This window comes from Bos taurus, chromosome 7 (genome assembly GCF_002263795.3).
Source record: "Bos taurus isolate L1 Dominette 01449 registration number 42190680 breed Hereford chromosome 7, ARS-UCD2.0, whole genome shotgun sequence".
Taxonomy (NCBI): domain Eukaryota; kingdom Metazoa; phylum Chordata; class Mammalia; order Artiodactyla; family Bovidae; genus Bos; species Bos taurus.
In genome coordinates, this window is record NC_037334.1 from 32707546 (window position 1) to 32851724 (window position 144179).

At 37.8% G+C, this 144179-nt stretch overlaps 1 protein-coding gene and 1 pseudogene across 2 annotated transcripts; both read right to left on the bottom strand.

The window, feature by feature from the left end:
- Positions 1-26905: 26905 nt before the first annotated feature.
- On the bottom strand, positions 26906-79661 carry FAM170A (family with sequence similarity 170, member A). Of its 2 annotated transcripts, none has more exons than XM_024995059.1 (6): positions 79428-79661; positions 73583-73723; positions 68083-68235; positions 65797-66826; positions 64071-64172; positions 26906-27103 (listed from the first exon to the last, which is right to left on the bottom strand). In XM_024995059.1, the coding sequence occupies exons 1-4, from the start codon at positions 79435-79437 to the stop codon at positions 66093-66095; spliced, it is 1038 nt and encodes a 345-aa protein (XP_024850827.1). In that variant the 5' UTR covers positions 79438-79661; the 3' UTR covers positions 26906-27103; positions 64071-64172; positions 65797-66092. The 2 variants fall into 2 exon arrangements, with proteins under 2 accessions (XP_024850827.1, XP_015327622.2); XM_015472136.2 differs by having other exon boundaries at positions 65782-66826.
- Positions 79662-87883: 8222 nt separating this feature from the next.
- LOC784563 (CREB-regulated transcription coactivator 2-like) lies at positions 87884-90040 on the bottom strand (annotated as a pseudogene).
- Between the last annotated feature and the right edge of the window lie 54139 nt (positions 90041-144179).

The following is a 144179-nucleotide window of genomic DNA, read 5'->3' on the forward strand; positions in this document are numbered from 1 at the left end:
TATGTCTTTCCCAGCATCAGGGTCTTTTACAGTGAGTCAGTTCTTCACATCAGTCCTGAATATTCATTAGAAGGACTGATACTAAAGCTCCAATACTTTAGCCACCTGAGGCAAAGAGCTGACTCCTAGGAAAAGACCCTGATGTGGCGAAGATTGAAGGCAGGAGGAGAACGGGACAAGAGAGGATGAGATGGTTGGATGGCATCACTAACTCGATGGACATGAGTTTGAGCATGCTCCTGGAGTTGGTGATGGACAGGAAGCCTGGCATGCTTTAGCCCACGGGGTCATAAAGAGTTGGACACAACTGAGAGACTGAACTGAACTAAAGGTCACATAATCTAGAATCTCCATTCTTTGCAATGACAGGCATATAGTAAATATTTGTAATAATAATACTATCTTGACATGGAATGAAGGAAAGAAGTGACTAGTAATTGAGAGGCAAAATGATGAATATAAACAAACCCAGATAGAATGCAAACTTTAAAGTTAGCAGTTAAAGATTTCAAAGTAACCATGTTTAACACACTTGTGGTGGATTCATGTTGATGTATGGCAAAACCAATACAATATTGTAAAGTAATTAGCCTCCAATTAAAATAAATATTTATATTTTAAAATAAACTTAGCTATTTAAATGGTTCAAAAAAAAAAAAAAAGAAACTAGATTTTTCTAAAAAAAAAGCATGCAAACACAGAAATGAACCATGTCTTTGGAAGCATACATTCCAAACTTTTTGCCAATTTGAAAACAGAAATGAAATGTACACATTCCTTGAAAAAAATAATTTATTATAAGAGTAAAGTCCAAATAGTGTTTTATCTACTAAAGATACTGAATTTATAATTTAAAACTTCTCAGAAAGAAAGCTCCAGATACAAATAGTCCAGTTCATTCTAAACTAATGAATTCTTTCAAACATTCATGGATGACTATTACCATCCACATAAATTTTTGAAAATCCAGAAACAGAAGAGTATTTATACTATGAAACTTATTTATATGAAGTTCAGGAACAAACTATTAAATGATAATAGAATTGAGCTCTATGTATATACACAGATTAAAAAGTATACACATTTTTTTTAACATGCCCAGTAGAACACATATAAAATATGGGCAGTAACTGTAGAGCAAGGGATTTGAGTCAGGATAGCCTTGATTTGATTGGTCTAACCCAACTTATCAGGACATTTAGGAACCAGCTGTCACTGGAGACCATAGATTTTCAGTGGCATAATTCAATAAGATTTTGTGGATTTTTTTTTTTTCTTTTCTGAATGTGTGGCTTTCTCTTGCATTGCTCAGCACTTCTTACATAAGGAATGTAAGACTAATGTTTGTATCGATCCAAAGCTGAATAGGTAAAGACAGGTGCTCTGGAATATTAATGGATAAGACAAGGAGGGTTATTAAAGTGACCTGACTGGGATACACCAGAGAGGAAAGAAAGGAAACTTAACGGGGATGAATCATCCAAAGACAAGAGCTGTCAATGAAGAGGAAATGTATAGAAATGTTAGCAAGACTTGAGTACTTTCTGTAGTATGGATCCCAACTACCTCTGCAGCTGAACTCCAATAGGATTCAGTTCAGTTCAGTCGCTCAGTCGTGTCCAACTCTTTGCGACCCCATGAATCGCAGCACGCCAGACCTCCCTGTCCATCATCAGCTCCCGGAGTTTACTCACACTCACGTTCATCGAGTCAGTGATGCCATCCAGCCATCTCATCCTCTGTCATCCCCTTCTCCTCCTGCCCCCAATCCCTCCCAGCATCAGAGTCTTTTCCAATGAGTCAACTCTTCGCATGAGGTGGCCAAAGTGGTGCCTTGGCCTTATTCCTGCTAAATGACAAATGGCAGGGCATTCCTTCCCTCTCTGCCTCTATTCATGTGGTTCTCTACAACTATGGACATTTCTTTCTCTCAAATCTATGTGATGATTAAGTCCTTCTCTGTCTAGGACAGTGTGGGTGGGCATACATATAGGCCTGCAATGAATGGATAATTAGATGAATATAAGTATGAATACAAGTGCAAGAGTACTCTTCATTTTCTTTTTTCCCTTCTTTTTATTTTCTGTGTGGGTGGTCCTTACTTTAAGTAATATACTTAATAATTAAGCTGAAATTCTCATTTCCACTAGGGAATATTTATGAAATAAAAATATGTGGTTAAAAATGAGAGAAAAACGAATTTCCAAAGCAATGTTGCTGCACTTTAAAACATCTTTATGTTTTAATTAGATCTCACATAAAAGCTGAACTACTACAGTGTTGGATATTATAGTTAACACTCATTAAAAGAGTTATTAAGCTCCTAATTACATGGGTTTATTGTCTAGATATCATTTTAAAAAACCCACAAATTGTATCATCTGAAATAAACTAATTACACGTGTACATTCATGCATGTACATGCCCCTTTCATGTTGTGTCACCTTTCTGGAATGCCCTTTCCCACCTAACATGGCAACTAAAACCCTAATCAAAATTGAAAGGTGAGTCTCAAAATCTAAAATTCATAGATTTCCCTGACCTTCCCTTGATTTTCATATTTAAACTCTAAACAGTCTTTGTCATTTTAAGTTTTACAGATGTGCTTAAATGTTTAGCAACAATAGTGTCTGGCATAAAATTTAGGAGAAAAGTATCTGGAAAATAATTTAATTTTAGGACTTTCAAGTATATGTATAAATTAATTTGTATAATAATAGTATCACTAACAACAAGCACTTTGCAACATCTTCAGTCACCAAGTCATGTCCAACTGTTTGTAACCCCATAAACTGCAGCACGCCAGGATTCCCTATCCTTAACTGTCTCCTGGAGTTTGCTCAAATTTCCCAGGTGAGGCTAGTGGTAAAGAACCCACCTGCCAATGCAAGAAATGTAGGAGACTCAGGTTTGATCCCTGGGTTGAGACGATTACCTGGAGTAGGAAATGGCAACCCACTCCAGCATTCTTGCCTGGAGAATCCCATGAACAGAGGAGCCTGGAGGGCTATGGTCTATAGAGTTGCAAACAGTCGGACATGGCTGAAGTGACTTAGAACACACACAGATGCCCACTGAGTCGGTCATGCCACCTAACTATCTTATCCTTTGTCAGCCATTTCTCCTCTTGGCTTCAATCTTTCCCAGCAATAGGGTCCTTTCCAATGAGTCAGCTCTTTGCATCAGGTGGCCAAAGTACTGGAGCTTCAGCCTCAGTATCAGTCCTTCCAATGAATATTCAGGACTTATTTCCTTTAGGATTGACTGGTTGGATCTCCTTGCCATCCAAGGGATTCTCAAGAGTCTTCTCCAATACCACAGTTTGAAAGCATCAATTCTTTTGTGTTCAGCTTTCTTCATGGTCCAACTCTCACATCCATACGTGACTATTGGAAAAACTATAGCTTCGGCTAGACGAACCTTTACTGGCAAAGTGATGTCTGCGCTTTGTAATATGCTGTGTAGGTTTGTCATAGTTTCCCTTCCAAGACTCAAGCATCTTTTAGTTTTGTGGCAACATACTGGGTGAAATATTTGTAGCTCTCATTTAAAAAAATACATAAATTGAAGGGTTCTTATATCTCCATTCAATAAATGATGAAACTGATTTAGAGAGAGAATGAATACTATAGAACTTATAGAAAATTATTCATCAGCTAGGGTCTGAACCTGCTGTAAACAGCACCAAAGCCTGTATACTTTTCACCACTTTTTAATGCTCTTCTAGAATCCAAATGTGGCTTCTTCAAATACTATACACATAGATTGGTTCAGGATGGCAGAGCAGAAGGCATGTGCTTCCCTTCCTCCAATCAAAATCACAACTAGCTGTTGAACAACCATCATAGAGGGGACGCTGGAACTCACCAAATATTTACACATATATTCTTGTGGAATTGAAATTTTGCAATCACGAGGTTTTTTATAAAAGAGGAACAAGAGGTCCAGGGTTAGAAAGATTTGAAAATGCTACACATGGGATGAAGTGGCTAAGAGCTAAGGGATGCAGGTGCCCTCTAGAGGCTGACAAGACAAAAGAACAAATTCTCTCTAGAGCAAGGATCCCCATCCCCCGGGCCATGGACCAGTACCTGTCCCTGGCCTGTTCAGAATCAGGCTGAGCAGAAGAGGGTGAGCAGTGGGTGAAACTGAAACTATCCTTCCACCCCCATCTAAGAAATGCTGTCTCACGAAATGGGTCTCTAGTGCCCAAAAAGTTTGGGGACTCTTGTCCTAAGCATTCACAAAGAACTCATAAGATATCCTGATGCTAGTCCAGTAAAGCCTGTCATTTCTGACCTCCAGAATTTTAAGATAATAAATCTGTGTTGCTTTAAGCTACAAAGCTTGTAGCATTTATTAGGGGTAAACAATTCCTAGAGTGACTACTGTGTTTTCATTAAGTATATGAGGCTAATTCTCTTTTTCTTCCACAACACATGTGCAAAATTTTGTTATTCTGTTCCCAAAACCAGTCTCAGACTCTAGTGTGACTTAGAAAGTTTTTAATCCTTCAAAATTGTACTGATCATATGAGCTGTAGCACTACAATTAAAAAAAAACAATTGTTATGAAATGAAAAATGGTTCCAGTAGTTTATATAATTTTCAGAAAATAATTTATGCCTGAAATCAACAACATTGTAAATCAATTAACTCCAATAATATTTTAAAATAATATATAAATATTTAAAAAATTTTAGGGAGGTAAAGCACAGTAGAGAATGTAAAATAAAAATTTTCCAAGACTTCTTAAGGGTTTTGTCCCCAAATTAAGCTTCTATTTATAAAATGTTACACAAAAAAGTCATAATACCTGAGAAGCTGTTGAATAATTAATTATTAAAAAATATGCCAATGTGTTTTCTTAGTACCTGTCTTTTCTGTTTTATTCAAAGATCATTTAAACTTAATTTGATATTATTTGTTTTTGTTGTGGTTGTTTTTTCTACTATGTAGCACAGAGAATTTTATTTAATATCTTGTAATAACCTATAGTGAAATATAATCTTGAAAAAATCATTATGTTGTACAATTGAAATTAACACAGCATTTTCAATCATAGTTTCTTCAAATGAAAATAAAAGAATTTACTACGTATTTTTATGGCTTAATAGCTTACCTTTTTAGTCCTGAACATTATTTCATTCCAAGAATATACTAGAGTATATTTTTCATTCATCTACTAAAGGGCACCTTCATTTTATTCATCAATTTGATGTTATTTGAATTAAATAATCATAACATTAGAAGTCACATACTTGCTTTCACATATTACACTTAAAGTTTCCATTATTATATTTTTCTTTAAAAGTCAGTATATTTTCAAAATCATCCTTTATAAAAATATTCAACATTTTAATCGCAACATAAAAAATTTAAAATTTGTTGCAATGGCAACAAAAACAAAAATAAATGAGACTACATCAAACTTAGAAACTTTTCCACAGCAAAGGAAATCATCAACAAAATAAAAATTTACTGAATGGGAAAAAATATTTGCAAATCATATGTCTTAAAAAGAGTTAATATTAAAATATATAAAGAACTCATAGCCATCATTAGAAAGCCTACAGGTAACAAATGCTGGAGAGGGTATGCAGAAAAAGGAACCTTCCTACACTGTCAGTGGGAATGTAAGTTAGTATGGATACTATGGAGAATATAGTACAGAAATCCCTTAAAAAAAAACAAAAATAGAGTTACCAAATGATCCAACAATCCCATTCTTGATTATATATCCAGAGAAAACTCTAACTGAAAAAGATGCATGCACACCAGTGTTTATCGCACCACTATTCACAACAGCCAAGACAACTCAGTTCAGTTTAGTGGCTCAGTCACATCTGACTCTTTGTGGCCCCGTGGACTGCACTACGCCAGGCCTCCCTGTCCATCACAAACTCCCGGAGTTTACTCAAAATCATGGCCATTGAGTCAGTGATGCCATCCAACTATCTCATCCTCTGTCTCTGTCTTCCCCTTCTTCTGCCTTCAGTCATTCCCAGCTTCAGGGTCTTTCCCAAAAAGTCAGTTCTTAACGTCAGGTGGCCAAAGTATTTGAGTTTCAGCTTCAGTATCAATACTTCCAATGAATATTCATGGCTGATTTCCTTTAGGATGGACTGGTTGGATCTCCTTTGAGTCCAAGGGACTCTCAGGAGTCTTCTCCAACACCGCAGCTCAAAAGCATCAATTCTTCGATGCTCAGCTTTCTTTATAGTCCAACTCTCACATCCATACATGACCACTGGCAAAACCATAGCTTTGACTAGATGGACCTTTGTTGACAAAGTAATGTCTCTGCTTTTTAATATGCTGTCTAGGTTGGTCATAACTTTTTTTCCAAGGAACAAGCATTTTTTAATTTCATGGCCACAGTCACCATCTGCAGTGATTTTGGAGCCCCCAAAAATAAAGTCTCTCACTGTTTCTACTGTTTCCCCATCTATTTGCCATGAAGTGATGAGATCAGATGCCATGATCTTAGCTTTCTGAAGTTTTAAGCTGATGTTTTCACTCTCTCTCTTCACTTTTATCAAGAGGCTCTTTAGTTCCTTTGCTTTCTGCCATAAGGGTGGTGTCATCTGCATATCTGAGGTTATTGATATTTCTCCCGGCAATCTTGATTCCAACTTGTGCTTCATCTAGTCCAGCATTTCTCATGATGTACTCTGCATATAACTTAAATAAGCAGGGTGACAATATACAGCCTTAATGTACTCCTTTCCCAATTTGGAACCAGTCTTTTGCTCCATGTCCAGTTCTAACTGTTGCTTCTTGACCTGCATACAGATTTCTCAGGAGGCATGTAATGTGGTCTGGTATTTCCATCTCTTGAAGAATTTTCCACAGTTTATTGTGATCCACACAGTCAAAGGCTTTGGCATAGTCAATAAAGCAGAAATAGATGTTTTTCTGGAACTCTCTTGCTTTTACAATGATCCAGCAGATGTTGGCAATTTGATCTCTGGTTCCTCTGCCTTTTCAAAAACCAGCTTAAACATCTAGAAGTACACAGTTCATGTACTGTTGAAGCCTGGCTTGGAGAATTTTGAGCATTACTTTACTAGCATGTGAGATGAGTGCAATTGTGCGGTAGTTTGAACATTGTTTGGCATTGCCTTTCTTTGGGATTAGAATGAAAATTGACCTTTTCTAGTCCTGTGGCCACTGTTGAGTTTTCCAAATTTGCTGGCATATTAAGTGCAACACTTATACAGCATCATCTTTTAGGATTGGAAACAGCTCAACTGGAATTCCATCATTAACAATCTTTTAGGATTGGAAACAGCTCAACATGGAATTCCAACACTAACTTTGTTCATAGTGATGCTTCTAAGGTCCATTTGACTTCCCATTCCAGGATGTCTGGCAGTAGGTGAGTGATCATACCCTCTTGTTTATCTGAGTCATGATTATCTGGCCAAGACAAGGAAGCAGCCCAAATGTCCTTTGATGGCTAAATGGATAAAGATGTGGTATATATAAACACAATGGAATACTGTCCATCCATAAAAAAGAAATAATGCCATTTGTAGCAACATGGACCTAGATATTATTATATTAAGTAAAGTAATTCAGACAGGGAAAGACAAATATTATATGATGTCTCTTATATGTGCAATCTAAAAAATAATATGAATGAATTTATAAAATAGAGACTTACAGAAATAAAAACAAACTTATGTTTACCAAAGGGGAGGGGATAAGGGATGAATAAATTTGGAGTTTGGGATTAGTAGATTCAAACTACTGTATATATAAAATAGATAACTTTAAGAGCCTCTATAGCACAGAAAACTATATTCAATATCCTATAATAAATCATAATAGAAAATAATATGAAAATATGTGTGTGTATATATATATAGATAGATAGATATACTTAACAGTCCAGAGTAACCACAAATTAGGATTCACTATGATAAGGAACAAAAAGTGGATATAGCATTATACTAGAGGAAAGATAATGAAGTATCCTTTGGAGGTGTTGATTTTCATCTTCTTATAAGATCTGGAATTGTAATATGCAGCAGAACATTGAGTAAAATGAATCTCTAGGACAAAAGAAAATGCTAATCCTATGGCATCATTTTATCACACATTAATTCTGAGTAAAATTTTGATTGTAAACATACAATTGTAAACATACAAAGGTGAGATTTCTCAGGAAGTAGATTGATAAAATAAGGCTACCAAGGGAGAAATGTGACTTCAATCCGTTCTACCAAATAAACTGAAATAAAAGATATGAAAATTTCAGAATATAAAATTTATCCTAAAATAGAATCCAGTTGCTGGAAGAGAAACCAAAATAGAAACCTTTATTTCTTCAGCCAGATTTTATATTTGCATAAAATATCTAAATATGATTTTTAAATAAACCTCATAAATCATTAGACTATTATAATTCCTACAAATAAATTCTATGAATGTACAAGACTAGAAAAGCATGCACACATTTGAAAAGGAATATGGATTACATACGCATTCTTGATAATAAAGGACCTCTTTTAAAGCTACTCATATATTGCTTTTGTTGTTTCTTGTTGCTCAGTTGCTAAGTTGTGTCCAACTCTTTTGCAACCCCATGGACTGCAGCCTGCTATGCTCCTCTGTCCATAGGTATTTCCAAGCAAGAATACTGCAGTGAGTTGTCATTTCCTTCTCCAGGGGATCTTCCCAACCTAGGGATCCAACCCACATCTCCTGCATTGGCAGGCAGATTCTTTATCACTTTAATTTATAAAGTATAAATTACTTTAGTTAAAAATCAAGTTCTAAGATTCTAATTTTGTGATATGTCAAGTATTTTACTAATTACTATTTCACTATTTACTGATAAACAGTCCAAATCAAATTCATTTATAGTGAAAGATAATCCTAACAAAGTTGCCAATCTACTTATAATGAATATTTAATAAAATATGGTTTTCAAAAGTACATTATTATATAAAGTTAATGACCATTTAGGCTATAATTTTAAATGTTTTATTCTTATGATGTGGGGTATTCCCTGATAGCTCAGTTGGTAAAGAATCTGCCTACAAAACCGGAGACCCTGGTTCAATTCCTGGGTCAGAAGGATCCACTGGAGAATGGATAGGCTACCCACTCCAGTATTCTTGGGATTCCCCTGTGGTTCAGCTGGTAAAGAATCTGCCTGAAATGTGGGAGACCTGGTTTGATCCCTAGATAGGGAAGATCCCCTGAAGAAGGGAGAAGCTACCCACTCCAGTATTCTGCTCTATAGAATTCCATGGAATCTATAGTCCATGGGGTTGAAAAGAGTCAGACCCGACTGAGCAACCTTCACTTTCACTATCGTTCTTATGATTTAGAGTTTTAATGACTTTAGTTTCCAGAAGACAGCCCTGATTGGAAATAACAGTAATCATAGTAGCCAACCCTTCCATAGACAAGGCAGGACATTCCTGTACTTTATTTGTGGCATTTGATATTTAGAGATAACAAACAATTAGGTTTGTCAGATTTTGCCGAATTTTGTTAATACTTCACACTAGTCAGAATGGTTATCATCAAAATATGTACAAACAATAAATGTTAGAGAGGGTATGGAAAAAAGGAAGCCTTCCAGCATGGTTGGTGGGAATGAAAACTGGTACAACTATTATTAAAAACAAAACAGAGGTTCCTTTAAAAAACTAAACATAGAATTACTATATGATTCAACATTCCCACTCCTGGGAATATATATCAGGAGAAAACCATACATGAAAAAGACACATGTACCTCAGTGTTCATCAGAGCACTCTTTACAATGGCCAAGACATGGAAGCAATCTAAATGTCCACCAAGAGAGGAATGAATAAAGAAGATGTGGTACATGTATACAATGGAATACTATTCAGCCATGAAAAAGAACAAAATGCTGCCACTTGAAGCAATATGGATGGACCAAGATATTATGATACTAAGTAGCAAGTCAGAAAGAAAAAGAAAAATACCATATGACACCACTTATATGAGGAACCTAATAAAAAATGACACAAATGAGCTTATTTACAAAACAAAAACAGATTCTCAGATCTTGAAATCAAACTATAGTTACCAAAAGGAAAACATTAGAAGGAATAAATTAGGAGATTGGGATTAATTTATACACACTGCTATATATAAGATGGGTAACTATAAGGATCTAGTGTATAGTACAGGGATTTTTACTCAACATTCTATAATAACCAGTATGGAAAAAGAATCTGAAAAAGAATGGACAGGTATATATGTTTAACTGGTTCATTTTGCTGTATACCTGAAACATTAAAATGTATACATTTAAGAATTGAACCACAAATGAACTAAAAATCCCTTATTAAACTCAAGGCACTGCAATATTTTTGCTACATTCTATTCTTTATGTTTTAATTTGAAGACTAAATGAGAGTCAGGTGAAAATATGGATTTGACTTTGGCTAAAAATTATTCTTTCATTATAAGAGAATACACAAACACACATATCTAAATCCAACATATTTTATGTTGGGTTTGATTATACAAAGATTATTAATAGCTTCTTCCAAAATGGGAAATTTCAAGATAGTAAGTAATTAATCTGAGTCTTACAATAATATAGAACTGTGTCATTTGCTATCTCAAAGTATCAAAAAACCCCAAAACAAAATATAATGTTCAAATGTTTAGAACTCAGAAGCCCTATTTCTTTAACTCAAGAAGCCATTTCTTCTAACATACTAAAACTTTCAACAGTTTAAGAATAAGAATCTATGATCTACTTATTCAATTTGTAAGATTAGGTTGTGACAATTACATAACTAATTGTCACATAACCATCTGAAAGTTTTGGTCAGTCTGCCAAACAGCTCTTAAGGGAGAAAACTTACTTTCATTTCCTCAAGCTTCCATTTGAGAGCTGCAGAAGTGCTTAGGGCAAATTAAGAAATAAAACACTGTTCTCGTCAGCTTCAAGGAGTCTGTCCTGGGTTCTCCCACTACTTGTTACTGGGGTCAGAACTAAAATGTGTCTCAAGGGAAATGCAGGGGCTCATAAATCTGCTGTCACCAGGAGTGTATTTCCAATCTTGGTTTTCTTTTAGGCCTGTTTATGCTGCCCTCAATAACAGCTTCAACATATCAATCTTTAGAGTACAGAGTCACAGGGGATGATAAGGCCCTGCATTGCCATAATCCTGAGACTTGTGGTAACATGTGCCCCAGAAATAATTTCTCATGAAGTGAGAGGACAGTACAATCCTGTTACCACAGACCGCAAAACAAGTGACTCAAGATTGACACAGGTCTTGGTTATTATTTTTTCCTTCTATGTACGCGCCTGGAACAAATACAAAAGCTTTTTATCCTTTCTGATAAAGTTTTATCTTTAAAAGTTATTGATATGCTTGCTGGAAAATAGGCCTTCTAGTAACTATTTTGACTGTTATGGAAAATTCAAGTCACCAAAGAGACAAGAGAAGATGATAAAGGCAAATGCTGAAGAGTATGTAGTTGTGAACAAAACTTAACTCTCTTAATAGTGAAAATACTGGATTTTCTCAAGCAATCCAAGTCTGATAAAGACAACGTGAAGCACAGTAAATTACTTTGGTATGAACATCTTTGCTGTCCAGGCAGATTATTAAAAGGTAAAGAAAAACCTTTGTGTACAATTTCTTGATAAGAACATATCATAAACTAATAAAACTTTTAACAGGGGAAAAACAAAATTCTAATTTTTCTAAAACTTAATTAAATCCATTCGAATCTGAGCCAGTTTAGCCACACATAAAATGCCTTTCCCAAGATTCTTTTTCCACAAACCTACACCTTTTTAAAATATCCTTTCAGATTTTGTCCTATGTTTTACATCTTTGACATTCTGAAACAGTCATTTTATTTACCTTACTTTTTATACATGGTCACTTCTTTTACCCTATAATTTCTAACAGTTTTAACTAGGTATTTACTAGAACTCTTAATTCTTATGATCCTTAATTCCTAGTGAAAACTAAGAAGTAAATAACTGTAGACTGTTTGTTACATTAGCATTCTGTGAATTTGCAAATTGATAAATATATTTCATAATTTTCAAAAATATATTCTTCCTCATAGTAAATTTTCTTATGTACAGAAAACATGTTTACTAATAAAATCAAATGTTTTAATTTCTATGTAAATGGAATCAGAAGTGGATAAAACTGTATTAAGTAGTCAATGTGTCAATATTTTATCTTATTGAAAATGATCTAGATATTCAAAGACTCTCATTTAATTTAGCTCAGTGAGACTTTCAAATTTAAAATTACCAAAAAGACTGGATATATAATATCTATCTATTTCTATATAGATATAACATAAAGCATAATTATTTTTGAAATGCTCATTTATAAACTTTTTTCTTACATATATTTACTTATCAACAATTGTGTGTATTCATAAAAAGTTCACAGTTAACCATTGTCTTTCTTGCTGACAAATTTTATAGCAGACATAATATGAGCTTATTTGACTTTTAGTAAACCTACGTAATAAGTTGTATGTTGACCTTACATTTATTATTGATAACACTAAAAGCATGCCTATTTTAATTAAGCCAAGAAGCTTAAACTAGCTTTTGCTTATCAAAGATTATTCTAAGCCACATGAACTTTTAAAACATTTGGGTTAGTTTTTATATCTCTGAGAGTATACTTAGTTTATATAGCGCTGCTTTAAGTCAATTAAATAGAGCTCTTTACAAATTAAGAGCAATACCAAATTGGCAATACCATTCAGAGATGGAAAAATATCACAAATCTATAACACATCTACATAGATGTACATAAACAAATACAAACAGAGAACTTAACAGCTTTTCTTTTAAAAACCACAGCCATGAGACAGGTACGGTAATGCAAAACTGAGCTTATGAAAGAACATCTGCATACAAATTGTGTCCCTGGCAGATGGAATCAGTTAAGGTTACCTTCTCAGATGGCTTAAATGTTTTACAAATACTTTTGTTGTAGATTTTAAGGATTTTTCCTTCATCTAGTTTCCAAGTAGCCTTTCACTTTTTTTTCCCCTACTAGGTTTTCAGTTTTCCCTTGGCTGTTTAAAGAGAATAACTGGTACTAGTTTACTGGAGAAGCCCTGGAATCTCATTACCTCTGGAAGGTGTCAACAAGGGCACCACTAACTTGGCGAACTTTTGTTTACAGTCTTATAGCCTCTTCGGAGTATAACAAAGTTTAGATAAAGTATTAATAGGCCGTGAGTATTCAGGTAAAGAGAGAGAGAGTAGAGTAGTAACAGTCATATCAGATTTTTAGTTTTAGGTACCTCTTATGTTTTGTTAGCTTTTTGCAATAAATCTTCCAATGAATCTAGTTTGGAATCTTGAAGTCTTTTGAAGGCTCTAGCTTGTCAATTAAGACAGGCATCCCATTCTGTTTGGGGAATACTTGCTTTCAAGTGAACTTCTTAAACGAATAATCTTCTCTAACTGGAACATTCCCTATCATGACCATTGCAATTCTAGGCTGTCTTAGTAAGATTTTGCAATTTTTGCACATATCCACAACTTCCAATGGTGTAGGTAATGGCAACCCATTCCAGTACTCTTGCCTGGAAAAATCCCACGGACAGAGGAGCCTGGTGAGCTACAGTCCATGTCATTGCAAAGAGTCAGACATGACTGAGTGATTGAGCATGTACACACAGTTTCTAAGACCCCAGTTCTTAGACAGAAAACATGCAAGTGTGCAGGAGGTTACACACTTTATTCTTTATAAACCAAGGAATCTATTTCTTTAGCTAAGCTTTGGATCTCCTGGAGGATTAATGCCTAGGAAGGATATGCCATTGGGCAGGGAATTTTGTGGTGCTTCCCAATGTACATAGTTGCAGGGAAATTTTCTTTAGGGTGGTGGGTGAAAATGAAGTGAAAGTGCCTAGCCAAGAATACTGGAGTGGGTTGCCATTTCCTACTCCAGGGGATCTTCCTAACCTAGGGATGGACTGTAGCCCAGCAGGCTCCTCTGTCCATGGAATCTTCCAGGCAAGAATACTGGAGTGGGTTGCCATTTCCTTCTCCAAGGGATTGATAAGGTAGTGCAAATCTAACTTATTCAGTGACCAACTTAACAGAGCAAAGGAGTCTTAAGAGTTATCACCTACAAAAAAAGTATAACAGCTTTTAAGTGCTCAACTAGTGCTCGCCAATTTTGTATCTTTGGTTTCCAAGAATTTCATAAGCAATAGATGTGTTATTACTTTCACGAGAAGATTTCATCATAGAAGAAGACTTTCTACTCATTTCTAATAATCAAACTCAGGCCTACTTAGATTTTAATGTGTCATTGGTCAAAAAAATGTCAGATTTCTTTTCTCATTTCCTTGAGTTCCCTAGCAGTTTATGCTATAGACTTACCTCCAAGATTTGTGAGTCCTCTCACAGCTGCTATCTTGCTTGCTTTAGACTGAGGGGTGAAAGTGGAAGTTGTTCAGTTGTGTCTGACTCTTTGAGACCCCATGGACCATAGCTCACCAGGTTCCTCTGTCCATGGAATTCTCCAGGCAAGAATACTGGAGTGGATTGCCATTCCCTTTTCCAGGGGATCTTCACCACCCAGGGATCAAACCCTGCACTGCAGGCAGATTTTTTACCATCTGAGCCACCAGGGAAGCCTAAGACTAAGGAGTACCCATTATTTTCTTTTGAGTTAATCCTCTTGAATTCAATCAGATATACAGTTTCTAGATGTCTGAGCACAGTTTCTGAGACCTGTCAGGACCTACCTCCCAAAGGCACTTGCCTTGCAGACTAGTCCTGCCAAAATCCCAATTTTAGCTCACTAAGAATCATTGTAAAATCCTAGAGTCTCTCACACATCAATATTTACCCTGTGAAAATTCTGGGGTCTCTCACATCACATTTTATACCTGGAAGGACTAAAACAAACTAGAAGAGCTCAGAATACAAAATAAGAAAGTGTACTAGAGATTCCAGAGAGTAGCTATAGAGGCAGTCAGCCAAAGGGCTCTGCAGTACCTACAGCTGTGTGTCGGAACCTACCCCAGAATCTGTAGTAGCTGTCTTCAGGTCCTTTATTCATTTATCGATAAACTGAAGGAGTACAATGCTCACAAGCAGCATAGTGGAGCTCTGTTCCCCAGGATTTGGGGGCAATAGAAAGTTTTAAAGTGGTTAAGATGCAATATGGAAATAGGGCATCATTGCCTAGAAGGTCAGAAGTTTCATGAGAAGGTCAGCAGGTCCTATTTCCCAGAGGAAGGTAAGCTAGCCACAGCTGAGATGGCTTCTGATTGGCATAGATTAGGTTTTTGACAGGTGTTTACCATAAGCACAGATTCTGGGACAGCCTCCATTTTCTGGGTCCTGATATACAAGTTAATGGCACTGGCCCCATGTGTAGAAGATCTTCTAATGATTCTCAGTGCTCTTTTAATCTAGAGGTTAAAAAAACCTGAGTAATTATCCTAAGAACCATTTCAGTGGCAGTGGAGTAAGATCAAATCAGTCAATCCTAAAGAAAATCAGTCCTGAATATTCATTGGAAGGACTGATACTGAGGCTAAAGCTCCAGTACTTTGGCCACCTGATGCGAAGAACTGCTGCTGCTGCTGCTAAATCACTTCAGTCGTATCCAATTCTGTGCAACCCCATAGACGGCAACCCATCAGGCTCCCCATCCCTGGGATTCTCCAGGCAAGAACACTGGAGTGGGTTGCTATTTCCTTCTCCAGTGCATGAAAGTGAAAAGTGAAAGTGAAGTCGCTCAGTCGTGTCTGACTCCTAGCGACCCCATGGACTGCAGCCTACCAGGCCCCTCCGTCCATGGGATTTTCCAGGCAAGAGTACTGGAGTGGGTTGCCATTGCCTTCTCCGGATGCGAAGAACTGATCAACTGGAAAAGACCCTGGGAAAGATTGAAGGCAGGAGGAGAAGGGGATGACAGAAGATGAGATGGTTGGATGGCATCACCAACTGGATGCACATGAGTTTGAGTAAGCTCTGGGAGTTGGCGACAGACAGGGAAGCCTGGCGTGCTGCAGTCAGACATAACTGAGCAGCTGAACTGAACTGAGACATGTGAATTTCAGTGAGATACAGAAATCTGCAGAAAGCTACTGCACTATCAAAGTTTTTGAAAAACCACTGTGCTGATAACACAAGAGAAAGAAGGCTTAGAATTATTAGTAAGTATTTTCTCCAAAAGACACATCAGATATCATATTTTTACTTAACCAGCATGGTTGTTTGGAAAGACTCAGGTACCAAGAGAGAAACCTGAAAGTGGTCTTATACGGACTTAGAATCACATTTATTGACTTAAATGAAATTGTGTTTCTGTGCTTCTTATATTTTGAATATGCGCCCACATGAGACAGTGATTGGACACACTGCTTAGTATTTTTATTTGTGGTGAGAGCACCAAATGATTTTGCCTGCTTTTCTAGGACAAGTTCCACACTATGCAGGGCAGTTTCAATATTAAGTTTGATCATCTAAGATGGCCATTAAACTCACAGACCAAATCTGAAAAACATTTGTAAGTATTTAGCCACTCCTGAATAGCTTTCACAGCTAGCTAAATCATTTTCTCCAAGTGGTAATTGTTTCATTGTCCCGAGACATTTAAACCTATTAAAGTCTAATGGCCCAAGACTTGCTTTTCTTATAAAGGTGGAAACTTTTTTTTGATGCTCTAGCTTTTTCTTTAGTAGTGTTTAACTGACTAGCAGTTTTACAAAATACACAATTATGCCTATCTATAAAGCACAAATCAAATAAATTCATGAAGTCATAGGTTTGGAAAAGTTCTATTTTTGGTTCCATATTGACTTTACTGAAAATGTTTTATATATAGAAAAATAGCCATTTTCATGTTCAGATGCAATAGGGTACAATCAAGTGAGCTGAAAACCTACATTTAGCAGTGGTATTTTTGTGGTTTATTTTACTACTAAGATTTTTAGTGTGTACTTAGCAGATTTTTGTTTTATTTTGATGAAACCGCTTGTCACAATCATGAAAAAGTGGTACTCTCTGGATAGCATTTTATGATTTTCAGTAATTATCTCTCTTGTAAGAGTGTAATATGGTACAGACTTTCTTATTTTCATTTTTCCTCACTATGGACCACTTTGTTATCAATCCTGTGAAAGGACAATGTTATAAATGGTACTTAGCCAGTTAAAATGTGAAAGAAAACATGACAGAACACTGAATGAATGAAAAAACAATTTTGGTAATTACACTGAAAATCTACTTAGATTCTCCTTTTATAAAGTTTTAACTTGAGATGTTTTAACTTTTTAAGTACCACTTGGACAAATATCAAGAACACAGAAGAACTATAAAAAAAAAGATCTTCATGACCAAGATAATCATGATGATGTGATCACTCATCTAGAGCCAGACATCCTGGAATGTGAAGTCAGGTGGGGCTTAGGAAGCATCACTATGAACAGAGCTAGTGGATGTAATAGAATTCCCATTGAGCTATTTCAAGTCATGAAAGATGATGCTGTGAAAGTGCTACACTCAATATGCCAGCAAATTTGGAAAACTCAGCAGTGGCTACAGGACTGGAAAAGGTCAGTTTTCATTCCAATCCCAAAGAAAGGCAATGCCAAAGAATGCTCAAACTACCACACAATTGCATTCATCTCACATGCTGGTAAAGTGATGCTTAAAATTCTCCAAGCCAGGCTTCAGCAATACGTGAACCATGAACTTACAGATATTCAAGCTGGTTTTAGTAAAGGCAGAGGAGCCAGAGATCAAATTGGCAACATCTGCTGGATCATGGAAAAAGCAAGAGAGTTCCAGAAAAACATCTATTTCTGCTTTATCGACTATGCCAAAGCCTTTGTCTGTGTGGATCAAAATAAACTGGAAAATTCTGAAAGAGATGGGCATTCCAGACCACCTGACCTGCCTCTTGAGAAACCTGTATGCAGGTCAGGAAGCAACAGTTAGAACTGGACCCTGGTTCAAAATAGGAAAAGGAGTATGTCAAGGCTGTATATTGTAACTCTTCTTATTTAACTTATATGCAGAGTACATCATGAGAAATGGTGGGCTGGAGGAAGCACAAGCTGAATCAAGATTTCCAGGAGAAATATCAATAACCTCAAATATGCAGATGATACCACCCTTACAGTAGAAAGTGAAAAACTAAAGAGCCTCTTGATGAAAGTGAAAGAGGAGACTGAAAAAGTTGGCTTAAAGCTCAACATTCAGAAAACTAAGGTCATGGCCTCTGGTCTCATCACTTCATGGCAGATAGATGGGGAAACAGTGGAAACAGTGTCAGACTTTATTTTCCTGGGCTGCAAAATCACTGCAGATAGTGACTGAAGCCATGAAATTAAAAGATGCTTACTCCTTGGAAGGAAAGTTATGACCAACCTAGACAACATATTAAAAAGCAGACATTACTTTGTCAACAAAGGTCTGTCTATTCAAGGCTATGGTTTTTCCAGTGGACGTGTATGGATGTGAGAGTTGGACTATAAAGAAAGCTGAGCACTGAAGAATTGATGCTTTTGAACTATAGTGCTGGAGAGGACTCTCGAGAGTCCCTTGGACTGCAAGGAGATCCAACCAGTCCATCCTAAAGGAGATCAGTGCTGGGTGTTCATTAGAAGGACTGATGTTGAAGCTGAAATTCCAATACTTTGGCCACCTGATGTGAAGAGCTGACTCATTGGAAAAGATCCTGATGCTGGTAAAGATTGAGGGCAGGAGGAGAAGGGGATGACAGAGGATGAAATGGTTGGATGGCATCACTGACTCAGTGGACATGGGTTTGGGTGGACTCGGGGAGTTGGTAATGGATAGGGAGGTCTGGCCTTCTGTGGTTCGTGGGGTCGCAAATAGCCGGACGTGACTGAGTGACTGAACTGACTGACTGAGCTCAAATATTGTCTTTTAAGAAAAATGCAAAAAAATCACACTAATATTAACCAAAGTGCGTATGTGTATGCTAAGTTGCTATAGGCAGGTTCAGACTCTTTGAGACCCTACGGACTATAGCTTGCCAAGCTCCTCTGTTCATGGGGATTCTCTAGGCAAGAATACTGGAGTGAACTGCCGTGCTCTCCTCGAGGGAATCTTCCAGACCCAGGGACTGAAGCCACATCTTATGTCTCCTGCATCAGCAGTGTGTGCTAAATCGCTTCAGTCTTGTCTTACTCAGTGTAACCCTATGGACTATTGTCTGCAAGGCTTCTCTGTCCATGGGATTTCCAAATAAGAATACTGGAGTGTTTTTCCATGCTCTCCTCCAGAGATCCTCCTGACCTAGGGATCAAACCTGTGTCTATATCTCCTGCTTTGGCAGGTAGGTTCTTTACCCCTAGCGCCACCTGGGAAGCCCATTAACCAAAGTAGTAAATATGAACAATGAGAGAAACAGAGTTCAAGGTAAATGCTACACCTCTGTATTTGTCCTGAAGAAAATAATCAGGAAAAATGCGTATCTATTCATTTTTTATGGGTTGATCATTTAAATCTCATTAATAAATTTATCAATTTTGAGTGAAGATTATATACACTCTAATTATATCCATTATGTTTTATTAGTAGAGAAGAACAAACATCAAATCCAGCATTAGCTTGAATTGTAAGGTATATTTATGAAAAATAGTTATACCGAAATTTTTAGAGCATTTTTTAAATCTTACTAGGCTGCTCAATTTGAATGAGTATTATGTTGTCTTAAGCTTACATTTTCCCTAATCATTCACTAGTCAAAGCTATGGTTTTTCCAGTAGTCATGTACGGATGAGAAAGTTGGAACATAAAGAAGGCTGAACACTGAAGAATTGATGCTTTTAAACTGTGGTGTTGGAGAAGATTCTTGAGAGTCCCTTGGACTGCAAGGAGATCAAATCAGTCAGTCCTAAAGGAAATCAATCCTAAATATTCATTAGAAGGACAGATGGTGAAGCTGAATTTCCAATACTTTGGCTGCCTGATGTGAAGATCCAACTCATTATAAAAGATCCTGGTTCTGGAAAAGATTGAAGGCAGGAGGAGAAGGGAACAACAGAGGGCGAAATGGTTGGATGGCATCACTGACTCACTGGACATGAGTTTGAGCAAGCTCTGGGAGGTAATGAAAGACAGGGAAGCCTGGTGTGCTGCAGTCCATGGGGTCACAAGGAGTCAGACACAACTGAGTGACTGAAGAACAACAAATCACTCACTGTTTTGGTGTTTGGGGAAAAAAGCATAAAGCATATTATTTTTAGCCAAATTCATTATTTTTTAAATTACTGCTGCTACTGCTAAGTAGCTTTAGTCATGTCCGACTCTGTGTGACCCCATAGACGGCAGCCCACCAGGCTCCCCCGTCCCTGGGATTCTCCAGGCAAGAACACTGGAGTGGGTTGCCATTTCCTTCTCCAATGCATGAAAGTGAGAAGTGAAAGTGAAGTTGCTTAGTCATGTCTGACTCTTCACGAACCCATGGACTGCAGCCTACCAGGCTCCTCTGCCCATGGGATTTTCCAAACAAGAGTACTAATTGTTATTTATTCACAAATGTTTACGTATGTTTTTGCTAAGAGGCAGTTATCATATTGTCACCAAACTCAGGCTTGGCTGCTCGCTACTCAAGAGACAAATGATGATGGAAAGGAAAGGTGGGAGGTTGGCACCATGGGTAGAAGGCAGATAGATGCATGTCCAAGAATCAACTTCAAAGACTCTGCTAGACTGGGAAAGTACTTTTAAAGGGAGAGAGGGGAAGTTAATTGCAGTCAATCATTTGAGGAGGGAGTCAGAGTCTTCCTTATCTTCTACCATGTGGAGAATTTCTTCTGATTGGTTGGTGGTGAGGTAACAGGGCAGTGTTCCAAGAATCTCATACTCAGCCTGAAGTTACCATCCTCTGCTTATGTGGGGGCCCTTTGCTGTTGTTCAGTCACTCAGTCATATCTGACTCTTTGTGACCCCAAGGACTACAGCCCAGCAGATCTCCCTGTCCCTCACCATCTCCCAGAGTTTGCCCAAGTTCATGCCCATTTCATTGGTGATGCCATCCAGCCATTGCATCCTCTGATACCCTCTTCTACTTCTGCCTTCAATCTTTCCCAGCATCAGGGACTTTTCCAGTGAGTCAGCTGTTTACATCAGATGACCAAGCTACTGGTGCTTCCCCATTAGTCCTTCCAACAAAAATTCAGGGTTGATTTCCCTTAAGATTGACTGTTTTGATCTCCTTGCTGTCCAAGGGACTCTCAGGAGTCTTCTCAGGGGGCCTTAGTTTCTGCCAAAGGACTCAAAGATATTATTATGTATCTCTTGAGGAGGAACCAGGACCCTCTTTTATGACTGCTCCTCCATTGTTTCTGCATTCCCTCCCTTCTCTTACAGGCAACTGTTTGAATCTGCCCTTTGGAGCTCAGGGAAGGTCAAGGAGAATGAATGAACAAGAATCAGGGGACATGAAAAGGATCTGTAACTGTGAGGGCCTCATAGGTTCTTGCTTGGTTTCAATATTAAAGATTGAGTATATGTTGATCAAATACAAAAGAAAATGCTACCATTTAAAATTAGTGATAAATCCATTATGAAGTAAAATAGCTTTAATACAAAAGTATTTCAATAATTGTAGACCAAGGCAGTTTTCACTTTGTGGTCAGAAAACAGTACTTTGTCTGACAGAGGAAATACAAACTACGATTTCATAAAATTTTACTCTGGTGTTTGAGGAGCCATAACTGAGACTTTGTGTGAAAGTTTGCATTTTTTAAAATAACTGGTTCAGCTGTCATAATCAGGAAGAACTATTACTAACTTTGGAAACTCCAGATTTAAAGGATGTTTAGAAAGTTAGACTTGCTTCCAATACCACATCATTATAACAAGGTGAAAATTTCTAACATATGGTACAGCTCCTAAATGAAAATTAATCCTAACAATTGCTATTTTTCAATGTTTGAAAATCTCACAGACAGGCCTGACAAAACAATACAAATTGAAGAATTCTGAGGAGAAGTTGCATGAGTCACAATGTGGTGAAAACTGATATAGCAGACAGCCACATATTTAATGGGCCTTAATATCCAGATCCAATAGAAACAAATCATAAAATTTCAGCTAAAATTCCCATGATGTCTTCATCAGACTGTGATTCTGAGGAAATTTCTGAGTTGAAAATAAAAGCTGTATGGATATCAATTAAAACTGAAAAAGTACTTATAGTTTGAAATGGTCAGGAAATCCCTATATACTTAAGCATTTTGTTATTACTTTCTCTTTAGGCCCATATTCTTGATACCAAGCAGGGCCCTGAAGGATCCTTCCAGGTGTCAAGACTTTATGTGTCTCCCATTTCTTTCTTATGCACAAATGGCTCCAGCCTTCTACAACTTCCCTGAGTTTCAAGGGGCAGATTCAAACAGTTACTAATTAGAAAAGTGAGGAAATGCAGAAATAAAAAGAAAGCAGTCACAAACAACAGTGCAGTGATAAAATAGGGTCCAAATTCCTTCTCAGTGGTTATACATGGCATTCTGACACCTATCTTTTAGTTCATCTATAAGAACAAAGGCCCCCACCCAAGTGCAAGATGACAACTTTAGGTCAAGCACAAATTTCCTGGAACATTGTCTTATTACCTCATCACCAACCAATCAGAAGAAACACATGCACCCTGCAACCCTCATCCAAATTTTATCTTTGAAAATTCATCCCTGAAAACCACTGGGAGTTTAGATCATTTGAGCATGAGCCAACTGTACTCCTTGCTTGGCCCTTGCAATAAACCTGTCTCTGCTCTAAACATGGAGGTTTTGGTTTGTTTGGCCTTACTGTGCATGGAAAACACAAATTTGGGTTCAACAACATTCTTTATATATACCAAATATCCATTGGAATATCCTACTCTAATCATAAATGTAATTGGTCCAATACTCTCATTTCAACTAGACAGTAATGTAGCAAAATGCTCTTGTAAATACCATAAAATAAATCTCTACCTGCTACTATGACTAATGAGAAAACAGTCTGTAGCTTGCTATGTTACACACACATACACACACACACAAATTTTATGTATGTGAAACAGGACAGAAGGGGCAGGGCATAACCTTTAAAAGAATGAGATAACCATAGGACATGATCAAAACTGGTTAGAAACAGCAAGGTTCAAAATGGTGGAAGATTAGATCTCCAGTGGACTTTGAACCTCATTATGCACTCACTGTAAATATGTTAGCATCTGAATGACACACCATTAGCACCATGATAGTTCTGAGGTCAAGCAAAAGCCAAAATGTGGGTGGTGGCCCAATTCCTGGAAAACCCAGACCCCTCCCTGAAATAGTTGGAATAATCCTTCCATTAATTAGCCTATGAAATTACCTAGCCCATTAAAACTAACCATGCTATATTTCAGGACCACTCTCATCTTCTGAGAGAGCTAGTCATTAAGACAGTACGGTACTGGCACAAAAACAAAAATATAAATTAAAAAAAACTATATATATAAATGGAATAGGATAAAAAGCCTAGAGATAAAACCACACACCTATGGGTCACCTAATCTATGACAAAGGAGGTAACAATATACAATGGAGAAAAGACAGTCTCTTTAATAAGTGGTGTTGGTGAGGTAGAAATTGTTAGGCAGTTAGTGTGGGAACTCTGAGACCTTGGCCTGTTTCAATAAACATCCCATTCCATTAACCTGAAACTATACCCTTTGTCCTAATTCCTGGCTCTCAGAGGAATGTCCTTGGTCTGATAAATTATCAGCACTCAGATCCAGGAAAGGGTAGTAATTAACTTTTCTTCCATATGCCTGAGGGAGAAACAACTGGTGATCATTAATCTTTAGCCTATACATCTGGTCCACTGTAAAATGGTGGGGAATCATGAGAAAAAGTTGTGGGATGGTGACTTAATGTCTAAGAAAACTAAGAATCTGAGGATCAAAAGAAGCCATAAAGATGTGAAGTTAAACATAGTGACCTTTAAGCAGATTGGTTATAAATGACATATGTTAAAAGTAAGAACCAATCAAAAGTGTAAAAATCAATACTAGTAAGAATATAAATTGCTGTAAGTCCCGCCTTTTTGGGGAACTTCACTCCCTCTCAGTATCTGTGCTGAAAGTTTTGTACTTTCTCTCTGAAATAAATCCTGTTTGCCTGCTACCATGAGTGTTTGTGTGTTTGCAAAGTTCATTCTTTGGCTTGGCAAACAAGAACTCGGATTCCCATTTCATTGGGAAAACTGGACAGCTATGTCTAAAATAATGAAATTAGAGCACTTCCTAGCACCATACACAAAAATAAACTCAAAATGAATTAAAGGTGTAATGTTAAGACTGGATACTAGAAAACTCTTAGAGGAAAGCATAGGAAGAATACACTTTTACATAAATTACAGCAAGATCTCTTTTGACCCACCTTCTAGGGTAATAAAAATAAAAGTAAACAAATAGGGCCTGATTAAATTTAAAAGCTTCTGCACAGCAAAAACAAACAGATGAAAAGACAACCCACACAATGGGGGAAAGAGACTAATCTCTAAAATATACAAACACCTCATGAAACTCAATATCAAAAAAAAAAAAAAAGATCAAAAAATGGATGGAGGACCTAAATAGATATTTCTCTGAAGAAGATATACAAATGGCCAAGAAGCACACAAAAAGATGCTCAACATCACTAATTAAGAGAGAAATGAAAATCAAAACTACAATGAAATATCACCTCACACCAGTCAGTATAGCCATCAAAAAGTCTACATACAATAAATGTTGGAGAGGGTGTGGAGACAAGGGAACCCTCCTACACTGTTGGTGGGAATGTAAATCAGTACAGCCACTATGGAGAACAGCGTGAAGGCTCCTTAAAAAAACTAAACACAGAACTATTGTATCATCCAGCAATTCCACTCCTTGGCATATATTCAGAGAAAATCATTATTCGAAAGGATACATGCTCCCAATGTTCACTGCAGTGCTGTTTACAATAGTCAAGACATGGAAGCAACCTAAATGTGCATCACATATGAATGAATAAAGATGTGGTACATATATAAAATAGAGTATTACTCAGCCTCAAAAAAGAATGAAATAATGTATACCTGTGGCAGATTCATTTCGATATTTGGCAAAACCAATACAATATTGTAAAGTTTAAAAATAAAATAAAATTTAAAAAAATGAAATAATGTCATTTGCAACAATATGGATGGACTTGGATATTATACTAAGTGAGGTAAGTTTGACAGAGAAAGACAAATATCATGATATTGCTTAGATATGAAAGCTTTAAAAAATGATACAAATGAACTTGTTTATGAAACAAAAATAGACTCACAGGCTTAGAGAACAAACTTAAGGTTACCAAAGAGGAAACGTTGAGAGGATGGATGAATTGGGAGTTTGGAATTGACATACACATACTACTATATGGAAAGTAGATAACAAGGACCTTCTGTATAGCACAGGGAACTCTTCTAAATATTTTGTAATAACCTAAATGTGAAAAATAATTTGAAAAAGACTCGATACATGTACATGTATAGCTGAATCACTTGGCTATACACCTGAAACTAACACAGTATTGTTAATCAACTATATTCTAATATAAAATGATAAAATAAAAAATAAAATTAATTTTAAAAAGCACTGATTCATATGTTGAAACCCTGAATCCCCAGCCTGAATGTGACTCTATTTAGAGAAGGGCCTCTAGAGAAGTAACTAACATTAAGTGAGGTTATATAGTGGGGCCCTGACTCAAAAGATTTAGTGTCCTTAGAAGAGATACCAGAGAACATTTTGTGTGTGTGGATGTATGACTATATATGCGGTAAATAAATATCTATGTGAGGACATGATGAGAAGGCAGCATTATATAAATGAGGAAGAGAGCCCATCTCAGAAATTGAATTTGGTGGCACTATACTTACGAACTTCTAATTTTCAGAAGCGCGACAAAATAAATTTCTGTCCTGTAAACCACAGTGGTGTTTTGTTAAGGAAGCCCAAGCAAACTAATACACTGCATATCACTGCTTTTCATAATTGCTCATATGTTCTTGCTATTTCAAACATAGTTCCTTATTCATTTCCAATTTTTCATTGAACTATGATTTCAAACTTTCTAGCTCTATCCTTCCTAGTAATATAGAGAAACATGCTCCATGACAAAGTTGTCAGTATTAGTGAGTAGTTTTAGTCATCTTTTAGAAAATCCCTGGAATTATAGACATTTCTCACAGAGACATATCTGTGATAGAAGATAAAAATATCTATCCTCTCCAGACATTCCATGTTGTACATTTCTATGGCACTATATATTTTATAAACACATGAATAAATATCATCTAAAATTCCCAGAATTTAAACCTATTCCCTGCCTTACTCTATGTATTTATAGAAACAAAAAATATAACAAGGCATAATTCTTAATTCTATCAGAGAATCAATCATATCCTTAGTGTACTCTCTGACTACAAATAAAAACTTGAACAATCATACATTTCAATTTATTGGATTAGCTTTGTATAGTACTCAAGATATTAGTGTGATATTCTCATTTGTGCATGCATGCTTAGTTATGTCTGATTCTTTGGGACCCCTTTTGGACTGCAGATTGCCAGGCTCCTCTGTCCATGGAATTTTTCAAGCAAGAATACTGGAGTGGGTTGTCATTTCCTCCTCAGGAGATCTTCCTGATCCAGAGATCGAACCCTCATCTCCTGGGTCCCCTGAATTACAGGAGGATTCTTTATCACTGAGCTTCTCACAGTCTATTATTCCCCTTTGTATCATTATATTATCAACAGTAAAAAATAAAATTGCAAGTAACAAAAAGGACTGTAAAACATGCTCTAAGTAAAGCATTATGGAAATGATAAATCACAATTGATATAATACAATAAGGCCATATAAAATTGCATAAATATATTTGAGGTGTGGCAAAGAGCTACAGGTAAGAGTCAGGCAGAACTGCTAAGCAGAAAGGAACTTTGAGATCTTCAGGTTAAAAAGCTTCAAGTTACAGAGGTATTGGTCATTCCCCATTTGTCTCTTTATGTCCTTCTTCCAGGCTTCTTTACCTTGTTCCAAAACTCAGGATGTTGCTTTCTATAAACAAATACAAAAATATTTTACCCTTTAGATTTGGTTGTGTTTGAACAATAAGTTCTTAGGATTCAAAGGGTAGGAGGAGAGAGCTGTTGGGGTACAACTCCCCTCCTGCTGAGGTAGCTAGTTGTCAGTGCAACTGTTACTAGTGTTATTCTACCAAAGGCTAGGAACCCTGTATAACCATCCTATAGCTCTCCCCACTGGCTCCTTCAAGCCTAACTTCCCATACTGTTAGCCCTGGGCCTATTCATTCTTCCCTGTTGGTTTCTATTATTATTATCATTTTTACTTTACAATATTGTATTGGTTTTGTTATCTTTTAAAAATACCTTATTAAACTCATGCCAATTGCCCCCGTTTTAGTGCACTGTTCTCTGCTGGAAAATGAACTGATAGGAAAATTAACTCTTTAGAGATAAAAGTGCAAAGACTAACTTATCTTGGTCATATTATCATTTGCCTGTGATCTATAAAAGCAAGAAGCATTAGCATAGCTATTATAAAGGCTGCTCCTCAAATACTGGATCAAAAATAACATTCAAAATTTCTAGTTTAAGATAAAACCAAGAGTGTTCTTATTTGTTCCACTGCATTAGAATTTTAAGCAAAAAGAAAACACAAAAACTGTAAGTATCAGTGTATTCTTCAGACAAGTCTCAAGAAGTTTCATAAGTGCCTTTTCATTGTACACTCCACTAGGTATCACAGGTTTTGGAAATCTGATCACAGTGACTCAGGTAGGTGGAAGAGCCTAAGCTAGAACTAAGTTCTTTACGTATTTGGGCTCTGTGATTTAATCTAGGCACTAATAAGCATACATGATAAGCCACATGTTTTTCAGAAACTAAATTATGTTGCCACATGGGATGAGGAAAAGAGAAATCTGGAAAACAGACATGAACAATAAAATGAGTGGATTGGCAAATTTTACAAAAGCAGCAAAAGTCCTTGATGATAATAAAATGGTTAGGTTCAATACTTCTTGTTGCATATTTATCTCAAGGAAGCCACAAGGAACATGAACACCAATCCTTAGGTTCCTAGTGAAGAGTGAGAGCCTGGGACACTGTGTTACACACAGTCCAACTGAAACCACAATGGTTATTAGGAGGTTTTCTTGAGAAATAACAAGGACAATTAACAAGAACACACTGGCGGCCTTAATTTTCCAACATCATTGCCAAAAGCCACGAGACAAATGTGTGAGTGGCAATGGCTATTCTCCTCTACTAAGTTTTAACTAACAATTTAGCAATAATTTGTTACCAAAATAGCTCCACTATTCAACCAAATTTTTGAAAGAATAGCAGTTTCATTTCATAAACCATGTCACATCATTATCAAAGCAGAACCTTTTCATTTTTATAAACTTGATTCATTTCCACAAGGAAAAAACAGATTACATATGGTAATTATAATCATCAACATTTATGGAAAACCGATACATTACCCGATGAAATGAATTTTTAAAACCCATTATATACTTTCCTTGAGATATAAAGTTAATAAACCCAACTCCTTTTATCTCCTTCTGAGCTTCATGTTTCTTTACAAAGTTGTTTATATTCTGATTTTTATATGTCTGCTCTAGGAAGGACTGTAACTTTAGTACCCTGACCACCTCAGTTGTATAACTGTGTGATAGTTAATGTATGTAAACATCAGGAAACTGTAACATTTTAGCAGAAAGCAGAGGAAAGCCTGCTAAAATGTCAAAATTGGATATTTTTCTTTCCTTTCTAGAATTGAGGAATTCAAAGAATGAGCTATCAGATTTCTGTTCAGCAAGTCATAGTTAAAGCCCTGGGACCTAGAATTGTTTAATCCATACCAGATGTGAGGAATAAAGGTAGAAATAAAGAAAAAGGAGTCTGAATCCTGCATTCCTATAATTAAAAGAAAACGGAAATATTTTTTTCCTTTGTATAAGGGCAAAGGAAAAAGTAATACATACTTAAAACTGTGCAAGGAAATTTCAAATTTATCACACTAACAATTATTATGCTTTAATAATATACCTGTAATCAAGATAGACTGTTTTTTTAATAATTACTTCATGTTATCTGGTTTACATACCCTTTTTAAAAAGCTGTTGATCTAAAAGCTTTTCTTAGGATCTAGTAATACTAATACAAACTTTGAAACTGTTCTGATCCTTTTCTGATGTTTGCTTTTAAGATCTATTATTTCTTCAGATTTCTGAAAATATGTTCAGAATGTAACTACAATGTTACTTTCATGATCACCTGTGCTTGGTCTCTTCAATTCAGTTCAGTTCAGTTCAGTCACTCAGTCGTGTCCGACTCTGTGACCCCATGAATCACAGCACGCCAGGCCTCCCTGTCCATCACCAACTCCCGGAGTTCACTCACACTCACATCCATCGAGTCAGTGATGCCATCCAGCCATGTCATCCTCTGTCGTCCCCTTCTCCTCCCGCCCCCAATCCCTCCCAGCATCAGAGTCTTTTCCAATGAGTCAACTCTTCACATGAGGTGGCCAAAGTACTGGAGTTTCAGCTTCAGCATCATTCCTTCCAAAGAAATCCCAGAGCCGATCTCCTTCAGAATGGACTAGTTGGAGCTCCTTGCAGTCCAAGGGACTCTCAAGAGTCTTCTCCAACACCACAGTTGAAAAGCATCAATTCTTTGGCACTCAGCCTTCTTCACAGTCCAACTCTCACATCCATACATGACCACAGGAAAAACCATAGCCTTGACTAGATGAACCTTTGTTGGCAAAGTAATGTCTCTGCTTTTCAATATGCTATCTAGGTTGGTCATAACTTTCCTTCCAAGGAGTAAGCATCTTTTAATTTCATGGCTGCAGTCACCATCTGCAGTGATTTTGGAGCCCCAAAAAATAAAGTCTGACACTGTTTCCCCATCTATTTCCCATGAAGTGATGGGACTGGATGCCATGATCTTCATTTTCTGAATGTTGAGCTTTAAGCCAACTTTTTCACTCTCCTCTTTTACTTTCATCAAGAGGCTTTTTAGTTCCTCTTCACTTTCTGATTGGTCTCTTAGTTGTGCCCAACTCTTTGCAACCTCAAGGACCATAGCACACCAGATCTCATAGCTCATCAGGGCTCAGTGTCCACGGGATTTTTCAGACAAGGATACCAGAGTGGGATGCTGTTTTGTTTTCCAGGGGGTCTTACCAACCCAAGGATCGAGTCCCCTGAGTCACTCATCTGTGTTGGCAGGCAGGTTCTTTACCACTGAACCATCTGGGAGACCCCATTTCAATACTGCTGAAAATGTTTTTTATTACTTCTTAATGGCTGGTATGAATCCTCTCAACATGTTTTACTTAAATTTTTTTTATTTTATTTTATTTTTAAACTTTACAATATTGTATTAGTTTTGCCAAATATTTAATCATTTCTTTAACACTTTTGTTCTTTTTATTCAGGTTTACTCTCTTCATTTGAAACTTGTACCACACACTTCTAATTCAAGTTTCATTATTTCGTTAGATCAATATTTGGCTCAATAATTTGTTTAAATTTTTTTATTAAAAAGTTTTTTCTAAGGTATATTTATACTGAGGTATATTTCACTGAATGTTTTACATCTGACACCAAATTGCAAAGTTCTGAGTTCTAAATTTTTTTCTCTTTTAGTGGTAGCCCACTTTTATTAGGGAATATTTCATGCCAAGATGGTCTCAATAAAGGACAGAAATAGTATGGACCTAACAGAAGCAGAAGATATTAAGAAGAGATGGCAAGAATACACAGAAGAACTGTACAAAAAAGAGCATCATGACCCAGATAATCACGATGGTGTGATCACTGACCTAGAGCCAGACATCCTGGATGTGAGGTAAGTGGGCCTTAGAAAGCATCACTACAAACAAAGCTAGTGGAGGTGATGGCATTCCAGTTGAGCTATTTCAAATCCTGAAAGATGATGCTGTGAAAGTGCTGCACTCAATATGCCAGCAAATTTGGAAAACAGCAGTGGCCACAGGACTGGAAAAGGTCAGTTTTCATTCCAATCTCAAAGAAAGGCAATGCCAAAGAATGTTCAAACTATTGCACAATTGCACTCATCTCGCATGCTAGTAAGATAATGCTCAAAATTCTCCAAGCCAGGCTTCAGCAATACATGAACCATGAACTTCCACATGTTCAAGCTGGTTTTAGAAAAGGCAGAGGAACAAGAGATCAAATTGCCAACATCTGCTGGATCATTGAAAAAGCAAGAGAGTTTCAGAAAAACATCGATTTCTGCTTTATTGACTATGCCAAAGCCTTTGACTATGTGGATCACAATAAACTGTGGAAAATTCTGAAAGAGATGGGACTAGCGGACCACCTGACCTGCCTCTTGAGAAACCTGTATGCAGGTCAGGAAGCAACAGTTAGAACTGGACATGGAACAACAGACTGGTTCCAAACAGGAAAAGGAGTACGTCAAGGCTGTATATTGTTACCCTGCTTATTTAACTTATTTGCAGAGTTCATCATGCGAAATGCTGGGCTGGAGGAAGCACAAGCTGGAATCAAGATTGCCGGGAGAAATAGCAATAACTTCACATATGCAGATGACACCACCCTTATGGCAGAAAGTGAAGAACTAAAGAGCCTCTTGATGAAAGTGAAAGAGGAGAGTGAAAAAGTTGGCTTAAAACTCAATATTCAGAAAACAAAGATCATGACATCTGATCCCATCACTTCATGGGAAATAGATGGGGAAACAGTGGAAACAGTGGCTGACTTTATTTTTCTGGGCTCCAAAATTCTTGCAGATGGTGATTGCAACCATGAAATTAAAAGACACTTACTCCTTGAAAGGAAAGTTATGACCAACCTAGACAACGTATTAAAAAGCAGAGACATTACTTTAGCAACAAAGGTCCATCTATTCAAGGCTATGGTTTTTCCAGTGGTCATGTACGGATGTGAGAGTTGCACTGTAAAGAAAGCTGAGCACTGAAGAATTGATGCTTTTGAACTGTGGTGTTGGAGAAGACTCTTAAGAGTCCCTTGGACTGCAAGGGAATCCAACCAGTCCATTCTAAAGAAATCAGTCCTGGGTATTCATTGGAAGGACTGATGTTGAAGCTGAAACTCCAATACTTTGGCCACCTGGTGCGAAGAGCTGACTCGTTTGAAAAGACCCTGATGCTGGGAAAGATTGAGGGCAGGAGGAGAAGGGGACGACAGAGGATGAGATGGCTGGATGGCATCACTGACTCAATGGACATGGGTTTGGGTGTACATGAGTTGGTGATGGACAGGGAGGCCTGGCGTGCTACGGTTCATGGGGTCGCAAAGAGTCGGACACAACTGAGCGACTGAACTGAACGGAAATTTAATTTTAGTAGTCATGATATAACCAAAACAGATCTTTCAAGAAAACTGCATCTTTTATTCTAAGGAAACTTTTTTTATATATTATTCAGACCCAATTTTTAAAGACCATTTTTCATATATTGAATTTCTTTATATAGGCTAGAATAAATATTAATTCAAAAAATTGAGGTTATATTTACTATTTTGCTGGACATTTTACTGTTATTCTTGATATTTACAAAGTGATAATTTTCACATTGCTAACTTCTTGCATATAAATCCAACATTTTATATGCAAATAAAGCTAGGATTTATTTGAAAATCACACTGTTAAAACTGAGATGTAAGTATTCCATGTGTAATGTGTTTTGGTGCTTTACCTCATTTCTTTAGAGCACTTAAGATATTACCCTAAGGGATAGTATTTTGATATCTGTTTATCTATCATCTATGTAATAGCCCAGAATGTGACACAACTTCATTTCAAACACTCTCTCTGTAAGTTTTTTGAAAAGTAGAATAACAAAACACTATAAATGTCAGGACTGTCTCCAGTATATTTAGGCCCTGTTAATGACTGCCTCTCTACCCTAGCAATAGGAAGTGCTCATATTCCAACTTTTATATGTGTTGTACACTGCAGCATTTAAAATCTCCCAACTCTAGAACTGGACTATATGTTTTAAACAGGGCTTTGAGGACTATTCTGAAATCAGAAGACATATAACTGCTCTGACAATAAATACAGTCCAAGCCCAAACATATGGCATATAAACAATCTTAGGCTTATATAATAAGGCAAGATAATAGCAGAATTTGTATATTTTAAAGGATGTTGCTTTCATACTTGCCAAAGGCACACCAGATATCCTGCAGTGGGTGAATAGAGAATAAACTTTGGTTCATCTAGACAATGGAATATTATTCATCACTAAAAAGGAATGAGCTATTAAGCCATAAAAAGACATGGAGGAATCTATAAGAGAAAGAAGCTAATCATAAAAGGCTACATACTGTATGATTCCAACTACATGAAATTCTGGAAAAGGGTAAAATATAGTTGCAGTTAAAAGATCATTGGTTGCCAGGGTCAAGGTGTGTGTGTGTGTGTGTGTGTGTGTGTAGATGAACAGGCAGAAGACTGTAAGAAGACTCTGTATGATATCATAACAATGGGTATACATAATACTTTTGTATAAATTCACAGAATGTACAATACCAACAATGAATATGTGTGTGTGTGAGTGTGCAGTCATGTCTGACTCTACAATCTCACAGACTGTAGCCTGATAGGCTTCTCTGTCCATGGACTTCTCCAGGCAAGAATATGGGAGTGGGTTGCCATTTCCATCTTCAAGGGATCTTCCCGACCTAGGAATCAAACCCAAGTCACCTGTGTCTCCTGCATTGGCAGGCTGATTCTTTAGCACGAGCACCACCTTGGGAAGCCCAAGAATACTGGAGTGGGTTGCTATACCCTGCTCCAAGGGATCTTTTTGACTGAGGGATCGAACCCAAGTCACCTGTGTCTCCTGCATTGCAGGCAGATTCTTTACCTCAGAGCCACAGGGGAAGCCAACAGAGGATGCTAGGGTAAACTGTGGACTGTGCTCCATTACTCAGTCATGTCTGACTCTTCGTTACCCCCATGGACTGTAGCCCACCAGGCTCCTCTGTTCATGGGGATTCTCCAGGCGAGAATACCGAAGTGCATTGGCGTGCTCTCCTCCAGGGGATCGTCCCAACCCAGGGATCAAACCCAGGTCTCCTGCATTGCAGGCAGATTCTTTACCATCTGAGCCACTAGGTAGTTAATTATAATGTGCCAATGTAGGCTCATCTTGTTGAAAAGAAATATATATATATATATATATAAAAAATATACATACAGACCTCTCTGGTGGGTGCTGTTGATAAGACTGACGGATATGCATAGGTGGGGGGGGTGTAAATGAGAAAACACTGTACCTTCCGCTCAGTTATGTTGTAAATATAAAACTACTCTAAAACTAGTCTTTTAAACATTTTTAAATAGATAGTGATAAGGGTTCTGTCTGAAATTTGGCTTAGAACTTGAGGTGATTTGTAAGAGTAACTACACTGACTGTTTTATGAAAGTAACATGGTCATCCATTTGGATGCCTTTCCAGTCCCTAGAAAAAATATAGAGTCACCTGAGGAAGAATTACCCAACTCAGTATTTTTAGATGGTTACTACATACTTGAAACCTAGCCATCTTAGAAGAAAACATACTTGCCAATATCTGGGTGTTGTGAGTTATGGTTGTAGATAAGAGGAGCTAAAGAAAGAAAGTCAACTAAAATATAAGTTCTTCTTGCAAAGGATGAATAATCAGGAACATCATAGGACAGAATGGTGTTCCACAGGGCATAGACATTTGGCAACATCTAGAGATATTTTTGATTGTTGTAACTAGGGAAGAGAAGGAAGGGGAAGATTATTTGCATGTAATATTTGGAGGCCAGGCAATGGCACCCCACTCCAGTACTCTTGCCTGGAAAATCCCACGGGCAGAGGAGCCTGGTAGGCTGCAGTCCATGGGGTCCCAAAGAGTCGGACCCAACTGAGTGACTTCACTTTCACTTTCCACTTTCATGACCTGGAGAAGGAAATGGCAACCCACTCCAGTGTTCTTGCCTGGAGAATCCCAGGGACAGGGGAGCCTGGTGGGCTGCTGTCTATGGGGTTGCACAGAGTCGGACACAACTGAAGCGACTTAGCAGCAGCAGTAGCAGCAGGAACACTACTAAACATCCTACAATGAACAAGACAGCTCCCCACCCCAACCACAGCCAAAAATTATTTGATCCAAAGTTTTAATAGTGCCTAAGTTAAAGAACTTCTACCACAGACAAAAGAAAAAATCATCACATTACTAGAGAAGAACAGAAGAACATGGCAACATGATGACACAATCAAAAGCAGAGTGATGTTTCAAGTCAGAACGTGGGGTGCAATTCATATTAACAGAAGAAACGTGGGAGCAAACTCACTAGGAATGCCTGGCAGAAAACAAAAGGATGACCTCACTGTGGCACAAATAGAGGTCAGAGATATTAGGAGCATTCTGTATGTTATAAGAATTTTTTGAGCCCAACTGTTTACCATTGATTACCTCCAGGCTTCTTGACAAAGGCTCAAATGATTTAAAGGTAAAATCCCCATTATAAAATCAATAGCTCCATAGATAACTATAAAATGAATGGTGCTAAATATAACCAATCCTTAAACTTATCTGGAAAGAGCAGAAGAAAAAGAGGATATAGTGTTACTGTGTATATTCTTCTACTTTCTATGCTCTTTAAAACTGATTTTATTTTTTCCTGAAAAAGTAATAAATCTATACCATCTTTTTCTAATTTTACAATCTGTGAATCATGAATCATGTTAGCCAATGTATCTCATCAAAAAAAGACATAGCGATATATAGCTATGTATGTGTATACACACACACACACACACACACACACAGTGGAATTCTTTACCTTCTGAACCACCACTTCCATTTAAAAAGTACAATTAAACATTACAGTGGAGGACAAGATGGTGGAGGAGTAGGTAGACACGGAGTACCTCTCTCTCCATGGATACATCAGGGATACATCTTCAGACACAGAAGGGCATGCAGAACACCAGCTGAGAGCAGACAGGAGTACCTGATCAGTGGAAAAGAATATATAGACCCACACAAAACTTGGTAGGACCAAAGAGCTAGGGGGAAAAACAGGAGTGTTAGTAGGACTGGACCTGCCCTTGGTGGGTGGGCGAATTGAAGCAGGGGTCTGATTCCAACACCAGGGCAATTGCCTGAGTCAGAGGAGAAACATTCGTGGCTGAGAGTAAAACAGCTCATCTGTGGCAGCCTAAATGGAATGAGAATCAGACAGTCCTTGCCACTGCATACATACCCCAGATGGCACAGTGGCTGGGAACTGGAATTTAGGGACTGTGGAGCAATCCTCGGGCAAGGGCTGCTGTTGACGGCAGAGAGATGGATGGAGGGGATGAGAGGGAGGAGACTGGTGGGAAATGCCTGAGGAGGAAAGCCGGCAGCCATGGAAGCAAGGCGATACTGCTGAGTCACGTGTAGGGGGTGGAGCCATCACCATAGCCTATCTCTCCCCACACGGCAGCATTGGCAGCTGAAAAATAGAGAGGCTGGCCCATCAAACACCTGACACACTGAACTACAGAGTAGGACCCCACCCAGGGTGCCTGTTTAAGTGCTCATCTACAGAGTAGGACCCCAGCCAAGAGAGTGGGGTGGTGGGCAGAGGGGTGCCCTCTATGTGCCTTATACACTGAACAACAGAGAAGAACTTCAGGCGAGGAAGTCATCTAAGTGCCTGAATGGGTGGAGCTATGGAGAAAGACTGGCCAAAGAGGCCTTCTGATTGCCAGTTACAAGAGGCTTGAAAAAAGACTCTGATAGGGCCATAACGTCTGCAACGGAGGCAGTCCATATCCCTTGCACACTTGACGCCACCAGGGTCCCTGCAGGCCAAGCAGCTGAGCCACTTTCGTGCTCAACTCGCACTGGGGCAGATCTGCCATAGGCAAAAAAAAGTCTTGCGCTTATGTGTGCAGGGTCGCTTCAGTAGTGTCCAGCTCTTTGCAACCCTATAGACTGTGGCCTGCCAGGCTTCTTTGGTCAGGAAGGGGGTTCTCCAGGCAAGAATACTGGAGCGTATTGGCCAATACTGGTTGCCATACCCTTCTAGAGCACTATATTTCTTGCTGCCCTAGCTGCCAACTCCCCTGAGTACCTGGTGTTGCCAGAACTCCTGCAACCCAAGCAGCTGCACCACCTCTGCACCTGGCCCTCACAGGGGCAAACCCAAGTCCTCCAGGGCAGCCTCAGGAGCAAACCCCAGTGGGTGACCCACATGCAGAGGTGGAAATAAAACAACAATTGAAACCCAGGGTCAGTGTGACTAAGGAAGAAGACCCCAAACCTTCCCACCAACTGTACAAGCTGAAGATTAAATCCACACAATTAGGCAGACCCCGTGTCTATGGAGTATATAAAAGGTCATTGAGAGCTCCCACAAAAGAAAACACACTAGTTCTGATAGCTGTGGACATGGAGGCAACAACACAGAGGAGTAGACCAGATTAGAATATGAGCTGCCCCCACAGCAGGTCCAGAGATCAGCACAGTGTTGGAGGGCATCCTAGGGAGGTGAGGTGGACTGTGACTCCCAGTGAGGGAAGTGACACTGACAGCAGTGACTCAAGAAAAACATTTATTATTCTTATGTTTTGACTTGTTCTATAGATTTTTTTGAACTTTTTTTTTTCTTTCTTTTCTCCCTCCTCTGTTGTAGTTGTCAATTTTATTGGCACTATGAAATCCAATTAATTTTTTGACCTTTTTTTGGTCTTTTTTTTCCTTAATCACGTTTTTTATTGTTGCTAAAAACCTGCCTCTATGCTTTTTGCAGTTATGAGAGGCTTTTTTTGTTTTTTGTTTTTCTCTTTTTTTAATTTAATTTTTTAAACCTATTATTTTTTCTACATTTATTCCTTTGTTTGCTTTTCCTACTGTTCTTTTCCCTTTGCAGTTAATCTTTAATATATACATAAATCTTCTTTATCTACCTCTATTTAACTTTGCATATCTACTTTCTTTTTCTTTTTTCCCCTTCCTCTCAACATATTTGTTAGTTTTATTTTCATTGTTTTATTCCCCAATCGGTACCTTGCTTTTGTTTTGTTTTCCAATTTGTGCTTTAGTTACTTTTGTTCTGGTAGATGTAATTTTTGGTTCCCTTTGTTTACTGGATCAATCTACTGTACTTTATTTTTGTTGGACTGTTTTGATTTTGCTTAGGGGTGTATACGTATATATTCAGTAACACTTTTTATTGTTGTCACAAACCTCTGCTTCTAACTTGGGCCATTGCAGTTCTGTGGAGTTTCCCCACCCCCACCCCCTTTTTTTTATCCTTTTTCTTCTTCCATTTTTTTTCTTTTCTCTTTTTATAATTTTAATTTTTTATAACCTAGTATATTTTTCTACATTTTTTCTTTTGTTTGCCTTTCCTACTGTTCTTTTCCCCTTGCACTTAATCTTTAATGTATATAAATCTTATTCATCTACCTATATTTAACTTTGCATAGCTATTCTTTCTTTCTTTTCTTTATTTCCCTTCCTCTCAATGTATTTGTTAGTTTTATTTTCATTGCTTTACTCCCCAATTGGCACATTGCTTTAGTTTTGTTTTCCAGTTTGTGCTTTAGTTAGTTTTGTTCTGGTAGATATAATTTTTGGTTTCCTTTGATCACTAGGTCAATCTACTCTATTTTACTTTTCTTGGGCTGTTTTGATTTTGCTTATGGGTGTATATGTATATGTGTATATTCAGTCACACTTTTTATTGCTGTTATAAACCTTTGCATCTATGTTGGGCTTTTCCCAACATTTCCCAGGGATGGGAAGCCTGGTGGGCTGCCATCTATGGGGTCACAGAGAGTCGGACCTTTGTTCACTAGGTCAATCTACTCTATTTTACTTTTGTTGGGCTGTTTTGATTTTGCTTATGGGTGTATATGTATATGTGTATATTCAGTCACATTTTTTATTGTTGTTATAAACCTTTGCATCTATGTTGGGCTTTTGCAGTTCTGCGGAATTTTCCTTTTTTTTCTTTCTTTTTCCTTTTATTTTTTTTTCATTTTTGTAATTTTAACTTTTAATTTTTTAAAACCTATTATATTTTTCTAAATTTATTCCTTTGTTTGCCTTTCCTACTGCTCTCTTCCCCTTGCAGTTAATCTTTAATATATATATATATATATATATATTAAAAATTATATATATCAGAGAAGGCAGTGGCACCCCACTCCAGTACTTTTGCCTAGAAAACCCCACGGACGGAGGAGCCTGGTAGGCTGCAGTCCATGGGGTCGCTAGAGTCGGACACGACTGAGTGACTTCCCTTTCACTTTTCATTTTCATGCATTGGAGAAGGAAATGGCAACCCACTCCAGTGTTCTTGCCTGGAGGATCCCAGGGATGGGAAGCCTGGTGGACTGCAGTCTATGGGGTCACACAGAGTCGGACACAACTGAAGCGACTTAGCAGCAGCATATATACATATACATATATATATATATATATACACACACACACACACACACACATCTTCTTCATTTACCTCCAACTTTGCATATCTAATTTTTCTTCCTTTTCTTTCCTCTCCTTTCAACCTATTTCTTAGTTATGTTTTCATTGCTTTATTCCCCATTTGGCACCTTGCTTTAGTTTTGTTTTCCAGTTTGTGCTTTAGTTAGTTTTGTTCTTAACTGGTAAATAAAATTTTTGACTTCTTTGTTTGCCAGGTTAATTTATTATACTTTATTTTTGTTGGACTGTTTTGACTTTTCTCATGGGTGTATATGTATATGTGTATATTCCATTATTTTAATTACTATTTGCCTGATTTTGTAACTGCCATTTGTCTGTGGTTCATCTTCGGTTTCTTGTTTTGGGATATTTCTTTTAATCTCACTTAATGCCATAACAAACCACTTGTGGAATCTTTTTTCCTGACCAGAGATCAAGTCCTGAGCCTTTGGGGTGGGAGCACTGAGTCCAAGATCCTAGACTACAAGAGAACTAACCCCAGAGGGTATCAAATAGTGATAACTCACGTAATGGAAACCACTAGAATACAAGACCTGGCATCATCCAACCACCAATAGCACCCTGTGCAGGACCTCTCACCTAAACAACAAAGGAAACAAAAATACAAACCCAATCATTAGCAGACAGGAGTACCACCTCACTCAGCCTTGCCCATCAGAGGAAAAACAAACCAACAAAAACTCAGCACAAATATCACCCTATAAGAAGCTTACATAAACCACTGGACCAACTTTAGAGGGCAGAAACCAAAAGGAAGAAAGAATTCAACCATGAAGCCTGGGAGAAGGAGATCTCAAATACAATAAGTTAAAAGAAATAATAATGAAAAGGCAGAGAAATATTACACAAATGAAAGAAGAAACTAGAAGTCCAAATAAATGGAGAGGAAATAGGCAAACTACCTGCAAAAGAATTCAGAATGATGATAGTAAAAATGATCAAAAACCTTGAAATCAAAATGGAGAAAATGCAAGAACCAGTTAACAAAGACGTAGAAGAATTAAAGAATAAACATGGCAGAGACAACACAATTACTGAAATTAAAAACACTCTAGATGGAGTCAATAACAGAATAGATGAAACAGAAGAATGAATCAGTGAGCTAGAAGGTAAAATGGTGGAAATAACTGCTGAAGAGCAGAATAAAGTAAAAAGAATGAAAAGAATGGAGGATAACCTCAGAGACCTCTGGGACAGTATCAAACACACCAACATTTGAATTATAGTGGTCCCAGAAGAAAGAAAGGGAATGAGAGAATTTTTGTAGAGATTATACTTGAGAATTTCAACATAGAAAATATAATAGTCAATCAAGTCCAAGAGGCACAAGGAGTCCCATACAGGATAAACCCAAGGAGAAACATGCCAAGACACATACTTATCAAACTAACAAAGACTAAACACAAATAAAGAATATTAAAAGCAGCAAGGGAGAAGGAATAAGTAACATACAAAGGAAACCCCATAACCTGACAGCTGATCTTTCAGCTGATACTCTGCAGGCCAGAAGGGAATGGCAGGATATATTTTAAGTACTGAAAGGGAAAAATCTACAACCAAGATTACGGTACCCAACAAGTATCTCATTCAAAATTGATGGTAAAATAAAAAGCTTTTCAGAGAAGCAAAACTTAGAATTCAGCACAACAAGACCAGCTTTACAACAAATGTTAAACGGATTTATATAGTCAAGAAATACAAGAGAAGAAAAAAGATCTACAAAATCAACCCCAAAGAATTAAGAAAATGGCAATAGGAACATATATATCAATAATCACTTTAAATGTAAATGGATTACATGCCCCAACCAAAAGACACAGACTGGTGTATGGATACAAAAACAAGATCCATATATATGCTGCCTACAAGAAATGCACTTCAGATCTAAAGACACATATAGACTGAAAGTGAGAGGATGGAAAAATATATCCCATGCACATGGGAAGCAAAAGAAAGCTGAAGTAGCAATCCTCATATCAGACAAAATAGACCTTAAAATAAAGAAGGTTACAAGAGATAAGGAAGGACACTACATAATGATCAAGGGATCAATCCAAGAGGAAGACATAACAACTGTAAATATCTATGTACCCAACATAGGAGCATGTCAAAACATAAGACAAACACTAACAGACATAAAAGGAGAAATTGAAAGTAACACAATAATAGTAGGAGACTTTAACACCCCACTCACACCGATGGACAGATTATCAAAACAGAAAATTAATAAGGAAACACAAGTCTTAAATGATACGTTAGATGAGATGGATCTCATTGATTTCTTCAGAACATCCCATCCAAATGCAGAAGAATACACCTTCTTCTCAAGTGCACATGGAACATTCTCCAGGATAGAGAATATTTTAGGTCACAAATCAAACCTCAGTAAATGTAAAAAAATTGAAGTCATATCAAGCATCTTCTCTGACCGCACACTATGGAACTAGATATAAATTACAAGGAAAAAAAAACTGTAAGAAACACAAACACATGGAGATTAAACAACACGTTTCTAAATAACCAACAGGTTACTGAATAAATTAAAAGGGAAATCAAAAAATTTCTACAAACAAATGACAATGAAAACATGACAACTCAAAACTATGGGATGCAGCAAAAGCAGTTCTAAGAGGGAAATTTATAGCAATACAATCCTACCTAAAGAAACAAGTAAAGCATCAAATAGACAACCTAACTTTACACCTAAAACAACTTGAAAAAGAACAACAACAACAAAAACACACAAGATTAGTAGAAGTAAAGAAATCACAAAGATATGAGCAGAAATAACCAAAAAGAGAAATGAAAGAAACAATAGTAAAGATTGATAAAATGAAAAGTGGGTTCTTTGAGAAAATAAACAAAATTGACAAAACTTTAGCCAGACTCATCAAGAAAAAAACAGGAGAAGAATCAAATCAACATAATTCGAAATGAAAAAGGAGAGTTTACAACAGACAATACAAAAAAAAAAAAAGGATTATAAGAGACTATTATGAACAACTATATGGCAATAAAATGGATAACCTGGAAGAAATGGACAGATTCTTAGAAAAGTTAATTCTTCCAACACTGAACCAGGAAGAAATAGAAATTATGAACAACCCAATTACATTAAAGCTGTGATCAAAAATCTCCCAAAACAACAAAAGCCCAGGACCAGAGGCCTTCACAGAAGAATTCTGTCAAGCATTTAGAGAATAGCTAATGCTTATCCTTAGACTGTGGAAAATTCTGAAAGAGATGGGAATATTAGAACACCTAACCTGCCTCTTGAGAAACCTATAGGCAGGTCAGGAAGCAACAGTTCGAACTGGACATGGAACGACAGACTGGTTCCAAATAGGAAAAGGAGTATGTCAAGGCTGTATATTGTCACTCTGCTTATTTAACTTATATGCAGAGTACATCATGAGAAATGCTGGGCTGGAGGAAGCACAAGCTGGAATCAAGATTGCTGGGAGAAATATCAGTAACCTCAGATATGCAGATGACACCACTGTTATGGCAGAAAGTGAAGAGGAACTAAAAAGCCTCTTGATGAAAGTAAAAGAGGAGAGTGAAAAAGTTGGCTTAAAGCTCAACATTCAGAAAACGAATATCATGGCATCTGGTCCCATCACTTCATGGGAAATAGATGGGGAAACAGTGCAAACAGTGTCAGACTTTATTTTTGGGGTCTCCAAAATCACTGCAGGTGGTGACTGCAGCCATGAAATTAAAAGACGCTTACTCCTTGGAAGGAAAGTTATGACCAACCAAGATAGCATATTGAAAAGCAGAGACATTACTTTGCCAACAAAGGTCTGTCTATTCAAGGCTATGGTTTTTCTAGTGGTCATGTATGGATGTGAGAGTTGGGCTGTGAAGAAAGCTGAGCGCCAAAGAATTGATGCCTTTGAACTGTGGTATTGGAGAATACTCTTGAGAGTCCTTTGGACTGCAAGGAGGTCCAACCAGTCTATCCTAAAGGAGATCAGCCCTGGATGTTCTTTGGAAGGAATGATGTTAAAGCTTAAACTCCAATACTTTGGCCACCTCATGTGAAGAGTTGACTCATTGTAAAAGACTCTGATGCTGGGAGAGATTGGGGCCAGGAGGAAAAGGAGACGACAGAGGATGAGATGGCTGGATGCCATCACCAACTCGATGGACATGAGTTTGAGTGAACTCCGGGAGTTGGTGTTGGACATGGAGGCCTGGTGTGCTGCAATTCATGGGGTTGCAAAGAGTCAGACACGACTGAGCAACGAACTGAGTTGAACTGAACTGATCCTTCTAAAACTCTTTCAAAAAACTGCAGAGGAAGGAACACTTCAAAATTCATTCCATGAGGCCACCATCCTTGATACTAAAACCAAAGACAACACAAAAAAAGAAAACTACACGCCAATACCACTGATGAACATAGATGCAAAAATCCTCAACAAAATTTTAGCAAACAGAATTCAGCAACACATCAAAAAGCTCATACACCATGATCAAGTTGAGTTTATTCCAGGATGCAAGGATTCGTCAATACATGCAAAATCAAACAATGTGATACACCATATTAACAAACTGAAAGATAAAAATCATATGATAATCTCAATGGATGCAGAAAAAGCCTTGGACAAAATTCACCACCCATTTATGGTTAAAACTCTTCAAAAAATGGGCATAGAAGGAAGCTACCTCAACATAGTAAAGGCCATATATGATAAACCTACAGTTCAGTTCAGTCGCTCAGTCATTTCCGACTCTTTGTGACCCCATGAACTGCAGCACACCAGGCCTCCCTGTCAGTCACCAAATCCCAGAGTTTAACCAAACTAATGTCCATTGAGTCAGTGGTGCCATCCAACCATCTCATCCTCTGTCATCCCTTTCTCCTCCTGCCCTCAATCTTACCCAGCATCAGGGTCTATTCAAATGAGTCAGCTCTTCATGTCAGGTGGCCAAAGTACTGGAGTTTCAGCTTCAACATCAGTCCTACCAATGAAAACTCAGGATTGATCTCCTTTAGGATGGACTGGTTGGATCTCCTTGCAGTCCAAGTGAGTCTCAGAGTCTTCTCCAACACCACAGTTCAAAAGCATCAATTCTTCAGCTCTCAGCTTTCTAAGCCTACAGCAGACATTATTCTCAATGGTGAAAAACTGAAAGCATTCCCCCAAAGATCAGGAACAAGACAAGGGTGTCCCCTTTTCTGACTATTATTCAACATAGTTCTGGAAGTCCTAGCTACAGTATTCAGAGAAGAAAAAGAAATAAAAATAATCCAGATTGGAAAAGAAGAAGTAAAGCTCTCACTGTTTGCATATGACACGATACTATACCTAAAAAAACATAAAGATAGTACCAGAAAATTACTAGAGCTAATCAGGGAATTTAGCAAGGTTGCAGGATACAAAATCAATACACAGAAATCACTTGCATTTCTATATACTAACAATGAAAAATCAGAAAGAGAAATCAAGGAATCAACCCTATTTACCATTGCAACAAAAAGAATTAAATATCTAGGAATAAACTTATCTAAGGAGACAAAGAACTGTACACAGAAAATTATAAGACACTGATGAAAGAAATCAAAGATGACATAAACAGATGGAGAGATATTCCACATTCCTGGTTAAGAAGAATCAATATTGTGAAAATGAAATACTACCAAATGCAATCTATAGATTCAATGTGATCCCTATCAAATTACCAATGACTTTTTTTTCACAGAGCTAGAACAAAAAATTTCACAATTCATATGGAAACACAAAGGACCTCGAATAGCAAAAGCAGTCTTGAGAAAGAAGAATGGAGTTGGAGGAATCAACCTTCCTGACTTTGGATTATACTACAAAGCTACAGTCATCAAGACAGTATGGTATTGGCACAAAAATGGAAATATAGACCAATGAAACAAGATAGAAATCCCAGAAATAAACCCATGCATCTTTGGGTACCTTATTTTTGACAAAGGAGGCAAGAATATACAATGGGGCAAAGACAGCCTCTTCAATAAATGGTGCTGGGAAAATTGGACAGCTAGGTGTAAAAGAATGAAATTAGAACATTCCTAACACCATATACAAAGATAAACTCAAAATGGATTAAAAACCTAAATGTAAGACCAGAAACTATAAATCTCTTAGAGGAAAATACAGGCAGAACACTCGATGACATAAATCAAAGCAAGATCCTCTATGACCCACCTCCTGCTGCTGCGGCTGCTAAGTCGCTTCAGTCGTGTCCAACTGTGTGACGCCATAGATGGCAGCCCACCAGGCTCCGCCGTCCCTGGGACTCTTCAGGCAAGAACACTGGAGTGGGTTGCCATTTCCTTCTCCAATGCATGAAAGTGAAAAGTGACAGTGAAGTCCCTTAGTCATGACCCCATGGACTGCAGCCTACCAGGCTCCTCCATCCATGGGATATTCCAGGCAAGAGTACTGGAGTTGGGTGCCATTGCCTTCTCTGATGACCCACCTCCTAGAGTAATGGAAGTAAAAACAAAAGTAAACAAGTGGGACCTGATTAAACCTAGAAGCTTCTGCACAACAAAAGATACTATAAGCAAGGTGAAAAGACAACCCTCAGAATGGGAGAAAACAATAGCAAATGAAACAACTGACAAAGGATTAATTTCCAAAACATACAAACAGCTCATAAAACTCAATACCAGAAAAACAAACAACCCAATCAAAAAGCGGGAAAAAGGCCTAAAACAGACATTTCTCCAAAGAAGACATACAGATGGCTAGCAAACATGAAAAGATGCTCAATATCGCTCATTATTAGAGAAATGTAAATCAAAACTACAATGAGATGTCACCTGACACCAGTCAGAATGGCCATCATCAAAATGTCTACAAACAGTCAAGGCTGCATAGGGTGTTAGTTGCACTGTTAGTGGGACTATAAATTGATACGGCCACTATAGAAGATGGTATGGAGATTCTTTTATAAAAACTAGGAATAAAACCACCATATGTCCCTGCAACCCCACTCCTAGGCATATACCCTGAGGAAAGCAGGGTTGAAAAAGACACATATATCCCATTGCTCATTGCAACACTACATACAATAGCTAGAACATGGAAGCAACCTAGATGTCCATCCACAGATGAATGGATAAAGAAGTTGTGATACATATACACAATGGAATATTACTCAGCCATAAAATGGAAAGCATTTGAGTCTGTTCTCATGAGGCAGATGAACCTAGAACCTATTATACAGAGTGAAGTGAGTCAGGAAGAGAAAGATAAATATCATATTCTAATGCACATATACAGAATCTAGAAAAATGGAACTGAAAAATTCATTTACTGGGAAGCAATGGAGAAACAGACATAGAGAATAGACTTTTGGACATGGGGAAAGGGGAGTAGAAGGTGAGATGTATGGAAAGAGTAACATGGAAACTTACATTACCATATATAAAATAGACAGCCAACAGGAATTTCCTGTATGGCTTAGGAAAGTCAAACAGGGGCTCTGTATCAACCTAGAGGGGTAGGATGGGGAGGGAGATGGGAGGGAGTTTCAAAAGGGAGGGGGTATGTGTATACCTACAGCTGATTTATGTTGAGGTTTGACAGTAAACAACAAAATTCTACAAAGCAATTATCCTTCAATTTAAAAAATTAAAGTGAAAATAATAAATTAAAATTCAAAAATATAAAAGGCTGAAAAATTAGCAGTTTCATGGAGTCAAATTCATGTGTAAATACCCAGAAAATGATGGAAACCTGGGGTAGAGTGACAAATCATGGTTACATTTTTTACTGATTTGATAAAAATCTATACATGTGCAAGTAGAAGAAATTTAATATACTCCATTTATAAGAAAGAAAAAGGGAACTTCATGAAGACATACCATAAACAAATTGCATAATGACAGTACTAAATAGAAAAATCATGACTAGTGAAAAAATGTGACATTAAGTACAGAGGAATAAGAATGAGGATAACAGCATTTTTCTTGTAGGCAACAATACAAAGTAGAAGAGGGAGAAACAGTCATCTCAAAAGTACTGAGACAGAAAACCTATCAATCCAGAAGCCTTCGTCAGGAAGAAGATGATAATATCTGGGATGAATGACTCAATGTAAATCACTTTTCCAATGAAGAGTAACTAGAAACACTTGAAACTGAATGATAGGCTTGTAAGTGATCAAAAGGGCCAACCTCAGAAACCAGGATAAGCCAGAATTGTGCTCAAGAAGATTTTGAGATAATCTACCTCAAATAATAGAATTAAGAACTAACATTTCCTCTGGGAAGACTCAATTAAGGGAAATCATTGAAATGGTCAAAAATGAAGTTTATACATGAGTTACTTTCACTTCAGGATGTTAAACGTTTTCATAAAAAATCGACAGGCAAATATTAAATTGTAAGAAAATCTTTCTTTTATATATTCAGTTCAGTTCAGTTGCTCAGTTGTGTCCAAATCTTTGTGACTCCATGAATTGCAGCATGCCAGGTCTCCCTGTCCATCACCAGCTCCCAGAGTTCACTCAGACTCACGTCCATTGAGTCGGTGATGCCATCCAGCCATCTCATCCTCTGTTGTCCCCTTCTCCTCCTGCCCCCAATCCCTCCCAGCATCAGCATCTTTTCCAATGAGTCAACTCTTTGCATGAGGTGGCCAAAGTACTGGAGTTTCAGCTTTAGCATCATTCCTTCCAAAGAAATCCCAGGGCTGATCTCCTTCAGAATGGACTGGTTGGAGCTCCTTGCAGTCCAAGGGACTCTCAAGAGTCTTCTCCAACACCACAGTTGAAAAGCATCAATTCTTTGGCACTCAGCCTTCTTCACAGTCCAACTCTCACATCCATACATGACCACAGGAAAAACCATAGCCTTGACTAGATGAACCTTCGTTGGGAAAATAATGTCTCTGCTTTTGAATATGCTATCTAGGTTGGTCATAACTTTCCTTCCAAGGAGTAAGCATCTTTTAATTTCTTGGCTGCAGTCACCATCTGCAGTGATTTTGGAGCCCCAAAAAAATAAAGTCTGACACTGTTTCCACTGTTTCCCAATCTATTTCCCATGAAGTGATGGGACCAGATGCCATGATCTTCGTTTTCTGAATGTTGAGCTTTAAACCACCTTTTTCACTCTCCACTTCACTTTCATCAAGAGGCTTTTTAGTTCCTCTTCACTTTCTGCCATAAGGGTGGTGTCATCTGCATATCTGAGGTTATTGATATTTCTCCTGGCAATCTTGATTCCAGCTTGTGTTTCTTCCAGTCGAGCGTTTCTCATGATGTACCCTGCATATGAGTTAAATAAACAGGGTGACAATATATAGCCTTGACGTACTCCTTTTCCTATTTGGAACCAGTCTGTTATTCCATGTCCAGTTCGAACTGTTGCTTCCTGACCTGCATACAGATTTCTCAAGAGGCAGATCAGGTGGTCTGTAAGCCCTTAAAAACTGAGACCAAAGCTGAATGAAAAAAGTCAAAATACATGGACCATTCACCAAAAAAAGGATGCAAAAAACCCTTAAGTGGAAAAAATATATATCCATTCTCACTAAGACTAAGAAAAACTAAAACAACAGATGCATTATTTCTCACCTATATGACTAGCAAAAATACTAAATTCAATAATATACTCTATCAGTGAGACTGGAGAACGTAAATTATTTCAGATTATGGCTGGTGGGAATATCTAACAGTTCAAACTCTAAACAGTATAATTTGGTATATCAAGTAAAATTAAAGAGACACTCGTGTGTTTGACTTTCTAGGATTATAATCCAAAAGTACACATTCACAAAGAAGAGAGAATATAGGCACAATGCTTTTATAAAAGGATTATTTATAATATGAATAGATAGCTGAATCAATATGGTAATTGGGCTAAACACTTCTCTCAACTAAAGTCATCCAAAATCACTCATATGGCCTATTGAATGGGTCACAGAAGTAAAGGAGATCAAAAAAGGCCTGCAAATTCCTGCTTCTAAATCCCAACCCTCAGCTCTTTCTACCTCTACATAAAAGGACTCATAGTCATACAAGTGGTATCTTGCATACATTTTTGGATGATTCAGTTACACCCTTCTGTTCTTAGAGAAGCAAACACTGATACCTGACCTTTCCTTTTTTTTCTGATATTCCTCTTCCAATATTTCACCATCTGGAAAGCCACATCTTCTTACTTCTTTTTGTTTTCCTACCTCTTCTAATGTGTAAACAATATCACTTCCATTCTTTTTTTCTTCCTAAGATGATATTCTCTCCTGTTATAGATGGAATGACTGCAGATTCTGGGTGGGGATGAGGTACAGAGAGACACTGACATATATTGGTTCAATATTTTCAAAGTTCTACTTGCACTGAACTTAGTTTGTGAAACAGAGTACTGCCTATATCTTGTATAAGATTGGCAGTGCCAGAAGAATAGAGAAAACAGACAGGCTAGGGCATACTGTTTGCTTTTCCTGTTTGGTTCCCACAATGCGTAATCAATCTTTGATTATTAAGGTAATTTTCTATGACTTGTGACTATTATAAAAGTTACCATGGTGACTTTCAACTTATTGAGCTTGTCATCTAAAAATGTAATTTCCTATAAATGTGGAGAAGGTAAGTAAGGACTTCTGGTTTCTAAAATTCTTCTCTATTATTTGTATTTTGAAATGAAGAGGATATTAGAAATGGAATTTTTGAATTGTTCATTCAATAATAAGCAGATACACTTTAATGATCACAATCATTATTATATTAAAACACATATAATAAAGTGAGATTGGTACATTGTTCTGTAAATAGATTGATAGAAATCATATGCTCTTGTACTTGGTGCTGAGATACGTTTAAAAAATTTCAGATAGAGCTTAATAATGACAGCCTGGTAAAGCTAAAAACTCCTTTTTAGAGTAAACTATGTGATCAATGATAAATGCTCAGGTGCTATTCTTGTGGCCGTGGATGAAATGCAGCATCTTCTGTGTGCTTAGTAGCTAAGTTGTGTCTGACTTTTTGCAACCCCATGGAATGTAGACCACCAGGCTCCTCTGCCATGGGATTCTCCAGGAAAGAATACTGGAGTGGGTTGTCATGCCCTCTTCTAGAGGATCTTCCCAGTCCATGGATCAACTCAGGCCTTCTGCATCGCAGGGAGATTCTTTACCATCTGAGCCACCAGGGAAGCCCAAGAATACTGGAGTGGGTAGCCTATCCTTTCTCCAGGGGATCTTCCCAACCCAGGAATTGAATTGGGGTCTCCTGCATTACAGGTGGATTTTTTACCAGCTGAGCTAACAGAAGTGCATTATTGCAGTAAGGGTATGACCTGCATATTGAATGTATTTTATTATACTCATATCATCACTAAAACATATATATCTTTAAAACTCTACTAACGAGAGTAACTTAGGAAAGGAAATTAAACCACTAAAAGGAAATTAAACTACTCTCCATAGGCTTTTAACTGAGTCAACTTGTCCTAAAAAGCAAAATTTAAATCTTATCAGGTGTTTACTTTTTAGTTGAATTGGTGATATTGCAAGATATTTTAACAAAGGCTTGTTTTATTTGGTCATGAAGGCCATTATTAATTTACCCGAGAGTGTGTATGATTCATGCAAGTTCTTTAAGTGTAAAGATAAACCTATTTTTTTTTTAATTTTATTTTTAAACTTTACAATATTGTATTGGTTCTGCCATATATTGAAATGAATCCGCCACAGGCATACACGTGTTCCCCATCCTGAACCCTCCTCCCTCCTCCCTCCCCATACCATCCCTCTGGGTCGTCCCAGTGCACCAGCCCCAAGCATCCAGTATCGTGCATCGAACCTGGACTGGCGACTCGTTTCATATATGATATTATACATATTTCAGTGCCATTCTCCCAAATCATCCCACCTTCTCCCTCTCCCACAGAGTCCAAAGCACACATGTGACAATCTCAAATACTATCCACAATATAGTTTTCTTCAAATGATAGACAAAAATTCCACTGAAGGATCCTTGCATGTGTGCTTCAGTCATGTCTGACTCTTTGCAACCCCATGGATTGTAGCCCTCCAGGCTCCTCTCTCCATGGAATTCTCCAGGGAAGAATACTGGAGTGGGCTGCCATTTCCTTCTCTAGGTAGTACCCTTAAGTGGGTTCTAAATTTAATCTGAACAAAGTACAATAAAAAAAAAAAATCTCTACTATGTTTCTAGCCTTCAAAGGAAGCCCCAAAAATAAATAGATAAAAGGAAAATGGGGCTTAAAAATAAGTTCATCCTATGGTTCTCAAATATGAGGACTATCAACATCTGCCTCTGAGATAACTGCAGGATTATTTTAAAGAATTTAGAGGTATTGGGATAACCTAAGTAGCTAACTACTTACCTATATTCAGAACGAACACAAATCTGTCCATTTTTTCTCGTTGAAATCACACAAAAGAAACATAAATAGACTGACCATGCCAGGATGGAACTATTTTATGTACTTTATATCCTCAAGTCTCAGTAGTAGTATGACAGTAATGATATGAATATGCTTTCTTGCAAACAAGAACATGCTAACACAGAACGATGCAGTAGTTACGGGCACTGACCCTCCACCAAGTCAAAAATCCAGGAATTATTTATAGTCCACATTCCGGTACACTTGGTTCCTTAATATCTGCAGTTCTGTATCCAGAGATTCAACCAACTACAGGTCCTGTAGTTCTGTAGTATTTTAGCAAATACTACGGAACTACATTCCCACATAAGTAGACTCATGCAGTTCAAGGGCATGATATTCAAGCACAAATTGTTTCTAAATTTCTCCTTATTAATAATTATAAGATATGTCACAACTTCAAAATCTTTTTAATTATGCAAAGCATATTAAACTTGAGGATATAAAGTTTTATTTCATTTATTGGTACTACATGAAATGCTGATTAGTTTTTTTTTTCTTTTTTAGATAGACAAGATTTTTAGAGAAATTTTATGTTCACAATAAAACTCAGAGAAAGGTACAGAGATTTCATGTATATCCCATCCCCCACACATGTATACAGAGCCTCCCCAATTAGCAACATTCCCCAGCAGAGTGGTACATTCCTCACAATAGATGAACCCACACTGACTTGTCATAATTACTCAAAGTTCACAGTGCCCCTTACCTCTTGATGTTGTACATGTTATGGGTTTTATACCCATCATTATAGTATCCTAAAAGTATTTTCACTGCCTTGAAAATTCTCTGTGCTGAGTATTCATTCCTCTCTCCTCTATCTACTCTCAGCAATTACTAATATGTTTAATGTCTCCAAAGTTTTGCCATTTCCTGAATGTCATAGAGTTGGAATCACATAGTATGTAGCTTTTTCAGATTGCTTCCTTTCACTTAGCAATATGCATCTAAGGTTTCTCCATGTCTTTTCATGGTTCAATAATTCATTTCTTTTTAGCATTGATAAGTTCTTTGGATTTTCAATTAAATTTTTTAAATGACAAACTATTTTAAGTCACTGTATCTATAATGGAGAACATTTAAAAAATTGCCATGAATGAGAAAGTTACACAGTATAAAAATAGCATGAATTTAAAATAAAGGCACAACACTGTAATATTAGATTCAATTTTCAACATGTTTAAAACTAAAGAGCTGTCCTTATCACACTAAACAGATCGTTTTCCATATTTAAGTTGGTATGTGTTAGTCTGTAAAAGGACTAGAATTTTATAGCAAAAGTATTAAACTATTATAGTTGTAAATGTAGATTTTTAAAAAGTTTTATTTCAAAGTGCACTTAGTTATACTGGGATTGAGGAAGAAAATGGGAAGCATATGATTGTGAATCTAAGCAGCATATAAACAAGTACTTCTATAGGCAAATAAAAAAATCAAGTCAACATATGCCACAGATATTCAAATTATTAGTCATCATATGGAAAATAAGAGTAAGAAACGAATGCCAAAAATGAAATTGGTAGCATGTTAGAATTTTTACTCTTTAAACATTTAACAAAATCCACTGGGGTGCTCTTTAATATATATAACTTTGCAAAATACACGTTATACTCCATTCCCTGAAGAAACATACCTGTTATTGGAGAGATAAGGTATATTATTTTTTTACCAATTAACAGACTGTCAAAGCTTATCATTTTTTTAACAATTAACAGACTTTCAAAGCTTATTATTTCCATATGATTCAGCTTCAAACAAGCTGTACTAAAAACTGAAAATAAAGAAAAAAATATTTTGAGTATCCACTGTGGGCCAAGTCCCTATTTGCAAGGTAAACCCAAAGAAGCCAAACAAAGGCACTGAAAACTGAACTGATGCTGTGACAAACCATCATTGCAGAAAATGATACAGAATTTGCACTCTGAAGGTCAGCTGATTGCATGTAAAAACATAAAATAAATATCTTCCATATGATTCTAACAGAAGCCACAGTCATTCTTTGGATTAAAAATATGTCAAATACAATTTAAATTACCAAAAAAGAACTTTCTCAAGGAAGCAGATAACCCACAGATGCCAATCTTATGATGACACAGATGTTCAAATTTTAAGAAAAAGACCTTGATGCAGCTATTATAACTGATCTATGAGGTGAAGATAAACACCAAATGAGTGGGATGATGTGTGTATTAGTTGCTCAGTCATGTCCGACTCTCTGCAACCCTATGAAGAGTACCCCACCAGGCTCCTCTGTCCAGGGGATTCTCCAGGCAAGAATAATGGAGTAGGAGGCCATTTCTTCACTTCCTGCCATAAGGGTGGTGTCATCTGTATATCTGAGGTTATTGATATTTCTCCCAGCCATCTTATTTCAGCTTGTGCTTCAGCCAACCTGGCATTTGTGCTCTGTATATAAGTTAAATAAACAGGGTGACAATATACAGCCTTGATGATTCCCTTCCCAATGTGGAACCAGTCTTTTGTTCCATGTTCAATTCTAAATGTTGCTTCCTGACTTTCATACAAATTTCACAAGAGGCAGGTCAGATGGTCTGTATTCCCATCTCTAAGAATTTTCCACGGTTTGTTATGATCCACACAGTCAAAGGCTTTTGATGTAGTCAATAAAGCAAATGTAGATGTGTTTCATTTTTTTTTAGTTCTCTTGTTTTTCTATGATTCAGTGGGTGTTGGTAATTTGATTTCTGGCTCCTCTGCCTTTTATAAACCCAGCTTGTATATCTGGAAGTTCTGAGTTCACATATTGTTGAAGCCTGGCTTGGAGAATTTTGAGCATTACTTTGCTAGCATGTGAGATGAGTGCAATTGTGCTTTAGTTTGAGCATTCTTTGGCATTGCCTTTCTTTGGGATTGGAATGAAAACTGACCTTTTCCAGTCCTGTGGCCACTGCTGAGTTTTCCAAATTTGCTGGCATATTGAATGTAGCACTTTCACAGCATCATCTTTCAGGATTTGAAAATGCTCAACTGGAATTCCATCACCTCTACTAGCTTTGTTCATAGTGATGTTTTCTAAGGCCCACTTGACTTCATATTCCAGGATGTCTGACTCTAAGGTGAGTGATCACACCATCGTAATTTTCTGGGTCGTGAAGATCTTTTTTGTACAGTTCTTCTGTGTATTGCCAGGTCTTCTTAATATCTTCTGCTTCTGTTAGGTCCATACCATTTCTGTCCTTTCTTGTGCCCATCTTTGCATGAAATGTTTCCTTGGTATCTCTAATTTTCTTGAAGAGATCTCTGGTCTTCCCCATTCTATTGTTTTATTCTATTTCTTTGTATTGATCACTTAGGAAGGTTTTCTTATCTCTCTTGCTATTCTTTGGAACTCTGCATTCAGATGGGTATATCTTTCCATTTCTCCTTTGACTTTAGCTTCTCTTCTCTTCTCAGCTATTTGTAAAGCCTCCCCAGTCATTTTGCCTTTTTGTATTCCTTTTTCTTGGGGATGGTCTTGATCACTACCTCCTGTACAATGTCATGAATCTCCGTCCATCATTCCTCAGGCACTCTGTGTATCAAATCTAATCCCTCGAATCTATTTGACACCTCCACTATATAATCATAAGGGACTTGATTTAGGTCATATCTGAATGGTCTAGTAGTTTTCCCTATTTGTGTCAATTTAAGTCTGAATTTGGCACTAAGGAGTTCATGATCTGAGCCACAGTCAACTCACAGTCTTGTTTTTGCTGACTGTATAGAGTTTCTCCATCTGTGGCTGCAAAGAATATAATCAATCTGATTTCAGTATTGACCATCTGGTGATGTGCAATGTCATCTCTTGTGTTGTTTGGATGAGGCTGTTTGCTATGACCAGTGCGTTCTCTTGGCAGAACTCGGTTAGCCTTTGCCCTGCTTCATTCTGTTCTCTAAGGCCAAACTTGCTGTTACTCCAGGTATTTCTTGACTTCCTAACTTTTGCATTCCAGGGCTTCCCTGGTGGCTTATAGGATAAAGCATCTGCCTCCAATGTGGGAGACCTGGGTTCGATCCCTGGGTCAGGAAGATCCCCTGGAGAAGGAAATGGTAACCCACTCCAGTATTCTCGCCTGGAGAATCCCATGGACAGAGAAGCCTGGTAGGCTACAGTCTATGGGTTCGCAAAGAGTCAGACATGACTGAGCGACTTCACTTCCCCCTATAATGAAAAGGACTTTTGGGTGTTAGTTCTAGAAGGTCTTGGAGGTCTTCATAGAACCGTTCAACTTCAGCTTCTTTGGCATTAGTGGTTGGGACATAGAATTGGATTATACCGTGATACTGAATGGTTAGGCTTGGTAACGAACAGAGATCATTCTGATATTTTTGAGATTGCACCCAAGTACTACATTTCAGACTCTTTCATTGACTGTGATGGTTACTCCATTTCATCTAAGGGAATTTAATTCACCCAATGTGGTCCATTTTAATTCACTGATTCCTAAAATGTCGATGTTCACTCTTACCATCTTCTGTTTGACCACTTCCTATTTACCTTGATTCATGGGCTTAACATTCCAGGTTCCTATGCAATATTGTTCTTTATAGCATCGGACTTTACCCTCACCAGCAGTCACATATACAACTGGGCATTGTTTTCACTTTGGCTCCATCTTTTCATTCTTTCTAGAGTTATTTCTCCACTTTTCTCCAGTGCACATCGGGCACCTACTGACCTGGGGCGTTCATATTTGAGTGTCATATCTTTTTGTCTTTTCATGCTGTTCATGGGGTTTTTAAGGCAAGAATACTGAAGTGGTTTGCCATTCCCTTTGCTAGTGGACCATGTTTGGTGAGAACTCTCCACTATGACCCATCTGTCCTGGGTGGCCCTACACGGCATAGATCATAGTTTCACTGAGTTAGACAAGGCTGTGGTCCACGTTGTAAGTTTGGTTAGTTTTCTGTGATTGTGGTTTTCACTCTGTCTGCCCTCTGATGGATAAAGAAAGTCACAGTAAAGCCAAAGAGCAGAACGGTGATGACAAAGGAAAGATTCAGTAAATTTAAAATTAGATAAATAGAAATTCAATCTAAAGAAGAGAGAAAAAAATTGTGAAAAATAATGAACAGAACCTCAAGGAACTATGAAACAATATGAACAGTTCTAATATATATCACATTGGTATCTCAGAAGGCAAGGAGAATAAATAAGTGCAGAAAATATCTGAAGAAATAACAGCCAAAGATTTTCCAAATTTTGTGAATGACAAATTTACAGATTCAAGAAGACTGGTGAATGAATTTTATAAACATTTGAAGAATTTATAAAATGAAAAACACAAATACATTTTAAATAAAAAATATACAAGTAAAATGTATTAATATAATGTTTAACGTTTGGAAGAGTTAGCACATGGAAGATGTTCAGTTCAGTTCAGTTCAGTCGCTCAGTCATGTCCAACTCTGCAACACCATGGACCGCAACACGCCAAGCCTCCCTGTTCATCACCAACTCTAGAAGTTTACACAAACTCATGTCCATTGAGTCGGTGATGCCATCCAACTATCTCATCCATTGTTGTCCCCTTCTCCTCCTGCCTTCAATCATTTCCAGAATCAGGGTCATTTCAAATGAGTCAGCTCTTTGCATCAGGTGGCCAAAGTTTTGGAATTTCAGCTTCAACATCAGTTCTTCCAATGAAATTCAGGACTGATTTCCTTTAGGATGGTCTGGATGGATCTCCTTGAAGTCCAAGGGACTCTCAAGAGTCTTCTCCAACACCACAGTTCAAAAGGATCAATTCTCGGGTGCTCAGCTTTATTTATATTCCAATTCTCATATCCATACATGACTTCTGGAAAAACTATAGCTTTGACTAGATGGACCTTTGCTGGTAAAGTAATGCCTCTGCTTTTAATATGCATCTAGGTTGGTCATAACTTTCCATCTAAGGAGTAAGTGTCTTAATTTCATGGCTGCAGTCACCATCAGCAGTGATTTTGGAGGCCCAAAAATAAAGTCTGACACTGTTTCCATTGTTTCCCCATCTATTTGCCATGAAGTGATGGGACCAGATGCCATGATCTTAGTTTTCAGAACCGAGCTTTAAGCCAACCTTTTCACTCTCCTCTTTCACTTTCATCAAGAGGCTCTTTAGTTCTTCTTCATTTTCTGCCATAAGAGTGGTGTCATCTGCGTATGTGAGGTTATTGATATTTCTCCCAGCAATCTTGATTCCAGCTTGTGCTTCATCCAGCCCAGCGTTTCTCATGATGTACTCTGGATATAAGTTAAATAAGCAGGGTGACAATATACAGCCTTGACATACTCCTTTTCCTATTTGGAACCAGTCTGTTGTTCCAGGTCCAGTTCTAACTGTTGCTTGCTGACCTCCATACAGATTTCTCAAGAGGCAGGTCAGGTGGTCTGGTATTCCCAGTTCTTTCAGAATTTTCCAGTTTTTTGTGATCCACACAGTCAAAACTTTGGCATAGTCAATAATGCAGAAATAGATGTTTTTCTGGAACTCTCTTGCTTTCTCAATGATCCAGTGGATGTTGGCAATTTGGTCTCTGGTTCCTCTGCCTTTTCTAAAACCAGCTTGAACATCTGGAAGTGCACGGTTCACATATTGCTGAAGCCTGGCTTGGAGAATTTTGAGCATTACTTTACTAGTGTGTGAGATGAGTGCAATTTGTGCAGTAGTTTGAGAATTCTTTGGCATTTGCCTTTCTTTGGGACTAGAATGAAAACTGATCCTTTCCAGTCCTGTGGCCACTGCTGAGTTTTCCAAATCTGTTGGCATATTGAATGCAGCACTTTCACAACATCGTCTTTCAGGATTTGAAATAGCTCAACTGTAATTGCATCACCTCCATTAGCTTTGTTCGTAGTGATGCTTTCTAAGGCGCACTTGACTTCACGTTCCAGGATGACTGGCTCTAGGTGAGTGATCAAACCATGGTGATTATCTGGGTCATGATGCTCTTTTTTGTACAGTTCTTCTATGTATTCTTGCCACCTCTTCTTAATATCTTCTGCTTCTGTTAGGTCCATACCATTTCTGTCCTTTATTGAGCCCATCTTTGCATGAAATGTTCCCTTGGTATCTCTAATTTTCTTGAAGAGATCTCTAGTCTTTCCCCTTCTATTGTTTTCCTATATTACTTTTCACTGATCATTGAAGAAGGCTTTCTTATCTTTTCTAGCTATTCTTTGGAATTCTGCATTCAGATGGGTATATCTTTCCTTTTCTCCTTTGCTTTTTGCTTCTCTTCTTTTCTCAGCCCTTTTAAGGCTTCCTCAGATAACTATTTTGCTTTTTTGCATTTTCTTTTCTTGAGGATGGTCTCAATCCCTGTCTCCTGTACAATGTCATGAACCTCCATCCATAGTTCATCAGGCACTCTATCTATCAGATCTAGTCCCTTAAATCTATTTCTCACTTCCACTGTATAATCATAAGGGATTTGATTTAGGTCATATCTGAATTGTCTAGTGGTTTTTCCTACTTTCTTCAACTTAAGTCTGAATTTGGAAATAATGTATTCATGATCTGATCCACAATCAGCTCCCAGTCTTGTTTTTTCTGACTGTATAGAGCTTTCTATCTTTGGCTGCAAAGAATATAATCAATCTGATTTTGGTGTTGACCATCTCATGATGTCCACATGTAGAGTCTTCTCTTATGTTGTTGCAAGAGGGTGTTTCCATGACCAGTCTGTTCTCTTGACAAAACTCTATTAGCCTTTGCCCTGCTTCATTCTGTACTCCAAGGCCAAATTTGCCTGTTACTCCAGGTGTTTCTTGACTTCCTACTTTTGCATTCCAGTCTCCTATAATGAAAAGGACATCTTTTTTGGGTCTAAAAGGTCTTGTAGGTCTTCATAGAACCGTTCAATCAGCTTCTTCAGCATTACTGGTTGGGACATAGACTTGGATTACTGTTATATTGAATGGTTGCCTTGGAAATGAACAGAGATCATTCTGTCATTTTTGAAATTGCATCCAAGTACTGCATTTTGGACTCTTTTGTTGACTATGATGGCTACTCCATTTCTTCTAAGGGATTCTTGCCCACAGTAGTAGATATAATGGTCATCTGAGTTAAATTCACCCCTTCTAGTCCATTTTAGCTTGCTGAATTCCTAAAATGTCAACATTCACTCTTTCCGTCTCCTGTTTGACCACTTCCAGTTTGCTTTGATTCATGGACCTAACATTCCAGGTTCCTATCCAATATTGCTCTTTGCAATATCAGACCTGGTTTCTATCACCAGCCTCATCCACAACTGAGTGCTATTTTTGCTTTGGCTCCGTCTCTTCATTCTTTCTGGAGTTATTTCTCCAATTGAAGATGCTAGTTCTTAACAAAATGATGTGTAAATTCAGTGTAAACCCTGTTAAAATCCCAGCAAGATTTTTAAAATAAATATGGGCAAGCTTATCTTCAAATTTATGTGGAAACACAAATGAATTAGAATGGCTTAAACAATATTGAAAAGGAAGCATCAAGCCAGAGAAATCGCACCACCTATTTTAAAGACATAATCAGTATCTACAACAATCAATACAGCATATGATATAAGAGGAATAAAGTGTAAATCAATGGAACATAATAAGGAGACCACACATAGACCCAAGCAAGTAAGACAAGCTTCTTTTGAAATGATAATTCAAAAGCAACTCAGTAGAATAAGAATAACATTTTTATAAAATTGTGCTGGAACAACTGGACAACAGTGACCAAAAATCCATTTGAACCTTATACCTTGTACAAAAATTAAACAGAATCACAGATAAATCTAAATGTAAAGCCATAAAACCTTTAGAAGAAAACATAGGGGAAATCTTTGAGACCCAGAGTTAAGTGCCAAATTCCTAGACATGACACAAAAGGCACCATTCATAAAAGAAAATAGCTGATATATTTGGTTTCATTAATATTTAAAACCTTTTAATCTACCCAAGACCCTGTTAAGAGAATGAAAAGACAAGCCACCAACTGGGAGAAAATATTTGCAAATTACATATCCAACAACTAACTCACATCTAAAACATACAAATAACACTCTGGATAAAAAGAAAATAATCTAATTTTTATATGGGCAAAAGACTTACATAGGTAATCCAAAAAAGACATGCAAATGACATCTACATAAAAAGATGTTCAGCATCACAAACCACTAGGGTAATGAATATTTAAACAGCCACAGGAGTCTACCACATACCTACTAAAGGCTCTTAAAAATACCTATACTATCAAATACTGGTGAGGATGCAGGGAAACTACACATCTCATACATTAGTGGGAATATAAAAATGGTTCAACCACTATGGAAATTAGCCTGCAGTTGTTTTAAGAAGATAACACATTTACCATCTAACCAAACAATAATATTCTCAGGAATTTATACTAGAAAGATAAAAACATGTTCACATAAAACCTGCACACTAATGTCATAGAAGCTTTATTTCCAATCCCAATAACTTGAAATAACTCAAATGCCTTTAAACGTATAACACATTTAACTGTTCCACATCATACAATGGAATACTCCTCAGCAATAAAAGTAATAAATGATATATGCAATTTGGCTCATAAATTTGGCTCAATATTATAGGAATCAGGCTTAGCTGAAAATGCCAATCTCAGAAGTTTACATACTATATGATTCATTTTGTATAAAATTCTTGGAATAAAAGAAAAAAAAAGAGTGCACAGCTATTTCCAGAAGTTAACTGCTTTGTGGGACAGAACATTTATGTACCATAACTTCAGTTATGGACATACAAAAATCAACATGTGTAAAACATAGCCTTATACACAAAAACATGCAAAATGTGAGTACTTAGAAAAACAGTGAAATCTGAGTAAGGTCTGTTCTGTAGTCTGATTTATCATATTGTTCTCATCAGTCCCCTTATTTGATAATGTACTAGAATTATGTTGGGGAAGATGCGTGATGCGTACAGGGGACCCCTCTGGACTGTGGACTGTTTTTGAAACTTCTTGTGCGTTTATAATTTTTACAAAATCCAAAAGATTTTTTTAAAAAGCTTAGCTCAACTAGTATCAAACAACATAAATTTAAAAGAAAAAAAAGAATCCTACTATACACATCACAATCATAGAAGCTTTATTTCCAATCCCAATAACTTGAAATAACCCAAATGCCTTTAAATGTATAACACATTTAACTGTTTCACATCATACAATGGAATACTCCTCAGCAATAAAAGTAATAAACAATATATGCAATTTGGCTCATAAATTTACCTATGAGCATCAGTACATGCAGATGCTCATAGGTAAAGAAACCAAATTTAAAAAGTGAATGATAAATTATTTTGCTATTTATGTCAGAGGCTATGTTGGGTTCATTTATCCATGTCTTCTTACTCTCACAATCTCCATCATTTTAGGTATTATGATCTCTGCTTTCAAGATGGAGAGCAGACTCTGAAAACACTCAAAGTTGCTAACCAGCAATAAGGGATTTACCAGGCCTAATGTACTGAAGTCCATTTTGTCCAAATAAGTAATTTTGTTTATATGCCCATACATTTTCAGTGCACCTTCTTAATTAATCAAGGGCATCATATACATACTGAGTATAATTTTATCCCTTATTGTTTCCATATAAAATCAGAGGAATGTAATATGTTACTCCTTTCTGGAATGTATCATTTCAATTATTAAAATGGAAGAAATTATCATGTTGAAGCTAATTTGTATCAATAAAGGTACATTAGGTTACAAACAGCAGTAAATGTCTCAGGCTACCTGAGGCAAACCAAGAATTTGCTGAATGGTTAGTGGGGATGCTTAATAAATAAAAAAAAAAAAACACAGGTAAAACAGCCAGGCCTTTCAAAAAAAGAGGAACTGAAGCAAGTCCGGTAGTAGAGGCTCATGGGCCTTAATGTGAGTTGCAAAGGAAAACCCACCACTAACCACCACAAACTCTTCTATTTTGATTTCTCCAAGTTATTAGTGCAGATTGATCCAACATAGACTAATATTTACCACTAGGTCAATCAGGGAAGCCAATCAGTGAAGTAATGACTTCATTTGGCTAGCTTGATTTGCCCTCATATTTGTTCTGAAGGCAGAGCCTCTTATCAAGGGAAGAAAGAAAATCGTTGGCAGATCAAAGCAAAAGCAACTTAACCCATCTCTTGTCTTCTATGAACTTATACACACACAGGTATACATAAAGTTGTTATACATATTATTTAATTATGCAATCTCAAGCTTTAATAATTTCAGTAGGGTAAAAGCTACAAATAATGAAGAGCATCATTTGAAAGTCGAACTAATAATATTTTAATTTCCCTTTTCCTATATAGTTTTGTGAATTTTCCATAATACTTTTTAAATGTTTATTTTTTGTTTCTGCCCTTATGATTGAAGATGCTGGAGTAACAAAGAAAGATTACATTAATTTTTGAAAGTGCAAAAAATTACCCATGTAAATCACATACAAATATTTAAACATACAAATTACATCTTCCAAAAATTTGTAGCTTTTACAGCTCTAAAGTTATTAAGCTTAAAACTGAATTATGACCTGAATATACACATATTGATTGTCTCAGATGATTTTTACACATTTCATCATTTCTAATATAAGAAGTGTTTGTGCACCTATACCTACATAAGTCCAGAGAAGCCAAGGGGGGTGTTTTAATTGCCTTGGGCTTTATACAGTAGCTTTTCCTCTCTCAATAGTAAGAATGTCTGTCTTTCAGCCAAGTAACCGTGCAAGTGAGTATGTAAAAGGGAGATATGAGGAAAAGTTTATGTTCATTTAAAGAAAAAGATATGGAAAAATAACTTCTAGATAAATGCATGGACATGAGTACATGGGAGAAGGGGTATTACAGTGTGTACTAAATTCAGCAGTGTCCATACTTATTTGCATCATGTATGTGTTCATGGATTTGTATGCAGGGGAAGGTAATAAAATTGGAGTTAAGGACAATTATCCAGGCTAGAGAACAAGGCTATCAGCCAGGTGTTCAAGCCCTGTTTTATGTGAACATTTTCTCCAGAGTTTGGCATCACATTTACCGAACAACTGAAAGGAGCCACAGAGAATCAGATACATAAGCCTTCCGGCCAAACTTACCTTGATGCTGTGGTGTTCACAGGGACTTCTGGGCTCTCATGAGATCATAGGAATGTGCTGGACATCATAGTTTGAAATCTTCAGGCCACTGGGTCTGTGTCACTGTATGAAAAATGAATCAGAGAAGGGAATCCACTCAGTGAAGAAAGCAGCTTTTCATAATTTAGTGACAAGTGTTTATTGTCACTATGGTGACAAAATTGTTGTCACAATATTAAATTAAAATATTGCCTCAATATTTCCTGCATGATATAGAAAATTGAGGAAAATTGATAGGTTCCATTCTAATTGTGACTTTTGGAGCATGGGAGAAGAGTTCTTCATTTATTCCATTAACTAAAAAGACACACTCTCATTTACTGTAGTATGAACCTGGCTTTGCAGCTTTGTCTGTATTCAATTCCTCTGCTGTTCAATTAGAATAACATGATTGATGCTATAACAAAGAATAAGATGTAAGAAAAGTGACCCTTCATAAAAAGATATGGAGGTCCTCCAGGAAGCAATGCATTAAATTAAGTTTTCAAAAATGGTTCATGGCATAAGTGTCAGTGATATCTGACACTTTTGAAGAGACAGCCAGAACTACTGGCTCATAGTATGCAAGAAGGGAAACTTTTTCCAGAAAAAAAAATAAAAAAGGATTTGATTAGTTGTTTATTTCAAGTAGTTACACCTCCTCAGTAGTCCCCTCCCAGGTATGAAATCACTAGATAGATACTGAGATCTCACTCACACCCAGAGAAAGGGTAGAACCATGACGGGCCTGCACACCAACCCTTGCTCAGGATAGAAGGTCTGCCTCTGTTCTACTCTGTGCCTTCTGGGAGGGAGGCAGGCCAGGGAATAAACCTAGAGGGGACGGGACACTGGTGACCTCTGGTTTATCTAGGAATGTTTGGCCAGGTCTTCTCTGCCCTGCTGAACGGCTTGCCATTCAGTCACTCAGTCATGTCTGACTCTTTGTGATCCCATGGACTGCAGCACAACAGGCTTCGCTATCTTTCACTGTCTCCTGGAGTTTACTCAGGCTTATATTGAGTCGGTGACGCCATCCAACCATCTCATCCTCTGTGGCCCCCTTCTCCTCTTGCCCGCAATCTTTCCCAGCATCAGGGTCTTTTCCAGTGAGTAGCAGAATTGCTAGTTGGGTATTTTGTCCTATCCCTTCCAAGGGAGTGGACAGGAGACATTCTCACCGATTTGTCATCAACCAAATATTCCACAATATTCCACAAGCAAAGACAGCCAGGAAATCAAACCAGTCAATCCTAAAGGAAATCAACCCTGAATATTCATTGGAAGGACTGATGCTGAAGCTGAAGCTCCCCAGTACTTGGCCACCTGATGTGAACAGCCAACCCACTGGAAAAGAAATTGATGTTGGGAAAGATTGAGGGCAGGAGGAGATGGGGGTGACAGAGTGTGAGATGGTTGGATGGCATCATTGACTCAAGGGACATGAGTTTAGTGTCCCAGACTATCCAGGAGATACTGAAAGACAGGGAAGCCTGGCATGCTTCAGTCCATGAGGTTGTGAAGAGTCATATATTACTGAATAACTAAACAAAAAAAATTCCACTTCCAAGAATATATTATTCTGAAGGAAATTATTCATTACAGTGATTATGGGACTTTGGGAGGCATCGCTGGTGGATGCCACCTTTTCTCAGAATCCTGCCTCCTAAATATTCTTGACATGATCTCTTACCCTTCCAGTTCTCACCCCTTCTGTGATTAGTCCATAGCAGTTTCAGTTTCATCCTTTTCTCACTTGTAGTGGTGGAAATGATATACTGTTGTTCATTTTTCTTTAGTTTGCTTAAGGACATCTTGCTCTTCTGTATGGTGATATCTGCCTTCCTCTCCACTCTCCTCAGGAGAGCAGTGGATAATATTAGAATGGGTTCTCTGCTCTTTGGGTGGTGTGCTGACAAATATGTATAAACAAAGGTAGGTACGATGGCTGCTTAGAGATGAAGCCTCCTCAATAGAGGCTGGCCTCTTTCATTCCCTCTCTTTTTAGGGGTGAGAATCAGTGTCTTTGCATGAGTATGTCTTCATGCCAAAATGTTTTTCTTTGTGGCAAACAGATGTGGCCGTCTTGATCTTCTTCCTCCTCCTCCTGTTTTTCCCTTTTCTGTTCCGCTTTCGCTTTAGCCAAGCCAAGGCAAGATGGAAAGCATAGCAGCTAAAGCCCTCACTGATCCCATGTTCCACGTGCTTCTGAAGGTCGTGTAAGCTGGGGAAGATCCGGTAGCAGCTCATGCACTGGAAGCCACTGTCCAGGGCTGCCAGCCATTCAGGTGTCTTGGCCCTAGAACATTCCTCCAAAGCTCGAGGTTCTGGTGGGCTTTCAGCCCTCTCCCTTTCATCTTTGGCTTGGGCATCCAAACTGGATTCACTGTCAGCCAGGAGCTCCATTGTAGTCACTTGAGAGGGGGTGAATGTTGTATGGATTTTTTCAGGAGAGGTCATTTCTTCCATCTGTATCTTCTTTGTGGGGGACTCCAGTCCTTCCTCTGTATCCTGTAAGGAAGCCACACCCTTTTTCGTTTGAACATGCATGTAGTAAATTTTCATGACTCTTTTCTTTTTCGTATGTACTGATGATGACGACTTATTACTATGAACCAAATTAAATGGAGAAGAGACTTGTGGGCAAGGGGAAGAAGTCTCTCCTAGCTCCAAATCCAGGACTGGAGGCATCTCAGTGGATCCAAGACAAGTAACATCTTGACATGATTGTTGGACTCCTAGGAAAGAAAATTTCAAACATAAGAAAACTAGGATCAAGTATGTGAAGTCTATAGAAGTTGGTGCACTAGGATGACCCAGAGGGATGGTACAGGGAGGAAGGAGGGAGGGAGGTTCAGGATGGAGAACACGTGTATACCTGTGGCGGATTCATGTTGATGTATGGCAAAACCAATACAGTTTTGTAAAGTAATTAATCCCCAATTAAAATAAATAAATTTATATTAAAAAAAATAAAGCCAAAAAAAAAAAAAAAAAAGAAGTTGAGATGGCCGTGAAAATACTTCTATCTGGGTATGTGGAGTGAAAGTGCATAATATGGGATATTTCAGAATGCTGTGTGTGGCATTTTATATTTGGACTTCATGTATGCTATAAATATCTGGGAATGAGGGTATGATGTATGTATGTTCTGGGGCATACATGGCATTTCTAATGGTGAAAGGGGATGGTCAATGGGTGTCTATGTGTGGTATGTGGTGTTTCAGTATGCATAAACAAGTTCAAGAGCGGTACATGTTCTTATTGTGAGATGATAAGACTTTGAGGAGGTGTATGTGACTTCTCAGAATCTGTCTTTCTAGGAAGGACTGAAGGTTTTGTGGGTGAAGTGGTGATTAGATTAGCAAGACTGTGTATGAAAGTGTATTCCCTTCAGGGCAGATGAATTTTCTTGAGTTTGACCTAGCATATAGTGAGTTAAAAGAGGTCATATGTGTAAAGGGACGTGAATTATTTATGGGATCAGCGTGTAAAGATGAATCTGAAAATGACTGGGTGAAAGAATGAGGTATAAATGTATAGCTGTGTAATGCTATTAGAGAATGGGAAAGACAGACGGAGGAATGAAGTTGTGTGTATCTGAGAGCAAAAGAGAAAGGAGAAACAGGGCCATACTTGGTATGAAGGACTGTGTGCATGCTGTTTGAGTGGGTATGAGGACATGAGTTTGTGCTGATCTAAGGGGGGAAGGTTCTGATTAAGTTCCCATGTGCATATCAGCACTGCCCCCTACCTCACTCACTCATATGAACTCTATCCCAGGGTTCATATGATGAAAATCAGTGCTGAGAAACTATGTCTTATTCTTGAAGGCACACTCCCTTATTTTTCCCTTGGCACAGACTTCAGTTCTAGTCCCTCAGCCCTGACTTTTCTTGTTTTCAAAGAGGAAGTAAAGTAAATAGGGATTAGGCTAAGCAATTCAACCGCACCCCCTTTCCAAGCTCAGAGTCCACCTTTGCAGCTTCCTTACCATCCTCATCAGAAAAGACAAGCTCGCGTTCAGAGGAGACACAAGAGAAATATCCTGTGGAGGCAGAGGAAGTTTCTCCTATTATCTGACTGCAGGCTGGGACCATCACAAATGATTCCGGCTGAGGAGTATCCTCCTGAGTCTTCCAGGATTCTACGGGATTGAATTAAAATTAAAAAAAATGAGAAGTGACATTTTCTGGGATCTGTGTCCTTTGAATGGATATTACATGTTAAACATTTCTACCACACATGAGTCTTGCTTTCATAGATATTGGGGTGACTATCCTCGAAGAAGGCAATGGCACCCCACTCCAGTACTCTTGCCTGGAAAATCCCATGGACAGAGGAGCCTGGAAGGCTGCAGTCCATGGGGTCGCTGAGGGTCGGATACCACTGAGCGACTTCACTTTCACTTTTCACTTTCATGCATTGGAGAAGGAAATGGCAACCCACTCCAGTGTTCTTGCCTGGAGAATCCCAGGGACGGGGGAGCCTAGTGGGCTGCCATCTATGGGGTCGCACAGAGTTGGACACGACTGAAGTGACTTAGCAGCATCCTGTGTGAAACTCCACTTACTCCAAAATGTAAATAAACAACTATCAAAATGGTGTGAGTGGTGTGTGTCAGGGATGTTGTGTATCTTGTATATGATATTTCTAGAGATGTATATAGAACATCAAAAACTTAGGCCCATGCCTGAAATACAGTATATAGTCATGAAAATTTGGATATTATTAAGTCAATTTTCCTCATCAGAAGTTATTCCATTGGGGATACAGGATACATGTTTTTAATTATTCTGCATATATCTCTATATTTACATTGAAATGTATATTGATATACATATACAGAGATACACACACATACATATATATATATATGGAAAGAGAGACAGATACATATAGATATTGTAAATTAAAGAATGTCTCTCGCTATTTAACCCTACAAGGATTAGGCCATTAGCCACTGCAGTTACTGACCTTTAACGTATCCTAAAAGGAGTTCACAGTGGAGATCAGAAAAGAGACACTCTGTGCTGCAGGTCCTCACAAAGTTATTTTAATGACAAAATTTTACAAACCCAGTGTCTTGCATCTTCTTATACCTAGAAAAGCACTAAAATCATTCATAGAGATATGCGCTCCTCACGACTAGTAGCAACCCTCTTGTGACAGGAAGAAACTTTTTACCAAGATGTGTGTTTGACATTTATGTATCCTCTTCACCAAAAGCACATACATAATGACCATCCTCCACCTCTCCCTCAGAGTTATCTGTCTCCTGATCTATAGTTCTCACGAAGGCCCCAGGAAAACAACTCATATGCTATCAGTTGTTGTGCTTTTTTACTTTCTGTCAACAATGTCATTTTTGTTTCAGAGTTCCCTAGGAATTGACCATGGTGTTGCTGTTGCTGTTAAGTTGCTTGAGTCGTGTCCAACTCTGTGTGACCCCATAGATAGCTGCCCACCAGGCTTCCCCGTCCCTGGGATTCTCCAGGCAAGAACGCTGGAGTGGGTTGCCACTTCCTTCTCCAATGCATGAAAGTGAAAATTGAAAGTGAAGTCATTCAGTCGTGTCCAACTCTTAGCGACCCCATGGACTGAAGCCTACCAGGGTCCTCTGCCATGGGATTTTCCGGACAAGAGTACTGGAGTGGGGTGCCATTGCCTTCTCTGGGCCATGGTGTTGGAGATGTTCAAATGAAGACTTCATAGACTATGAACAACTTCATAGACTTGCCCTAGACTCCTAAAAATGCATTCGTACATTTCTCTTCAGTTTGTAACCTTTCCATTCATATCCTTTAAGAATCTCTTTCAAAGAAGACAAGGGACACCTATGTGGTACATTTCTTCCCACTGATCAGAAACAGAGACCTTAAGCACCCATTGGGAAAATGGCTGGCTCAGTTGGTAAAGAATTTGCCTGCGATGTGGGAGACCTGGGTTGGATCCCTGGGTTGGGAAGATTCCCCTGGAGAAGGGAAAGGCTACCTACTCCAGTATTCTGGCCTGGGAATTCCATCGACTGTACAATCCATAGGGTTGCAAAGAGGCAGACATGACTGAGTGGCTTTCACTTTCATTTTTCATGGCCATGGTTGAGCAAAGGAGCTCAGTTCCAATTCTAGACCATCAGTGCTGACCCACTGCCCTGATTCCTTCTCAGCACCTCCTCTTTCCCACACCTATACCACTATGAATAAGTCTGTCTACAGAAGAGGCACAGGAGATGTCATCTCGGTCTGAATCCTCTGCTGTCTGTCTGTGGCCACGGTCAAACTCCAGACAGCAGTTTCTTCTTCTGAGCTCATGATATGTACAATAACACACATGACACTTATCATCATGAAATTTATGGTCTAGTTTTTTTCCAAAGTTCTAAAATCCAGGTATGCAAATATATTTGCTGGAATCATATGGCTGATTGCCTATGAGTGGCCTATACTATTTCCTTCACTTTATGAGAGGCTCCATTTCTTGGATGTTGTCAGGTACGTGTTGTTATTCCTACTCTATTTATCAGAAGAATAAATTCAGTGTATGTACATAAGTAAAGCACATCAGATTGTCAGCTATGGATGATCATATAAAAATCTTATTGCTTCCTGAAAGAGTTAGAATTCACAGAAAATAATCTACTGACATCTATTTCTACTCCCCAGCTCTATCTTTCACTTATTTGTTCTTGTAGAACCTTACTCAGAGACCTGAGTTGCCAGAACTTTGGGGGAACTGCTGGGTCCTAAGGTTGAGTAGGAGACTGCAGCAGGATATTCAGGATTGAGTCTGGACTTTTAACTCCCAACATTGGCTACAGCTCCCTTCTCAGGAATTAACTTGGTCATCAAATAACAGGTCATCACTTGGCCAGTGACGTGACCTCTGCCGACAGGGCTCTGACTCAGCTTTTCATTTATACTCACCATAATCATAGCCCATCTTGAAACCTCATCAATTTACAGATGAATTCTAGGTTCTTGGAATTTTCCCAAATAAATTTTGTATTTCTTAAATCACCTCTATCTATCAATGATCTAAACATATCAAAAATATACCCAGTCACTTTTCTTACTTCCTCTTAATCTAAGTTTCCAATGGAAAGGACTATACCTTTAAATATACAAGCTTCAGCAAATAGGTAAATTCTTGTTCCAGATAAAATAACAACACATTAAATCACTCCCTCTGTTTAAAAGTTTTAATTAAGATTACAACAGAATTTTTATTTCTCAAATATATCTACTTTGTCTCAGGTCACTGAGGATGTCTGGTGGGTCAGGTTAGTGTGGGAATGGGAAAATATGGTGTGTATGCTATAATTTTTAGAATTGCCTTGTATGTCCTATTGAGCACAGTTTATCTTTTTCAACAATTTTGCATAGTGAATGTGGGGATGAGATGGTCATTGTATGCGAAAGTAGCATGAGTATGATGTATTGGTCACACTGCAACAGATGGTGATCTCAGCCACGAAATTAAAAGACACTTCACCCTTGAAATAAAAGCTACGACAAACCTAGACAGTATATTAAAAAACAGAGACATTACTTTGCTGACAAAGGTCCATCTAGTCAAAACTATAGTTTTTCTAGTAGTCATGTATGGACGTGAAAGTTGAACCATAAAGAAAGCTGAGCGCTAAAGAATTAATACTTTTGAATGGCAGTGTTGGAGAGGACTCTTGAGAGTCCCCTGGACTGCAAGGAAAAGGGACTGATGCTGAGGCTGAAGCTCTAATACTTTGCCCACGTGATGTGAAGACCCGACTCATTGGACAAGACCCTGATTCTGGGAAAGACTGAAGGCAAGAGGAGAAGGGGACAACAGAGGATGAGATGGTTGGGTGGCATTACTGACTTAATGGACATGAGCTTGAGCAAACTCCGGGAGATAGTAAAGGACAGGGAAGCCTGGCATGCTGCAGTCCATGGGGTCACAGAGAGTCAGACACAACTGAGTGATTGAACAACAAAGGCGGTACGTCTCTCCTGTATCATGAATGATCTATGTGTCATGTACTGTTAAAGATCAAGTAGTTATCTATCTGTTTGATTTATATGAGAGAGTGTGTAGGTATGAGTAATTTTGTGAATCCTGCCGAGACCATCAAAGTGTTACACACTGACCGTATGAAGGATACACATGAGGGAGATCATGTGAGCCCCTAGGTTGTGGAATTATCTAAAGGGATTAAGGAACTGGGAACAGACAGGAACTTTAGAAGGTATCATATGATCCTTTGAATAATACTTTATTTTTCATAGCTTTTGACTTTAAAAAGTCTTAATTTCACCCCTTTTTGGTTGAAGAGTGACTGTTTCTTAAACACACTATTTTACACTGTTGACATTAGGTTTTTATTTCTATCATCTGAATTACTATAAGAAGCTTAAAGTCTGACAATATCATCATTCCTGTGTAATTATTCTGTATTCCTCTCTAGTTTTGGTAAGGTCTTTGCTACTGGGATTCTGATTTTGTGGTACAGTGTACCAAGGTACGGATTTTTCTTTTCCCTATTCTGTAATGAGCTTTCTAATAATGTTTGATTCCCAAGGATTTAGGTCTTTCATCAGTTCTGAAAAGTGCTTAACCATCCTCCCTTTGATTATCTGTCTTATTCTCTTTGTTTTACTTATAAAATTTTATTCAGAAACCTCAATACATCATATTTTCACTTTTTACCCTCTTTTGTCTGAATCCTTCCTTTATAACTCCATCTATTTCTCTGACTTATATTGTAGGTAATCCTTCAGCTCTCTCATCCTGTCATCAGTTTTCGTCCATGTCTAATTTGCTGTTTCACTCATATACATATTTTATAAGTTTTAGAACAACATTTTTTAAATTTCTACAACTACTATTTGGCTATTTTGTAATCTTTTTTTTCTTGATTGGGTTTTGTATTCTTACAGTTTTAATAATTTTGAACATTGTTAGTTACTATTCTTACAACATTGTTCAATTAAATTATCTTTATGATTAAAACTTGCTGTTCATATTAGAATCTACCTTAGAGTTATATTTTATAGTTTTAGAGTGTGAGTTCATTTTCAGCAAGTCATTATCTATAGGACTCTTCAATGTGGTGGACTGACAATCCAGAACTCTTACATTTTCTACTGTCGGATAGTACTAGTGTATTATAAGCAACAATTTAGTATTATATTAATCCTTCACTCTGAGGTTTAACTAATTATATAACAATTGTGGACATTGTGCCTTGATAAATGACATTTTCCCCCTAAAGACATGCACAGGGTTCCTCACCTACCTCCCAAAAAAGTGAAAAGTATTTTTGATGAATTCCTATGATGGAACACAGAGACCTAGACTCCCAAATAAGAGAGAAAGAAAGGACTATGACTGGATCTCAAGTACATCATCCCCCCAGGGGCTATGTAGAAATGTTGAGCTGCATTCCTATAGATATGCTCAAACACCCATTGCTCTGATCTGCCTAGACTCTAACATTCTTCCTTTATCCTTACCAGCAAAGAAGGGAGTATAAAAAGAGGAGTCACAGGACAAGTATTCTGATTCAGAGGACATGTCTCTTCCTTCAGGGTTCAGGGCATTGGACTCCAGAGAGTACACTGATGGTAGATCATATTCATGTAATTTTGAGATTTCTAGAACAGGGAATAAAAGTCATAAGAATATTAGTTCCATTCTGTTCTTATACATTCTTCTCCCTAATCTACTTTCCCCACCAACTCCATGGAGATAATTATTTGTATTGAATCTTTAACATGGGTGGAGAATTGCCATATTTCAGTAATCTGTGCTTCCATCTGGCTCCTGACAGCAAAACACCACATATTCATTAACCTTGGTTAACATTTTTGGTATCATTTATCTCCCTCTATATTTACCTATGGACTCTATCTCATAGAGATGTACAATCTCAAACGAAACAGTAGGCAAGTTTTTTAAAATTAACTATACTCAATTATTTTGTCACTGTTTCAACATTAACCAACCTCAGTGCCATTGGTTAACGTGCGTGTGTGCTAAGTCACCTTAGGCATGTCAGACTCTTTGTGATCCTATGGAGTGTAGCCCGCAGGCTCCTATGTCCATGGGATTCTTCAGGCAAGAATACTGAAGTGGGTTGCCAGGAGCTCCTCTAGGGGATCGTACTGATTCAGGGAGGGAACTTGCATCTCTCAATCTCCTGCACTGGCAGGCAGATTATTTACCACTAGTATGACCTGAGAAGACTGGTGGCTTCATTTCAGTTCTGTAGGTCAGTCGTGTCCGACTCTCTGTGACCCCATGATCTGCAGTACACCAGGCCTCCCTATCCATCACCAACTCCCAGAGTTTATTCAAATTCATGTTCACTGAGTCAGTGATGCAATGCAACCATCTCATCCTTTGTCATCCCCTTCTCCTCCTGCCTTCAATCTTTCCCAGCATCAGGGTCTTTTTCAAATAAGTCAGCTCTTCGCATCAGGTGGCCAAAGTATTGCAGTTTCAGCTTCAACATCAGTCCTTCTGATGAATATTCAGGACTGATTTACTTTAGGATGGACTGATTGGATCTCCTTGCAGTTCAAGGGACTCTCAAGAGTCTTCTCCAACACCACAGTTCAAAAGCATCAATTCTTTGGCACTCAGCTTTCTTTACAGTCCAACTCTCATATCCATATGTGACCACTGGAAAAACCATAGCCTTGACTAGACATAACTTGTTGGTAAAGTAATGTCTCTGCTTTTTAATATGCTGTCTAGGTTAGTCATAACTTTCCTTCCAAGGAGCAAGCATCTTTTAATTTAATGGCTGCAGTCACCACCTGCAGTGATTTTGGAGACCCAAAAAAGAAAGTCTGTCACTGTTTCCATTGTTTCCCCATCTATTTGCCATGAAGTAATGGGACTGGATGCCATGAGCTTAGTTTTCTGAATGTTGAGTTTTAAGTCAACTTTTTCAGTCTCCTCTTTCACTTTCATCAAGAGGCTCTTTAGTTCTTCTTCACTTTCTGCCATAAGGGTGGTGTCATCTGCATATCTGAGGCTATTGATATTTCTCCTGGTAATCTTGATTCCAGCTTGTGCTTCATTTAGCTCAGCATTTCTCATGATGTACTCTGCAGGTAAGTTAAAAAGTAGGGTGTCAGTATACAGCCTTGATGTATTCCTTTTTCTATTTGGAACCACTCTGTTGTTCCATGTCCAGTTCTAACTATTCCTTCCTGACCTGCATACAGACTTCTCAAGAGGCAGGTCAGGTGGTCTGGTATTCTATCACTTTAAGAATTTTCCACAGTTTATTGTGATCTACAGAGTCAAAGTCTTTGGCATAGTCAATAAAGCAGAAGTAGATGTTTTTCTGGAACTCTCTTGCTTTCTCCATGATCCAGCAGATGTTGGCAATTTGATCTCTGGTTCCTCTGCCTTTTCTAAAACCAGCTTGAACATCAGGAAGTTCACGGCTCACATATTGCTGAAGCCTGGCTTGGGGAATTCTGAGCATTACTTTACTAGCGTGCGAGATGAGTGCAATTGTGTGGTAGTTTGAGAATTATTTGGCATTGCCTTTCTTTGGGACTAGAATGAAAACTGACCTTTTCTAGTTCTGTGGCCACCACTGAGTTACCAAATTTGCTGGCTTATTGAGTGTAGCACTTTCACAGCATCATCTTTTAGGATTGGAAATAGCTCAACTGGAATTCCATCACCTTCACTCACTTTGTTCATAGTGATGCTTCCTAAGGCCCATTTGACTTCACATTCCAGGATGTCTGGCTCTAGGTGAGTAATCACACCATCGAGATTATCTGGGTTGTGAAGATCTTTTTTGTACAGTTCTGTGTATTCTTAATAATACACTTAATAATACACTTCTTAATATCTTCTGCTTCTGTTAGGTCCATACCATTTCTGTCATTTATTGTGCCCACCTTTTCATGAAATGTTCCTTTGGTATCTCTAATTTTATTGAAGAGATCTCTAGTCTTTCCCATTTATATTGTTTTGCTCTATTTCTTTGCACTGATCACTGAGGAAGGCTTTCCTATCTCTCCTTGCTATTCTTTGGAACTCTGCATTCAAATGGGTATATCTTTCCTTTTCTCCTTTGCTTTTCACTTCTCTTCTTTTTCACAGCTATCTGTAAGTCCTCCTCAGACAGCCATTATTCCTTTTTGCATTTCTTTTTCTTGGGGATGGTTTTGATCCCTGTTTCCTATACAATGTCATGAACGTCCATCTATAGTTCATCAGGTATTCTATCAGATCTAATCCTTTAAATCTATTTCTCACTTCCACTGTATAATTGTAAGGGGTTTGATTTAGGTATACCTTAATGGTCTAGTGGTTTTCCCTACTTTCTTTAATTTAAGTCTGAGTTTGGCTTAAGGAGTTCATGATCTGAGTCACAGTCAGCTCCTAGACTTGTTTTTGCTGTCTGTATAGAGTTTTTCCATCTGTGGCTGCAAAGAATATAATCAATCTGATTTCGGTGTTGGCCATCTGGTGATGTCCATGTGTAGAGTCTTCTCTGGTGTTGTTGGAAGAGGGTGTTTGCTATGACCAGTGTGTTCTCTTGGCAAAACTCTGTTAGCCTTTGCTGTGCTTCATTCTCTGCTCCAAGGCCAAATTTGCCTGTTACTCCAGGTGTTTCTTGACTTCCTACTTTTGCATTCCGGTCCCCTATAATGAAAAGGACATCTTTTTTGGGTGTTAGTTCTAGAAGGTCTTGTAGGTCTTCATAGAACCATTCAACTTTGCTTCTTCAGCATTACTGGTCAGGGCATAGACTTGGATTATTGTGATGTTGAATAGTTTGCCTTCAAAATGAACAGAGATCATTCTGTCATTTTTGAGATTGCATCCTAGTACTGCATTTCTGACTCTTGTTGACCGTGATGGCTACTCTGTTTCTTCTAAGGGATTCCTGCCCACAGTAGTAGATATAATGGTCATCTGAGTTAAATTCATCCATTCCAGTCCATTTTAGCTCACTGATTCCTAAAATGTCGATGTTCACCCTTTCTATCTCCTGTTTGACCACTTCCAGTTTACCTTGATTCATGGACCTAACATTCCAGGTTCCAATGCAATATTGCTTAGCAGTTTAACTCTCACATATTTGCCAACCAGAAATATGCCATAAGGGCAAAATATATATAGTATAATACAATATAATATTCACATCACTGTTTATAGTAGCCCTAGAATGAAAAGAACTCAAATGCTTCAATGGAAGATATACATCAAGAATGAAGAAACTAAAATCCCAGGCAACAAGAAGTTCACAAATATAGAAATGAGTGAAACCAGTCACAAAGTATAAATTGTACACTTTTATTTACATGATTTAAAAAAATAAATATAATTAGTCTAGAATTTTAGAAGTCAGAAAAATTATCACTGTTTGTACCTACCAGGATAAAAATAGAGCACAGAGACTTTGGGTGCATGTGGGATATTGTAAGGAAATGAATGATGAAGATAGCTAGTGCAGATGGGTCTGTATATGGATGACTGTGCGAGCCCTGGATGTGATGGATGTGATGTGGTACTGAACTAGATGACCTCATCTCAAGACTAGATCTTGAGGATACCACTACGTTTTGCCTGTTTTATTCATTTTTATTTGGAAAATGACTGATTTACAATGTTGTGTTGGGTTCTGCTGTATGACAATGTAAATCAGCTATAAGTATATATATATCCTCTCCCCTCTGAACCTCCTTCCCACTCTCCACCACATTCTAGCCCTCTATGTTGTCACAGAGCACAGGTTTGAGCTCCCTGTGTTATACAGCATCTTCTCACTAGTATCTATTTTACATATGGTAATATATATGTTTCAATGCTGCTCTCTCAATTCATCCCACCCTCTACCTTCCCCCTCTGCGCCCACAAGTATGTCCTCTGTTGACATCTCTACTGCTGCCCTGCAAACAGGTTCATCAGTACCGTTTTCTAGACACTATATATATATACACATTAATATATGATATTTGTTTTTCTCTTTGACTTACTTCACTCTGTATAACAGGCTCTAGGTTCATATACCTCACTAGAACCAACTCACATTCATTCCTTTTTATGGCTAAGTAATACTAAATGCACACACATAAATATACATATACCACAATTTCTTTATCCAGTCACCTGTCAATGGACACCTAGGTTGCTTCCATGTCCTAGCTACTGTAAATATTACTGCAATAAACACTGGAGGTACATGTGTATTTTTGAATTGTGATTTTCTCAGGGTATATGCCCAGTAGTAAGATTGCTGGGTCATATGGTAGCTTTATTCTTAGTGTTTTCAGTTCTCTAGAGTGCCTGTATCAATTTACACTCCCACCAACTGTACAAGAGAGTTTCCTTTTCTCCACACCCTCTCCAGCATTTATTGTTACTAGATTTTTTTGATGTTGGCCATTCTGACCTGTGTGAGGTGATATCTCATTGCAGATTTGACTTGCATTTCTCTAATAATGAATGATGTTGAACACTTTTTCATGTGTTTATTGATCATTTGTATGTCTTCTTTAGAGAAATGTCCATTTGTCTGTTTTAAACTGTTACTGCTTTCACAGCTTCCTCATTATGTAACATGCCCTTGGAAATATTAAATTCCTTTCATGGGTATGAGCTATTGCTCAAAGCTTTAGGGTAGGCTCCAATTTGTCTTTCTCCTCTCGTTGAGCAATGATTACTTCTCATAGTAGTTACCTGTCTACTGTGAACCTCCTTAGTAACCAGAACTATTTCAATTTCTCTTCCCCTCCCCTTTTTTAAAAGAAAGAGTCCAACTTGCTCTTCAAGTCAACCATTTGCTTTAATGGTGTTTTGCGTGTGTTGTGTGGATTTTTTTTTTCCTTAAAAGAATTCTTTTATGAGTAAATTCTATATGACTTTATTCTCTCAACCCTGCATAACCAGATTTAATGTTTAAATATTTTCCCCAATTTTCCCCTCTACTTTATCAGTCACACTTTCTTCTTCATTAACAAGAGAAAGTACTATTGGAAAATGTATAAGAACATGACTTATTTAACCCTCAGTCTTAGGTAGAAGTCAAATACAAGGAAAAATATTTTTGAAAAAAAATTATACTAATCAACCACTACATATGTGACAGTAACTCAAGAGTGATATGGTATAGGTAGCTTAAGTCCAAAGCAGCAGAGACAAAGACCTGATCATCTAACATTTCTCTTTAGTCTCAGACCACCTGGAGTCCCAGAAAGACCAGCTTACATGCATCTTCCTCTCCCTCTTTCCCTTCCTCCCTCACCACAAATAGGAAATGTTTCCCTTCTTTCTTCAGAACGCAGTTCCCTATGCTCAGTAAATAGGCTTAACACATACCTCTTGACATCTTTGCAAGCCTAGAGGAGTATATTGTTTCCACGTTTCCTTTTTTGTTTCTCTTTCATGGTTCAACTCTTTGGAGAGTGATTCAAATCAGGTAACTTTCTTCCTGAAATTCTGCAGCCAGAGTCAGCTGATAATGACAAAGAATCAAATTAGTACATTCAAGAACAACTCATTTGAAAGTCTGTCTCCTCACCAAATCACTGTCCTGACCAGTACTTCAGAGGCATTATGATGTAAGTCATAAGTCACTAGGATCTCAGCAGGATTCTATGACCTATGAGTTACATCCTTACACTCCAGGGCTCAGCTAGTATTCACTAGATGGCAAGACTATGGCAGCCCATTGACTAGGGTGATTCCTTTTATCCAACAAAAACTCTACCATTAACTTGAATTTTTATTTCTTGCACCTGATATCAAAGCTAGAGGATAGATGACATGGATTAAATGAAGAAAATATTTTATGTTTCCAGGGTGATAACCACATTACTGAATTTTCCCAGAGCTGAGGATAAGGCTGTATCTGAGAGCACTAGGCTTAGAACCATGCCTGTCTCACAGATATGTCTACTAATACATATTGTATTAGTGTACTACTGAACTTATGTCAAATACAAATTATATGTGAGGTGTATGTTGCAATGTAGGTCTAGATGTGAGAATATCTCATAATTCCACACAATTCTAACATTAATAAATTTACTCCACTATTGAGAATACTCTCGTGTATTTTTAAAAGCTACTGTCTCATGCCACTCTTTTCTTTGTCACTTTCCCAGAGGAATGGAGAAAGAGGAAGCCCCAGTCTTCACACCCCACTGGCCCTCCCCATGAATCATGTCCTTGTGAAGCCTGAAGGTCTCATGTTCTAGGCTTCTTGTTCCAGGCCTTAGTCTATGTCTTCTGGAAATAGCTGGGATCTGTACAGGATTTGAACTCTACAGTGAGCTCCATTCTACCTCCTGCTCACCTCTGAACATGCCTCTTCTCCTAGAGACAATAAATGTTTACTTCCAAGTTCAGCAGTTACAATAGAATCAGCCCAGGATCAAGCCTCCCTTCTGTGTTCTTTACCCCCAGTAAACCATACCCCTGAGAGTTTTCTCACTTACCATGGGCTCAGCCTTCTCATTACCACTGTATGGTAGGCACATTTACCAAGAAATTCCTAGTCTTGTTAACTATCAGAAAAAGGAAAAACAAAGGTTAGATACTTTTTTACATACATAAAATTGATAAAAAATATAAATCAAACTATACAAATGATTGTTAAGTACTTGGTGAAAAAGCAAACTTTATGACCTAAAATAAGGTACTGACCTGTGTACTTGTGTTGGGAAATAAATAGTCAACATCTTATAAAATCAAATAAGCTATAACCCATGATACTGTAATCTCATTCCACATAGGAATCTTTACAAGGGTAATAATCACAGGATTCAACTATTAGGGAGTTGAAATTTTAGTTTAGTCTCCAACTTAAGAATGGATAAGCAAAACATGGTAGGTATATACTTTCTTACTTCTATCTTCAGAATTTCAAGAATAGAAATCAAGCCCATTAAGATATATGCCTGTAGAGTGGGCCATCAAGAAGGAACTGTTGATCACAGATAAAAAGAAAGTGTAATTCAGCAAAATAATTACAAGTAATCTTAAACAGGCTAGTGACTAAGGAGAATTATTAACTCAAGAGTCAGTCATTTTTAAAAAAGGAAAAATAGAAAAAATAATCTGTGCCCCAAGTAAAATAGGTCAGATTAGGTCTAGATTTAAGAGAAAGACTTGTTCTAAAGATTCCTTACTGTATTAGTTTCTTATTGCTGTTGTAGCAAACTATCACAATTCTGTGGCTTAAAATACAAATTATCTTAAAGTTTTGGAGGTCAGTAGTCCAAAATGAGTTTTATAGCTTAAAATCAGGATGTTAACAGGATTCATTTTATCTGGAGGCTTTAGGGAAGAATCTGTTCCCTTTCCACTTTCCAGGCTTTAGAGGTGGCCTGCATTCCTTAGCTATTGTCTCCTTCCTTCAACTTCAAAATATATAACTCTACATTCTGCATCCACTGTTAACATCTCCGCTCTATTACTCTCCCACTCCCCTCTCATAAGGAAGGACGCTTGTTATTATATCAACCCCAAAATGTAATTCATGATAATCTCATTTTAAAATTCTTAACTTAATTCCATCTGCAAAAGCTCTTTCCACATTTTGATACTTAAGATAACATATTCAGAGGTTCCAGAGATTAGGAGGTTGACTTTTCTTTCCAAAGTAGATGAGGAAGAGGGAGTTATTTAGCTACCAAAAAACCAAGGGAGAAACAGACTGCTAGAGTAAATTCACCTATAGCAAAATATACTAAGGTACAAATATAAATCTCAAATTAAACAAGAACAATGGGGAAAAAAAGGTAGATATATGAGTAAAACAAAGCAGAATGAATAAAGAAACTTTGTTTGAAATTTAACATAGTCCGAGGAACAGAAGAACAACTACATGAGAATCTTTCATACTATAGAATTTAAGCAACTAGATTCAGTAAAACAAGAACTCTTAAAACAAGCTGATGAGTCAATGAAAAGGAATAAAAATGGAGAATTAAGAGCAGAAGAAAATAAAATGTCTCTAAAAGGTCAAACAGGATAAATAAATCATAACCAGAAAAGCCAGAATAAAGTTTCAAATTGAAAAACTGGCATAATGATTTAAGTGTAAAGCAAGAGATAAGTATATAATTAGAAGACAATAGATTTTTAAAAAAGACCAACTGATATAACACAATAATGAGATGAACAAATGAACCAGAATTATTCAAGATAGGATACAGTAAAATATCCCTAGGATGAAGGAAAAACTGAAATTACAAATGAACAGGGTATTTATGTATTTTCAGGAAAAAACATAATATAGGACAACTTCCAGAAATGTATAACCTCACTACATTTTTTTTAATTGTAAAGAATAAAACAAAATTCTTCAAGTATTTTAATAGAAAAAAATGAGTCATTTTCAAGTGGTAAATATTTTACAACTGGCTTTGTTGTTCAGTCACTAAGTCATAACTGACTCTGCAACCCCGTGGCAGTAGAATTCCAGGTTCCTCTGTCCTCCATTGTCTCCCAGAGTTTGCTCAAATTCATGTCCATTGAGTTGGTGATGCTGTCTCTCTCTAACCATCTCATCCTCTGCCATCCCCTTCTCCTTTTGCCTTTAATCTTTCCCAGCATCAGGGTCTTTTCCAACGACTTGGCTTTTTGCATCAGGTGGCCAAAGAGTACTGGAGCTCCAGTTTTAGCATCAGTCCTTCCAATGAAAATTCAGGGTTGATTTCTTTAGGATTGACTGGTTTGATCTCCTTGCAGTCCAAGGGACTCTCAAGTCTTCTCTAGCAGCACCAGGACCAGGGCAAGGCTGGCTTTACCCTTCCACAAAGCAACATCTATACTTGACGATAGTGGAGAAGTATCCACAGATATTGAAACAAAGAAGGTGTCACATTGCTTTATTATTTGCAGTCAAGTTGTGTAGGCAGACACTGTCAAATGTGTCAAAAAATTTTTCAGAGAATATGTGTTATATGAGATATTATTGGAAAAAAGTCTTAACTCTGTAACACAATTAAAAATGAATGAAAATACTATGAAAACATTAAAAAAATGCAATACTTCATGCCAAAGAACAGTAGAATATTGGCAGCAAACATCTAGTGGTGGAGGTGAGAGTGGAATGGGGACTGACCCAATTATATTCCCAATTATAGTACACTATGCTCTATGGATCAGTTTGGATTTGAGAGCTTTCAAGCACTGGTCAAGTTCAACTGCTCTAGCCTTTGTCACCTGTTCTGTCTTACCACCTGCCCCAGCACTATCTACATTTTGATACTACCTCTGTAGACTCTCTCTGCTTTGGTCAATTTGTTCTTCCTGTTTTGAAAATTAATACAACATCTGGGCTTGACTGTTACTGCATTTAGTCATTTAGTACAGTGAATGGTTGATGGCTCAACTTGGAAGTTTTCTAGGTCAGGAAATTCAATGTATACATCACTGTACAGCCAGTTCAGCATGGTAGTGAGTGCTCAGAATCCTCTTTCAAGTAAATATGTGTATAGCACTGGAGTGGGTTGCCATTGCCTTCTCCAATGCATGAAAGTAAAAAGTGAAAGTGAAGTCACTCAGTCATGTCCAACTCTTAGCGACCCCATGGACTGCAGCCTACCAGGCTCCTCTGTCCATGGGATTTTCCAGGCAAGAGTACTGGGGTGGGGTCCCATCGCCTTCTCCGATTATATATACATAATTTCAGTTTGATTTTTTATTACTTATATAAAAACACTAAAGTTATGCTAAATGTTCAAGAGGGTTTCCCTGGTGGCTCAGACAGTAAAGAATTTGCCTGCAATGCAGGAGACCTGGGTTTGATCCCTGGGTTAGGAAGATCCCCTAGAGAAGGGAATGGCAATCTAATCCAATATTCTTGCCTGGAAAATTCCATGGACAGAGGAGCCTAGTAGGCTACAGTCCATGGGGTTGCAAAGAGCTGGACACAACTGAGTAACTAAGACTTTTTTTAAATAATGTAAATCTAGGGAAAATAACTTGAGAACTTTGGATAAATTGTTTGGCATTTCTTTCTCTGAGTATCTTTTTTTTTTAAATATTTATGTTTAATAATAAGTTGTCACATCTTTGAAAGTTTCTGGTTTTTAAAGAAACGTAATAGTCTTGATAAAGACTTTCATGTGATTGTCCTGTTGTAAAATACCAGGTGGAATTTATGTGATAACTAATTAGATTATAATTATGTATAACATTAATAGGCCCAAAAACAACCAGAATGTCTTTCTGTACTTTTCTGTTCTGAAAGTACTGAAATATGTTCAACAACATTACTGATCTATTTAATTTGGTACACTATCCAATTACAGTGAAATGCATATGAATATAATTATATAACTTATGACTGCCTAATGAGGTACTCTGTCCTGAAGACATTATCACAGGTCGGTCAAGGTATTTATTTATTTTTCACATATGCCCTGTAACATTTAAAGGTAACTCAGGTCATGGCATAAATTCTTTTATATGGACAGCTACAATTACATATTGAATTGGTCTAAGTCAATGATAAATTGCTTCCTATTAAATTTTTAATAGGAAAAGAAGTCCTCTTTAATATGTAAACCAAAATTTAACTCCTGTAAAGGCTATATTTATGATCTACCTTGTTAATTGCTATATTTCTAGTATTAGCAGCAATAGACATTTTATTGTAACAATAGGAATATATTACACAAAGATATGTATTAACCCATAAATGAGTAAAGATGAATGAATTCATGGTCAAAAATGTGGTTAGCTTTTCTCTGGCTTTAATTAGTTAACTTACATTAAGTGAAGAAACAATGTATCTCATAATACCCTTATAACAACAGCTTTGAAATTCATTTAGACACATCATTTCTTCTCATAAATGAGTGCTACTGGTTATGATTTATAAAGAGGAAACATTAAGAAAGCCTCAGACAGTTAAGCAATCTTCTTGGCCATATGACTAATAGCTGTGGAATTTCTATACTTAGTTAACATAAAGTGAAATGAAATTCGTCTTTCCTTGACCTAGGAGAAACTGCATTCTGTTTTGGATACTGACCTTAATAGCACAGTGTTACTTACAGCCATTCCTTATTAGGTTAATATAGCAGTGGAAATTTTAACTCAATAAATCAGCTCTGAGATTTTTAATAATCCTTCTTTTTATCACTCCCAAACAGCAGATTTTGTAGAGGTCAACAACATTGACTAGAATAGCACCTGCTTGATGCCAGCTCTCAAGAGGAAGCTTAAATAACAAACTTCACACTCTACTGTAACATCCAATCTCTATCAAGTCTCTCTACTGAAGCAAAACTGTCTACAGAGAGGTGTGAGGCTGAGTACAAGAAAAACAGAAAGTGCCAAGAAGGCTATGAGTTTTTTCACTGAAGACTCAATTGTTCCAGATGATTTTTTCCTAGGACAACTGGTGGAAGGTAGAACAGAGACAGAGCACTGGGTCGGCAAGGAACATATTATTTAGGGCTAATATCCACAACCCTTCTCTCAATCTTCTGTTTATAATTCTGCCACATTTCTGTACTGAATGGGTGGCTTGAAAGGAAGCAGACAAGCGAGGTTAGTTCCTGCAATGACATGACCTGAGTCAGTTTTATGAATATAAACAGAGTAAAGAGCATGGGCTTTGGAGAAAGCTCTTAGTTGAAAATCCAAATCTGTCAGTTAGTACCTAATGGAGACTGGGCAAGAACGCTGAATTTCCTATGCTCCAACTTTTTCATCATAGAATGATAGCAATCTATAGAGTTTAAGATTATGTGATAAAAATCTTAATATACATGCTGGATTATTGTTAGCACGTGATAAATACGTTGAAAAGGTGACTCTGTGTTGAGCATTTTCACATAAGATGGTATAAGAAATGATAAATCTAAATTAAATAAAAATGTCTGGTTTAACACTAAAAATCTGGTAAATCCAAACAAAGGACACTTGCTACTTGGAAGAAAAGCTTTGATAAACCTAGAGAGCATATTAAAAAACAGAGACATTACTTTGCAGACAAAGGTTCCTCTAGTCAAAGCTGTGGTTCTTCCAGTAGTCATGTATGGAAATGAGAGTTGGACTGTCAAGAAGGCTGAGCCTCAAAGAATTGATGTTTTCGACCTGTGGTGTTGGAGAAGACTCTCCAGAGTCCCCTGGACAGCAAGGAGATCCAACCAGTCCATCCTAAAGGGAATCAGTCCTGAATGTTCATTGGAAGGGCTGATGCTGAAGCTGCAATACTTTGGTCACCTGTTGTGAAGAGCCAATTCATTGGAAAAGACCCTGATGCTGGGAAAGATTGAAGGCAGGGGGAGAAGGGGAAGACAGAGGAGGAGATGGTTGTATGGCATCACCAACTAATGGACATGAATTTCAGCGAGCTCTGGGAGATGGTGAAGGACAGAGAAGCTTGGCATGCTGCAGTTCATGGGGTCACAAAGAATTGGACACAACTGACTGACCGAACAACAGAGGACATTAAAAATAGCTGATTTACTTTCAGCACTTACTCTGTTTAAATATTTTCACATCCTGCTTAATTTTAAAGATGGAAGACATTTTAGTCAATTTCCTTTCTTTGTTCTTGTATATTAATCCAAAATGACAATTCTCATTTGCCTTTTACAATCTTATGAAAGAACTGCATTTCTAAAATTCTCTTGAAAATTGGTATTGTGCTACTTTGATGAGTATGTTTCTGTTTTCATTTAAGTGCACTTTAAAATAGGTGCTCTGAGAAATCAGATGCAAAATGTTTTATCTGTTATCTGGCAATGGCTGTGTTTTACTATCTTTAGTGCTAAAAACATCTCTTTATATGGAGATAAAAAGATATTTAGCATTTAATTGTCTCAAATCACCTGCAGTTAAGTCTCTTTTTGAGAGTTTGCAAAACAGGAAAAAGTAATGTTGAACAAGTTTTTAATAATCTAAATCACCACAGGAGTAGTAACTAACAGATGATTTCCAAATATACATCTTTTAAAAGAGAAATCATTACTAAAGGCCTGGTGTTAAAACTAAAGCAAAACTAAAGCTTTCTTAGGAATCTATTTTATTTTTATTTTACTTTATTTTTAAACCATAATAAAAACAATTTTATTTTATAATTTTTATCTGTATACCCATAATGAGTTACTACCTTAGTTTTGCTAAGAATAACTTCTCACAAAAGTGATACTATTTTATTCTTCCAATTCTATCAAGATGTAATTGACAAAGAGAACTGGATAAATTTAATGTAAACAGCATAATGATTTGACTTACATACATCATGAAATGATTAGCACAATAAGTTTGGTGCATATCCATTATCACCTATAGACACAAAATTGTAAAAAAATATAAAAAAGTTTTTTCTTGAGATGAGAACTCTTAGGATTTACTCTTTTAACAATTTTCATAAATAACTTAAATCAGTGTTAATTATATTTATCATGTTGTACATTACAATCCTGGTATTACCTTATAAATGGAAGTTCATATATATTTTGATTATCTTCACCTAATTCCCCCTTTCCTTAATCCTCATTTCTGGTACCCTCAAAGCTAATCTCTTTTTCCATGAGTTTTTTCTTTCTTTCCTTTTTTTTATTTAATAGGATTTTCCATTAACATATATTTAATAAAAAATAATATCTACTCTGGCTCTCTTCTCCATTGTAAGGGGAAGAGTGGTAAGGAGGGGCTGGCACTCTGCCCACCCCTAGGCATCCAGACAAGCCCTGCCTCCAAGGCTCCCCTCTACCCGCCATTTTCCAACAGGCTGTGACCTCCAGACAGATGGTTCAAAATTACAAGTGCTTTAGGCCCTCCCTTGAGCTCCCCCAGCCCCCCACGTTGGGGGAATGGAGGAAAGGGACAGTGATGATGGACAGGGCCGAGAAGAGGGATGGCAATGAGGCGGCCTCACTGCAGCTGGTCACTGCAGAACAAGTCCTCCACAGCCGGGTCAGGCAGCAAGGTGCAGGGGTTGCTCAGAGTGCTGAGCCCCTCCAGGCCCAGTGGCTCCATGTGCAGCTCCTCCTCCAGCCCCAGCCCCAGCCCCAGCCCAGCTGCTGACACCTTGAAGCCCAGCACTCAGGCCAGGGCCGCTGCAATCTCCTTGTAGAAGCCTGGGGAGGCATCTCCTGTGAGGATGATGTTAGGCCCTGAGCCATAGTGGGAACAGTGGGTTACATTCTCGTGGTTGAGGGCATGAGGGTCCTGGGGGTCACTCACTGTCCTCTCATCCCCTAAGAATCCAGGCTCTTTGGAAAAGCCAGGGGGATCCAGCACCAGCATGGGTTCTCCATGCTGAACTGCTCCAGGTTCCCCAGGCTGAAGTCACTCATCGATTGGTGGTAAGACAGTTGCCCACGCTCACTGGGGCTGGCTGGGTACAGTGTCCCATACTGTAGCTGCCTGCCCAGGGGCTGACACCCTGAGGGCTGCACTGAGCAGGCCTGCGAGGGCAGCCCTGGCTGCTGCAGAGGCTTTGGGGAGGGTGGCTGGGTGGGCAGAATGAAACCTGGGAGGCTGTAATGGATATGGAGGCAGCCACTGGTTGGTGGGCAGCTTACTGCTATCCAGGGGGACACCCTGAGTGATGGAAGACAAGGTGGGTGACATTGTTGGCAAAAACTGTTTGGGCAGTTGCTGTTGGGACCTTCTGGCATTGGCTGGGCCCACAAACTATGGGGACTGAGGGGCACATGGCCGTGGTAGGGGAAGGCCCTGGGGGCAGAAGCTGAGTAAGGCAGGGGTGGGGGTGGGTGTTGGCAGGGAGGGCAGAACCAGAGATGAAGCAGAAGAGGAGGAAGAGGAGGAGAAGAGGGGCAGGGCACTGAGCAAGGGGTGACCCAGGGAGGTGGTGGGCAGTGCATGGTGGGCCAAGGAGAAGGCAAGTAGTCATGAGGGGTGACTGTGGGAGCCCTGGAGCTGGGGCTGAGGACTGCTCAGGGAAGCCTGGAGTTTGGGATTGCTTAGGGAGGACTGCAAGGATGGGTGGCTGAGAAGTGAATGAAGTCCTGGCACATCATAGCTCAGGCCCAGGCCCCCACTGATGCCCAGATGGGTCATGGTGTGGGTCAAACTGGAGGGACTGTTGCCCCCACTCAGGCTGAAATATGCTGTCTCCTCTGGGTCCATGGGGTGGGCAGTGGTGGGGAAAGTGCAGGGTGGTGAGGTCAGGTAAGGAGCCTCCTGTGTTCATGGCAGGTAGGAGGACAGGCACAGTAGCAGGCTGGTCAGGAGACGGGGAGATGTTAATTCCAGGGACTTCACAGGACCGAAGTCGGGAGGAGGATGAGGACAGCTTCTTAGCATCCCATGGTTTCAGCAAGTGCTTACCATCTAGCAAGTTCTCCTCAACAGATGGGACTTTGGAGTCCATCCTGCCATCCAGAAAACCTCCACGGCTGATCGGCAGGACCCTAGTGGGTGCAGGGCCTAGATAGGTGTCTGGAGGGCTGGGGTTCATCATTCTTGTGTGAAGGACAGAGTCAGAGCTTGTTCGCTTAAGGGCAGATGGTAGTCGAAACAACTGCCCCTTCTCTGCAGGGAAATTGCCCCAGGGCATTGTCCTCCACTCACTGGACTCCGGGGAAGGAGATAAATAGGACAATAGGGAGAGCTGTCAATGTGGCGGGGGTAGCGGTGAAGTGGGGACACCATTCTTCGGGGATCTCGCTGCACCTGTTCCACCAGCCCGTGGTGCCGAGTGCTCCAAGATGAATCCAGAGGTGAGTGGAAGGGACCCTGGAACTCAGCCAGGCCACAGCCAACCTGGTTCACGTTGGGCAGAGAGCCACTATAATAGGAGCTCCTTGTGTATGCCAGCCCCAGTTTTTGGGCCTGTAACTCGATAGAGCCAAAGTCCATCATCACCTCCTCGAAGGCCACCGTCTCCTCGGCCTGACACTGCTTCTGGAGCGCGATCTTCTCAATAAACTTAAGCAGATTGGAAGCTGAAGCCGTGGCCAAACCGGCCCATTTGCTCCAGATGTCACCATCTTTCTCCCCCTTCCCTACCCACCACGTTCCCAATACAAGCCTCCACCTCCGCCATGGGCCCCAGCCCGGCTCTTCTAGCCATAGCTGCTGCCACGTTTGAAGTTTTTCTTTCTTTCTTCTGAAGTATAATTGACCTACAACACTAAGTTATCTCCTGGTTACCACATATTAATCTGATATTTCTAACTATACAAAATGATCACCATGATAAGTCTAGTTATAATTTCTCAACATGCAAAGAAACTATATTTACCATATTCCCCATATTATACATTTCATACCTATGACTATTAACTGAAATTTCGTGCTTCTTAATCTGCCTATTTCTCTCCCCACCACCCCTCCTCTCTGGCAACCACCTATTTGTTCTCTATATCTATGACTCTGTTTCTGTTTAGTTATGTTTGTTCGTTTATTTTGTGTTTTAGATGCCACATACAAGTAAAATCGCACACTATTTGGCTTTGTCTGACATTTCACTTAGCATAATGCTGTCAGTCCATCCATATTGTTGAATGGCAAGATTTCATTCTTCTGTATGGCTGAGTACTATGCTACTGTATATATGTGTGTACGTGTGTGTGTGTGTGTGTGTGTATGTGTGTGTGTGTGTGTGTATATATATATATATATATTCTTTATACATTCGTCTGCACTTGGGGTGCTTCCATATTTTGACTATGAAAAATAATGGTGCTATGAACATTGGGGTATGCATGTTTTGAATTAGTTTGTTTTTTTTTTTTTTAGTTCAGATACATACACAGAAGTGGAATTGGTTAATCACATGGTAGTTTATCTTTTTGGTTCTTTTGAGGAAACTATATGGTTTGCTATAGTGGCTGTACCAATTTACATTACCATCAATAGCATACAAGTGTTCCTTTTTTGTCATATCCTCCCCAACATTTGTTATTTTTGGTTTTTGATGTTAGTTATTCTGAGAAGGGGGAGAAGGTAATTCATTTTGGTTTTGATTTGCATTTCTCTGATGATTGCTGATATCACACATCTTTCCCTGTGCCTGTTCGTTATCTGTATGTCTTCTTTGGGAAAACGTCTATTCATATGTTCTATCATTTTTTAATTGGGTCATGTGTTTGCATGTTTGACTTGTATGAGCTACTTAAATATGATAGATTAACTCCTTATTGGTCATGTCATTTACAATTAATTTTCATTCAGTAGATTGCCTTTTCATTTTGTTGATGGTTTATTTTGCTATGCAAAAGCTTTTAAGTTAAATTAGGTCACATTTGTTTATTTTTGCTTTTATTTCTTATGCCATAGGAGACAGATCCAAACAAAGAAGGCTATGATATACGTTCAAGAGTTTTCTGCCTATGTTCTCTGCTGGGAGTTTTATGGTGTCTGGTCTTATATTTAGAACTTTAACTCATTGTCAGTTTATTTTTGTATATAGTATGAGAAAATATTCTAATGTCATCCTTTTTTTTTTTTGGAGACTATTTTGAATTTTATTTTGTTTTAAAACTTTACAAATTTGTATTAGTTTTGCAAATATCGAAATAAATCTGCCACAGGTATACATGTGTTCATGTAACTTTCCAGTTTTCTGAGTACAGTTTTTGAAAAAAACTGTCTTTTCTTCATTGTGGATTCTTGCCTTTTTTATTGTAGATTAATTGACCATAAGTACATAGGTTTATCTCTGGACTATCCATTCTCTTCCGCTGATTAAATGTCTGATTTTGTACCAGTACCACACTGCTTTTATTACTATAGCTTTGTAGTACAGTCTGAAGTCAGGGAGCCTGATTCTTCCAGTGATGTTCTTTCTCAAGAATTTTTTGGTCTCTGGGATATTTTTTGTTTCCACATAAGTTTTAAAATTATTTATTTTAGTTCTCTGAAAAATATCATTGTTATTTTGATTACAGCTGCATTGCATCTCTAGATTGCCTTGGATAGTATTCTCATTTTAACAATATTAGTTATTCTAATCCATGAGCACAGTATATTGTCTCATATGTATGTGTTATCTTCAAGTACTTCCATCAGTGTCTTATAACTTTTCAAGTACAGATTTTTTATCACTTTAGTTAAACTTATTCCAAGGTATTTTAATTCTTTTGATGTAATTATATATGATATTTTAAAAATTTCTCATTCTGATATTTTACTTTAATATATATTCAATAAATACATGACAGATTTCTATATATTAATTTTGCATCCTGTAATTGTACTGAAGTCACTGATGAGTTCTTAGACATTTGTAGGGGTTAAGAGGATTTTTTATAGTATCGTATCACCTGCAAACAGTAACACTTATATTTCTCCTTTCCAATTTGGATTATTTCTTTTGCTTGTCTGACCACTGAGACTCAATTCAGTTCAGTTCAGCCACTCAGTCATGTCCGATTTTTTGCAACCCCATGGACTGCAGCATGCCAGGTTTCCCCATCTATCACCAACTCCTGGAGCTTGCTCAAACTCATGTCCATTGAGTTGGAGATGCCATCCACTATCTCATCCTCTGTCGTCCCCTTCTCCTCCTGCCTTCAGTCTTACCCAGCATCAGAGTCTTTTCCAATGAGTCAGTTCTTCATATCAAGTGGCCAAAGTATTGGAGTTTCAGCTTCAACATCAGTCCTTCCAATGAATATTCAGGACTGATTTTCTTTAGGATGGACTGGTTGGATCTCCTTGAAGTCCAAGGGACTCTCAAGAGTCTTCTCCAACACCACAGTTCAAAAGCATCAATTCTTCAGCACTCAGCTTTCTTTATAGTCCAACTCTCACATCCATACATGATCACTGGAAAAACCATAGCTTTGATTAGAGAGACCTTTACTGGCAAAGTAATGCCTCTACTTTTTAATATGCTGTCTAGGTTGGTCATAGCTTTTCTTTCAAGGAGCAAGTGTCTTAATTTCATGCCTGCAGTCACCATCTGAAGTGATTTTAGACCCCAAGAAAATAAAGTCTGTCACTGTTTCCATTGTTTCCCCATCTATTTGCTATGAAGTGATGGGACCAGATGCCATGATCTTCATTTTCTAAATGTTGAGTTTTAAGCCAACTTTTTTCATTAAAAAACCAAGAGAGCTCCAGAAAAACATCTACTTCTGCTGTGGCTAGGACTACCAGTACTCTGTTGAAGAAAAGTGGCAATAGAGGCATTGGTGTCTAGATCCTGGTTTTATAGGAAATGCTTTCAGCTTTTCACTTTTGAGTATGGTGATAGCTCTGGGCTTATTGCAATGTTCTATATAATCTTGAGGCATATTCTCTTTGTACTCACTTTATTTTTTAAATCACAAATGGATGTTGAATTTTGTCAAAAACATTTTATATTTATTGAGATGGTTGTATTTGTTTTATTCTTCAACTTATTAATGTCTTGTATTACATTGATTGATTTTTGCTTATGGAACTATCCTTGCATTTCTGGTATGAATCCATTTGATCAAGGTGCATGATTCTTTTAAAGTATATTTGAATTTGGCTTGCTAATATTTTCTTGAAGGTTTTTACATATATGTTTCTCAGTGATACTGGCCTGCATCTTCCTTTATTTTTTATATCTTTGATTTAGTATCAGATAAATGCTGACCCTGTAGAATGAGTTATGAAGCATCTGTTCCTCTAGAGTTTTTGGAATAGTTAGAGAAGTATTGGCATTAACTCTTTGATAAATGTTTGGTAGAATTCACTTGTGAATTACCTGGTCTTGGAGTTTTTGATAGTTGGGATTTTTTTAAATCACTAATTCAGTGTGATTGCTGGTAATTGTTCTGTTCATATTCCTGATTCAGTCTTGTGATATTGTGCAGTTCTCGGAATGTGTCCATTTCTTCTCTGTTGATCATTTCATTGGCATATAATTGTTCTTAGCAATTCCCTATTATCCTTTGTACTTCTGTAGTGTTAGTTGTAACCTCTCTTTTTTCAATTCTTATTTTATTAATTTGTACATCTCAGTCATTTTCCTTGATCAGTCTGTCTAGAAGTTTAACAATATTGTTTATTTTTTGAAAAAAATACAGCTTTTAGCTTCATTGATCTTTTCTATTGTATTTTTAGTCTTCATTTATTTTTGCTCTCAATTATATGATTCATTTCCTCCTACTAACTTGTGTTGGGTTTTTTGTTGTTGTTGTTTTGCTTTTTTTTTCTAGTTCCTTTAGATGTAAGGTTAGAGTTTTTTTTTTTTTAAGATTTTTCTTGTTTTCTGATGTAGGCTTGTGTCACTATAAATTCTCATTTTAGAACTTTTGCTGCTTCCCAAAGATTTTGAGCCACTGTGTTTTCATTGTCATTTATCTTCAAGTATTTTTTTCATGGACCCATTCATTGTTTAGTAGAATACTGTTTAGCCTCCACATATACTTGTGTCTTTTGAAGTTTTTTTTCTTCTTTTTGGTTTCTAGTGTCATAGCATTGTAGTCTGAAAAGATGCTTGTTATTATTTCAGTCTTCTCAAACTGACCAAGAATTATTTTGTAGTGTCTCATGTAATCTTGCCTGGAGAATGTTTCCAGTGCAAGTCAATATGAATTCTGTTGCTTTTGGATGGAATGTTCTTTTCAAATCTATTTGACCTAATATGTCACTTACAACAGTATTTCTGTGTTGGCTTTCTGTCTGGATAATCTGTCCATAGACATACATGTGGTGTTAAATCCCTTACTATTATGGAATACTGCCTGTTTTTGCTTTATGTTTGCCGTAGTGTTCAGTTGCTTAGTCATGTCCGACTCTTTGTGGCCCCATGGACTGCAGTCCACCAGGCTCCTCTGTTCTTGGAAGAATTCTGTTCTAGGCAAGATTTGCAGAATAAGGTGTCATTTCATACTTGAGTGGATGTTCCCAATTTCAGCACTGAACTTGGATCTCCTGCATTGGAAGGCAGATTTTTTATCACTAGGCACCACAACATTTGTTTTATTTATTTAGGTGCTCATATGTTGGTGGTATGTGCGTGTGTGTGTATATATATATACACACACATACACACATATGCATTATACATACATACACATATACACACACAATTATTATATCTTCTTGGAATTATCCCTTGATAATTATATTACATTCTTCATTGGTTTTTACAGTCTTTGTTTTAAAGTCTATTTTGGCTCATATAAGTATTGCTACTTTGACTTTCTTTTTGTTTCCATTTCCATTTGCATAGAGTAACTTTTTTCATTCCCTCACTTTCACTGTGGGTTTTTAGAGCTGAAATTAGTCTCTTGTAACTAGCATATATATGGCTTTTGCTTTCGTGTCCATTGAGTCCTTATGTCTTTTTATTGGAGCATTTAATCCATTTATATTTAAAGTAATCATTTATAGATATGTACTCACTGCCATTTTGTTAATTGTTTCAGGGTTTTTTTCATGACTTTCTCTTGTTACATTCTTCTCTTTCCTTTTTCTTTGCTTGTGATTTGATAATTATCTTAATGGTTTATTTAGATTCCTTCCTGCTCTTACTGTATGTATCTTTTACAGAATTTTAGTTTGTCATTACCATGAACAGCAATATAATTAAATGGCTACATTTTCCTGATAATTTTATTATTATTTTAAATACATATTGACAGTTATTTTTCAAACAAAAAGCATGGAGCTGCACCAGTGAAATACACTTCATGATAAGTAAAAATGAGAACAATGAGATAGCTATAATGCAAAACTTGGTTCATAGAGGAAACATTCTGGAACATATTATTAAAAACCTTAAGTATGTGCTCAATGTTTGAAAGGCTTATGTACACATAAATTGAACACACTAAAAAAAAGACAAGAACCAAACATTGTTGGGGGCCAGAGTAAGGTACTCCGCCCATGGCAAAGGTCATGAGGAAGGAGGCTCGACATACACAAAGGCGGGATCGAGCCTCAGGAGTCCCCCTGGAAACTACCCCCTCGAGCATCTACCCCCATTAACCAGAGCCTGCCTACTTTACTACTTTGTGCTCTCACCTACACCTCTGACTTTACGGGGGGCTGTCCCCCACCACCTCTTTCGGAGAAGGAGTTAACTTAGAGCTCCAGTTAATAATAATTCCTGGGTGTGATAAGAGTGTTTTAACCTACAAACTCCTCTGAAGGTTCTCTAACCTGCCTGACAGGCTTGTCCGGCCACATGTGATTGCTCACAGCCTCCCAACCGTGAGAGGCAGGAGATGCTTTAAACCTTCTAAAAACAGGTTCCTTAGAAAAGTTAGAAAACTATTAGTATAAGTATAATGGGCTGATTAGAAATTGTATTGGTGAAGGGTTTTTCATTTGTTGAGCCAATGTTTGTTGCTAAGTCTCCATATCCCCTGCTCTTACACACATTAATGAATATATAGAAGAAATAACTATTAACCTTTGATATTAATCGCATTAGACCTTAGGCTAAGTAAATTCTTTCCTTAACTAAAACCCACTACACCCTCACCCTATAGGAATGTAACTTTATTTGGGTGGCGTCTGTTTTAAGAATAATCACCCTTGGAGAAAAAAGTGTTCTGACCACTGTCACAAGGAGAGGGTCGTAAATTGTCAGCAGGCCCCCCTGGCCAGAAGATGATGTAACACCCCTAAGACCTCTGTATACATTTGTATGAAGCACCTGACTTTAATAAAAATCAGGACTGCTGACCCCGCGTGACTTTTGTATAACATCTCAGTGTATAAAAACAGACTCTGGAAAATAAAGAATTGGGATCAGTTTCTCGAAATACTGGTCTCCCCATGTCTCTCTCTCTTTCACTCTGGCTGAGTCTCCATCTGGAGCGCGGAACTCACCATGCTTACTAATTATGCCTGGGCTTCTAAGATCCGACCCGGGAGGCTTCAGTGTCTCCTCTCCTTTGGGAGAACGGAAGGACGCCTGTGGCCTACGTAAGTGGTGCAAACTTCTTGTCTTGAAGTTTTATTGGTCTCCCGCGTAAACCAAGCCACTCAGCCTCTTTTCTCCACTGAATTTTCCTACTGAGCTATCCTTATTCTATTACTCTTTATATATTTAATTAATATCTAATTGAAGCTATTGTATCCTGACCCTTGCCGACGCCGTCCCCTGCTTCGAATACCCTGGATCAGCCGGGGCTGGACCCCGGCAAAACATCTCTATAACCTTTCCAAAGATATTTAGTCAATATATATGTTTAAATAATAGGTTATGAGGAAATATAGAAAATACTCTTTAGATGAAAATGTTCAGAAAAAGAGTATACTAATAAATCATGAGGTACAATTCCCCCATGACAAAAATTTTAAATTGCTAGTCTATTTACCACTAGTTTGTTTCTCATGAAGTTTGAAGAGGTACCTATAATTGGTATTTCTCAGTGATCAAGCAAAGTAATATAGAAATACAATAGAATGGGAAAGACTAGGCATCTCCTTAAGAAAATTAGAAATACCAAGGGAACATTTCATGCAAAGATGAGCACAATAGAGGACAGAAATGATATGGACCTGACAGAGGCAGAAGATATTAAGAAAAGGTGGCAAGAATACATAGAACTATACAAAACAGATCTTAATGACCCAGATAACCACGATGACGTGATCCCTCACCTACAGCCAGACATCCTGGAGTGCAAAGTCGAGGGGACCTTAGGAAACATCACTATGAACAAAGCTAGTGGAGGTGGTGGAATTCCAGTGGAGTTATTTCAAATCCTAAAAGAAGATGCTGTGAAAGTGCAGTACTCAATATGCAAGCAAATTTGGAAAACTCAGCAGTGGCCACAGGACTGGAAAAGGTTAGTTTTCATTCCAATCCCAAAGAAAGGAAATACCAAAAAATATCAAACTACCACACAATTGCACTCATCTCACATGCTAGGAAAGTAATGCTCAAAATTCTCCAAGCAAGGCTTCAACAGTACGTGAACCATGAAATTGCAGATGTTCAATCTGGATTTAGAGAAGGCAGAAGAACCAGAGATCAAATTGCCAACATTCATTGGATCATAGAAAAAGCAAGAGAGTTCCAGAAAAAACATCTACTTCTGCTTTATTGACTATGCCAAAGTCTTTGTGTGGATCACAGCAAACTGTGGAACATTCTTAAAGAGATGGGAATACCAGACCACCTGATGTGCCTCCTGAGAAATCTGTATGCGGGTCAAGAAGCAACGGTTAGAATCAGACATGGAGCAACAGAGTGGTACCAAATTGGGAAAGGAGTACGTCAAGACTGTATATTGTCACCTTGCTTATTTAACTTATATGCAGAGTACATCATGAGAAACACTGGGCTGGATGAAGCACAAGCTGCAATCAAGATTGCCAGGAGAAATATCAATAACCTCAGATATGCAGATGACACCACCCTTATGGCAGAAAGCAGAAAGGAACTGAAGAGCCTCTTGATGAAAGTGAAAGAGGAGAGTGAAAAAGTTGGCTTAAAGCTCAACATTCAGAAAACGAAGATCATGGCATCTGGTCCCATCATTTCATGGCAAATAGATGGGGAAATAATGGAAACAGTGACAGACTTTATTTTCTTGGGCTCTAAAATCACTGCAGATGGTGATTGCAGCCATGAAATTAAAAGACACTTCCTCCTTGGAAGATAAGCTATGACCAACCTAGACAGCATATTAAAAAGCAGAGACATTACTTTCCCACAAATGTCCATCTAGCCAAAGCTATCATTTTCCAGTGGTCATGTATGGATGTGAGAGTTGGACTATAAAGAAAGCTGAGTGCCAAAGAATTGATGCTTTTGAACTGTGGTGTTGGAGAAGACCCTTGAGAGTCACTTGGACTGCAAGGAGATCCAACCAGTCCATCCTAGGGGAAATCAGTCCTGAATATTCATTGGAAGGACTGATGCTGAAGCTGAAACTCCGATATTTTGGCCACCTGATGCGAATAACTGATTCATTGGAAAAGACCATGATGCTGGGAAAGCTTGAAGGCTTGAGGAGAAGGGAACGACAGAGGATCAGATGATTGGAGGGTATCACTGACTCGGTGGACATGAGTTTGAGCAAGCTCCAAGAGTTGGTGATGGACAGGGAAGCCTGGTTTGCTGCAGTCCGTGGGGTCACAAAGGGTCAGACAGGACTGAGCAATTGAACTGAACTTGGGACCATGCTCCATCTTGACACTTTCTTTCACATTATTCACTGGTTTCTTTGTCAGTATTTTGGCTTCTTTCTCTTATTGCTCATTAATAATAGTTTCTTCATGCTCTCTATCTTACTGACATTATCATTTAAAAATAAAGTGTCTTTGGAATGATTTTCTTATAAAACATTCTCTGATGACTTAACTTCAATAACATTTTGTCTTGTAACTTTTGGACCTCTGACTGTATCTTTTATCATTTTTTTTTTGACAAAATCCATCAAATCTTGTTGAAAAGAAGACAAACCTTTAATTTTTTATTCATAGATTTTTAGTCTGATAATAACTTGAAGATAACATTTTTAAACTTTGTATATAATACAAGTACAAAGTAAATTACTTTTAGAGATGAAGAGATGATTGTTGACAGACTTGGAGGAGATTCCAAACCCTTTAATTTCTCTGAAAAAGAGGCAAAGTTTTCTTGCTTTTTGCTTTTCCTGTTCTACAGTTTCTTAATTTTTAAACTTTTTACATATGCCTAAAATTTCTAGGGGCTTCCCTGTTGGCTCAGATGGTAAAGTATCCACCTGCAATGCAGGAGACATTGGTTCAGTCCCTAGGTTAGGAAGATCCCCTGGAGAAGGGAATGGCTACACACTCCAGTACTCTTGCCTGGATTTTCTGATCGACAAAAGAGCCTGAAGAGCTACAGTGCATGAGCTCACAAGGAGTTGGACATGACTGAGTGATTAACACTTTCTAGCCATAATACACACTCTCTCTCTCTCTCTCTCTCTCTCTCTCTATATATATATATATATATATATATGCAAGCTTTTCTGAAAATTTTCATTTACTTCTTTACTTCAGCTTTCTCCTGTCACCTCCCACATTCATGCAAAGGAGTCACAAGTTTATATCTCCAGCATTCATAGCTCTAGTCTCTCTCTGAAATTCTAATTTAAGTGAGCAAGCACCACAAGAGATGTTAATAGGCAAAACAAAGCAAAATATATACACTGTCAGATAAAACATGCAAGTATGAGCACAAATAATAAAAGACTTCATTAAGGGGAAATATTACAACAGAGAAAATGCTCTTACCATCAAATTTATAAATATCTTAAAAGTCAGATAGAAAGGGAGTTTTTTTGTTGTTTGTTTTTGTTTTTTAGTAAGAAACACAAAACTAGCAGGAGCTAGGTGTGAAGCAGTGGGATGAGGCAGTGGCAAAATCAGACAGTTGAGCAGCAAATATTTTTCTTTGTAGTTCCTACTCTTGGGAGAGAGAATAAAGGAAGAGACTTTCTCATTACAGTGCTTGTATAAGCTCAAGAGCAAGTCAAAGTTCAAAGGAAAGAAGAAAAGCCTAATTAAATGTTGGATAAGTCATATTAGTAGGCATTTGCTTAGACTATTTGGTGAGAATGTACAGTGATATTAATTTCTTATTAAGCAAATAATACTCAGATTCTTTAGAGGAAAATTTTAGTGCATCAGTCCCCAAACTTTTTGGCATCAGTGACTGGTTTCATTGAAGAAAATTTTGCTGCAGGGGATGGTTTCGGTATGATTCAAGTGCATTATGTTTCTTGTGCACTTTATTTCTATTATTACTACCTTATGATATATAATGAAATAATTATACAACTCACCATAATGCAGAATCAGTGGAGAGGCTATAAATACAGATAAAACTTGGCTCACTTGCCCGCCGCTCATCTCCTGCTGTGTGGCCTGGTTCCTAACAGGCCATGGATGGGTAGTGTCCATGGTCCGGGGATTGTGGACCCCTGATTTAGAACATCCGTCTCTGGCACTGTCATGGTAATCAAAGGGATCATCGCAAGGGGTGTAGCTAAGTCATATGAAGTAAGGTGTTTTCCTGGAACAAAAAGAGGTAGGGAATTCTTAATCATCACTGCTTTCCAGGTGCACAGGGATCAGGTAAAGTTCAACACTGCCAAAACAAATACCAATTTCTGTTTTACCTCATGGACTACTATTTTACTTCATTAAAACATTTCATTTTTCTAGCTTCTCCAGTCTCCACAGTAATATTACTAAATGATCAGCAATTCTGACCAGCGGCCACTCAGAGGATCTTTGAAGTGATTGCCCTTGATCAAAAAGGGGTCCAAATGGAAACATACAACATATGCTTGAGAAAAATTATTGGCACTTTCTCACCCTCTACCCTCTTTCTGTCAATCACTGTTACTTGTACAATAACTTTTGATTTTGGAAGATTGCTAAAACATCTCCAGGGGAAAAGTCCAAAATACTTTTCTACAGTCAGATATCTCACTCTACAATGTACCAGTCAACATCCATATCACTTTTTTTCTGTCCCAACCTCTTTACATTCCTAAAACCCCTTTCATTGTGCCTTCTAGAATGCTCTGTTACTCGCAACTCCCTATGCAACCTCAGATTCTTTTTAATCTGTCCTGTGTTCATTACCCTGATGACACTGCTTCCCCTGTGTTCTCTCAAGTAGTTGCTTTTTATTTCATAACTGAAGTTCCTATAGCTTGAATAGTTCCAGGGGAAAAATAAAAGCTCTCTGTCAGCATATTTATCAGGTTAACATTACATTTATAAATCAACCTATGGATAATTAATACCTTTTTATATTAAATCTACATAGCCAAAAATACCAAAAGAATTTTCATTTTTTTAAGTCTCCTTTGGTTCTGTCAGAGCATTTTAATTTTTTTCATATAGATTTTACATCTTTGTTGAGTCAAAGGTATTTTCTTTTCCATTGCTGTCTTAAACAGGGTATACTTTTCAATATACTGACTGTGCCTGTGTGCTCAGTCTCTCAGTCGTGTCCAGCCTTTTGCAACTTTTAATTTTATGTAACCATGGTGATCATATGGGGCTTATCTTTGGATACAATATGGTGAATTTTACTGCCACACTTTTAAGACTGAATAATACTTGTTTTCTTGGAATAATCCCACCTGGTCATAATGTATTGATTTTTGAAATGATAGAATGCCTTGACCTTTCCTCTTAGTGCATGCATTTTTTTTTCACCTGTATCCATTATATAATTTAGCTCATTGGTTCTCGTCCTTTCATCATCTATTTTTTTACTTGACATTTTCAGTCAATACTCTTATTGTCTTATTTTTCTTAATTAATGCTTTTTATATTATTCCCTATATTTCTTCTGGTCCTATAAATTTACTTAAGATTGCTCATTTTATTACCTTTTGGTAATAGTGGTTGCTATACTACAACACATTTTTATTTATTTTTTCTTAATGTATTTTTTCCTAGGGACACTGACTGGTTGGCCTAGTAATTTGAAGATAAGGTTGTTTCCAAAGGAAGAGAGCCCTTCTGAAAAAGAGTTTTCCATGAGGTGGTCACTATCCCTCATTCTGCTGTGCACACCATAGTTGGGGGTCCCAGAATAATCATGATGTTGCCCCACTATTCCTAGTCAGCACGAGCCTGGAAGATGTTATTTTCTGCATTAGAAAGAAAACACTGTGGCACCAATCCACAAAACTCAATGATAAGAAGACAGTTCAGTTCAGTCACTCAGTCATGTCCGACTCTTTGCAACCCCATGGACTGCCACAGCCCAGGCCTCCATGTCCATCACCAACTCCCAGAGTCTACTCAAACACATGTCCACTGAGTTGGTGATGCCATCCACCCATCTTATCCTCTGTTTTTCCCTTCTCCTCCCACCTTCAATCTTTCCCAGCATCAGGGTCTTTTCCAATGAGTCAGTTTTCGCATCAGGTGGCTAACGTACTGGAGTTTCAGCTTCAGCATCATTCCTTCCAATGAACACCCAGGACTGATCTCCTTTAGGATGGACTGGTGGATCTCCTTGCTGTCCAAGGGACTCTCAAGAGTCTTCTCCAACACCACAGTTCAAAAGCATCAGTTCTTTGGCACTCAGCTTTCTTTATAGTCCAACTCTCACATCCATCCATGACCACTGGAAAAACTATAACCTTGACTAGACGGACCTTCATTGGCAAAGTAATGTCTCTGCTTTTTAATATTCTGTCTAGGTTGGTCATAGCTTTTCTTCCAAGGAGCAAGCATCTTTGAATTTCATGGCTGCAGTCACCACGTGCAGTGATTTTGGAGCACCCAAAATGTCACTGTCATTGTTTCCAATGTTTCCCCATCTATTTCCCATGAAGTGATGGGACCAGATGCCATGATCTTAGTTTTCTGAATGTTGAGTTGTAAGCCAACTTTTTCACTCTCCTCTTTCACTTTCATCAAGAGGCTCTTTAGTTCTTCTTCACTTTCTGCCATAAGGGTGGTGTCATCAGCATATCTGAGGTTATTGATATTTCTCCCGGCAATCTTGATTCTAGCTTGTGTTTCTTCCAGTCCAGTGTTTCTCATGATGTACTCTGCATATAAGTTAAATAAGCAGGGTGACAATATACAGCCTTGATGCATTCCTTTTCCAATTTGGAACCAGTATTTTGTTCCATATCCAGTTCTAACTGTTGCTTCTTGACCTGCATACAGATTTCTCAGGGGGCATGTCAGGTGGTCTGGTATTACCATTTCTTTAAGAATTTTCCACAGTTTGTTGTGATCCACACAGTCAAAAGGTTTGGTATAATCAATAAAGCAGAAGTAGATATTTTTCTGGAACTCTCTTGCTTTTCCAATGATGCCACTAATGTTGGCAATTTGATCTTTGGATAGGAAGACAAGAACATACTTAAAACCTTTTTCCAACCACACATACACATATCCTTTGCCCTGTTCCACTCCTGGATGCTGTTTTAGCAAACACACTGTTACCCAACCACCTTGTATTCACCACCCTTGGTGTTTCTCATTTTTATGTTTAACAAACCATCAGCCTCCTTAGGCCTTCTGCATCACGTCAATAATGGAGACAGTGTGAGAAAAAAAAAAAAATTAGATTCATGCTAGCTTACCATATTTTGAGGAATCAGATCTCGATGCACTTTTTCTACTAGTAATTTTTTACTCATTATACTGATCCAAAGCAATTGAAATATGAAAAATGATTTAGGCAATGTAATGAAACTCCTAGCACTTGAATTTAAGCACTAGTGCTATGTTTAAAGTAAAGGAGTGACTTAGTTTAGCATTTTACGAGGTCTAAAAATATGACAAGATCAGATCAAATCAATCAATTGCTCAGTCGTGTCCGACTCTTTGCGATCCCATGAATCGCTGCACGCCAGGCCTCCCTGTCCATCACCAACTCCCGGAGTTCACTCAGACTCATGTCCATCGAGTCAGTGATGCCATCTAGCCATCTCATCCTCTGGCGTCCCCTTCTCCTCCTGCCCCCAATCCCTCCCAGCATCAGAGTCTTTTCCAATGAGTCAACTCTTCACATGAGGTGGCCAAAGTACTGGAGTTTCAGTTTTAGCATCATTCCTTCCAAAGAAATCCCAGGGCTGATCTCCTTCAGAATGGACTGGTTGGATCTCTTTGCAGTCCAAGGGACTCTCAAGAGTCTTCTCCAACACCACAGTTCAAAAGCATCAATTCTTCGGCGCTCAGCCTTCTTCACAGTCCAACTCTCACATCCATACATGACCACAGGAAAAACCATAGCCTTGACTAGACGAATCTTTGTTGGCAAAGTAATGTCTCTGCTTTTGAATATGCTATCTAGGTTGGACATAACTTTCCTTCCAAGGAGTAAGCGTCTTTTAATTTCATGGCTGCAGTCACCATCTGTAGTGATTTTTGAGCCCAGAAAAATAAAGTCTGACACTGTTTCCACTGTTTCCCCATCTATTTCCCATGAAGTGGTGGGACCGGATGCCATGATCTTCGTTTTCTGAATGTTGAGCTTAATTTCAGAGTATCTAGCCACACTCCATAAGAGCCATAAATAAGCTCATTTGGTCTCCAGATAGCCTTCAGATATCCCCTAATGGCTATCTTTCCTAAAAATCTAAGGAAAAAGTACTAAGTTAGTTCATATTGCTACTATCGCATTTACTAACGTTCTCTGATGGAAGTACTTTTCTCCCCAAATACAAGTACCCAGTTTGCAGGACTTCCCTGCCAGACCAGTGGTTAAGACTCTGAGCTTCCACTGTAGGAAACATAGGTCTGATCCCTGATCAGGAACTAAGATCCTACTTGTCATGTGGTAGGCAAAAAAAAAAAAAAATGTATCCAGTTTTCTTGGTGACTCACAGGCTGTTAGAATATTATTCCTGACACACTTTATCTGTTTTCATAGTTGTTCTGCCCTCCCTAGAATGTTGCACATCCGTTGCTTTCTAGACCCCATTTGACTAGGGAGTGCCTGCTTCCTTCCCCACACTATCAGTGAGGGAGCATTAAAACTTATTTAATCTATAGTTTAAAAATCAGTTATAAATCATTTATAATTTATAAATATATATATTATAATTTATAAATATATATAAATTACATATATATAATTTATAAATATCAGTCTATTTGTCCCCTCATTTAATTTCTATTTCTACAGCTACAGTTCATTTATAATTAGTCTAATACGGCTTATTAGAATCTGTGTTTTCTTATGAGGTACAATTGATAATGGGGTGTTTACTAACAAATATCAGCTGGGCCACATTCTGGATGACTCGAGTTCTGTTCTCTCACCTGAAATTGAAATATCCTGTCCTGGGGTTCTCCCCACATACTGGGGATAAGGTGTGGGATGGTGTCCCCTTCCTTTAAGTCAGAGCAGATCTCTTAAGATAACGCTCTGCCCAAGAAAAGCAACTGTCATTCAAGTTGGCCTCTTTCCCTCTTCCACTAGCAACAATTTCCAGGTCAAAAAGAAACACAAAAAATAACAGCACATTAATATGAATTCACAGGTGAGTTTGGGGATTTCACTTGGAGGTCATGATGTGCTTGCCTTTGCTAGTTCCAGGTTTGTGTCCTCATTCTTCTCCCCTTCAGTGGTCATCATTCTTGTTGGCTGTAATATCTGGGGATATTTAGATGATACTGGTGGTCTTCTCCTACCTTCCCTCACTATTCCTGCCTTCACCCCCACCAAGACTCTTATTTACTTGTCTGCAACATGACCTGAGAATTGCGATTTTAAGAAACCACCGACCAGATGATTCTAATATGTGTTCAGGGTGTCTAGTGCTTCACTAAGTTTTTTTTTTTCCAATCTGCATCCAAACCCAGCTGTGAGACCAGATATAGGTTCTTTCTCAGAGATCAGAACCAACTACATAAATAGTGGCATACTGTGCAAAATTAAAATACAGAACCCCTTTTTAAAAACTGTTAAGAATTTCAAGACTGTGGAAACAGAGTATGGAATGAAGCATGGTTTCCTTCTAGGCATGTGGCCCTGGTCACAGGTATGACATTGATTGAGCTAGTCCTGCCTGAAATCTAGTGGTAATACTTAAGAGGTTTCCCTCCTGTGGGTTGTATTTTTTCTTCCATACTTCTCTGCTTCCCTACTCAGGCTCTTTTGTCTACTCACCTATTACTATGATTGCATTATTCTGCCCCCACACTCTACCTGATTAAGTTGGTAAAGGTGGTATTAAGAATAATTTGAATTGTGGTAGTGTCTTCTATCTCTTTCATTGGACAGCCTCTTTCTTAAGTGTTATTGTTCTCTTTTTCTTATTTGGTTATTACTAGGAAATTTTTTGGAGAAGGCAATGGCACCCCACTCCAGTATTCTTGCCTGGAAAATCCCATGGACAGAGGAGCCTGGTGGGCTGCAGTCCATGGGGTCGTGAAGAGTTGGACATGACTGAGCGACTTCGCTTTCCCTTTTCACTTTCATGCATTGGAGAAGGAAATGACAACCCACTCCAGTGTTCTTGCCTGGAGAATCCCAGGGACGGGGGAGCCTGGTGGGCTGCCGTCTCTGGGGTCGCACAGAGTCGGACACGACTGAAGCGACTTAGCAGCAGCAGGAAATTTTAGGCATATTTTTAATGTATAGCTTTTCCACATTTTTACCCAGAAGATATTTTTGCAATTCTGATTTTATTTTAATGTAACCTGTTACATTTAAGCAATGAAAGCATACTTTTTGATATGAAAATTAACCAGGACAAAGAGAATGAGAAAATGATCCTAAAGCTGTTCTTGTATAAGCCATGGTTATTCTTTTTTTTTTTTTTTCTTAAAACAAGTCTCCCATTGTGTGCTAAATAAATGTGAAGTATAAGGTAACTACTAGATACTTAACATGTATACAAAATTCTGTATGGCTTTTGGGGCTAACTTTCCTTTTGCCACACTTGCCCATTTCAATTATAGCTCCCTCCCCTTCCCTGTACCTTCCAATAACTTAAGTAAACGACAACATAGGATTCATGTCTGGAAAGAGATACAAGAATCATAGAAACGTAGTCCATAATAATCATGACATCCTTCAGGATGAAAGCAGTTTTGACTCTGGGGTCAGGCTTGGAACTGAATTTCAGGACCTAGCATTTCCTTTCCCTCAGAAAGATGGAGCTGTCAGCACCTCTGACAGGTCCCTGCATCTTAATACTCAGCTGACCTTGTGGCATGCGGTGGATTTACAATAGTCAGTGAGTGGGGAAGCAGCCAACACCACTGTGATATAGTGCTACGTCAGTTAAAGTGGGAGAAGCCTGCTCATTCTGGATCTCAGGAAGACTTATCTTCTAGATTGGAGCTGAAGTTTATATGACATGCAGATGTAAAATCTCTGGGAATTCAGCTGCCAGAGGCTCAGCAAGAACACACTGAAAAGGAAAATAAAGGCCTGCTAATGTACAATAGTGAGCCTAACAGCTTAATGTGATTCTGGTAGATGTAGGGCAATCCCCTTGCTGATATGATTGCTGAAACAATTCTTTTCTCTCTTTTTAAGCATGTTCTTTCAATTCCTCAAAGTCAAGCTCAAGTGCAATGCTTAAGTTAAGTTTTTCCTAGTGGAATCTAACACTATTTTTTCTTCTGAACTCTTCTCCCTATTGTTGATTCTGCTCGTATATATATATATATATATATATATATATATATATATATACACATATATATATATATACACACACACACACACATATACATATATATAAAATATATATATACATACACATACATGTATTCTATCCTGTTAAATCACTCATTTTTGTATGTTAAAAAATACATGTAAAAGGTATATGAATGGTTTAATATATGCAAAGTTTATATGATGCGAAGAGCTGACTCATTGGAAAAGACCTTGATGCTGGGAAAGACTGAAGGCAGGAGGAGAAGAGGATGACAGAGGATTAGATGGCTGGATGGCATCACGAACTCGACATGAGTTTGAGCAGGCTCCAGGAAATGGTAAAGAGACTGAACAACAACAAATATATGCACTCTTTGTCACACCAACTAGAATGCTTAATCCCATGGGCAAAATCATTGTACAAGCCCTAAATATAGTCATTTTATTCCTAATTATGCTGAATGCAATGCTGTGACCCTATCATTCAACGTTCAGTAAAAGTGGCTGTTGTTGGATATATGAAAAGTAGAACAGTTTGTCAATTCTGAATAAAGAATTATTTTAAGTAAATATACTCCTTGTGAATTTGGAATAAACTTAGTGAAGCTAACTTTTCTTAACCAGATTTAACCTCTACTTTATACCTGTTTAACTATACAAAAAGGTAAAGAGTAGGGCTTCCCTAGTAGCTCAGTTGGTAAAGAATCTGCCTGGCAATGCAGGAGACCTGAGTTCGATCCCTGGGGTGGGAAAATCTCCTGCAGAAGGAAATGGAAACCCACTCCAGTACTCTTGCCTGGAGAATTCCATGGACAGAGGAGCCTGGCGGGCTACAGTCCACGGGATTGCAAAGAGTCAAACACGACTGTGCGACTAACTTTCACTTTCTCTTTCACAAAAAGTAGAAGGAAAGGAGTAAAGAAAAATTAGAAACACAGTAAAGCATGACATTGTGAGAGATAAATGGAAACATCTCCTTCATTTCCCATACCAGTAATTTGAACCAAGTCTCAGAGGTTAATTTTTTTTTCTACTTATATGGTAGACATATGTTTTAAATGTCCATCCAAACCCAGTTTCCTAGGAAAATTTTTTCTTATAAGAAACAAGGCAGATCTTTGGATAGAAATTTAATATGAAGTAACAAACCAGACAATAAAAGTACCTTTACCAAATACCATAGATCCACCTTGTGGTAAAAGTGTGTTTCCCAGGATAAATGTAAAGAGATAATGAATTCTTTTTCCTAACTTTAGCACAATGGCAAATTTAGTCACTTGAATTCTAGTTTTTATAAGAGAAAATACACCAAATATTTTCTAAATTTGAATTCTTTAAAAATATGTTTAATAAAGAAGAAATAACATATTCTGTTACCAGGAATTTATTAGGAAATGGGATGATTGGATAGTTTTAACAAATACAAGAAAGACATATTTAAAAATATGTCTTCTAAGAGATTTTTGTATATTAATTTTGAGTCCTGCAACTTCACTGAATTCACTGATGCACTCTAGCAGTTTTCTGATAGTATCCTTAAGGTTTTCTATATATATTATCATGTTATTTGCAACAGTAACCGTTTCACTTCTTCATTTCCAATTTGTATATCTTTTATTCTTTTTTCTTCTCTGATGATTATGACTAGGGCTTCTAAAATTATGTTGAATAAAACTCCTGTCTTACTCTTGAACTTAGAGGAAATGCTTTCAGCTTTTCACCATTGAGTATGATATTAGCTATGAATTGGTCACATTTGGGCTTTATTATGTTGAGGTTTAGTCCCACTATTCCTACTTTCTGGACAATTTTTATTAGAAATAAATGTTGATTTTATCAAAAGCTTTTGCTGCATCTATGGAGATGATCATAGTTTTATTTTTAAATTAGCATGATATGTCACATTGATTGATTTGAGAATATTGAAAAATCCTTACACTGTTGGAATAAATTACACTTGATCATATTTTATGATCCTTTTAATGTATTGCTGGATTTGGTTTGCTAGTATTGCTAGTATTTGGTGGAGAAAAATACATTGTTGGTGGGGATGTAAATTGTTGAAGCCACTGAAGAAAACAGTATGAAGTTTTCTCAAAAAAATGACAAATAGAACTACCATATGAGCCGACAACTCCACTTTGGGATATATATCCAAAAGAACAAAAGCACTGGCTGGAAAAGATACATACATCCCAATGTTCATGCAGCATTATGTACAATTGCTAGGACATGGAAACAACCTAAGCACCCATCAACAAATGAATGGGTAAGGAAGATGTGATATATATAATGGAACACTGCTCAGCCACAAAACGGAGGAACTCCTGCCATCTGCAGCTACATGGATGGACTAGGAGAGCATTCTCCTAAGTGAGATAGGGCAAACGGGAAAAGACAAATACTGTATGTTATCACTCATATGTGGAAGCTAAAAAATACAACAAACTAATGAATGTAACAAAAAAAGAAGCAGACTTACAGATATAAAGACAAATTGGGGTTGCCAGTGGGAAGGGGGAGGGGCACTCTAGGGGTGGGGAAGTGCGCGGTTCAAACTCCTGGGTATAAGATAGGCTCAAGTATGTACTTTACAACATGGGGAATCCAGCTAATCATGTATAATAACTATAAATTGAAAATAACCATTAAAATTGTATAAAACTTAAAACAATAAAATTAAACTCCTTCAGGAAAACAGTCTTTTCATGAGAAAATTAACAAATTATTTGCAAAGGAAAAAAGCAAAGAAAGGAAGAAAAATATAATGTGAAGTAATTCGTGATCATATAATTCACAAATGCAAGTTGAGGATATCAAAGTATTTTACATACACATAAAACCAGAAGAAAGAAGAAAGTAAGAAATTCACGTTGAGTATTCCCAATGAAAAAGGAAAGTTATAGTAATTTAGATTGAATTTTCATAATAATTTCCTTACACCAAAATATGAAATGCTTACAAGCAAAACAACTTCTTAATACTGATTAAGCTAACTCTGGACATTAGAAAAACTCATGAAAACAGTATTAAAACTATTTTAAATATTTTCTAGGATACTATAAATTAATACAGCAGGACATGCTAAAATTAAACATTTATAGTCTAGAATTACCTTCTTAAATATATAATTCTTTTAAAAATATCAACTAAAATATTATTATGCAGATTTAAAGTCATTTACCAAAAATTACTTTTTTCTTAGCATTTTATGCACTTTGGGTACTAAACTGTTATGGTGTATTTCTGACCTTTTATGTTGAGTTCATAGTATAAATCCTAAGCTAAAAAATCTTTACAGACACTCAAAATGCATGTTATACACACCATTTTGGGAATCAACAAGTAATTTTACTTTTTAAAAAATGACTTCAATAACTCATTCCAAAGAGATTGCTTCATTCTAATAATAGTGAATTTTAGAAAATATGTGCTGCATTTGTTCTGAATTAAAATGTTCTTCTGGTGTTTACTTATTCTTTCTTACTGTTTTCCCTAAGGATACTTATACAATAATGTGTTCACTTATACTGGTTTACCAGAAGGAGGAAAAAAATGGGTAAAAATATACAGTATATTTTACAACCAAAACCTCCAAGATTCTTTCAAATACTGCTGCAGGGAGGCATAACCATTTTTCTTTTTGTGGTAAAATGGAAGCATGTGCTGTTTTCCTTCACACAGAGCAAAATATCCATGGTCCTTTTTTCTTTCTTTAATACATTTCTACTGATTTCCAAAAAATTTTCCACCACTTATCATGAACACATGAAGTGGTCCTAGGGTTGTGCTAAGGTTAACCCATTATTTCATTCTCTGTTTGCTGAGATTATTGTTTGTTTTTTTTTTTTTTTTAAAAAACTGTGCATTGAACCTGGACTGGCATCTCGTTTCATACATGATATTTTACATGTTTCAATGCCATTCTCCCAAATCTTCCCACCCTCTCCCTCTCCCACAGAGTCCATAAGACTGTTCTATACATCAGTGTCTCTTTTGCTGTCTTGTATACAGGGTTATCGTTACCATCTTTCTAAATTCCATATATATGCGTTAGTATACTGTATTGGTGTTTTTCCTTCTGGCTTACTTCACTCTGTATAATAGGCTCCAGTTTCATCCACCTCATTAGAACTGATTCAAATGTATTCTTTTTAATGGCTGAGTAATACTCCATTGTGTATATGTACCATAGCTTTCTTATCCATTCATCTGCTGATGGACATCTAGGTTGCTTCCATGTCCTGGCTATTATAAACAGTGTTGCGATGAACATTGGGGTACACGTGTGGAGATTCCTTAAAAAACTGGAAATAGAACTACCTTATGATCCAGCAATCCCATTGCTGGGCATACACACTGAGGAAACCAGAAGGGAAAGAGACACGTGAGATTATTGTTGATTATTTAATTTAGAATGTTACTTTAAAAATATGTACAGCAAAGCTGCTTTCACTACCATAGTGGGCATATAAATAAATATGGTAAAAACTGGAAGCCACCTATGTGTCCACTGATGGATGAATAAACAAACAGATGCGGAGTGTGTGTGTATATATACATATGTATATATACATACATACATACATATATATATATAAAATGGAATATTAAGTCATAAAGAATAAGGCATCAAGACACATGCTGTACCACAGATGAACCTTGCAGATATTTATTTATATAAAATAAATCAATTACGATAAAAATTTCTATGAAGGACATAAAGTAGTCAAATTCAGAAACAAAAAATAGAATGATAGTTGCCAGGGGCTGGAGGGAGGGGGATAAGGAGTTACTGTTTAGTGTGTAGTTTCACTTTTAAAAGATGAAAAGATTCTGTGGATGGAAGGTGGAGACAGCAGCATAACAGTGTTAAGATAGCAATGCCACTGGAATGCACACTCACCAATGGCTAAGGTGAAAAGTTTTATGTGATGTGTATTTTACAACAATATTAAAAAAAAAATGTTAAGTGCTCTGAAAATAAGTGAGTATGCTGACCTCATGGGTTGTATAGTTGGATTTAAGATCGATCTTTGGAGTCAGAGTGGTGTTTGAACTTTTTACCACAGAATGACTGTATGTTCTTGGCCTTGATGGTCTTCAATAGCAAGGGAAGACGTATATATTTATTATTGTGCTGCCCTGATACATAAATGAGGAAACATCCAGCCATTTCTCTCACAGGGTAATCTTTTACAAGGCAAATTGTAATTTAAACTATTAGGTGATGAAGAGACTATATTTGCTTTATGCAGACTACTCTTTCATTGATTCAAGCTGGATCATATACTTCCAGCCAAAATGAACAACTGTAGCTGGAGCACAGATGCTGTATTTAAGAAGTGTGTACTTTGTATTCCTAACAATAGACAAAAACATAGGAATTAAGTAAGAAATCTGTGCTAAAGAACTGATGGCAAAAAAAAGAAGCCACAAAATTTTTGAACTAAAACTAGACAAAATCAATGCCAGATTTGCTCAGGGAAACTTGCATTTTATGCCTACACACACACACACACACACACACACACATATATATATATACACACTTCGTTACTAAAACATTATTTGCAAATAATATATAAAATAAGGGGTTTATACATAAACTACACAAAGAACACATACAACTCAATATCCAAGAAAAAAAAAAAAAACAGATAAAAATGGGAAGAGGATCTGAATAGAAATTCTTTCAAAGAAGACATAGAGACGGCTAACTAAAACATGAAAAGATGTTCAGCATCATTGCAGGCAGATTCTTTACCATCTATGCCACCAGGGAAGTCCAATAATACAGGTGTGGTAGCCTATCCCTTCTCTAGGGGATCTTCCTGACCCAAGAATCGAACTGGGGTCTCCTGCATTGCAGGCAGATTTTCACTAGCTTACCAGGGAAGCCTGATTAAAGTCACTCAGTCATGTCCAACTCTTTGCGACCCCATGGACTGTAGCCTGCCAGGCTCCTCTGTCCATGGGATTCTCCAGGCAAGAGTACTGGAGTGGGTAGCCTTTCCCTTCTCCAGGGGATCTTCACAAAACAGTGATTGAACCCAGGTCTCTTGCATTGCAGGTGGATTCTTTATCACCCGAGCCACCAGGAAAGCCCAAGAATACTGAAGTGGGTAGCCTGTCCCTTTCTTCAGAGGAGCTTCCTGACATAGGAATTGAACTGGGGTCTCCTGCATTGCAGGTGGACTCTTTACTAGCTGAGCTATCAGGGAAGTGCAAATCAAAATTACAATGAGGTATCACCTCACACCAGTAAGAATGATTATTACAAAAAGTCTACAAACAACAAGTGTTGGAAGATGTGGAGAAAAGGGAACTTTCATGCACTATTGGTAGTAATGTAAATAGATGCAGCCTCTGTGGAAAATAGTATGGAGACGCTTCAAAAAATTATAAATAGAGCTATTATTATATCCAGCACTTCCACTCCTTAGCATTTATCCAAAGAAAACAAAAGTACTCAATAGAAAAGATACACACATCTCTATGTTCACTGCAACACTATCTACAATACCCAAGACATGGAAGCAACTTAAGTGTTCATCAAGAGATGAATAAAGAAGATGTGACATACATATTCAATGGAATATTACTCAGCCATAAGAAGGAATCAATCTTGCCATTTGTGCCATGAATGAACTATAGGGTATTATGCTAAATGAAATAAGTCTGACAGAAAAAGACAAATACTGTATGATTTCACTTATACATGAAATATAAAAAATGAATGAACAGAAACAGAGTTAAAGACACAGAAAACAGTTGGCTGGCAGAGAGGGAAGGAAAGAAGTAGGTGAGACAGATGAAGAAGTACAAACTTCCAGTTTCAAAATAAATGAGTCGCAGGTATGAAATATACAGGGGAAAATATAGTCAATAACTGTAACATCTTTGTATGCTGACAGAGGGTAACTAGACTTATCCTGCTGATCATTTTGAAATGGATGGAAATATTGTACCACTATGATGTATAACAAGAACTGATGTGCTATATGGGTCAATTTTATTTCAAAAGAAAGAAATGCAAAGAAAAATAGATGATATTTGTGGTCGCCAGATGGAAGGAAAATTGGATGAAAGCAATGGAAAGGTACAAACTTCCAGTTATAAGAAAAATAAGTACTAGGGATGTATAAATATACTATGATAAATACAATCAATACTGAATCATATTATATATGAAAATTATTGAGTGAATCCTAAAATTTTTCATTACAAAATAAATAACTTTTTGTGTTTCTTCAGTTTTGTATCTGTATGAGTTGTTGGTTATTTAACAAATTTCTTGTGGTAAAAATTTCATGGTGTATATAAATCAAAAAATTATGCTGTACACCTTAAGTTTATACAGTACCATATATCAATTGTAGGTTGATAAAACTGGAAAAAATACAATAAAAATTTTAAAATTAAAACTTTTATAATTTAAAATTTTTATAACAAAGAAAAATAAAGCCATTATTATCATAAGTCATGAATGCTTTACATTGCAAAAAATATAAATCATGGCATCTTAGAAATATGATCAGGCATTTTAGATTATCAGATGAACAATATGAAGCAAAGCTGAAAATCTGCACAACTGGCCCTATACAAAAATTTGCCAATTCTGACAGGGCATATTAATTTATGCTAATTTAATTGTGATCCATGCAAAATACAGAAGAGTTAGGTGAACCACCATATTTTGTTTTGTTTTGTTGGTAAAAGAGCTCTTCCAAGTCAACAAAAATACTCTATTTCTCTTCTCTAGCTGATAGATTATTTTGTGTTTAAAATCAAGATTCTGTATATTTTAATTACACATAGAATAATTATGATTTAATAAAAAGAAAAAAGATCATTTAAATAAGTAGCAGATAATATTAACTGCTGTCAGGTACCCAGTTAAATGATGCTGAAGCTGAAGCTTGAATACTTTGGCCACTTGATGCGAAGAGCTGACTCATTAGAAAAGACCCTAATGCTAGGAAAGATTGAAGGCAGGAGCAGAAGGGGAAAACAGAAGACGAGATGGTTGGATGGCATCACTGACTCAATGGAAATGATTTTGAGCAAGCTCTGGAAGACGGTGAAGGATAGGAAAGCCTGGATTGCTGCAGTCTAGTTCAGTTCATTCACTCAGTCGTGTCCAACTCTGCAACCCCATGGACTGCAGCACACCACGCTGCGGTCTGTCTATCATCAACTCCCAAAGCTTGTTCAAACTCATGTCTATCGAGTTGGTGATGCCATCCAACCATCTCATCCTCTGTCATCCCCTTCTCCTCTGGCCTTCAATCTTTCCCAGCATCAGGGTCTTTTCCAATGAGTCAGTTTTTCGCATCAGGTGGCCAAAGTATTAGAATTTCAGCTTCAGCATCAGTCCTTCCAATGAATATTCAGGACTGATTTCCTTTAGGATTGGCTGGTTTGATCTCCATGCAGTCCAGGGGACTTTCAAGAATCTTCTCCAACACCACAGTGCAAAAGCATCAGTTCTTCAGCGCTCAGCTTTCTTTATAGTCCAACTCTCACATCCATACATGACTACTGGAAAAAACATAGCTTTGACTAGACAGACCTTTATTGGCAAAGTAATGTCTCTGCTTTTTAATATTCTGTCTAGTTTGGTCATAGCATTTCTTCCAAGGAGCAAGCATCTTTTAATTTCTCCAGATATGGTCACCATCTGCAGTGATTTTGGAGCCTAAAAGATTCAGTCTCACTGTTTCCATTGTTTCCCCATCTATTTTCCATGAAGTGATGGGACCAGATGCCATGATCTTCGTTTTCTGAACAGTCCATTGGGTTGCAAAGAGTTGGACATGACTGAGTGACTGAACAACAACAACTACTCAGCTAATCAAACAATGAAAAGTATATTCAGTTAAACCTACAGGAAATTACAAATGTAAGTTTTTACAGACTGTTAAAGTACATTCATTTTTCTCCTTATGAGGCTAAGAGACAAAGATTAAATCCCCTCTTTAGAAGACTAAAGACACTTAGATTTCAGAGATTCACGCATATGATGAAATTGTTGCATTTATTGTTATGTTCCTTTTAATCAATAGCTTATCTATTAATATGTTCTATTAATGACATGAAATTGTGTGCTTTGAACTATCTGCACACTCGCACTGGTGCTTCTTTTCATCAAATTCCCTCTTAGCCAAACTCGCATCTTTCTGAGTGTCTTTGAGTAACATATACAAGGGAACAAGAACAATATTGTTCTTAACTAGACCAGCAGGAACGCAATGCTTCTATAATGCTTTCTAGACAGACTTCACTCATCTAGAAAGAATGAAAACAAATTCAAAAATCTAGAGGATAATACTGTTTTGTTTGCTTTTTTTTTTTCTCTAGCAGAGTAGGGACTGGTATGATACAGTGAGGCATCTGCCTTGGCTGTAAAATTTAAGGGTATGCCAAAAAGCTTGGCAATCAAGATAAACAATGCTTAAAGTGATAGTTTAAAAAACTAAAACTGATGCAAAAATCCATGGGAAACAAAATATCAAGATTTCCAATAAAGATCAGTAACAGTGCCTCGTAGAGCCATATTAGACCCTGAACCAAAGGAAAAATTAATAACATCAATCTTTTTTTTTTAATTAATTTTGATTTTTTGGTCCATTTAAATTTTGCACCCAGAGGCAGGTGTGTGCCTTATCTCATCCTCATCCCACCACTGTTTTTGCTAGTTAGCTCAAAATTCATCAGATGGTAAATAAGTTGAAAAGCCCCTTTGTGAGTAGTTGACTTTCAACAGGGTAAGAGAACCTTGGGCAGTTTGGCAACATTAGCAAAAGTAGTTGATATTGATACTATCAGTCTAAGAGAGGACATTCCTTCTTCCTGTTTTTCCTCCATTTCCCACCTCCCTTCCTTCTCTTTATATTCCCTTGACATTTTCTCCCTCAAGACACAAATAAACAAATCTGATCTTGCTCTTTATATTCAGAGATAAATCAAGGCATGACCTCTGCTCTTAGACCTAGGCTCTTAGTCTTCTGTTATTAGGTTATGTTTTAATTGATAATTGGTCCAAGGACAGTGAAATTCCAAGTGACATAAAAAGTTTATTATTTAACATGGACCTCACTTTTTTCCCCTTTAGCTAACAAGTAGCAAAGGAATCTATGTATATTAGTTGAAATGTTACCGTTTACTGCACTATGCAGCATTTCAAATGGCTTAGCTAATGTATAGGATATTACATGGCCAGCTTTACCATGAACAAATGAAAAGACAAGGACTTATGGGAAGTTGTATTTTAGAGAGTACTATGAAATAATGACCCACAAGGAGATCCAACCAGTCCATTCTGAAGGAGATCGGCCCTGGGATTTCTTTGGAAGGAATGATGCTAAAGCTGAAACTCCAGTACTTTGGCCACCTCATGCGAAGAGTTGACTCACTGGAAAAGACTCTGATGCTGGGAGGGATTGGGGGCAGGAGGAGAAGGGGACTACAGAGGATGTGATGCTGGGAGGGATTGGGGGCAAGAGGAGAAGGGGATGACAGAGGATGAGATGGCTGGATGGCATCACTGACTCGATGGATGTGAGTCTGAGTGAACTCCGGGAGTTGTTGATAGACAGGGAGGCCTGGTGTGCTGCAATTCATGGGGTCGCAAAGAGTCGGACACGACTGAGTGACTGATCTGATCTGATCTGATGATTATTCTAAATATATATGAACTTTTGTTACTAAATTTGTCTATAATTTTTGTAGTATTTCCATGAAGAGAAATATCTTCCTAAAAACACTGATTTCTGATGAGCTTGTTCAATTAATCTTATGTACACAAATCTCTCTTTTTCAAATATGCTGGTGTACCCCAATGTTCATCGCAGCACTGTTTATAATAGCCAGGACATGGAAGCAACCTAGATGTCCATCAGCAGATGAATGGATAAGAAAGCTGTGGTACATATACACAATGGAGTATTACTCAGCCATTGGAATCAGTTCTAATGAGGTGGATGAAACTGGAGCCTATTATACAGAGTGAAGTAAGCCAGAAAGAAAAACACCAATACAGTATACTAACGCATATATATGGAATTTAGAAAGATGGTAACAATAACCCTGTATACGATACAGCAAAAGAGACACTGATGTATAGAACAGTCTTTTGGACTCTGTGGGAGAATGAGAGGGTGGGATGATTTGGGAGAATGGCATTGAAACATGTATAATATCATATATGAAACGAGTCGCCAGTCCAGGTTCGATGCACGATGCTGGATGCCTGGGGCTGGTGCACTGGGATGACCCAGAGGGATGGTATGGGGAGGGAGGAGGGAGGATGGTTCAGGTTAGGGAACACATGTATACCTGTGGCGGATACATGTTGATATATGGCAAAACCAATACAATATTGTAAAGTTAAAAAATAGAATAAAATTAAAAATAAAAATTAAAAAAAAAGTATGCTGGTGGTTTTGTGCTGCACAATGACTGATGGAAAACAATCACTTAAGTTTTCATAAAACAAAGTTTTCTATTTTCTAGAAAAATATGTTTTTTAAATAAAAGAACTGTTTTTTTTCCATAAAAGCTTGCAGTATGTTGCCAGAAAGACTGTTTTCCCCAGACAATCTCTGTTTTAGAATTCAAAGTCTAGTTTTCCAAGAAGCTTCAGTCTTAGATAAGCTGGTTTAATATATTTGTCTTCCCCTTTCAGTTTTCTTTAAGATTAGCTATCCCACTAGGTCATAAGAAACATAGATACTGCAAATGATCAATACGTTTTCTATTGCCTGATGAGCTGCAATAACAATAGTAATAGAGAGATAGAGGAAAAAAATGAAGGAGAAAGAAGAAGAAGAATGGGAGAACAGTTCTATGTTTTCTACCACATGAAGGAAACTATAATTCTTAACACACATACACACATACATCTATATTTATAATTACAAAATAAACATACACAACTATTGTATAAAAATTGCTACATTTAAATATAATTTCAAATTTATTTATATCCCAGTAAATGTAAAGATATACCAGCCTTATATGAGGGATATCAATGTATCTTCAAACAAAGATAAATGCTTCAGATCAAAAGTGACTCAGCAAATGCACGTTGTTCAAAAGAAAAATAAAAGACAAGTTTAACAGTGGAACTAATCAATGAACAATCCTGCAACAGTGAAAAGTGAGTTATTGCTTCTGTGAGTACCCCTAACATTTTTACTAACTTCCTAATGTATAATAATGACATTTCAGGAAAATTACAACACTTAGAGACAGATTTTTAAAAGAGAAGTTATTCCCGGAGCCCATCTCTCTCTCCAGCTATCATGATAATAAAAATTCCCTGCCCATGGCACCATTTAGCTAGCTCAAACTTCCTACACATTCAAGTAGATAGAACCAAGTATACATACATGCACACAGTAAACTTGCAATATCTTGCTTGGTTTTATAGTAAAGCATGTTTTCAATTTCTATTAAGCTATTTTCTTCTATATAGAAAAAGGAAAGATAAAAGCAATGAAAGAAATATCACATAGTTCTCACCTTTATAATTCTATTAAATTCATTTTATTCACTGAGGTAAATCTTTTCAGATGTATGAGTTTAAAAGTAGTTAATATATTTAGGTGTGTATTACTGTTTGAGAAAAAGATTATATATCTTATTCATATGTGTATTATTTTACATAGTACTTAACTTTAGAATATACATAATTTTCTAATCTTACATTTTCTAAAAATCAGCAATAAGCACCACAGTCTCACTTTCATATGTTCCTCTTAATTTGAGAAATTTATAAAAGCAATGGACAATATTGTAAAGAATCACATATACAGAAATGTTTTCTCTTTTTCACATCTCATGATGCTCCAACATCCATGTCCCTATTTAGCTTGTTTTTTTTTTTTTTTTATCTGGTTCATACTCCTCCTACTCCACGCACATCAGAAATACCGAGAAGGACTGCCAAGTATGCAGATGCATTTGCCCAATCCCTGAAGAGTTTATTTGATAACAGCCCAGCGATTCTTGCTGACTTTCAGCAGAGCTATCTTAATTAAACAGTCTTTGACAGGTCTGGGTAAATTTCCAAATAATATAACACTTTTCCTCTAAAAAATAAAAACAAAAATAAGTAAAACAAATGAGCATAATGTTGCTGGCATGTGGAATGAGTGCAATTGTATGATAATTTAACATTCTTTGGCATTGCCCTTCTTTGGGACTGGAATGAAAACTGACCTTTTCTAGTCCTGTGGCCACTGCTGACTTTTCCAAATTCACTGGCATACTGAATGTGGCATTTTAACAGCATCATCTTTTAGGATTTGAAATAGCTCAACTGGAATTCCATCACCTCCACTAGCTTTGTTTGTAGAGATGCTTCCTAAGGCCCACTTGACTTCACAATCCAGGATGTCCGGCCCTAGGTGAGTGATCACAACAATCATGGTTATCTGAGTTATAAGATCTTTTCTGTACAGTTCTTCTGTGTATTCTTGCCATCTCTTCTTCACATCTTCTGCTTCTGTTAAGTCCATACCATTTCTGTCCTTTATTCTGCCCATCTTTGCCTGAAATGTTCCCTTGGTATCTCTAATTTTCTTGAAGAGATCTCTAATCTTTCCCATTCTATTGTTTTCCTCTATTTCTTTGCATTGATCACTGAGGAAGGCTTTCTTATCTCTTCTTGCTATTCTTTGGAACTCTGCATTCAGATGGATGTACTTTTCCTTTTCTCCTTTGCCTTTCACCTCTCATCTTTACCTAGCTGTTTGTAAGCCCTCCTCAGGCAACCATTTTGCTTTTTTGCATTTCTTTTCCATGGGGATGGTCTTGATCCCTGCCTCCTGTACAATGTCATGAATCTCCATCCATAGTTCTTCAGGCACTCTGTCTATCAGATCTAATCCCTTGAATCTTTTTGTCACTTCCACTGAATAATCATAAGGAATTTGATTTAAGTCATACCTGAATGGTCTAGTGGTTTCCCCTACTTTCTTCGATTTAAGTATGAATTTGGTAATAAGGATTTCATGATCTGAGCCACAGTCAGCTCCCAGGCCTTGTTTTTGCTGACTCTATAGAGCTTCTCCATCTGTGGCTGAAAAGAATATAATCAATCTGATTTCAGTATTGACCATCTGTTGATGTCCATGTGTAGAGTTGTCTCTTGTGTTGTTGGAGTGGGTGTTTGCTATGACCAGTGCATTTTCTTGGTGAAACTCTGTTAGCCTCTGACCTGCTTCATTTTGTACTCCAAGGATAAACTTGCCTGTTACTCCAGGTATCTCTTGACTTCCTACTTTTGTATTAAATTCGTTATGATGAAAAGGTCATCTTTTTTTGGTGTTAATTCTAGAAGATCTTGTAGATCTCATAAAACCATTCAATTTCACTAGATGGTACTAAATAATATATGGAAATTATACCAAAGAAACAACATTAGCTCCTGGGGATCAAGTAGGTGTTGGACTCTGTGTTGGCATGAAAGGTAAAAAAAAAATGTGGATGGAATCTAAATGGAACATGATATCCAAAAAAAAAAAAAATCCAGTATTAAGAAATCTGCATTTTAACATACCACTCAGATCATATGCTGCTTATAAACACTTCCTTTGAAGGCTACCTTTGATTCTTTTTGCATGGACATTTTCTTTTAAAAATCAATTTTTTTTTTTTTTTTTGGAGGAAGAAACAAGAAGCTGGTACACAGGAGTGAAGAATTTTCCATAATCTGGCCTCCTTCATCAGCATAGTCACACAACTGCATTAACCTAGTGAAGATGCTACCTTCACTGGCAAAGATTGCTTATACACATAAAAGTCTCCTGTGACCTTAGAAAAATCAATCTGGATTTCTCTTTTCTTTAGTAATAATCCTCCCTATTCCCCACTCTGAAAGTATCTTTATTTTAGTATTTGGACCATATTTGTTTCTGAACAAAGAAATTTAACAAATCCTAAAAGATGTCCTGCACAGGTGTGAGAGTTGGACAATCAAGGTTGAGCATCAAAAAATTAATGCTTTCCAATCTCTTGAGAGACCCTTGGACTATAAGAAGATCAAATCAGTCAATTCTAAAGGAAATCAACCCTGAATATTCATTGGAAGGACTGATGCTCAAGTACCAATACTTTGGTCACCTGATGTGAAGAGCCATCTCATTGGAAAAGACCCTGATGTTGGGAAAGACTGGGGGCAGGAGGAGAAGGGGATAGCAGCAGATGAGATGGTTTGAGAGCATCATCAACTCAATGGACATGAATCTGAGCAAACTCCAGGAGAGAGTGAAGGACAGGGAGCCTGGTGTGATGCAGTTCATGGGGTTGCAAAGAGTTGTACATGACTTAGTGACTGAACAAAAACAACAAAAGGTTAGAAAAAGAAAAGCCACGGAATAACATACACGAAATATACTGAGCAAGGATAAGCTGTAGTAGCTATCATGTCTTTTGTCTGCTTCCCTATGACCCTTTTAACTTCGAAGTTCTGTTAGACCCTTTGGTTAGATTTGTAATGTTAGTGAGAAATCACTTATTTTTAAGAAGAAAGAGAGAAAGGCTTGCTGTTTCACAATAGTGAGGGCTAAGAGAAAAATGTACTGTTACAAAGCTGAAAGTAGCAAAACTATAGAAACAAAAGTAAATAAAAATGAAATAGAGAAGACTTACTCAAATCATATTTTTAGAGCCACATCACAGAAGGAAACACTCAAGAACATTCTACAACTTTAGTGTCAATATTAAGCTGTGAGTCCTATGATCCAGTGGGACTGATTTAAAATTTCAAAGTGTAAAATAACTTTATAATTATTAAGCTTTACTTTTGAATTTTACTGAAAAGTTTTATTTATGGTTTAGATGAACACCTATCTTTAAAATCTTGAAAGAAAAAACAGGGTTGGTAGGATCACATTTTCTTTTCTTTTTTTTTTTAAATTTTATTTTATTTTTAAACTTTACAATATTGTATTAGTTTTGCCAAATATCGAAATGAATCCACCACAGGTATACCTGTGTTCCCCATCCTGAACCCTCCTCCCTCCCCATACCCTCCCTCTGGGTCGTCCCAGTGCACCAGCCCCAAGCATCCAGTATCGTGCTCTCTGACATACATCACAGCAGGATCCTCTATGACCCACCTCCCAGAATATTGGAAATAAAAGCAAAAATAAACAAATGGGACCTAATTAAACTTAAAAGCTTCTGCACATCAAAGGAAACTATTAGCAAGGTGAAAAGGCAGCCTTCAGAATGGGAGAAAATAACAGCAAATGAAGCAACTGACAAACAACTAATCTCAAAAATATGCAAGCAACTCCTACAGCTCAACTCCAGAAAAATAAATGACCCAATCAAAAAATGGGCCAAAGAACTAAATAGACATTTCTCCAAAGAAGACATTTCTCCAAAGAAGACATACAGATGGCTAGCAAACACGTGAAAAGATGCTCAATATCACTCATTATCAGAGAAATGCAAATCAAAACCACAATGAGGTACCATTTCACGCCAGTCAGAATGGCTGCGATCCAAAAGCCTACAAGCAATAAATGCTGGAGAGGGTGTGGAGAAAAGGGAAGCCTCTTACACTGTTGGTGGGAATGCAAACTAGTACAGCCACTATGGAGAACAGTGTGGAGATTCCTTAAAAAACTGGAAATAGAACTGCCTTATGATCCAGCAATCCCACTGCTGGGCATACACACTGAGGAAACCAGAAGGGAAAGAGACACGTGTACCCCAATGTTCATCGCAGCACTGTTTATCATAGCCAGGACATGGAAGCAACCTAGATGTCCATCAGCAGGTGAATGGATAAGAAAGCTGTGGTACATATACACAATGGAGTATTACTCGGGATCACATTTTCATCTCTGTTATAGAAGTACTTTTCTCCTAACTTCGAGGAGTAAAATCTATCATTAGAAGAAATACTGTCAAGACCAAATGAAAATTTATAATTTAGGCATTTAATAAATTTGTTGCAAAAACTTCATAAATGGGAAAGCTCTTTTTATTGAAACTGCAAAATCTAACTAAGTACCTAATAGACATTTACATTTTTTTAATTAAAAGATAATTGCGTCACCATATTGTGCTGGTTTCCACCATACATCAACATAAATCAGCCACAGGTATACATATGTCCCCTCTCTTTTGAACCTTCCTCCCATCTCCGACCCTACCCCAGTCCTCTGGGTTGTCACAGGGCACTGGGTTGAGCTCTCTGTGTCACAGAGCCTGATAGACATTTAATGAAAATGAGTAGATTTCTTGATGCATCTTAGTTCCTAATCTACCATTTTTATTGCCATTCTTGATATTACACAGTGAATTTATTATTTACTTAAAAAGATACATGAAAGACATTTCCCAAATGAGTATCACGGCCTACAGAGAAGAGCTATACTCTGATAAATTATGTCATAAAGCACATTCTCCTTAAGAAACTAAATTCCTTCCTCCTTACCCTGGGCTAGTAGCTTTTATCATACCATTGAAAATATCTACTCGTGAAGATTTGTTTTTTGCGAAACCATTTTATATTATATTCAATTGGCAAGTGATAAAATTCTGAGAGTAAACATGCTAAAATGCTATTATTTCTTTACTATAATTCTAATAATTGAACAAATTTAAACAGAACAGTCTTTGATGTTTCAGTAAGCATTTTCTTCTGATGATAATGTTTTGTTGTTTTTGTAAGAAATGACACCTCTGCCAGGTGCTGAAGATGTGATAGTAAAGAGACAAAAATCTTGTAAGGAGTGTTTTATTTATTTATTTTTTACTCTATTAGGAAAGTCATAATCAAGGTAAAGAAATAAAACAGTGCACTGGCCATGATAGCAGTTAAAGGGAAAAAAGCAGAACAACAATATGAAATTTTTGGAATAGGATTGAAGTTATAGGTGGATTAGCCAGGGAAAGCTTCTTGTGAGTAGAAGATCTGAACAAAGAGAGGCAGCTAGTGATATTGACAAACAGGGGAAAACATACTATAGCAAGAGAGAACAGCCAAGTCACTCAAGAGTAGTGGAGCTGAGAAAATCAAAGAAGAGGAGTAGGAAGTTAAGTCAAGGAGGTAAAGGACAGCATGGCTATATAAGATCTAAGAAGTCAAGATGAGTGGGTTTTGAACAGACAGATGATCTGAGACAGCCAGAAGTTAGAAATGGAAAGCAAATCTCTCACAAAATTGAAAGCAATAATGGCCAGCACATAAAGGAAACAGACATTGTGCAAATATGATCTAAAAAGCAACTAAAAAGTAATGGGGCTTCCCTGGTGGCTCAGAAAGTAAAGAATCCACCTGTAATGTGGGGACATTCGATCCCTGAGTTGGGATGATCTCCTGGAGGAGGGCATGGCAATCCATTCCAATATTCTTGCCTGGAGAATCCCCATGGAAAGAGGAGCCTGGTGGGCTGCAAGCCATGGGGTCATAAAGAGTCAGACATGACTGAGCGACTGAGCACAGCAAAAAGTAATAGATCTAAATAGTATAAGGGGGCTTCCCTGGTGGCTCAGTGGCAAAGAAACTTCCTGCCAATGCAGAAGACACAGGTTCAATCCTTGGTCTGGCACAGGCAAAAATAAATAAATAAATAATTTTAAAAATATAAGAAGGATTAGAGAAAAAATTTAGATATGGAAAAGAGGCAAAGGAAATTCAACAAGTACAAATTCAGAGCTCTTCCATACCTCACCTGTAAAAAACAAAACAAAACAGAATACAGGATATATATCTTTTAGAAGAAAATAACTTTCTAGAAATAAAAAAGGAAGAAAATAAGATTAAAATATACATATTAAAAGGTATACTATGTTCTAAATAAAGTGGATTCAGAATGGTTAATGCTGAAACATATTCTTAAAAAAAAAAAAGTCAGTGGGATCTAAAAATAAAGGATTTGGGGAATAACTTGGCAAAACCTGTTTGACTTAGAAAAGTGCAAATGGTAAGATGGCCTCAGATTTCCACTCAGTAATATCCAAACAAGTAATAATAATAATCCAACAAGATACTCAGGGAAATAAAATGTAAGTCAAGTAGCTTATTTTCACATGTCTGCCCTTCAAATTTAGGAGCTTCAGAGGGTTTTGAGTATGCAAGAATTCATTTTCTTAAGTCTTTCTCAAAAAGACTACTAGAGAATAAATTTCAGACAATCAAAAATTGATTTGAAAACCACTTCAAAAGACTGACAAGAATCAGTGCATTTAAGTATAGGACTATCTATAAAACAAATGTAAGTATTAGAATTAAAACAAAGAATACAAATATGGTACAACAATGGAAAGAAAAGAATGAAAAGTTATTTTTAGGTAACATAAGTATTGATTAACTGTTGCTAATTTCTAATTTTCTCCATCCAACAGTGATCAGTCTTTTCTCTTTATCCTGCTGCTGCTGCTGCTAAGTCACTTCAGTCCTGTCCAACTTTGTGCGACCCCATAGACTGCAGCCCATCAGGCTCCCCCATCCCTGGGATTCTCCAGGTAAGAACACTGGAGTGGGTTGCCATTTCCTTCTCCAATTCTTTTTATCCTAGTAGGTTGTAGAACATAACCATTTTCGATATGCTTTAATGAAAGCGGAAAATAAAAACACTTTGCAACAGGCCATTGCACAACACATACAAGAATTCTTAAAATGTTCTTTGGTTACTCAGTTCAGCTCAGTCGCTCAGTCATGTCCGACTCTTTGCGACCCCATGAACTGCAGCACGCCAGGCCTCCCTGACCATCACCAACTCCTGGAGTTCACTCAGACTCACATCCGTGAAGTCAGTGATGCCATCCAGCCATCTCATCCTCTGTCGTCCTCTTCTCCTCCTGCCCCCAATCCCTCCCACGATCAGAATCTTTTCCAATGAGTCAACTCTTCGCATGAGGTGGCCAAAGTATTGGAGTTTCTGTTTCAACATCAGTCCTTCCAAAGAACACCCAGGACTGATCTCCTTTAGAATAGACTGGTTGGATCTCCTTGAAGTCCAAGGGACTCTCAAGAGTCTTCTCCAACCTCACAGTTCAAAAGCATCAATTCTTTGGCATCCAGATTTCTTCACAGTCCAACTCTCACATCCATACATGACCACAGGAAAAACCATAGCCTTGACTAGACAGACCTTTGTTGGCAAAGTAATGTCTCTGCTTTTCAATATGCTATCAAGGTTGGTCATGACTATCCTTCCAAGGACTAAGTGTCTTTTAATTTCATGGCTGCAGTCACCATCTGTGGTCATTTTGGAGCCCCCCAAAATAAAATCTGCTACTGTTGCCACTGTTTCCCCATCTATTTCCCATGAAGTGATGGGACCAGATGCCATGATCTTCATTTTCTGAATGTTGAGTTGTAAGTCAACTTTTTCACTCTCCTCTTTCACCTTCATCAAGAAGCTTTTTAGTTCCTCTTCACTTTCTGCCATAAGGGTGGTGTCATCTGCATATCTGAGATTATTGATATTTCTCCCAGCAATCTTGATTCCAGCTTGTGCTTCTTTTAGCCCAGCGTTTCTCATGATGTACTCTGCACAGAAGTTAAATAAGCAGGGTGACAATATACAGCCTTGATGTACTCCTTTTCCTATTTGGAACCAGTCTGTTGTTCCATGTCCAATTTTAACCATTGCTTCTTGACCAGCATATAGGTTTCTCAAGAGGCAGGTCAGGTGGTCTGTTATTCCCATCTCTTTCAGAATTTTCCACAGTGTATTGTGATCCACACAGTCAAAGGGTGTGGCACAGTCAATAAAGCAGAAACAGATGTTTTTCTGGAACTCCTACTTTTTCCATGATCCAGCGGATGTTGGCAATTTGATCTCTGGTTCCTCTGCCTTTTCTAAAACCAGCTTGAACATCAGGAATTTCACAGTTCACATATTGCTGAAGCCTGGCTTGGAGAATTTTGAGCATTAATTTACTAGTGTGTAAGATGAGTGCAATTGTGTGGTAGTTTGAGCATTCTTTGGCATTGCCTTTCTTTGGGATTGGAATGAAAACTGACCTTTTCCAGTCCCGTGGCCACTGCTGAGTTTTCCAAATTTGCTGGCATATTGAGTGTAGCACTTTCTCAGCATCATGTTTCAGGATTTGAAATAATTCAACTGGAATTCCATCACCTCCACTAGCGTTTGTAGTGATGCTTTCTAAGGCCCACTTGACTTCACATTCCAGGATGTCTGGTTCCAGGTGAGTGATCACACCGTTGTGATTTTCTGGGACGTGAAGATCTTTTTTGTACAGTTATTCTGTGTATTCTTGCCACCTCTTCTTAATATCTCTTGCCACCTCTTCTTAATATCTTCTGCTTCTGTTAAGTCCATACCATTTCTGTCCTTTATCGAGCCCATCTCTGCATGAAACGTTCCCTTGGTATCTCTAATTTTCTTGAAGAGATCTCTAGTCTTCCCCTTTCTGTTGTTTTCCTCTGTTTCTTTGCATTGATCACTGAGGAAGGCTTTCTTATCTCTCCTTGCTATTCTTTGGAACTCTGCATTCAGATGCTTATATCTTTCCTTTTCTCCTTTGCTTTTCACTTCTCTTCTTTTCACATCTATTTGTAAGACTTCCCCAGAGAGCCATTTTGCTTTTTTGCATTTCTTTTCCTTGGGGATGGTCTTGATCCCTGTCTCCTGTACAATGTCATGAACCTCTGTCCGTAGTTCATCAGGCACTCTATCTACCGGATCTAGTCCCTTAAATTTATTTCTCACTTCCACTGTATAATCATAAGGGCTTTGATTTAGGTCATACCTGAATGGTCTAGTGGTTTTCCCTACTTTCTTCACTTTAAGTCTGAATTTGGCAAATGGAGTTCATGATCTGAGCCACAGTCAGCTCCCAGTCTTGTTTTTGCTGACTGTATAGAGCTTCTCCATCTTTGGCTGCAAAGAATGTAGTCAATCTGATTTCGGTGTTGACCAGCTGGTGATGTCCATGTATAGAGCTATTCCCTAAGGTCATGAGGGGCAGCCCTGAGGATATACCCCTTGTCCAAGGTAAGAAGCAGTGGCTGTGCTTTGCTGGAGCAGCTGTGAAGAGATACCCCAATCCAAAGTAAGAGAAACCCAAGTAAGTAAGATGGTAGGTGTTGCGAGAGGGCATCAGAGGGCAGACACACTGAAATCATAATCACAGAAGACTAATCAATCTGATCACATGGGCCACAGCCTTGTCTAACTCAATGAAACTAATGCCGTATGGGGCCACCCAAGATGGACGGGTCATGGTGGAGAGGTCTGACAGAATGTGGTCCACTGGAGAAGGGAATGGCAAACCACTTCAGTATTCTTGTCTTGAGAACCCCATGAACAGTATGAAAAGGCAAGATGATAGCATACTGAAAGAGGAACTCCCCAGGTCAGTAGGTGCCCAATATGCTACTGGAGATCAGTGGATAAATAACTCCAGAAAGAATGAAGGGATGGAGCCAAAGCAACAACAATACCCAGCTGTGGATGTGACTGGTGATAGAAGCAAGGTCCGATGCTGTAAACAGCAATATTGCATAGGAACCTGGAATGTCAGGTCCATGAATCAAGGCAAATTGGAAGTGGTCAAACAGGAGATGGCAAGAGTCGAACGTCGACATTCTAGGAATCAGCAAACTGAAATGGACTGGAATGGGATATAAAGAATTTGCCTGCCAATGCAGGAGCTGAAGGCTTCAATCCCTGAATTGGGAAGATCCCCTAGAGAAGGAAATGGCTACCCACCCCAGTATTCTGTTCTGGAAGATTCCATGGACAGAGGAGCCTGGTGGGCTACAGTCCACAGGGTCGCAAAGAGTCGAACACAACTGAGCACACAGCACACACCCTGAAAGAGCCAGGCGGCAGCCATGGTTGAGAGTTCAATGGAACTTTTGAAGCATTCCCTGGAAAATGATTGGTTTGGGGCCAAGACCTCTAATCATGCAAAGTATAGAGTTTCAGAGACAAGAAATAAAACATCCTGTGGTAAGTCAAGAGGAATGATGCTAAGTGGGACAGCTTCTGCTCTGCACCTTGTATTCTTCCTATTAGAGACAAAGTGTAGTATTAAAGTACTTGCTAAAAGGACTTCCTAAACTTGCAGAGTACTGCTTGTAAATTGGTGTTTTAACTTTGTCTTCTCTTGTTAATTCCAATACAATAGGAACTTTTGAGTAGTGGAGTATGTGCCAGAAAAGTAGATTCCATGATCCTAGGTACACTTCCTTTGAGAGAAAGCAGGTTCCCTGATCAGGTCTGATATGATATCCCATGCTGACAGACTAAACATCCTGTTTGGATAATGGTGCTAACTGAAGCCCTGTAAAGATAGAAAGCAAACTCATAGTCAGAATATGTCTTTCCTATTAGAATAAATATATGACCTTTCCAGAATGAAAGGATTCAAAGAATAAACTTGTCACTAAGTGGACAATAGGAATTCAGAGGAATGAAATGGCTATCCACTCCAGTATTCTTGCTTGAAGAATTCTGCGGACTTAGGAGCCTAGTAGGCTGCAAAAGGGGTGTCAAAAAGAGTCAAACACAACTGAGCAATTAACATAGTTTCAGCAGCAACTAAATGAACCTTTCTGAAAGGGAGCCCATGCTTTTGGGCCTACATATAGCCTCCTCTCTGCCACCATGGCCACTTTAGTTTTGGGTTGAAACACTTGCTCAGTTCTGAAATTGGACAAGGAAAAAAGTAATTTTTCATTGGAAAGACACCACTCAACTTTTAAGACATCTGTCCTTACCTCCTTCTGCTGGTACAAACTGAATGGCACCCTTGTTGGCTGCTCATTTCTTTTTCTGTTAGTGATGGCATATTCTGTTAACCATCTCCATAGCACTCCAGTCAAATTCATATAGTTTCCACTCCTGCCCTACCACTGTATGATAACTGTATCCACCCAGCTCTTGGAGGTTAAGTGCTCCTATGTAGCCTCTGTTCCTTTCATGATTCCATCACCCCCAGCATTATTTATGAGCCTGGGTATACCCCCTTGACCTCCCCATGAACATCATAATCCAATAGGTTTTCCAAATTTAGTATCTACTCCAGCTTGCCCACTTCTCTGAAACTTTTAATTCTTTCTTCCACCAAGTGTCACTGCAATTCTGCCATTTCTACTTTGCTTATCATGAACCACCAGTTTTTCCTTATGTCCTTACCAGGGCCCTAAAAGATGATGCTGTGAAAGTGCTACACTCAATATGCCAGCAAGTTTGGAAAACTCAGCAGTGGCCACAGGACTAGGAAATGTCAATTTCATTCCAATCCCAAAGAAAGGCAATGCCAGAGAATTCTCAGACTACTGCACAATTCCACTCATCTCACATGCTAGTAGAGTAATGATTAAAATTCTCCAAGCCAGGCTTCAGCAATATGTGAACCATGAACTTCCAGGTGTTCAAAACATCTGGCTTTAGAAAAGGCAGAGGAACCAGAGATCAAATTGCCAACATCTGCTCGATCATTGAAAAGGCAAGAGAGTTTCAGAAAAACATCTACTTCTGCTTTATTGACTATGCCAAAGCCTTTGACTGTGTGGATCACAATAAACTGTGGAAATTTCTGGAAGAGATGGAAATACCAGACCACCTGACCTGCCTCTTGAGAAATCTATGCAGGTCAGAAAGCAACAGTTAGATGTGGACATGGAAGAACAGAATGGTTCCAAATAGGAAAAGGAGTATGTCAAGGCTGTATATTGTCACCCTGCTTATTTAACTTACATGCAGAGTACATCATGAGAAATGCTGGACTGGAGGAAGCACAAGCTGCAATCAAGACTGCCGGGAGAAATATAGAAAAGATCTCAGATATGCAGATGACACCACCCTTGTGGCAGAAAGTGAAGAGGAACTGAAAAGCCTCTTGATGAAAGTGAAAGAGGAGAGTGAAAAAGTTGGCTTAAAGCTCAACATTCAGAAAACTAAGATCATGGCATCCAGTCCCATCACTTCAGGGCAATTAAATGGGGAAACAGTGGAAACAGTAACTGACTTTATTTATTTATTTATTTATTGGCTCCAAAATCACTACAGATGGTGACTGCAGCCATGAAATTAAAATTGCTTGCTCCTTGGAAGGAAAGTTATGACCAACCTAGACAGCATATTAAAAAGCAGAGACATTATTTTGCCAACAAAGATCCATCTAGTCAAAGCTATGGCTTTTCCAGTAGTCATGTATGGATGTGAGAGTTGGACTATAAAGAAAGCTGGGCGCTGAAGAATTAATGCTTTTGAACTGTGGTGTTGGAGAAGGCTCTTGAGAGTCCCTTGGACTTCAAGGAGATCCAACCAGTCCATCCTAAAGGAGATCAGTCCTGAGTGTTCATTGGAAGGATTGATGTTGAAGCTGAAACTCCAATACTTTAGCCACATGATGCGAAGAACTGACTCATTGGAAAAGAACCTGATACTGGGAAAGATTGAAGGTGGGAGGAGAAGGGGATGGCATAAGTTTGAACAAACTCAGGGAATTAGTGATGGACAGGGAGGCCTGGAGTGCTGCAGTCCATTGGGTCACAAAGAGTCGGACACGATCGAGTGACTGAACTGTACTGAACTTACCAGGGTATTTTAGACTTATGTCCTTGGAGATTGGTCCCAAATAAATAAACTCAGAATACAATCCCACTTATACTCTACTGGCTCTTGCTGGTTGGTTTACAATTCTTATAGCGTATAAGGTATCTTAGGTTATAACTTAATCCTAGTTTAAGGCCTAGAGGCCAGAAAGAAAGGGGGGATTTAATCTTAAGTGCCATACACAACTTGTAGAGAAGAAGTATTTACACCATTTTAAGGCAATGAGAGAATTCTACCTCTTAACAGGCAAGTTTATACCACTTCTGCAGGCTCAGAGAACTCAGAGGAATCTGATAACTTGTTATTTTGGTGGACACCAATCTATTCCCATTCTTTATATCTGGGTCCCATTTTTCCCCCAACCAGGATTCTGATCTTAGAAAGCAAATCCTGAGACTTGCTTTGTTGAGAATTTAATCTCTTTTGGAAACTGGCTTTTCTGATAATTAGGACCTGGGACCTATTCTCAGCTTGCTCTTCTCTCCTACTATAGGAGATATTAGCCTCTGCATGTGCTACCAAGGAAGACTTCCAGCTTTTACATTCAGCTTGTAACTGACAACTAATCACTCTCAGGTTTTTCCAGGAAAAATAATCTTCCAAAGCAATGATGAAAGTGGATGTATGTGTTTACTACAGTCTCCTCCTGCCACCTCAGAATATTCATTTATACTAAATATCTTCTCTTTGGGCCAATGTTATACGGTTTTATTTATTTCCAAATCAGGGCATCTGCTTTAATATAGGAAGCATTCAAGGTTATGGCATTCCATCTACTTTATAGTTGCACCAAAATCAATTGATTTAATTACAATCAAATTCTGGACCTAATTTTTTAGCATGATCTTCTCTCTTGCTTCAGGAGATGAGACTGTCTTTAAATGTTGCCATAGATACCTTCTGGCTTTTAGAGCTTGCTATGAGTAAAGGCTTGACTGCACCAATCTGGTATTATTTGTCTTCAAAACTGTGATGGCAGTTAACAAAAGCCAGCCAAGGCTTTAAAATCACCATTGCCCTTACATCTTTCAATTACCAGAGCTATTGCTGCTGCTGCTGCTGCTAAGCCACTTCAGTCATGTCTGACTCTGTGCGACCCCATAGACGGCCTCCTACCAGGCTCCTCTGTCCCTGGGATTCTCCAGGCAAGAACACTGGAGTGGGTTGCCACTTCCTTCTCTAATGCATGAAAGTGAAAAGTGAAAGTAAAGTCGCTCAGTTGTGTTCGACTCTTAGCAACCTCATGGACTGCAGCCTACCAGGCTCCTCCGTCCATGGGGTTTTCCAGGTAAGAGTATTGGAGTGGGGTGCCATTGCCTTCTCAGAGAGCTATTGCATAAACTGCTAATTACTCTTCTGTTTAAACATCATCCCAATTTACTACTCATGGAGTTCATGGCAAGAAAGATGGTAAAGATGGTCCAGAAACAGTCAATGATTATTATCTCTCTTTACCCATACTACTGAAAAAGGTTCCTTGTTACCATCTGACTAATGAACAAGTCAACTCCAGAATAATATTTCACAATTCTGTTTTGTTGGGCCACTTCCTTTACAACCACCTTGATGTGGTGGAAAAAGCCCTCAGGAAAAAGAACAGAAAGATTTAGAGAGTTGATGTAGAAATGTATTGTCCCATATGTTTACTGTCCACAGTAGCTACTGAGAGTTGAGCTGAAGTTAAGTGTGGTGGTAGGGGGTGAACATCAATAACCAAGAGTGAAAAGTGAAAGTCACTCAGTCCCGTCCAACTCTTTGGGACCTCATGGACTACAGACAGAAAGAAAGAAAGTGAAGTTGCTCAGTCATGTCTGACTCTTTGCCACCCCATGGACAAGTAGCCTGCACTAGGCTCTTGCATCCATGGGATTTTCTAGGCAAGAGTACTGGAGTGGGTTGTCATTTCCTTCTCCAGGGAATCTTCCCAACTCAGGGATCGAACCCAGGTCTCCTGCATTGTAGGCAGACGCTTTACCATCTGAGCCACCAGGGAAGTCATCATGGACTATACAGTTCATGGAATTTCCCAGCCCAGAATACTGGAGTGTGTAGCCTTTCCTTCTCCAGGGGATCTTCCCAACCCAGTCAGTGATCAAACCCAGGTCTCCCTCATTGCAGGTAGATGCTTTACCAGCTGAGCCACAAGGGAAGCCCAAGAATACCAGAGTGGGTAGCCTATCCCTTCTCCAGTGGATCTTAACCCAGGAATTGAATGGGGTTCTCCTGCATTGCAGGCAGATTCCTTACCAACTGAGCAATCAAAGAAGCCCCAAAATCAAAAGTGCATCCTAAAATCATTTAATCATTCTTCTTTAAAAGGTAATTCTAATGAACTGCTTGAACATGTTTACCCTCTGCCTACTCCATAATTTTCCAAAGAATACATCTTGTTTTTCAGTCACTCAGTTGTGTTCAACTGTTCGCAGCCCCAAAGACTGCAGCATGTGAGAGTCCCTGTCCACCACTATCTCCTGGAGTTTCCTCAGACTCATGTCCGTTGAGCTGATGATGCCATTTCATCCTCTGTAGTCCCTTTCTCCTTCTGCCTTCAATCTTTCCCAGCATCAGGGTCTTTTTCCAGTGAGTCAGCTCTTCGCATCAAGTGGGCCAAAGTGTTAGAACTTCAGCTTCAGCATCATTCCTTCCAATGAATAGAGGGTTGATTTCCTTTAGGATTAACTAGTTTGATCTTTTTGCTGTCCAAGAGACTTTCAAGAGTCTTCTCCAGGATCAAAGTTTGAAAGAATCAATTCTTTCATACTCAGCTTTCTTTATGATCCAACTCTCACACCTATACGTGATTACTGGAAAAACCAAAGCTTTGACTATATGGACCTTTGTTGGCAAACTGATGTCTCTTCTTTTTAATATGCTGTTTAAGTTTGTCAAAGCATTTCTTCCAAGGAGTAAGAATCTTTGAATTTCGTGACTGCAGTCACCATCCACAGTGATTTTGGAGCCCAAGAAAATAGTCTCTCACAGTTTCCATTTTTTCCCCATTTGTTTGCCACAAAGTGATGGGACCAGATGCCATGATCTTAGTTTTCTGAATGCTGAGTTTTAAGCTAGCTTTATCATTCTTTTCTTTCACCCTCATCAAGAGGCTCTTAATTTCCTCTTCATTTTCTGCCATTAGCATGGTGTCATCTACATATTTAGGTTATTGATACTTCTCTTGGTGATCTTGATTCCAACTTGAGCTTCATCCAGCCCAGCATTTCACATGATGTGCTCTGCATAGTTAAATAAGCAGGGTGACAGTATATACAGCCTTGATGTACTCCTTTCCCAATTTTAAACCAGTTCATTGTTCCATGTCCGGTTCTAACTGTTGCTTCTTGACCGGCATACAGGTTTTGCAGGAGGCAGGTAAGGTGGTCTGCTATTCCCATCTCCTTAAGAATTTTCCAGTTTCTTATCGTCCATACAGTCAAAAGCTCTACTGTAGTCTATGAAGCAAAAGTAGATGTTTTCCTGGAATTCCCTTGCTTTTTCTATGATCCACTGGATGTTGGCAATTTGATTTCTGGTTCCTCTGCCTTTTCTAAATCCAGCTTGTACATCTGGAATTTCTTGGTTCACTTACTGCTGAAGCCTAGCTTGAAGGATTTTGAGCATTACATCTAAAGATAAAATATCAATTTGAATATTTATTTAATCCATTGTTTATACTCATTTTCATGATTGGTTCAATCACAGAGATAAATCTATGACATTTGAGCCAGTCTATACCAAGAAACAAATGTCCTATAAAACCATATTTGCTGCAGCATCTTAAATGATTTAACCTAGGGTAGATTTTAGTTATACTTTATCCTAAAATGAGTTTTGAAAGAAGTCTTTTTTAATATTAAAAGTCAATCCAAATCATCCCACCCTCTCCGGGAGGGAGGAGGGAGGAGGGTTCAGGATGGGGAACATGTGTATACCTGGGGCAGATTCATGTTGATATATGGCAAAACCAATACAATACTGTAAAGTTAAAAAATAAAATTAAATTAAAAAAAATAAAAGTCAATCCAATCAACTTGCTTCAAAGAGTAGTAGTAATGATATTACACAATGATGAATAATACCCTGACTAAATTTTGAAAGTTCTAATGGAAAAATAGTAAAACTGAATAAAGAGGTAAAATCTAAATGACTATATCTGGAGTGAGAGATAGTGAAACACCAGTGGAGAGTTGAGGAAGAGGAAAATTGAGTTTGCTTCATCATTCTTACCTATGGTTTGAGCCATTTTGCCCCAAAAAATTCAGTTCCTTTTTCGAAATTCATTTGACTCAGTTCTAATGAGGTAAATGAACCTAGAGCCTATTATACAGGGTGAAGTTAGTCAGACAGATAAAAACAAATATTGTATATTAATGCATATATATGGAATTTAGAAAGATGGCCCTGATGAACCTATCTTCAGGGCATCAGTGGAGACACAGACCTAGAGAACAGACTGTGGACAAGGGTGAGATTAGGGGAAGGACAGAGATGAATGGAGAGAGTAGCATAGAAGCATATATACTAGCATGTGTAAAATAGACAGCCAATAGAAATTTGCTGTATGACTCGGGGAAATCAAACTGGGGCTCTGTAACAATCTAAAGGGGCAGGAAAGAGTGGGAGGTGGGAGGGTGGTACTAACTCATGTTGATGCATGGCAGAAATGAAATCAATATTGTAAAGCAATTCTCCTTCAATAAAAAAACATTAAAATTCAGTTCCATTTTCAAGATTAATAGAAAAAATAATTGAAACTATTCTAAGATTAGTAAGTAAATTTTAGAGGGAGAATAATCCTATAATTATAGTATAAATATCTTCTTACTGGTAGACAAAGATATATGCAACTTATAACAATAACATATAACATCATTTTCATAATAATTGGATCAGAGAGCAGAGTTTAAAAGTGTACATCAATACTATGGAGTCAGATAATCTTTTTTGCAATAATTATGAAAATAAGTTATCAATATTCTCTACCACTGCCTTCTTAGCCATACACTATATCCTTCTGTGATGACAAATGGTGAATATCTACTTTCTCAATTGATATTTAATTTAAGAGGAAAGTATTTTATTGTCAGTAAAGAAAAAAATAGTATGCTTACATAATCTGGGTTTCATAAATTAATAACATTGAAAAAATTAGAAATTATAACTTTTGTACTATTTTCTTTAACACATAGCTTAAGAATATAACTGAAAAAGACTATATGTTAAATGGAACAACATATAGTTAAAATTTAAACCAAAAAGGAAATTCACAAGACCTTAATAAAAATCTTGCTTCCTAAAAATATGACTTTCATTAACATAATCTACACAAATGTATTCCTTCACTTTCTACTTTTTTTTTGCATATTATATTCTTATTCCCCTAGAAACAGTACAGGTTATCTCAGATCAAGATAACTGTTGTCTCACATTTGCTTCACTCACTTGTTGACTTTCTCATTGATTTTCCATCTGGCCCAAAATAGTGTTTTCATAAAAATTTAGAGAAAAGATAAAAGGAAGCATTTTATGAAATTCTCTTAATACCCTCACCTGCTTATGATGTAGTGAGCCTTCAATCAAAGTAAAAGAGGAAAGGATAATTGGATTCAAGCAAGAAGAAACAATGAATTAGAGATGACTCATGCTGTCTTTGGAAAACACACATAAATTTAATGACAGTTGATGAAGAACTGTGAAGTATCTAAAAATGTAAAATATAAATATTTACAACACAGAGAGCTGCTCCAAAACTTCAATCCCCCCTACTGTGCCCAAAATGATTTTGGGCCACTCTTCTCAATTGTACTTTCCATAAACCCACAAAGAAGATGATGTAAAATCCTTATTTTTATAAATCATCACAGCAAACCTATTACTTACATTTTACAGATTAAAAAAATATATACTCAGAAACATGTGTTAAATAACTTTTCCTAAAACTGGGGTTTCTAACTCTGTCTTTATATATTAAAACCTTCAATGTCATAATATTTGCTCCTGCTTCTCACAAATATATCAATCTCAACTCTTTATCTCATGTGCCCATACACTATTTGTCTTTCTCTTTCTTCCTTTGAATTCACTCCACACACTCAATTACCTTTACAGGTGATGTCTCCACTCTAAGGATTTTATAGTACAGATTTCCCTTTGCCCTAAGGGAGAGAGTACATGGAACTCAGCTCTATATATACTAGCATCAATCATTTCCCTTATGCCATTTTAAAGATAAAATCAATTTACCTTTTGAAGTAACCCTAATAGTTTGATAAATTGTTAAATTTACAGCAAAGACAGAGGATTATATCTTTTTTTCTGAAGTATTTGGTGTATTATTGAACTCTATCCAGAGCATCTTTTCTATTGAAGAAAATATCTGTGCCATAATCTGTGAATTCAAAATTACAAGCATAGTGCTGGCCCCAGAGCTTGTTAAATAGCTTCCCCACCACATACACACACACACACACACACACACACACACACACACACATATACACCATACACACAAAGCCTTATAAGCTTGCTACTAACCAAAGGCCTATTAAAATTCAACTAGAAAAAAAATGGAATCCTTTTTAAAAATCGGCCCAATATTTGACTTGAAAAATTAAAAGCTAAAGAAAATTTATGAAAGATAATGATATAATTAGTGTCCTTGGATAGTTTTCTAAATTTAAGTTTATATGTACAAGCAACATAGAAATTGTTTTCAATTTTTTTTGAAGGCTCTATAATAAAAAAGAATTGCCATTTTCTTTTCTTTGCCTGTATCATTATGAAATCTAAAAATATTAATGGACTAAACACAGCAAAACTCAAAGAAGATATCCCAAATAAGTAAACTGATAGCAGGGTTGTCAAATGAAAAACAGCTCTGATGAAGGCCCCTGCATCAGATCTATATATTTCCATATTGCACAGGAATTAGTGGATATAAAAGGACAAATATATTAAGGTTAATTGACAGAGTCATATTCAGAAACAGATTTATCTTTTTCTCAATCTAAATCCTTTCTTCTTCTGATACAGTTTGTAAAGGAAAGATTTTGGTGGCATCTGTCTTTATGGTATAGCAGAGAACAACTCAATGGAGCTTGTAAAGCTGAAATATTTTGTTCCTTCAAATTTTACATCTACATGCTTTTATTGAAAAAAAAAAATGAAGCCAAACAGATAACTTTGATTAATGAAAATTTACCCAAATCTACAAAATATATTCATATGTAGATATATAAGATTTTAGGTCATAAGGTTAATTGGTGACATGAAATATATATCCAGCCATACCATACAAACATCAACATAATGAAATCTTTTCTTCTCTGGTTCTGGTCTTTCTATCACTTATACCTGTGATTAAATTTTTAGGATAGCGAAGTTCTGAGAATCACTATATCATAGAAGGAAGAATTAATGAAGAGATAAGACAAAGTGACAGAACAGATTTTCTTAAAGTGCATAATAGCAGGCAAGCAAGAGCACAGTTTGAAGAATTAGCCAAGGAAATAGTAGGATAGATCAAAATAATCTTAGGTGGAGAGCATCAATTTAGAGAAAATTAGACAACTGAATGGCCTTCCTTGTGGCTCAGTGTTAAAGAACCCACCTGCCAATGCAGGAGACACAGGTTCAATCCCTGAGTTGGGTGAGAAGATCCCCTGGAGAAGGAAATGGAAAACCACTCCAGTATTCATGCCTGGGATATCCCATAGAAAGAGGATCCTGGGTGGGCTACAGTTCATGGTGTAGAAGAAATGAAAATATGAGACAAATACAGAAACCCTTGGAAAAAGATCTAAAAAGAGTGTGATGACTTGTTTCAAGAGGAAATTTGATTCTGTGAAAATGTTAATGATGTAATATCTAAAAATTAATAGTAAAGACTAGGTAAGCCTCCTTGCTTCTCACTTAAGTTAAGGTGGTATTAGAAGACTCCTTATTTAGGCTTATACTGTATGGGAAATTTAATTAACAGGATTAAGAGTAATTGTAGTTCTGTCTACTAGATCTAGACTTCCCTGGTGGCTCAGATGGTAAAGTGTCTGCCTACACTGCGGGAGACCTGGGTTCGATCCCTGGGTTGGGAAGATCCTCTGGAGAAGGAAATGGCAACCCACTCCAGTACTCTTGCCTGGAAAACCCCATGGATGGAAGAGCCTGGTAGGCTACAGTCCGTGGGGTTGCAAAGAGTTGGACATGACTGAGCAACTTCACCTCACCTATCAGATCTAATCCTTATTTTCTGGCTTATCTTTGTAGATTGTACCTCTCCCAGGCTGTTTGGATGCCCCTTAGAAAATGTACACTAGAAGAAAGAAGCTGTAGTTTTTTTTTCAAACCAACCTTCACTTCATTTATGGCAGAAAGCAAAGAACTAAAGAGCCTCTTGAAAATGAAAGAGGAGAATGAAAAAGCTGGCTTAAAACTCAACATTCAAAAAACTAAGGTCATGGCATCCAGGCCCATCACTTCAGGGCAAATAGATGGGGAGACAGTGGAAACAGTGACAGACTTTATTTTGGGGGGCTCAAAAATCACTGCAGATGGTGATTGCAGCCATGAAATGAAAAGATGCTTATTCCTTGGAAGTAAAGCTATGACCAACCTCGACAGTGTATTAAAAAGCAGAGACTACTTTGCTGACAAAGGTTCATCTAGTCAAAGCTATGTTTTTTTTCCAGTAGTCATGTATAGATGTGAGAGTTGGACTATAAAGAAAGTTGAGTGCCAAAGAATTAATGCTTTTGAACTGTGGTGTTGGAAAAGACTCCTGAGAGTCCCCTGGACCTCAAGGGGATAAAACAAGTCAATCCTAAAGGAAATCAGTCCTGAATATTCATTGGAAGGACTGATGTTGAAGCTGAAACTCCAATATTTTGGTCACCTGATGTGAAGATCTGACTCCTTAGAAAAGACCCTGATGCTGGGAAAGATTGAAGGCAGGAGTAGAAGGGGATGACAGAGGATGAAATGGTTGGATGACATCACCGACTTGATGGACATGAATTTGAGCAAGCTCTAAGATGGACTGGAAAGCCTGGCATGCTGCAGTCCATAGGGTCGCATAGAGTCAGACAAGACTGGGGGACTGAATTGAACTAAACTGAACTGGAGTGCAGCACTTCAGATTTCCCTGTCCTTCACCATCTCCAGGAGTTTGCTCAAAATCATGTCCACTGAGTCAGTGATCCCATCCAACAATCTCATCCTCTGATTAGTCTGATGCTTTATGAAAACACCAATATGTCATTTCCCTTAAAGAAAGCAGTCAGTATGGAACAGACTGGGTTAGATCACCAGGGTTAGATATACCAGGTTACACCTAAAGGAACTCAGTGGCTTTGTTGCCCTGGCTTCCACCACTATGCATAGGAAGATACACCTTAGGATTCCCTTGAGTTTGAAACAACAAGTGTGCCACTTCAGATATGACTCCAACAAATTTACCTTTAGTACAAGCCTGATGGATCAAGAATTCTGTATTCCATTTGTATGACCATTTAGCAGTTAGCTATTTTTTAATTTTGCCTTCTGTAGAATTGGAAGATGTAATTGCCCACATCAAAGTCTTAATAAAATTCACCCAACAGGCCTTAAATGATAGTAATCAGGCTATTAACCTACTTACTGAATTCTGATGTCTTTATGATAAGGAAAGCAGTATTACAAAATTCCATGGTCCTTAATATCCTTAACAGCAACTCAAGGAGACATCAGCACCACAATTCAAACTAATTGCTGTGCTCTACACCAGATGAATATTCTGATATGACCCATTTAATGACCCACATGGAAACATTTCTGCCTGCAGTGATTCACTTCCTAGTCTTGGTGATTTTTTGATCTTTTAAGGAGCTGGTTTGGTTCTGAAATCTCATGGTTTAAATCTCTAGTTATGATCTCATTAACACTACTAGCAATTTTGTCAATTTTGTAAGACAGAACTGTTGTTTCTTGCATTATCTATTGTGTAACTAGGTCTTGGACAAAATCAATGATGGCTAAACATCTTGAAGTCATTGATCACACATATAGCTCTATATGGATTGCATAGTTGTATATAGACTATATAGTTGGACTATATATGACTATGTCTATAATATATACATTATAGACATAGTCATATACAGTCCAACTCTTTGAGAGCTTCTGGACTGTAGCCCACCAGGCTCCTCTGTCCATGGGATTTTTCAGGCAACGCTGGAGAGGACTGTCATTTCCTCCCTCTGTGTCTCCTGCATTGCTGTCAGATTCTTCATCTGCTGATGTGGATAGCTGACTCACTGGAAAAGACCTCAAAGCTGGGAAAGAATGAAGGTAAAAAGAGAAAGGAGTGGTAGAGGATGAGATGGTTAGACAGCATCACCAACTCAAAGGACATGAGTTTGAGCAAACTTTGGAAGATACTCAAGCACAGTGAAGCCTGGCAAGATGCAGGCCATGGGATCAAAGAGTCAGACACAACTTAGTGACTGAACAACAACAAATAGCTCTATATAAAATTGCAATAGGACAACTGTATACATGGGAAGAAGCATAAAG

What these genes read in the sequence shown, in the direction of transcription:
- FAM170A (XM_024995059.1), bottom strand. An exon ending in TTATACTCCCTTCTTTGCTG is followed by an intron (nt 68,236 to 73,582) that starts GTAAGGATAAAG and finishes TCAATCCCGTAG; the next exon opens with AATCCTGGAAGACTCAGGAG. An exon ending in TGTCTTTTCTGATGAGGATG is followed by an intron (nt 66,827 to 68,082) that starts GTAAGGAAGCTG and finishes TTTCTTTCCTAG; the next exon opens with GAGTCCAACAATCATGTCAA.